The sequence below is a fragment of the Sesamum indicum genome, linkage group LG8 (assembly GCF_026168435.1).
Source record: "Sesamum indicum cultivar Baizhima isolate 11 linkage group LG8, ASM2616843v1, whole genome shotgun sequence".
In the NCBI taxonomy this organism is placed as follows: domain Eukaryota; kingdom Viridiplantae; phylum Streptophyta; class Magnoliopsida; order Lamiales; family Pedaliaceae; genus Sesamum; species Sesamum indicum.
Window position 1 is genome coordinate 28,541,777 of NC_142664.1, and position 113,795 is coordinate 28,655,571.

At 35.4% G+C, this 113,795-nt stretch overlaps 18 protein-coding genes, 1 long non-coding RNA gene and 2 other non-coding genes across 39 annotated transcripts; 10 read left to right on the plus strand and 11 right to left on the minus strand.

Annotated features, from left to right (window-relative positions):
• The first annotated feature begins 229 nt into the window (after positions 1-229).
• Positions 230-4,208, plus strand: LOC105169228 (putative protein phosphatase 2C 10). Of its 3 annotated transcripts, XM_011089585.3 has the most exons (7): positions 230-367; positions 468-573; positions 722-834; positions 1,488-1,727; positions 2,234-2,510; positions 3,478-3,632; positions 3,733-4,208. In XM_011089585.3, exons 3-7 carry the CDS (start codon positions 802-804, stop codon positions 3,865-3,867), a joined length of 840 nt encoding a protein of 279 aa, XP_011087887.1. In that variant the 5' UTR covers positions 230-367; positions 468-573; positions 722-801; the 3' UTR covers positions 3,868-4,208. The 3 variants fall into 3 exon arrangements, with proteins under 3 accessions (XP_011087887.1, XP_011087886.1, XP_020551929.1); XM_011089584.3 differs by having other exon boundaries at positions 290-573; XM_020696270.2 differs by having other exon boundaries at positions 290-573; positions 1,495-1,727.
• Positions 4,209-5,667: 1,459 nt separating this feature from the next.
• On the plus strand, positions 5,668-14,751 carry TOC64-V (translocon at the outer membrane of chloroplasts 64-V). Of its 2 annotated transcripts, none has more exons than XM_011089587.3 (13): positions 5,668-6,049; positions 6,517-6,669; positions 7,033-7,157; positions 8,465-8,590; positions 8,955-9,137; positions 9,305-9,449; positions 9,694-9,862; positions 10,749-10,883; positions 11,028-11,228; positions 12,451-12,578; positions 12,668-12,719; positions 13,426-13,495; positions 14,123-14,751. In XM_011089587.3, the coding sequence occupies exons 1-13, from the start codon at positions 5,811-5,813 to the stop codon at positions 14,203-14,205; spliced, it is 1,809 nt and encodes a 602-aa protein (XP_011087889.1). In that variant the 5' UTR covers positions 5,668-5,810; the 3' UTR covers positions 14,206-14,751. The 2 variants fall into 2 exon arrangements, with proteins under 2 accessions (XP_011087889.1, XP_088740151.1); XM_088884025.1 differs by having other exon boundaries at positions 5,907-6,049; positions 6,558-6,669.
• Positions 14,752-14,998: 247 nt separating this feature from the next.
• LOC105169230 (alpha/beta-Hydrolases superfamily protein) lies at positions 14,999-17,226 on the plus strand. Its single transcript, XM_011089588.3, has 5 exons — positions 14,999-15,432; positions 15,513-16,183; positions 16,367-16,459; positions 16,565-16,632; positions 16,815-17,226. The coding sequence occupies exons 2-5, from the start codon at positions 15,557-15,559 to the stop codon at positions 16,993-16,995; spliced, it is 969 nt and encodes a 322-aa protein (XP_011087890.1). The 5' UTR covers positions 14,999-15,432; positions 15,513-15,556; the 3' UTR covers positions 16,996-17,226.
• Positions 17,227-19,487: 2,261 nt separating this feature from the next.
• Positions 19,488-21,320, plus strand: LOC105169231 (1,8-cineole synthase). Its single transcript, XM_088883160.1, has 2 exons — positions 19,488-20,365; positions 20,668-21,320. The coding sequence occupies exons 1-2, from the start codon at positions 19,543-19,545 to the stop codon at positions 21,042-21,044; spliced, it is 1,200 nt and encodes a 399-aa protein (XP_088739286.1). The 5' UTR covers positions 19,488-19,542; the 3' UTR covers positions 21,045-21,320.
• Positions 21,321-22,684: 1,364 nt separating this feature from the next.
• On the minus strand, positions 22,685-25,864 carry LOC105169232 (metacaspase-1). Of its 3 annotated transcripts, none has more exons than XM_088883135.1 (6): positions 25,310-25,450; positions 25,015-25,155; positions 24,498-24,828; positions 24,310-24,430; positions 23,513-23,704; positions 22,685-22,872 (listed from the first exon to the last, which is right to left on the minus strand). In XM_088883135.1, exons 2-6 carry the CDS (start codon positions 25,040-25,042, stop codon positions 22,813-22,815), a joined length of 732 nt encoding a protein of 243 aa, XP_088739261.1. In that variant the 5' UTR covers positions 25,043-25,155; positions 25,310-25,450; the 3' UTR covers positions 22,685-22,812. The 3 variants fall into 3 exon arrangements, with proteins under 3 accessions (XP_088739261.1, XP_088739260.1, XP_011087892.2); XM_088883134.1 differs by having other exon boundaries at positions 25,015-25,200; positions 25,310-25,449; XM_011089590.3 differs by lacking the exon at positions 25,015-25,155 and having other exon boundaries at positions 25,310-25,864.
• Positions 25,865-27,877: 2,013 nt separating this feature from the next.
• On the minus strand, positions 27,878-31,124 carry LOC105169233 (metacaspase-1). Of its 3 annotated transcripts, none has more exons than XM_011089592.3 (6): positions 30,857-31,124; positions 30,557-30,802; positions 29,689-30,016; positions 29,482-29,605; positions 28,592-28,756; positions 27,878-28,067 (listed from the first exon to the last, which is right to left on the minus strand). In XM_011089592.3, exons 1-6 carry the CDS (start codon positions 30,999-31,001, stop codon positions 28,008-28,010), a joined length of 1,068 nt encoding a protein of 355 aa, XP_011087894.1. In that variant the 5' UTR covers positions 31,002-31,124; the 3' UTR covers positions 27,878-28,007. The 3 variants fall into 3 exon arrangements, with proteins under 3 accessions (XP_011087894.1, XP_011087895.1, XP_011087893.1); XM_011089593.3 differs by having other exon boundaries at positions 30,887-31,122; XM_011089591.3 differs by having other exon boundaries at positions 30,557-31,123.
• Positions 31,125-32,955: 1,831 nt separating this feature from the next.
• Positions 32,956-35,830, minus strand: LOC105169236 (metacaspase-1). The gene is made up of 5 exons (XM_011089595.3): positions 35,153-35,830; positions 34,529-34,853; positions 34,022-34,133; positions 33,667-33,861; positions 32,956-33,271 (listed from the first exon to the last, which is right to left on the minus strand). The coding sequence occupies exons 1-5, from the start codon at positions 35,568-35,570 to the stop codon at positions 33,215-33,217; spliced, it is 1,107 nt and encodes a 368-aa protein (XP_011087897.1). The 5' UTR covers positions 35,571-35,830; the 3' UTR covers positions 32,956-33,214.
• Positions 35,327-37,063, plus strand: LOC105169235 (uncharacterized). 2 transcript variants are annotated; one of them, XR_016066664.1, is made up of 5 exons: positions 35,327-35,581; positions 35,664-35,746; positions 35,921-36,077; positions 36,230-36,321; positions 36,614-37,063. It is a non-coding gene; the product is annotated as an uncharacterized LOC105169235 (long non-coding RNA). The 2 variants fall into 2 exon arrangements; XR_848396.3 differs by lacking the exon at positions 36,614-37,063 and having other exon boundaries at positions 35,341-35,581; positions 36,230-36,579.
• Positions 37,064-37,149: 86 nt separating this feature from the next.
• On the minus strand, positions 37,150-43,107 carry LOC105169237 (uncharacterized). Of its 2 annotated transcripts, none has more exons than XM_020695822.2 (5): positions 42,135-43,107; positions 40,032-40,164; positions 39,080-39,964; positions 38,042-38,466; positions 37,150-37,566 (listed from the first exon to the last, which is right to left on the minus strand). In XM_020695822.2, exons 1-4 carry the CDS (start codon positions 42,986-42,988, stop codon positions 38,074-38,076), a joined length of 2,265 nt encoding a protein of 754 aa, XP_020551481.1. In that variant the 5' UTR covers positions 42,989-43,107; the 3' UTR covers positions 37,150-37,566; positions 38,042-38,073. The 2 variants fall into 2 exon arrangements, with proteins under 2 accessions (XP_020551481.1, XP_011087898.1); XM_011089596.3 differs by having other exon boundaries at positions 39,008-39,964.
• Positions 43,108-43,874: 767 nt separating this feature from the next.
• TRNAY-GUA (transfer RNA tyrosine (anticodon GUA)) lies at positions 43,875-43,961 on the minus strand. Its single transcript is given in 2 exon segments — positions 43,875-43,910; positions 43,925-43,961. It is a non-coding gene; the product is annotated as a tRNA-Tyr (tRNA).
• A 995-nt stretch (positions 43,962-44,956) lies between these two features.
• On the plus strand, positions 44,957-49,100 carry HCF173 (high chlorophyll fluorescence phenotype 173). The gene is made up of 13 exons (XM_011089597.3): positions 44,957-45,726; positions 46,188-46,400; positions 46,655-46,859; positions 46,989-47,064; positions 47,144-47,279; positions 47,478-47,582; positions 47,737-47,817; positions 48,015-48,104; positions 48,185-48,250; positions 48,404-48,460; positions 48,535-48,612; positions 48,683-48,730; positions 48,835-49,100. Exons 1-13 carry the CDS (start codon positions 45,169-45,171, stop codon positions 48,904-48,906), a joined length of 1,785 nt encoding a protein of 594 aa, XP_011087899.2. The 5' UTR covers positions 44,957-45,168; the 3' UTR covers positions 48,907-49,100.
• A 363-nt stretch (positions 49,101-49,463) lies between these two features.
• Positions 49,464-49,548, minus strand: TRNAM-CAU (transfer RNA methionine (anticodon CAU)). Its single transcript is given in 2 exon segments — positions 49,464-49,499; positions 49,511-49,548. It is a non-coding gene; the product is annotated as a tRNA-Met (tRNA).
• Positions 49,549-50,088: 540 nt separating this feature from the next.
• LOC105169239 (7-deoxyloganetin glucosyltransferase) lies at positions 50,089-51,871 on the minus strand. The gene is made up of 2 exons (XM_011089599.3): positions 51,268-51,871; positions 50,089-51,179 (listed from the first exon to the last, which is right to left on the minus strand). Exons 1-2 carry the CDS (start codon positions 51,755-51,757, stop codon positions 50,248-50,250), a joined length of 1,422 nt encoding a protein of 473 aa, XP_011087901.1. The 5' UTR covers positions 51,758-51,871; the 3' UTR covers positions 50,089-50,247.
• A 6,498-nt stretch (positions 51,872-58,369) lies between these two features.
• LOC105169240 (7-deoxyloganetin glucosyltransferase) lies at positions 58,370-60,241 on the minus strand. Its single transcript, XM_011089600.3, has 2 exons — positions 59,589-60,241; positions 58,370-59,423 (listed from the first exon to the last, which is right to left on the minus strand). The coding sequence occupies exons 1-2, from the start codon at positions 60,076-60,078 to the stop codon at positions 58,495-58,497; spliced, it is 1,419 nt and encodes a 472-aa protein (XP_011087902.1). The 5' UTR covers positions 60,079-60,241; the 3' UTR covers positions 58,370-58,494.
• A 7,117-nt stretch (positions 60,242-67,358) lies between these two features.
• On the plus strand, positions 67,359-69,629 carry LOC105169241 (7-deoxyloganetin glucosyltransferase-like). The gene is made up of 2 exons (XM_011089601.3): positions 67,359-68,045; positions 68,545-69,629. Exons 1-2 carry the CDS (start codon positions 67,544-67,546, stop codon positions 69,489-69,491), a joined length of 1,449 nt encoding a protein of 482 aa, XP_011087903.2. The 5' UTR covers positions 67,359-67,543; the 3' UTR covers positions 69,492-69,629.
• A 587-nt stretch (positions 69,630-70,216) lies between these two features.
• LOC105169242 (Aldolase-type TIM barrel family protein) lies at positions 70,217-73,790 on the minus strand. Of its 2 annotated transcripts, XM_020695580.2 has the most exons (7): positions 73,217-73,355; positions 72,709-72,843; positions 72,419-72,631; positions 71,990-72,085; positions 70,964-71,109; positions 70,658-70,877; positions 70,217-70,550 (listed from the first exon to the last, which is right to left on the minus strand). In XM_020695580.2, exons 2-7 carry the CDS (start codon positions 72,805-72,807, stop codon positions 70,341-70,343), a joined length of 984 nt encoding a protein of 327 aa, XP_020551239.1. In that variant the 5' UTR covers positions 72,808-72,843; positions 73,217-73,355; the 3' UTR covers positions 70,217-70,340. The 2 variants fall into 2 exon arrangements, with proteins under 2 accessions (XP_020551239.1, XP_011087904.1); XM_011089602.3 differs by lacking the exon at positions 72,709-72,843 and having other exon boundaries at positions 73,217-73,790.
• Positions 73,791-86,639: 12,849 nt separating this feature from the next.
• Positions 86,640-87,895, plus strand: EXL2 (EXORDIUM like 2). Its single transcript, XM_011089603.3, has one exon. The coding sequence runs from the start codon at positions 86,693-86,695 to the stop codon at positions 87,605-87,607; it is 915 nt and encodes a 304-aa protein (XP_011087905.1). The 5' UTR covers positions 86,640-86,692; the 3' UTR covers positions 87,608-87,895.
• Positions 87,896-88,595: 700 nt separating this feature from the next.
• On the minus strand, positions 88,596-91,955 carry LOC105169244 (polyadenylate-binding protein 2). Of its 5 annotated transcripts, XR_848397.3 has the most exons (8): positions 91,796-91,955; positions 91,543-91,645; positions 90,256-90,326; positions 89,924-90,115; positions 89,642-89,772; positions 89,412-89,475; positions 89,041-89,092; positions 88,596-88,935 (listed from the first exon to the last, which is right to left on the minus strand). XR_848397.3 is itself a non-coding variant. In XM_020695974.2 (6 exons), the coding sequence occupies exons 1-6, from the start codon at positions 91,859-91,861 to the stop codon at positions 89,427-89,429; spliced, it is 609 nt and encodes a 202-aa protein (XP_020551633.2). In that variant the 5' UTR covers positions 91,862-91,955; the 3' UTR covers positions 89,267-89,426. The 5 variants fall into 5 exon arrangements, 4 of the variants coding, with proteins under 4 accessions (XP_020551633.2, XP_011087906.3, XP_020551634.2 ...); XM_020695974.2 differs by lacking the exons at positions 88,596-88,935; positions 89,041-89,092 and having other exon boundaries at positions 89,267-89,475; positions 90,256-90,323; XM_011089604.3 differs by lacking the exons at positions 88,596-88,935; positions 89,041-89,092 and having other exon boundaries at positions 89,267-89,475.
• Positions 91,956-92,768: 813 nt separating this feature from the next.
• Positions 92,769-95,984, minus strand: LOC105169245 (ABC transporter G family member 1-like). The gene is made up of 8 exons (XM_011089606.3): positions 95,527-95,984; positions 95,256-95,335; positions 94,484-94,948; positions 94,327-94,413; positions 94,112-94,237; positions 93,785-93,979; positions 93,605-93,691; positions 92,769-93,511 (listed from the first exon to the last, which is right to left on the minus strand). Exons 1-8 carry the CDS (start codon positions 95,831-95,833, stop codon positions 92,876-92,878), a joined length of 1,983 nt encoding a protein of 660 aa, XP_011087908.1. The 5' UTR covers positions 95,834-95,984; the 3' UTR covers positions 92,769-92,875.
• A 2,665-nt stretch (positions 95,985-98,649) lies between these two features.
• Positions 98,650-103,965, plus strand: LOC105169246 (2-carboxy-1,4-naphthoquinone phytyltransferase, chloroplastic). Of its 5 annotated transcripts, none has more exons than XM_020695653.2 (11): positions 98,650-98,994; positions 100,385-100,637; positions 101,238-101,341; positions 101,691-101,762; positions 101,909-101,990; positions 102,548-102,654; positions 102,727-102,817; positions 102,892-102,930; positions 103,018-103,128; positions 103,439-103,504; positions 103,651-103,965. In XM_020695653.2, exons 1-11 carry the CDS (start codon positions 98,906-98,908, stop codon positions 103,789-103,791), a joined length of 1,155 nt encoding a protein of 384 aa, XP_020551312.1. In that variant the 5' UTR covers positions 98,650-98,905; the 3' UTR covers positions 103,792-103,965. The 5 variants fall into 5 exon arrangements, with proteins under 5 accessions (XP_020551312.1, XP_020551311.1, XP_020551313.1 ...); XM_020695652.2 differs by having other exon boundaries at positions 98,651-98,994; positions 101,909-102,044; XM_020695654.2 differs by having other exon boundaries at positions 98,651-98,994; positions 100,417-100,637; positions 101,909-102,044.
• Positions 103,966-108,389: 4,424 nt separating this feature from the next.
• Positions 108,390-111,721, plus strand: LOC105169248 (2-carboxy-1,4-naphthoquinone phytyltransferase, chloroplastic). Its single transcript, XM_011089610.3, has 12 exons — positions 108,390-108,594; positions 108,835-109,108; positions 109,201-109,304; positions 109,434-109,505; positions 109,732-109,870; positions 110,032-110,138; positions 110,315-110,405; positions 110,524-110,562; positions 110,660-110,770; positions 111,053-111,118; positions 111,274-111,424; positions 111,506-111,721. The coding sequence occupies exons 1-12, from the start codon at positions 108,497-108,499 to the stop codon at positions 111,511-111,513; spliced, it is 1,260 nt and encodes a 419-aa protein (XP_011087912.1). The 5' UTR covers positions 108,390-108,496; the 3' UTR covers positions 111,514-111,721.
• The last annotated feature ends 2,074 nt before the right edge of the window (positions 111,722-113,795 follow it).

Sequence of the window (113,795 nt, forward strand, 5' to 3'; positions counted from 1 at the left end):
AGAAAAAGGTGGAAAGGGCTGACCCAAAAATTGTACAGAGGACCCCCACAGCAGATGACCAAATCAGAAGAAAGTAGTTTCCATTAATGCAAGAACCCTTTTTGTGTAACTTGTGGGAAAACTGATGAGAAGTTTGGAGCAAGAAAAGAAAAAAAGAAACTGAAACAGCTGTAATAATGCAATCAAACAAACAGTGCCTTGACTGGCTGGGGAACATTTTTACTTAGGACAACACACTGCAAAAAATAATAATAAATAAACAATAAAGACAACAAAGTCAATAAGGGGAGGCCAAAGCCCAGAGTCTTGGCCTTTTGGCTGCAATTCTTGCCTGCACACCACCGAATCTATGACCCTCTTCTTCTCTGTAACAAAACCATAACCCTTCTCATCATTTCTCTTTTTCTTGAAAATTTCTCTCCTTTTTTTTCTAATCTTGATATATGTTTCTTGGGGTGTATACATAGAGTGGTTTCTTTGAGGATCAAGTTAGAGCAGACGCAGAATTGATATAATTAGTCTTCTTCTACCTTTGCCCTTTTTGGTTTTCTTGATTTGGAGAGTGGTGGATCGGTAAGTTGAAAATTTTTGGGATGCCCATGTTGTGATTTTGGTTGATTTCTTGATTCTTGGTGAATAAAGCTTGAATCTTGATTGTGTTCTCTGGGTTGGATATGTGGCTGATTGTTCATGATCAAGAATTTTGTTGTTCATGTTACAGGTTGTGGGTATTTCACTTTTACTGGGATTAGAAGGTAGATGTTGATTTGCAGAGGAGGAGGTTGAGGTTTTGTGGGATAAATGGATAGTCTGTGCTGTTTCAATTACTCACAGGTGAGGTTTTTTTTATCTTGTTTAAGGTCTTTATGGTTTTTGCTTTTTGCTAGTTTTTATTTCTTGTGTTAGGTTATAGGAGGATGATGGTCTCATAAATTTTGTGTTTCTGGTGAATTTTGTAGTTGGTCATATGCAACAGCAACTTGATTTATCTTTGAAATTTCTGCTAGGGTTTTTTTGTTGGACAGTGGGGTTATGGCTGAATTATGCTTTCTGTGGCATATAGTTCGATGGAGAAAGCATCTCCGTTTGCTTTCATGTCTGACATACTTGAAAGCTTGCTGGAATGCTTTCAATTTTGAGCTTAAACATTCGTTTTTGGGTGGAAGAAGTTGTCAGTTTGATGTTTCAACTGAGGATGAAGTTCTGTCGGATGTGGTTTCAATTCTATGGCGTCTGGGGTAGCTCCGACTATGTTTGAAACTTCTTTCAGAAATCAATGTGCATCCAGATAAACTTGATTTCGGTTTCTCTTCTCACCTTAGTGCATGCTGTGTAAATTACACTGTCGTAGTTGCATCTTTTCTGCATTACGTCGGTTCTAAGAAGTCTCAGGAACTGGGTTAATGTCAAATCTGCTCGTCATCTATTACCTAAAACTCGTATTATTTCTGCTCATTTTGTAGTTAAGTTTTCTTCTTTTTCTTTAGCTTGCAGGGGGACGGTCGTCATGTGGCTCTGGCAAGGGAAGAAGCCATCAGGGGTCTGCCAAGTATGGGTACAGTTTAGTGAAAGGGAAGGCAAATCATCCAATGGAGGATTACCATGTTGCTAAATTTGTACAGGTTCACGGTCATGAGTTGGGGCTATTTGCTATATATGATGGGCATCTGGGAGATACTGTGCCGGCTTACTTACAGAAGCATTTGTTTTCTAATATCATAAAGGAGGTTAGTTGCTAAGCGACAGGATTCGTTGTGCTTTTGTCGTTTGCTATCTAGAACTTGAGAGCATGGACGTGGATATCTCATTGTTGGGAGATAACAATAGGATCAGGAGTGACGATATTGATGAATTTTGGTTTGATAAGTGCAAGAGTTAACTGAATGAAAATGGTCAAAGACGGTGCATGTTTCTTACGCGGAAAATAGTGCAAAATTGTCTTTAGCTTCATCTTGGTAAATAATAACTGCAGAAACCTCACCCTCGTTGAAGATACACTAAATGTAATGTACTATTTAGTTTGAGGACCATGTATTTATGACAATGTTATGACGTAGTCGCAGAAAGTGACTGGACTATGTATAACGTATGAATTGTCATGGATGACCTATTTAGTTGGATAGAATTTCTCTCCTTATAAATACTTAACTTCTTGTGCCCCTCACCGCAACCTGTTTTCTGCTACTCTTTTCAATTTGTTGTTGTCATAGTATGACTATGTTGAATTTTCCAGGAGGAGTTTTGGACCGACCCGGGCAGGTCTATTGCTAAAGCCTACGAGAGAACTGATCAGGCTATTCTCTCTCACAGTCCTGACCTCGGTAGAGGCGGGTCGACGGCGGTCACTGCAATTCTTATAAACAGCCGCAATCTGTGGGTGGCCAATGTTGGTGATTCACGAGGAGTGCTTTCCAGGAGGGGGCAGGCTATACAGATGACTGTTGATCATGAACCCAACACCGAGCGTGGTAGCATCGAAGACCGAGGTGGATTTGTCTCGAACATGCCTGGTAATGCTGAATAACTATTATTTATCTATGATAAGTTATTGAGACATCGTTTCAATTACGCTTATGGCTGTGTAGTAGCAAAGATGACGTAGTTAATGAAATTTTAGAATTTTTATAAAGGGAATTACAATGATTGAAATTGTCGGAGCACCACTATATGGGTCAGATTGTTGAGTAAATAAGAGTTTTACGCTTCCACATTTAAATTTCGTCCGGCAACTGTTGGGTCTGATATAGCAAGATAATCTAATTCTATATCATTCAAATTTTCTCTAAACCAAATAGTTAGAGAAGCAGGGTCTTGGCAATCAATAATTATGATTTAAGCTACTCCTACATTTGAAAATTCAAGTAGTCGTGATTTCTAAGGAGAGTACCGAGTCACTGAGTACATGTATATGATGAGATGCTGAGCTGTTAAACTGGGTGTTAATTTGAAAATCTTTAGGGAGCTAATCCGTATTCTATTGTGCGTGTGTGTGTAATTTATACGACAAACATCCATAAGAACAATATCTTGGAAAACAGTCTATCTGTACTTTTTTTCTTTCTTTGTCTAGTTCGCCAAAAGTTGACGAGCCATTTATGTTCTGAGCCATGTTCTTGAATTCTTACCTTGGGATTCATAGCAATGAAGACCTTATCTCTAGAGTACTGCTTGCTACTATGAGAACTTATCCCACTGGCCTTCTGTACCTACAATCACCCGACCACCGAAAAAGCCTAGGATATAAAATCTGCCAGAAAGAACTGGCCGATTAAGAAACTATAGGATATATTGCATGTCGATTGTTGCCAACTGATTTGGTAGATGTGTTAGAATAGCTCTTGACAATGGGAAATTTTGTATGTGTATACTTATAAGTGTAAACATACCCATTCAGTTCAGGAAAAAAGGATAAAACATGTCTATCTTCACCTAATCTGTGTTTAAATAACTTAACCTAATCTGTGCTTTCTTCACCAGGAGATGTTGCAAGGGTGAATGGCCAACTGGCCGTTTCTCGTGCTTTTGGAGACAAGAACTTGAAGACACATTTAAGGTCTGACCCGGATATCACAAATGCCAAGATTGATGCTGATACCGACCTCCTTATTCTTGCTAGCGACGGTTTATGGAAGGTCTCTTCTCTGCCCATAATTATCGTCTTTTTACCTTGTGCTTTCATTCATCATTCATAAACGCTATCTCTCTCCACTCTTCTACCCATAAAAACTCCAGGTAATGTCGAATCAAGAGGCTGTTGACATTGCAAAGAAGATCAAGGACCCCCAGAAAGCGGCCAAGCAACTGGCAACAGAAGCATTGAACAGAGAGAGCAAGGACGACATCTCATGCATCGTCGTCCGGTTCTAGCTCTTGTACATTATGCCCTCTATCTGATGCAATATGGTTCATAGAAATCCAGCTCGAGTGTCGATCTGAGAACGGCTGCTATTATCTGGCCCCGGTGTAATATTAAGTGTCAAAGCTTTTGTTATGTGGTTTACTATTGCTTGATTTCTTTTTCTTTTTCTTTTTCCTTCTTTGTTTTTTTTTTTTTGGTGGGGGGGGGGTAGATTTTCACCATTGTTTCTGTGTAATTTGCATGAAGACATCCAAGTTGGGTTGTTTTATACAGTGTTCTCTGTAATAATCCCATATAGGAAAAAGGTTCCAGTGATATATACAAGATGTAGCTATTTGCCTGTGCTTCAGTTCTACTACCCCATTTATACAATAGTATCACATCCACGCTTCTCTACGTATGCATCCCAACCTTTAAACTGCAATTTAATTCTTAATTTTGCTCCTTATCTCCTACATAATTATAAAAACTATTCGTGACAGTAGAAAAACAAAGGTAGTTTATTTAATGATGATGACTTTTTTGGGGTATATGCATAATTTTAAGGATAGTTTGTGTAATGATGATGCTGTATTTGGGGCTGTGTAATTTTTAAAAAATGTAGGTGACTTGTACGAATAATGATGTCGTTTTTTATGTGGGACAAAAGTGAAATAGAAGTTTCGTTGGTGTGGATGCCATAGAGGATATGTCGCGAAAAATTTATGGTCCACCTTCAACTTAGGGGATGATTGAATTCTCTATTTTAAATTTGTTGTGGCTTTTATTTATTTATTTTTATTGCATTTAATATATTCTTGTGTATGTTGATTGTTTTATTTGTTTCATTTAAAAAATTTATATATATGTATAGACTAAATATAATAAAATAGAAAATAGAAATTTCACTTGGAATCACAAACACGCCATAAATAGTTGAGAGCCAACAAAATCGAATAACAAAAATAAAAAGAAAGAGAATAAATTATCTTTTTCCTTTTCAACTAAGCAATGGGAATTCAGAGTTAGTTGCACTTGAACCCTACAAAAATACGAAATTATACTTCGTCCAAAACGATTTAAAAATTACATTTGTACCCTCTTTGATAATTCTCCATTTACAACTATTTATATGTCAGAAACATAATAGAGTTTCATAGGTCCCTCTGTCAGCAAATTATACACGGAAAAGCTCCCAACATGCTGTTCAATGGATTGCACATCTTGATTCGTAACACTTATTCGTATATAATGTGCCAAAGCATTTATAGCTCCAGGGCTCTTTCATGTATGATTAAACTCAAATATACGCCTCAAATATCTTACGTACCACTGAGAAGTCTCTGAAGTATTAGTAGAGCTAACAACACATCAATAGTTCGATGGACATGCACAATAACAATGTAGAGTTCCGTGTTACAATTTACAAGTATCTATTCGTGCAAATAATATGAATAATTTAATACTAATAAAATTTATAATTTTATATATTTAATATTTGCAAAAATTTAAATATAAATTATATTAATTGAAATAAATTTATTATTTTTTTAAAAAATAATTATTATTAGGTATAGTGATTAAGCAAAAATAATTTTTTTTTTCAATTAAGCTTTTCAGAAGTGTTTTTTCCTAAACGATATTAAATTTAACTTATATTTGCTTTTTACTTTTTCTTTTTATAAATACTAATCAATTTTAATTGTCCTACAACTTTTCCTAAAGAAAAAAAAAAAAAATTTGGCCGGAAGTTTCGCGCGTCACCCAACGCGCTCGGGCACGTAATCCCATATAAGAGGTGCTGGCCCGTATACAGCAAACTCAAGCCCGGTTCTCTCTCCTTAAACCCTCTCTCTCTCTAAAACCCTGTCTCTCTCCCTCTTCACAAGAATCTAAAGCCCACCCCGTAAATTCGCCGACTAATCAATTTCAACGCAATCGTCATTCAGGTTTCATCATTTCTGATCGTCAAATGTCTAGATTATCGAAGCTAAATGCGTCGAACCCGAAAGTTTGGTTGGTGATCGGTGTGGGCCTTGCCGGAGTTTTAATCCTCGCTGAGGTCCAACGCCGTCGGATCACAGCCAAGAACAACTTGAAAGAAGATTTTGGTGCTTTTATCGAACGTTTTGAACTTCTTCCATCTCCTCAGCCTCCTCCGCCCGCCGCTCGCCTGCCGCTCTCCGGCCTCAACTTTGCCGTTAATGACAAGTATGTGATCATTGTTTTCTTTTGTTATTCACTTTTGTCGCATTGTTTTTTGGTGTGGGCCGTCTATCTCAAATTTAATTGCATGGTTGACTTAGTTTTCTTGGTTCAGTGGGGTTATTTTCAACTGAAGATTTGATGGGTACTAATAATTTGCCTGGTCTCTCTTGAAAAGGCGGGTGTTGTGAAAGGACTGTCTCTTGGAAAAGTTTACCGTTGAAAGTCCCATATCGGTTCGAATGCAACTCCTGGAAGTTAATAGACGTATTACATTAGCTTTTTGGTGAAGTGATACTGTCTTTTCAAATAAAATGTTGGGCTGCATGATTAGCTGAAAATGATTACTTAAATTCTTAGACGATGGAGTAAACCAGATTGGCATAAAATGTCGTTCCAGGAAAATTGAATCTATGGTTTTGCGGCTTATATTCTTGCCTTTAAACTTATACCTATTTGTGACTATTCTGTAGCTTTGATATAAAGGGCTACATAACGGGATATGGAAGTGCAGATTGGAAGAGGACACATGTGGCAGCAGGGAAAACTGCTGTAGTGGTGACAACATTGCTAAGGAGTGGAGCTGCTTGCTTGGGCAAGACAGTCATGGATGAGCTTGGTTTTGGGTATATTCCTTTTTTCCTTGAATTTAGCTCTTCTTTTACACGGCATTTGCTGACTCAATGTTACAAAGGTACGTTGAGAATTTGAAATGTCAATGTCTGTGCAAACTTGATTCTGTAAGGATGATAAAAGTGTATCCTGCCAAGATGAGGTAGAAGTATTTTACTGTCTGGTACAAACTCACTACATATGCTTGGCCTTCGAGGTTACGTTTATGGGGGAACTTGCCATACCCTTCAATCTTTCTTTACTCTTCTTGTTTCTTTGGGGGAATGGGGGGATGGGGAGCAGAAGGTTTGTGGGTGGGTGGCCTGATGTGGAGTCTCAAGGAAGCGACTGATTATTGTTCTTGGCCTATGTTGCAGGATATTAGGTGAAAATAAAAACTATGGAACTCCAATTAATCCAGCAAAGCCATCTCATGTTCCTGGAGGCTCATCTAGTGGATCAGCAGTTGCTGTTGCTGCCCAGATTGTAGATTTTGCTCTTGGTATGGTATTTTCTTCCAGATAAATTAAATTCCAGTGTTTTTTATTGTTTTAAATGTCTGCTAATGTTATTTTTCTAATCAAGGTTTTATGCATTTTTTTATTTTTTCTTATGCGATTGGGGGGCATGAAGAGGTCCAAGTTAAAAAAGAAAAGAAAATGAAGTTGATGGAAGAAATAAATATGGAACTAACTCGATATGGTTTACAGGTCAATATAACTATTCTATCTGCAACAAATAATTCATTTCTAAAAAATGATTGAATGACAACAAATGTTAAGAATCGAAAGTTTGATAGTATCAAGATTCTCAAAGTATCAATTCATGAGTTTGTAAAAATTTTAACAGTTTCATTTCATAATGAAGCTATTATTTCGATATACAAAGAGTGCTATAGATATTTGTATACATGCATACGTATAAGAAAGGAGGGGTGGGGGCATCCAAGTTATCGAGAGATAAACTAATTCAATACTTTTGAACAAGCATGGCCTATCAGCCTAATTTTAAAGCATCAATAACCACATTTCTTAGGTTGAGTTTGAATTATTTTTTTGGGTAAGTGGCATGTCTTCTACCATGAAGGTTTTGTTTGCATTTAAATACATTTTTCAGGCGAATAGACACCTCTGGCAGGGATATATTTGAAGTCTATGAATAGTTTTAAACTATATCACCTGTACACAGATTTTAATAATCAAGCTCTTGTTTCAAACAGGGGTCCAACTTCTTTTCTTTTCTCATACTTTTTTGTAGTTCTCTTTGACATTTGTTTCGGTTCTTGCTCCAGCCTATCTAATGAGTGTAGCTTGAGGATTAATGTATTTGTAGGCTTTGTATGAAGGGTATGGATTTTTTTAGAACCATCTACAATATATTCGAAGATAGTTGTACGACAAAACTGCATTTTTCTTTTATACCTAATCTACCTTATGTTATATTCATAATTCATCTATTACTCCTTCACCCCAGTTTTCTTTTCTGGAGACTCTTCACACTCACTCATTTATACAGCTGACGCGTGAACTGAGTTCCTTACAAAACAAAAACATACAATCTTAAGTTCTTTAGAATGACCACGTTATTATTTCAGACAGTTGTTTGATGCTATTATGTTTATCTTACAATTATGGTTCCATATTGTTAGGTTTATTCTATAACCATCTGGCGTTTATCATGCTTGCTTCTTTTGCCATCTACTTGTGCAGGTTTCATTAGATATGATCTCCTCAAAGATGTCTCTTGTGTTTATGAATTGCTTTAGCTTTTCAAATTTTTGCATTCTTATAATGTAAACTGATATTGTAGGTACTGATACAATTGGTTGTATAAGAGTACCAGCATCATTTTGTGGCATCCTTGGATTCAGACCGTCTCATGGAATTGTGTCTACAGTTGGTGTGCTGCCAAACTCCCAAAGTTTGGATACTGTTGGTATGCAATCATCGTTAGACTGCAATTTTGGAAGTTTCAGATTCTCATATAGCTTGCTGCTTCTTTGAACGGCCAAAACTAGTGCATAAAAGTGAATTAAGATTGGCATAGTAGACTCAAGTTAAGTAGATATGGTTTCTGAGCTGGTTTTCAAGGGCTTAAAGAGATATAACAGTTGGAAGCTACATTTCATGGTTAAGATCGTTTTATTGTCTTGGATACTTGACAGCAACACCCGTATTTAATATGCTTGTCTTTCTAGATGCAAGTTTTTACTTAGGCAGGCCATTATTGCATGTGATGGCTGTAGAAATTTCTTTTATTTTCAGTAATTAATATGGACACTATAACAACACTGCTTTAGGATGGTTGGCTTCTGATCCATCTGTTTTGCATCGCGTCGGACATGCTATACTGAAGTTAAATCTGTTGGAACCTAAAAGGACGCGACGCATAATTATAGCTGATGATCTGTTCCAGCTTTCCAAGGTTCCCTTGCAGAAGACTGTGTATGTTGTAAGCAAAGCAACAGAGAGGCTATCTGGCTGTAAGTGGTTTTGTTGGTGTGATATGAAATACTTTTCTGCTTGTAATGATTTGATTAATAAAATTTCAAACTACTATTTACAATATTGTCCTGATTAATTCTAAAATTTGTGGCCCAAAATAACAATTGAAAATTTATGGATTTCCTTCCATTGTTTTTATTTGCAGACCAGACGCCTAAGCATATGAATTTTGGGCAGTACATTGCTTCAAATGTTCCCAGCCTAAAAAGTTTCCATGAAGAATCGGAGAAACTGCAAATTGGAACATCTACTTTGAGAGCACTATCTTCTGCGATGCTTTCTCTTCAGAGGTATCGCCCAAATAGTTGAATATTTTTGCAACATGTATCTGGTCATTCAGCATAAAAAATTATGTTATCTTATACCTTGATGCATATGTGCTTATATTTTGAGCTTTTGGAAGTAAATTTATTCCCCCCTGTTGTGGAGGGAGGAAAGGGGAAAAATTCAGTTTGTCGCACAAGTATCAAGTTTTGGCCTCCCTTTTCCAATCCAAGCATGGGTTTTCTCTGACTAGCCTATTTTGCGTTTCAGATATGAGTTCAGGACAAATAATGAGGAGTGGATTAAATCAGCCAAACCCAAATTAGGTCCTGATGTCTCCAATTGTGTGCGGGCAGCAATAAACGCCACACAAGAGGATGTCAAAAGCCTATATAAAGTTAGAATGGAAATGCGGGCTACTGTACAAAGTCTGTTGAAGGTATATTAGCTATTTCATTAGAATGGATCCTTTCTCCATGTTGCATGGTGGAGTTGTGGTTATCCTTCGAAGTTCTTAGGGATACTGAAGAATCTGCTCTTTGTTTTTCCGGAGGTATGGGTTCCGGTAAAACCATGATTTGGTTGCAACATGGATCCATGCCAAATATTTTAGCACATTCATCTTTCACCTAATCTTGGAGTGTGTGCAGCACGGTAGAACAGGTCTAATTGTCTGGAAAATCTAAGTGTAGATATGTTTCCTGTTTTGCAGTATGAACTTATAAGTATGGTGATTGTGGTCATGCTTGCCATCATAAGCTCGAATCCCACTGAAATTTTGACCACCATCAAAGTGATAGTGTAAAACTGGAATGAAGCAGGGCAGTTATGATCCTTACCTCAAGTTGATCAGTAGGACTCCTTGAAGTAATACAGAATCTTTAGTATCCAAGCACTGCTCATTTTTAATGCAAACTTTATCTGCTATAGCATTAGGTGTCTGTTGGATAATAGCTGTATTTATGACTGTTTAGGAGCTATGCGACACATTGTACTGTTTATCTACAGTATAGTGGCTAAAGTAAAAGAATCAGATCTCATGAGAAACAGCTGTATTTTTCAATTGTCCTGGTTACCATCGAGATGGATCGGTATCTAAATGATGAAATTGTGCAGAGGTCTGATTAGTGTCTGCTTAGAAGAAGGTTTTGAAGGCCTCTGTAAAGATGAGCTTGATGATTCTGAATTTTATTTTGCATTCAAGTTGATCTTACACTCTTTATTTATTGGACCTTTGCTTATGTTGAATAAACTTTTCAATCACTTTTCGCTCTTGGTTACTGTTTTCTGTCTAATTGGTTTTATTCTCTTCTTGATTTTTGAAGGATGATGGGATATTAGTTATTCCCACAGTGGCTGATCCTCCACCCAAGCGGAATTCCAAGAAAGGTCTCCCTGCTGAGTACCTCGACCGAATGAGTGCTTTGTTGAGCGTTGCAACTATGTCTGGAGGATGCCAGGTAATCTATATAGCAAGGTTTAAGTTGATTGTCAGAATTCTTGCCCCTTGTACTCAAACTTCACTAAAGAACTTTAAACATTATGATGCCTCACCCACACTCTCTCACAGTCATGGAATTGTCTTTTTCCTCCATAATGTTCAGGTTGCCATTCCATTTGGGAAACATGACGAGTCTCCAATTTCTGTCTCATTTATTGCATCACATGGGATGGATAAATTCCTACTTGATACTGTCTTGGATATGCATTCTTCTCTCCAAGAAGAAGTCAGCGTTGTTTCCAGTTTCTCTCCATTGCCATATACCAACGGTAACATGGATGCTGCTGAACTTCTTAAGGAAAAGGTCTAGTTCTCTTCTCATCAACTAAAATTTTCCTATACTTTTTACCTTTGAAACTTGTTCAGTTGTTCCTAATTATTCTTGCGATCTTATCAAAATTTGATCAAATGGTGAAGTGTCATTCTTTTGTGATGTTAAATTTTCATCATTGTATCTGCTTTCGTGAGTTATTTTTCGTCTTCTTTTCTTAAAACTGGAGTTTGCAGTTAATTGTACTTATGAGGGCTCATTGAAGACTTGGTTTCTTGTTTGGCTTGCATCGTGGATCAACTGTCGTCCCTTTCCAACAACTGTGCCCCTTTGTCTGAATAGGGTATCAACATAATGTTAACCTCTTTACTCTTTTTCCAGATAACATACTGAATCTCTGAAACTGGGGCCCATGCTAGATCCTACTCAGAAGAGGAAAAGAAGAAACAAAACAAAAGGACTGGACATAAAAAAAACTCATGACTAACAATAAATATGTATCAATTATCACACTTACTGAGATGATCAAGCTTCGAGGAGTGATAAATGGCAATGACTATACCTTAGGTTTGAGGCCCTAGCAACAAAATCCACTGCATAATTGGTGACATAGGTATTTGGAGCTAAGTTCACCAGATTGCTTTCCCGGAACCATTCTTTTCAGGTTTTAAGTAATGGAGAGTGTCTATATTGGGATTTAAATCAGATATAAAACCTTTATCCTGTAACCTCTAAGTAACACTCAATTTTTCTCCTTTGTCACACTAATATTACACATGTTGGAGGTGGGATGTATGCGTGAATGGTTTTTCTTTTGATAAAAAAATGTATTGTTCAGAAGTTCTTGTTTCATTTGTTAAAGATAAAATCTTGTGTAACATTCATGGAGTTGTTGAATTTTTGTAAGTGCTAGCTTGCTAATTTACCCACAAATAAATAAATAAAGCAAGCCAGAAATGCTTCCACTACCTGTATGTGTTTGCAGCTAGTAAGCTTGATCATCCAGGGAGTGCAGTATCTCTAGATTGGAACTGCTTTATAGTTATTTTTTCTCTGTTCCATGTGGTTCATGATTGATATCTTTTGTACATATTAGTATTTACCATATTTTGTTACACTGTTTTGTCCGTGGTGTTGTATGACTGATAATCTCTTCCATGGTTATATTTTCTGTATTAGGTGATGCATGCCTTCTGTTTATATGGTGTTTGCCTAACTCTTGTTTCTTTTTCCATTTTTTCAATTTGCAATGCAGGGCAATGCTGCATATAAGGGAAAACAGTGGAATAAGGCTGTAAGTTATTATTCAGAGGCGATAAAGTTGAATGATGCAAATGCAACTTACTATTCCAATCGGGCAGCTGCTTATTTGGAGTTGGGATGGTTGGTGACATCTTATACTTTGTACAGCAGTCTTTTCTTTGTGAAATCACTTTTGGAGACATTTTTTGCTTACGAGTAGCTTTTTGCAGCTTTCAACAAGCTGAAGAGGATTGCAGTAGGGCGATATCTCTGGATAAGAAGGTGAGAGAAGCATGCCATCCTTTTCCCCCTGTACACTAATCGTTTGTCATTGTTCCATGTCTTCTTATTTTCTCACTTCCAAAATACAAGAGTATGGTATCATTTGCCTATCTCCTCTCACGTTGCGTTTTTAGCTTTTAAGTGGATGGGGTACAAGCTCCTTCTGCCAGAATTAGGTGATTGCTAACCGCTTGTTGCATCTCTTTTGCTTATTTAATAGATGTTAACAGGCTCATTTATGGAATTATGATGAAAGTTCCATGTTTGATCACTATTATAAAATGCTCTTTGAAGTATATGTTGCATGATTCTGGCACTTAATTATTGAGTCTTTTAATTGTTTTGGATGGATGTCTGCTAGTAGCATATTGACCGAGGGACTATTTTCACCCATTTTGTGCTGTCAACCACGTAAAGGCAACCCAATCTGTCATAGTTAGCTGCATTTTTATTATCTATATGTTGCTATTTTCTTTCTGAATCACCAATAAGGAACTTATTGGTTCATCTTTTGCATGAAAGCCTGATGGGTGGTTTCATTGGCATTTAAGTGTAGCGTAGCTGACATAGTTTTGTTCTTTTGCTTTATTAGTTGTTTATATTGAGGTACAAGAGAAAGAAATTAAAGGTTTTGATTGCAAAAGCACCCTAAAGAACCCTCTGGACTGGAATGATCTAACGATCACTTTGCTTCCCCTATCTGCAGTATGTGAAGGCCTACTTAAGACGAGGTACAGCTAGAGAATCATTACTTCTCTACAGAGAGGCTCTTCAAGGTCAGCAAACACTTGCAAATCTGATTTATTATATGATAATACCATACATGCTAATGAATTCAGCTCTAACCATGTTGCTGCTATTCTTTCGGAAATCTGCCTGCCTTCTAGTGGATCTAAGTTTTGAGTATCATTGCCTTACTAAGTCTTTACTCAATAGATCTGCTCTTGTGAACATAATCTGGAACTCTGAATTATTTGTTGCCGACTGCTGAGCCTCTAGTCAAATATGAAGTGGACTAATAAGTTCTATGGATGATTTTGAAGTTGTACATTTGAAAAATTCTTGTTTTTACCAGCTTTATATTGTTACATACAAACTTGAGTTGGGAGTTAGCATAGAATTTAGTCTGCTGCACAATATCATCTGTCTGTCGTATCATTGTGAACTGCTGGAAAGCTGTTTATGCCAGAACATGTATCAGATCTGTTGGCTTGTGGTTGTTTGTCTGACTTGGTATGTTTTTAGATGAGAGGTACGCCCCGAATTTTCCAGTCGTCACTAGATACAATCACTAAATCTTATTTCACTTTTGGAGAATGACTACTTAATTTCACTCCATCTCTTGTCTGTATTTTTGTAGCATCTTCTCTTGGTTTTCTCATGCATGTATGTGCACCTTGCAGATTTCAAGCATGCACTTGTTCTTGAACCGCAGAACAAGGTTGCCAGTCTAGCTGAAAAGAGACTAAGAAAATTGATCAGTTGAGTTTTCTGCCCTTATCTGATACTTGTTGGTGAAATAGAACGGAGATGTGACATGGAATACAGAAGAGCTGTTGTCTTATACACCGATTCTTTGGGGAAACGTCTGAGAATTGGATTAAATCAATTCAGCCATTTGATTGTAAGATGTGTATATCTAACGGATTTCAAGAGAAAATAAGTTTGGAGCTCTGCTTAGTTGTGAGAGGTCAGTCCCAAGTTTTCCTTACGCTAACAGATGTACGACATCTGCAAATATTTCCTCGGGTTTTAGTCATGTAGAACACGTTCACTTTCCGGAATTCTATCAAGCATATCCTCTAGTCCTCATGTTCTTTTCTATTGACTTGGGGCTTCATGAATTCCCAGCTTGTACAGACGTTTTTAGCCGTTGCTTACACTTGCGCTGTTGCTTTATCCCTGCTGCTTCAGTGTTTGGAATAAGTGGCCGAACTTTTAAGGATTGGACTCTATTATCTGATTTTGTGTTGTAAAGATCTTATATTATATTTTTTGTCATATTGATATGCCATGTGTTATTTTTTTAGAATTAACAAATATTATTAAATTAAAACTGTAACATACAATTGCGATGCAAGCTAATTGTGTTGGTGTTTTGTGATACAAGAATTTTCAGCAATTCAAAGGGGTGTATTAAAAAATGATGATTTTGTAATTACTGATACTGCCTCCTATTGAAGAAGAAAACAAAAACTAAAAACCTTGAGAATTTGAACAAAATGACTTTATATAAGAAAATAATATTTTCAGGAACTAAAGAGTCGGGTTCTGACATGAATGAAAAAACTGTAAAAGACAAGTAATACTGAAAACTTACAAAGGCTATTTTGAACTATCTTGAGAAATAATACAGTTCCAAACTATTAAGAGCTAAGATATTATGCCTGAATCTAAGAACTTTTTATTGGTACTACTATGTCAGGGAAGAACTATATAATTTCCTGATTGATACATTCCGTGTATATGTATATAATTTCTATTTTTGGCGAACTATATATTCATTTGTATTGGTATAATAATAATATAGTATATAGAAGAGAGAATGAAAATAGATAGGCGATCTTGAACTAGAAATAGAGCGAAAGAGACGGCGACATGCACAAACATGTTCCATTCCCCCCCTCCATAAATCATGTTGGCAGCCCATCAATCCTCTTGAGCGTAAAGAAGACATCCATGCGCACGAGCATCTCCAATATTCCCCTTCGAGGTAATTCTACTTTCATTTCATACCCCCATTTTCTTGATTCAAAATGATCCCATCTCTGTTTGTCGGAATTGCAATTGCAGCGGTGCAGGGGCCTTGGGCGGTTCAATAATACACATTTCTGAAAATGGCCAAATGTCTGAGCTTCACGGGATCTGCCGACTTTCTCTACCGGAGCTTCTTCTCCTATTCCGGCCTCCGTTCCGTCAAAACTGACTTCCCTGATGGCACCACCATGCACTGTTGGGTACCCAAGTCCCAAAAACTCTCCAAACCCAACCTCCTTTTGGTTCATGGATTCGGCGCCAACGCTATGTGGCAGTACGGCGACCTGCTCCACCACCTCATGCCCCGCTTCAACATTTACGTCCCGGATCTGCTCTTCTTCGGCGACTCCAAGACGGAGCGCCCCGAGCGGACCGAGGCCTTCCAGGCGCAGTGCGTGATGCGCCTCATGGAGGCCCACGGCGTCCACAAGATGAGCTTGGTGGGAATCAGCTACGGCGGGTTCGTGGGCTACAGCATGGCGGCGCAGTTTCCGGAGGCGGTGGAGAAGGTGGTGCTCTGCTGCACTGGGGTGGTGTTGGAGGAGAAGGATTTGAGGGAAGGGTTGTTTGAGGTGGCGGACTTGGACGAGGCAGCCAGCATTCTGATGCCGCAGACGCCCGAGAAATTGAGGGAGTTGATAAGGTTCGCCTTTGCTCGGCCCCTCATTAAGGGCGTTCCTTCCTATTTCCTGTCTGATTACATTGACGTAAGTTTTCTTCCTTTCTTGTGCCAACGCATGTTTACTACATTACGACTTGAATTGAAATTTTGGAGCGCTGCATTGATGGTTAGCCTGTAAATTGCTTCTAAAAAAATGAATATTCGTTTTCAGACAACGAGGTCTACATATGTTCTTGTAATGAGTAATGATGTTTCGTTTCATTACCAGGTTTTCTGTACAGATCATGTGGAGCAAAAGAAGGAACTGATTCAAGCTCTAATCAAAGACAGACAGCTCTCCAAAGTTCCTCGGATAGAACAGGTCTCAACGTCGTACCTTCTCTAATTCTTTTGTTTACCTTTGACCTAATGTTTATTCCTTCAAACATTCATTTGACGAATGCCCATAAATTTTGTTCTCTAACAGCCCACATTGATAATATGGGGAGAGCAGGACAGAATATTTCCAAAGGAGTTGGGCCACAGGCTCGAAAAGTAAGGACAAACCTCAGTACATATTTTGAACATTTCTTGAAAAAGTAAACGAACATGTGAGAACTGACTGAATGGGTCCCTCCTTCTGAACTGTGTCTGAACCAGAATAGTCGACATGAAACCTTATTTCGCGTGAATATATATTATTTTAGTTTCTTGATTTTTGAACGTAATATCTACAGGCACATAGGAGACAATGCGAAATTGGTGATGATCAAGAATGCAGGACATGCAGTGAACATTGAGAAGCCAAAGGAGTTTGCCAAGAATTTGAAATCGTTTCTGATTGATTCGCGGTTGTCTCCACGATCCAAGAACCCGTCTCATCGGCACAGACACTTCCTCAGCTGGCCTAGCCAATGACACCTTCCTCCCCAGATTCATCCAACAAAATAAAAAATAAATTGTTTATAAACATTAATGTTGTATTTCCATTCCATTTTTCTTTCCTTATTTTCCCATTATATTTATTTTATTCGTACAAGTTTTTACTGCGTTTGATTGCTTAGGTGTAGAGGACCTTGAATTGCTGCTAGTTTCAAGTTGTATTCTTTTTTCTTTTATTCAACACTTTGTATGCAAATTTTTCTTTGTTTTTTCTTTTCCAAGTTGTTCTCATTAACGAATATTTGAGTTTACAAATAGTCAAAATTATAACGAGCTCTCTTAAGATTGACATAATTACGAATACTACATGTTTGAAAGATTATCAATACCCTCCGTGAATAGAATATCTATTTGATTTTTGTAAATATTTTAAATTTTTGTTATATTTATTTATTACATGGAAAAAAGAAAAACCACTAACTTGTCAAAATTGTAACCATTGAATATGCAGAAATACAAATTTACTGAAGAGGATGGTTATTTTTATGAACAATACAAAATATATTTGACAACATTTTACTTTACATATAATTTGTCAATTAACCTACAAAAATATTCTCCTTAATAAATAGAATAAATAAATCTTATATAATTAAGACACCTTTCTGGCAGTGGTTGTATGATTCCCTTGTCCTCATACGGACCTAAATTGCTTGCAAACGTTGTCTGAAAGGGTTGAAATTAAATTATTATTAAAAATAAAGGACCAAACATACAATTAACTTTTCTTTTTTTTAAGAAAAAATTATACAGTCCACTGAAAGAGCATTGCATTGCATGGTGACTAAACCCATAACTAGTTTTCTAAGGTACACTGAAACCATGCATGCTGCCTCTATTTTATTTAATATTTCTCATCTCCTCTAATTGTCACATCAATAATAATTTCTTCATTCTCATTAAAAATTATTTTACAAGTCAATATTGGCTGATTGATGAACGTTGTGAATTATATATATACATATATATATATATATATATATCCACCCCACAAATCCACCAAAAATATACTATTATTTCCCCCACTTTGTGCAAAAATATTATTTATATGAGTTTAATGTAATTTGTTTCTTTGTTCTTATTGATTGAATCGATGTATTATTTAGTTTATTGAAATATTAGTATAATAGTATAACTATCGCTTAAAAAAAAATAATTGCATATTCCAAAAACGATTATAAGTTAAACTTTAATTTGTCTCTTCTAACATTAATTGATTGGTTGTTTTAAATTATAAGTAGTTGTTTAATGTTGATTGCCATTAAATCTTGTAGATAAATGTTTTTGGTGTAAATTTGTACTATAATTGATTCAATAAAAAGAAATTTACAAGAAAAGTATATGTATGATTACAAGTTTCATGAAGATTAATTAATATTATAGTGCTTACACAAATCTGACTGAACCTAATCAATCACACAACAAGTGTGTGATTTGCCTCTTTTTTTTTTATGTATATATTAATTACATGACAAATATATTACACTTATTAGTTCAAATTTGATTAAATTTGATTTTGGGCCCGAATTTCCCATATTATTAAGATTGAAAGAGGTTGCCTATTGCTTAAAATCATGAAATTATGAATTTAAACCCCACCTTATAAATAAGCAAGTTTGTCGTATTTTTTATTATTATTTATTAGCTTATAATTATGAATTAAATAATTATATAGTAAGTTGCGGTACATACTATGTATGTGTATAACTTTTAAAATAAAGTATTTATCTAAATTATATTAATAAGTTTTTGGTAATTAAAGAACCTACAAATATACATAAAATAATAAAATTAACATGAATATTTGATTTATGAAAAGTAGAGAATATAGATAATAACGAACACACAAAAGGGCATTTTGTTGGGGTAACCCTGGACAACCTACGGCACAAACATAATGTTTGAATTTATTTTTTAAGTATTTTATTTTGTATTTTGAAAATAGAGACAGAAAAATAGAGATAAATAAGTGTGTGTTGAAAATAGATAATATATTTGGATTTGTATTTTGTGGTAATTTAAAATATTTTAAAATAAGAGGTGCAGGTTTGATGTTGAAATTTGGGAGACAAAAATTACTGTTTATTGTCAAATCATATGTCTTATATATATATTTTTATATATAAATATTGTATTTTTAGGTGACATAAATAACTGTTTATAGTCAAATCATATCTCTTTTATATTATATATGTATATAAATATATATATATTATATAGAAAATTGAAAATAAAAAAATATAAATAAAATATAAAAATATAAAAATAAATATTAAGTGTATTTTTATTTTGTCTCGAAAAATACAAAAACATAAATCCACCCATTGAGACCATAAATACAAAAACATTTACGACTCTTACACTTTACTACTTGTCCTTAGTTATAACCCATAAAACAAACCCACCAATTCAGACCACACGCTTTTAGAAAAATATTGAAAATGTGAGTAATAATAACAATAGTATATAAGAAGAGAGCAATAAAGACAAAGGGTGTTATTAGTCATCATATTGACATCAATAATGGAGAATTCAGCTTCCGCCGTAGCTCCTCTGCTGCTCAGAAATTTTCTTACTTCAATTTTCATCCTTGCAGACAAATCCCTCTTTTCCTTGTCCCAGAAATACAAGCTTCTCCAACTCCTACGTTCTTTTCTTGTCTCCTCTTTTCTCTTCTTTCTCAGCCTTTTGCCGGCTTTCTTCTCCTCTCTCAATCCTTCTCTGGAACCCCACCACCACTCCTTCAATTCCGCCAGAGATGATACCTATTCTGGCACCGGCGTCGGTACTGACGCCGCCGGCCGTGGCAAGGGTGGCGGGTCGGGTGTTTCCAGGGCGTTGTCCCAGCTGTTGCTCATAATGAATGATATTCCGGTCAGTTCGAGGAAATACGAAGTGGTTCGATCATTAGCGGAGAAGCTCATCGATGAGAATTTATTACAAGACAATCGAGCCTTGAGGGAGGTTAACTGCGCCGTTCTCTCCACGGCTTTTGCCACCTCTCTAAGCCAGCTCGAGGCGGAGCAGCGGCGGACGGGTGATGGCGTGGTGGTGGGTGGTGCCGAGGAGAGTGATTCGTATGTTTGTAATAGGGTGAGCCGTTTGATACTGGGGGTTAAGTATTTCGGACGGCGGGCGTGGTGCTACGCCAAGTCGAGGAGCGATCCGAGTCGGTCCGGACGCTCGGCTGAGAAGCTGGCTGCAGAATTGCTGTGGCTGGCTCAGAAAATGGCGGCGTCTGGCTGCGCTGAGGAAGCTGTTTGTAAGTGGGCTTCTGCGTCAAACTTGGCTTTGCTTGCTCTATCGGCTGAGCCGCGACTTCAGGGTTCCCTCGTCAAAGTCTCCGGTAAATATTTATTTATTTATCATTGGTTAGTACTTATGTCTTGTAATGTTCTCAGTATGCAGTCAACATTAATGGAATATACTTTTTGGCATTCAAGCACGTATTAGAATAAAAACTTTTCTTTTCCTTTTTTTTTTTTTTTTGAGAAAATTTGGACAAATGTACATGATTTTTATACATAATTCAATCAATCAGAAAAAAAATTATACTACTTACTTAATTAATATTTTTGATAATGTGAGCCAACAACATAATTGATAAGATAATCTACTTATATAAATGAATTTATGGCTTTCTTGCAGCATTCTTGATCAAGGAAGCAAAAGAAATGGGCAAAGACAATGGAAATGGTGACGAAACAGACTCACCCTTTGAGCAACAACACATCAGACATACCAAGATGAAATTGTTAATGTCGTGGCTACCATTGTTGTGTCGTGCGAATAACGGCACTGATGCACCAATCCTGAGTTTGGGGGAAAGGGCGGAGTTGGAGAGGACACTAGAAGAGATCATCGCAACTTTGGATGAAGAGGAGCAAGAATGGGTGTTGTCCCTTTGGCTCCACCACTTCACCTACTGCCCCGCCTCCGATTGGCCCAACCTCCGCTTGTGCTACACCCGATGGTACAACGCCTCCCGTGCGAGCCTTATGCAATCCATTGAAGAGACGCCATAGTTTAAATTTTCTATTTCAAATTCTTATTTCGATTTGTATTCTAAAAATTTTGATCGATTGAAATATATATCACTCAAGATCGTGGAATAGTTCATTAGAGGAAATTCATGTAAATATATGTATGTTAGCTAGGAGGAAATAAATGGTGGTAGAAATTTGGTAATGTTTGTCAATGATGAGATGGTCAATTCAATTAGCTAGTCATCATTGTTGACATGTCTTGTAATAAACTTACCGCTTGAAATACGGGTAGCAATGTATATGGTTCTAAGTCAATTCATCTTATAATGTTTAACAAATTCTTTTTTTATTGAATATATGAATACGGAAATTTATTTATTAAAATTGAACTCCTACTCAGTATTTATATTTTGGTCTCTTCAACTAGAGATAATTTTAATGTTGTGCTGAGAAGAACTCGAAGATTTTTTTATAAATATTTTTAAATGTTATATTTAAAAGACATCTCTCTCCTGGATTTTTATTGATGCTATGTTCAATAAATCAGAAGGTTTTCATCAGTGTTCTCTTCAACAAACCAAAAGCCATGCACGCGGTAGCTCCGGTTGTGGAGCCAAAAGGCCTCAACCATTTCTTTTGCTTGCTTACAACACAAAACACAAATGTGATACAATTGAATTGATCATAATACTCTCTCTATGTTCTTTTTTGGAGCATGAATGAGTGGATTACTCTGATAGTAATTCACCAAGGCGAGCAATGTATGTTCGTGGTTTGCACAAGATTTGGATCAAGATCTAATGGAGAAGAATCTTGAAGATGTTTGTGGATGATCTCGAATTAACACGAAAGATAATGTGTTCGTGATTCAATTAAGGCATGAGCTTGTAGACGAGCTAGATTCGAATACGTGGATTGGCATACTTCCGTTGTTAACATTCAATTTGATCTACAATTATGTATCTTTGTATTAATTAATTAGCATGCACATATATCATTTTATCATATGTAAAATTAATTTATGAGATAATTATATAAATTATCCATCATTATTTTCCTATAGATATCATAATAAGACACACAACTAGCTAAAAGTTCGTAAATAAAATTTGACCACAATTCAAAACTCCATCAGAGAAAAGAAATACTTTATTATATTAAATCCAATCATATTCAATCAAACTCGTTTGGAATTCAATTTAAGTTTGATTCATACTTTAAAATCCGTATTAGACTGGACCCATTATAAATCCAACTCAAACTCAATTATTCTTTCTTATAGCATTCTTGATGAAGAGATGGAGGAAGATGATGAAAATGCGGATAGAACAGAACATCAGACGGAGCAAGAAGAAATTGGTGATGTCGTGGGCTACCACTACTGTGCCATGCAAAAGACGGCATTGGTGCGTCGAACTTGAGTTTTGAGGAAATGGATGAGGTGAAGAGGACGAAATAATATCTGAGTTTGGATGACGAGTAACAAGAATGCGTGGTGTCCATTTGGTTCTACCATTTCTCCTATTGCCCCGCCTCCGACCGATCCGACCTTTACTATTGCTGCAGGTTGCTGGTACGACGCCTCCCGTGCGAGTCTCTTGCTGGATTGATTTTGCTGTGTCAATGCGAGGCTCTATAATATGAAGTCGTTTTTTTATGAACTCCGATTACATGCATGCTTTCTGATGCAGCAGTTGAATTGAATCCATTAGTGGGAGATCCGATTATTTTGAAGTACAACGTTTACATTTATTCTGAATTTAGTTTAGCACAGAAATTAGATAAGGAAAAATACAATTGAGCTCTCTCATGGAACAAAATGTTTTGAGTAAATGTCAAATGTCTCTGATGAGGACAGTTGAGGCACCTGAAAACATACCAACATATCAAATGGTCAGTTCCTTTTCAGTGGGCTGAGAAGCTGGAGTTTGGACTTTGGAATATTCACCAACTATTTACGATGATGAGGTATTTTTCTGTTGAAATATTTTTCATCCCCTAATGTAGCTATTACTGTGAATATTATGTTCGTTTGTATTAGGGTTGTTATTATTTCATCAATTTGATATTGGGACTAAACTTTTTATCTCTGTTTTCATGGTTATAGGGAAAATATGATACTTAGTTCATTCCTTCTTAAGGAGATTTGGGTGGTATACAATCGAATTCAAGTTTCCATCATATTTACCTGAAATAGGGATTTGATTTATCTCTGCAGCAGTTCCATGATTAATCAAATCCAATATATATTAGGCTAATTAAGATGAACTGATTCCAGTTAGCAATATGAGCTTGTTAGTTCCTCGTGGATTGAGCAGAATTTTGGAGGCACACAGAGGATTTACTTAAATAGGATCTTGTCCTGCGTTGAACTGTTCTTAAATAAAAATAAGTCCCAGTATTTTGCTTAACGGCTGCATTTTAATATATGAATGGAAGCTTAAGTAAAATATAAAGAGCATATAAGGTCTACAAATAAGAATCATTTGTGCAGGATCAGACGATACCTGTCGCAACTTTGGGTGCAAAACTTTCTTCAAGAGAGATGTAACTGGACCATTTAGATGTCCTGTTTTGGTGTCACGAATTGTCTGGCGCATGGCATTTAGTAAACGACCATATGTCAGTCCCGGCTCGTTCTGTGCTGCTTGAATGAAGCTGTATGTCATGGCACCTGTTGCAGCATTGCCAGAAAGGGCCTGTACAAGTATGAAGTACCAGTGGTAACAAGGATTAAGAAGAAAAGAACAACTTTCTTGATCTGTTAGTTTGAATTTCTATTTGTACCCTGCATTCTCTGGAATTGCAGTTTTTTAACGATCCTTTGTCAATACTGGTTACGCCAATAACTCACCATAACAAAGTAAGTTGCTCACTTGAATTGCATTGCCAGAATACATCTCAGTTTATTGACATTGGAGAAAAATATGGCATGCACATCTTAAGAGCACTTTGACTGCTTGATATCCGAATTTACTTGACTCACAATAGAAAAGATTTTCTTTTGCTTGTTTGGTTCCTATTTCAAATGGAAAGGTATGAGTACAAATAATCCCTTTCCATAAGCATTCTCCTCTCTTATCTGTCATGTCTTATGTTTATCACATGTGATTCCATTTTCCATTTCTCATCCAATTTTTAGGCTGTAGTTATACGAAATCTCGGTATTAAGTAAAGTGAAGTTGCATGTACTAAACAATCCATTGGAAGTCATGAATTAAAGTGGTCAGATAATATCAGGGGAATTGTCAAGGACATAATTTTCTCTTATGGCCCCTGTAGGAAAGGAGAGTTAATTTCTCACCGTAGTATCCACTGAAACTTGGTGATCATCACAGGCGCTAAGACTTACTGCCAGTCCACCACTGGTACCTTTATAAATAGCAGACTGGCAACCATGATTTTGCCACGTATAGTTTCCATCCCTGCAGGATAAAAGAACAGCGCCATAATTTTAAGTTTCAGTTGGAGTTGATTAATCATAATGCTGACCTGTCCATTCTGCAAACAAATGGTAGATCAAGGATAGTGCCACTATGGCATGCATCTACTATTGCATGGAGTCTGGCTCCTTGAGGTAGTGGTCTCACAATGGTGGAGTTGATCTCATCATCCAGTATTGTTCCCTCAGTCTGATGGTCAACAGGCCATAACATTTCATCATAGCCATCAACTTCATCCATGTTGAAGTCAAGTTGTTGTGATCCATGACCCGAGTAGTGAAATATCAATGAGTCCCCTGATTGGCAACCTTGAACCAACCACTTCAAGGCTTTTCTGATGTTATTCTTTGTTGGGATTAGGGAAGGATCCGACTCTTCTTCTGCATATTCATCAGAATCAGAGTGTTCGTTGTTGGTACACTAGCTAATGAATGTTCCCCTTCCTAAAACCATTCATAAAAAGTTGCAGTTGCCAAGTAATCTCAGAATGCTTTGGTATTTTGAATGATCGTTGAAAGGTTAGACCTAAATTGAAATAAAAAGGGAAGGGAAGCAGAATACTAAACCTGACTTTGTAAAAATAATGGCCCTCATTTACAGATTCTTCTGGAGGCTAGTGTCTACTAGAGCACCTTTTGGTCTTTTTTTAAGCTATGGCATATGATGTATACTGCAATTGCTAGCTATTTCCTTGTTGCATCTACCCCCTTAGTGAAAAAGAATTTGAGTTGGCATTGATCACCACTTATGTGCTGTTTGAAAGAAGTGACTTGACAGTAAATTTTGGTGATGTAGGTGAATATTTGTACTGTGCTTGATTTGTAAAGAGAGAATTCAGAAAGCTAGTTAATGCTATCTTACCAGTAAGAACAAGTATGCAGTCGCTTGGAAACCCAAGCTTCTGAATCAGGAAATATCTCATACACTTGACGTCATTGACAGTTCCATTTAGCCTGTACTTCTGGCCGTTGTAGCTAACACCACATAACACTGCTCTCTTACTCCCGTGTGCTGAAAATGGAACCATAGATGGTGAAGGTCTGGCTTGAGGGTAACAACCAAAACCTGATGTCCCTGATCCAGAGGAGTTATACATTGTTGCTACCATCATATTAATACTGTTGGATGCCGTATTTAGCAGATCCTTCAGCCTGCTTGCCCCATGGCGAAAGGAGCTGTGGGCTTGAACCAAAGGATCATTGGACTGAATGCGGATGACGGTTTGACATACTGCACAGTGAATAGCATGTGTGTAGGGAGGCACCATTATTTGGACTCCACAATAACTGCATCTCACTCTCTTGCTTGCCATTTCCATGTATGCATTTCCTGGGGATAGAGAGCATTAATGTTGTATATATATTTGCTTTATTCCACCACAGTAGAGAGTGTGGAATCAGATTCATTCTTTTCTCCTGGTGTGTAAAGATGCCAATACCATATTGCTTCTTATTTGGTTTGTATTTTAAACACTTCGATTCTCCACGATGTTCGATATTAATGAATGATCTGAAGTGATTTGAGTATTTTGAAACATCCATGTTGTAAGTTCATGGAATACTGGGGGGTTCAGAGAGATTTCATGTTCATTAAACAATAGGAGATTAAATCTTTCTAGAAGATGAGAATTATTTATTTGATACTGTAGATAAAAGCAGCATCTAACAGCTCAACGTGGATCAGGTTCTGACTAATATAACTAGAGTAAATTTCTATACCAGGTGGGAAGAAAAGTAAAGGTGGTCTAAATTCTCCACTTCTGAAGATGCTATTTTGGAACCCTGCAGCATATTGTGTTTGCTTGACAGTAATAATTATACCAGATCTTTAAACTAATTCAGATTGTGATTACCATACTATTATTCATTTAGGATGGTTGAATTTTATGGTGGTTTCAAACAAAGAAAAAAGTAGTATTGTAGGATCATTGACAATGATAAATTGTTCCTGTGGTGTCAACACAGAATGATGGAGGAAAATTTTCCAATTCATCAATAATAGACAATTTCTACAGTTCTGTGAGTTCTGTTCTCAACTTGTAAAGCTCCAGTGTTTAGAATATCTAAAGTAGTTGGGTTAGTTATCCCTGAAAATGGTATGGAATTAGCACCAAAATGACTGTCTTTGCTTTCAGTTGATTTTTCAACACATCTTTCTCCTAAATCAATGATATTGCCGCTATAACAATATATAATTCTGTATCTCCTTCTCTTATATAATCAAATGGGCTGAATGTTACTTTAACATTGCCGAAACGTTTAGTGTTGGACAAGCTTGTTGTGGCCATGCTTATGAATTTATTTGGTAATTCATTGCCTTCTAATATTTGCATCTTTGCATGTATACGGATTCATGTGTTCAGTGCTGGCTCTAGGCCATTAGCCATTTACCATTAACACAAAAAAGTTTTGAATCCTATGGTGATCATTAGACTTGATTTTGCTATTTCAATGCTATGTTCAAATATATCATTAGTTTTTTTACTTGAAGCAGAGTAACTTTTTGTTGCGTAGACAGAATATATCTAAAGTTAGGGGCAAGCTAGCGTTTGTTCGATTGAAACAGACTACTTTGTTGTTGGATCTGATAGGATGTATAAAGCTAGGGGCAACCGGTTATTCGATTGAAACAGAGTACTTCGTGTGTTTGGACCTGACAAGATATCCAAAGTTTCACGGAAAAGGGCATGTGTTCAAAGCTTCTGACAAGTCTGATTTATGCCATGTCAGGTGAAATTATTCTTTAGTTTGTTGCACCAGATGCATTTTTGTTTGCAATTTGATATTATTTTTCAGATTGTCGATTTTTTCATTTACTTTAAGTCTTTGTATGTTTTGCATGTACTATGCGATTAATTTGACAACTTTTACTTTGGTGTACATTCAAGGAATCTGAACATTGTTTGAACTTCTGTGGGATTAAAGGTTTAATCCTCAGAACATGACAAAAAGTTCTAAAGCTACATGAAAACAATAGGAACGCAAATGTGATTGGTTTGCAGAGCTTGAGGCTTGCCCCACCAAACCCTATAATAACAAGGTTGAAAATTAAGTTATGATATGACATACTTAGGGATGTAAATGCTATGTGTTTGGCATTGTACAACTAATGGCCTATTTCCCCACCCCTTGTACAACTAATCATATAGCCGTAATATCAAGGTATGCATTCTTTCTCCTTGCATCACCGTCAGCATAATTTGATCCTGAATACTTCTATTTCATTGACTAAAAAAGTTTGTGGTTTGGCATATGAAAATATTTGAAACGTATGAAATAGGTTCTTGACATGTTATTTTCTGCTTTCTGGTAATGTTATGTTGGCATTTATGTAATTTGTATGTGTTCATCAGCAGTTAGTTAGCACTAAAGGAAATCATGATAATGATCTGTGTGCATCATGCATATAAAGCAAACGGAGTTGCAGACATATATCACAGGCCTATGCCAAGTTAAATTATAGCATACTATCCATGAAACTTAACACACTGAAAGCAAGCAGTAAACATGCTTCTTTATTCAAAGCAGCTAACAGGCCTGGAAACGACAGCCTATACACTTTACAATGTGAAAGGCTTTGAGTGAATCTCGAACTTGTGAGAAGAGGACAGTTGAGGTTCCTGCAAACAGAAGTAAATTACCATTATTTAAGATAACACAGATTATGTTTTATATTATCTTAAAATCCGTAAAGCAACCTAGTAGTTTATCAAGTAAGAATCACATTTGTTATAATTATTTGCAATTACAAATTGGTTTTGCACGTGAATTTAAATACCTATTAAAGGAAATTCATTCTGATGTGGATATAGTTATAAAAATTGTGAACCTGTTAACTGAAAACAAAAGGCTGAATGATAGTGAAAGTTGACAAAAAAGATAATGTGTTAAGTACAAATACAATTGTTTGTTTGATTTGCTAGGGTTATTTATATCTTGATCAAGGTTCCTAAGAAATAGTTTCATCGTCACCTCAGGGAGTTGGAAAACTTTGTCTATAAAAGATACGAACTTAATTTGGTTATGAATATGTACTGTATTCATATATATATCCATTATTTTCATTATTCTCAAAACATGAGATTAAGTTGGCAGCTGGCTGCTTGGTGTAAGAATAAGAGCAAAAAATTGTATCAAAGCATACCTGTGATAAGTGGGGTGCATCTCTGCTCAAGCCTACTTGGTCTCGTGCTGCATTTATTCTATTGTGCAGGAAAATGAGTAGACGTCCGTAAGTTAATCTTGGTTCTTGTTCCAAAGTTTTGACAAAGCTGTAAGTTAGGGCACCTGTTGGAACACCTGTAAAAGCCTGAACAAACATAATGTTACTCAACCTACTTTTCATTGCTAATGCTTATTCTGTGCTGCCTGGTTATTTTTACTTTAAAGCCTACTAACTTGTTGCATGTGGTCGATTCTATATGTTGCTAGATCTGATGCAGAAAATTTCTAGCCCATTGACACTTAGCATAGAGAATACCAAATAACCTTTTTTGATGCCTGATTGTAATTGATACAAAGTTTATGAGATGACATGACTTATCAAATCAACATGGTACATCAGGGTTAATACTAATGCTGGAGTTCCACTGAAAAAGATACTCAACAAATGTAGAAAGATGGTCATATTTCTATAAAGATTAGTATGCCAATTGTGTCTTCTCGGGTTGCCACTATGATATATATTTAAGGATCTTGTGAATAAGATTATTCTCATCATTTATTCACACAATAAGTATCAAATTGAGGTGCCTGTAGGCAAACATATCTATATTGAATGGCAAAAAGACATGGCAGCATTTGTACTTTTATAAATTTGGAACCTGTTTAGCAATGGCACTTTTGGTCGAATTCTCCAGCAAATGTCAATGAGGAGGTACATATTAAGTATAAGGGGCACAAGGTTGAGTGCTTGGTGTTTTTTAGTACTATGGCAGAAACTAATGAACTCCCTAGTTTTAATTTAGAGCAGCTTGGTTTAAATGAGAATAAAATAAACTAATAAAGGAAGAAATAAAGAATCTGACTACCTACCGTGGTATCTCCAGAGTTTTGATGATCATCGCAGGCGCTAATACCGATTGCAATTCCCCCACTGGTACCTTTGTATGCAGCAGCATGTGGAACACGGTGATCCTCCCATTTGTAATATCCTTCCCTGATTATAGGATGAGCCACGTTACTTGATTGATGATTGAGGTGATTCCTGCAGTTACTAAATTTATTTACAGAAATTCTGACCTGTTCATTCTGCAAACATTTGGAAGGTCTAGAAAGGTTCCACTGAAGCAAGTGTCAATAACAGAATGAAGTGTTGCTCCGGTCGGTAGGGGCCTAACAATGGTGGCGTTAAGTTCATCATCCAGTATCCTTCCCTCAGTTTCATAGTCAACAGGTAATAAGCACTCATCATATCCATCAAGCTCGTCCCCATCACGGTCTACCACTTGTGATCCATGACCAGAGTAGTGAAACACCAAGGAATCCCCAGCCTGGCAACCTCGGACGAGCCATTGCAGGGCAGCTCGGATGTTCTTCTTTGTTGGAATACGGGAGAAGTCCTCTTCTTCTGCAATGCGTTTTGAAAGTGAAGAATGAGATACCAGGCACTAGTTATGCTTTAAATTTTTTGCTCTATACAAGATAGAGTGGGGATCCAATTGCCTTTTAGTTATCTATGTAATCAGTAGTTACAAGAATTATATCGGAGGCAAGAGTTGTGGAGCTCTATATGGTATTTACATCATGTACCTGATGCGCGATACTTCAATGGATTTGGCGTAGTATAATACTGACATACTAACATTCCATATTTTAAAGTTTCATACCTCTAGCTGGTGCTTATCAAATAGAGCTGATTAAAACTCTTTGGTTGATTGCTTTTTAAATGTTCCTTTTCCAATTATGTGCTGCCTGAGTTGTTCCATAAATACATTTATTTGATATGAACATTAGAGTTGCCACTTCTAGGTAAAAGCCAATATGGATTCCACGTACACATTGCTTTTACAAGTTCTTTTCAGAAATAAGTTAGCTCTTTTGATATTTGAACTTTTGCACATACTCACAAATAATTATGTATGCATTTCCTGAGTGATGCAGGCACTACCTGTTAGCACAAGGATGGAGGAGTTTGGAAACCCAAACCTCTCAACCAGAAGTTTTTTCATGAATAACACATCATTGATGCTGCCATCAAGACTCTGTTTGTGTCCCTTGTAGGTAATGCCACATAGAACAGCTCGTTTACGTCCGTGTGCAGGAGGAACACGTAATTGTGTAGGAGGAGCACGTACTTGTAGTTGTCCTGGATAAACTCTGCCCACGTTCACTGGTTGTTGAGGTCTAACATAAACTGCATAACTAGGGTTAGTCACATGCTGGTTGTTAGATATGAAATTGATATTACCATTTGCTCCAGGTGGCCTGTAGCCGTTACCGTTGCTCTGGAATTTTGTGACACGATTACAGGCCGGACAACGTAGAGTTTGTGCCTCAAGTTGCACCAGAGATGGCATCCCACACCACCTACAGTTGATTCTCCTGGTTGCCATCTCTCTGGTTTCTTGTAACTCTTTGGAGTGAGAGGCAACAGTAAAATTTATATTGGATGATCTGAGTTTCTGCTAGACAATATCTTCTTTAGTACAATTATGCATTTTATACATGTCACTCAATGCCAGGGTAGTGTTAGAGAATTAGATTCGAGCCTTATTTCTTTTCATGTGACGCATTTAAATAATCATCAGGTAGATGGGAGAATAATACCTCAAGGATTGGTTTTAATTGATGCAAAGCAAATCCTAAAATTTGCTCCTAATAAAGGAAGACTTTTCTCTACTTTGGAGGAAAGAGGTTAATAATGCAACGGCATCAAACTCTTGACCATAATAATTCTGGTCTGTTGATATGATTCATATTCATTTGCCATATGAATTCAGAGGAACCCAATGATTTGCAGCCAAATGATTCAGATTGTTGGATTAGAATGTGCACAGTATATAACGTATTATAAGTATTTTGTACGGTATATGATGTTGTTCCAAAGTCCTTAAATAGTATTGTCTATTATTGCTAGGATTTCCAGGACTAAAAGCATATCAAAGACTCAACCTTCAGCAATTTGAAAGATCCAGTGCAAGGTAGGTCTTCAAGGATATGAACTGTTTGTGTTTTCAGATGACAAATGGTAGAATTCGAAGATTCTGATCGAGATTTAGTCCATCGTGGTGGTGATGGTGACTTACTGTGGATAGATGCCTATTTGATCAGGTGTGGCTAGAGGCATATATACCCACGTCCTGGCGTGAAAAATCAGCAATTGTTTTTGGACATACATGATGCGGTAGTTATCAGGGTAGCACCTTTCTAGGAAAAGAATCAGACAGCTTCTATCCACTTAGTAACAAAACCTAACTGGAGTTGTGGACATCTATATTACACATGTGGTTAACTATTTTGCTTTATGAGATAATACACAAATCTAAATGGCTAAAAAAACCCTTGTTACTTGTGCATGAAATTCGCCAAAAGATACACGAATCATTTCTATCTCATGTCCAATTCTCCAGTGCTAAGGAACTTTTGTTGCATGATTGGTCATAATTCATTCCTAGTCTGCAGTATTGGCTAGCTTTTTACACTGATATTTTAGTTTGAAATAAAGATGTTATCTATGTATTACCGCAGGGTTATGTGTCGTATCATGAGAAAAGACCTGTTTATTGCTTTCTTGAAAAATTTAATCACATTTCGAGAGGAGAAAAGAATTCCTATGTGAATTTTTGCAATTCTTTGTAGGAAATAATAAGTCTGGTATCTTTTTAGGCTGTACTTTTGCCATATGCACTTCATACACAGTTGGTAAAGTGTAGCCCAATTACTATCTGTGGAGTTCGCCCGCTTCACAAGTATATGATGAATATGATTTCATTAATTATTTAGACTGTTGGCTCATGTTGGATTTCTGATAGGCCGTACTTGTCGGCTTAAAATAACTTGCTCTGGATGTCCTTTGTACTATGCCTTCTCATTTGGGAATTAATGAAACAGGTTTCTTATGTATGTCATATCTCTAACCTATTCCAAGAGCCATCATATTAGAGGCATGAAACATATATATTATTTTGACTGCATGACTAAAAATCTTGATACAACTTTGAATAATCAGAGCAGGAAGATCTATTGCGGCCCGAGACAAAATGAAGCGAGTCTGCGGACCCGAAAATCCTCTGTTACTCGCCAAGTGAGTTGAACATCTTTGCTGGCTGGTGTTATGTTAAGTTGGAAGTGCACAATTCTATTAGCTGGTATTTTATGTTCAGTTGGAACTATTAGGGTGGTACAGATCTCTCTTCTGTAATTTGAATGTTGATTTAGTTTCATCAGATTGAATAAAATGAATGAAGTTTCTTGGAAAAATGCAACATTTCTCTGTTCAATACAACCCAGAAAATGTTTGTGGCAGGAGAGATAGAAATAGTTGTTAATTTTCAAAATCTCAGTATATGATATGACAAAACCTCAACGTAAAATTAGAATTATTTAAGAAATGAAAAGTGTATACCATCGGGCATGGTTATTACAAGAGGACATCATGTGGAAATTAACAAACAGTTTGAAGACCATGAAAGGAAGCGCTGGACATATGGGAGTCAGCAGTCACTGAAAACAAGTTTCTTGAGGGGATGAAACCTGCCAAAAAGAAGTTGTGTAAAATTTTAATTCCCTTTTTCTGTTCTTTTATTGTATTTTTCAACTCTGCATGCTACAGCTTGAACTCTGTGCTGGTGCTGAACTCTTCAGTAGATGATAACAGTGGGTCCTGAACAATTTATAAAAAAATAAGGATTGTAAAATATGTTCCATGAAATGTTGTACATAGTTATATAGATTCTTGAACCTAGGTTACATTATGAGGAAAATGCATGAAATGTTTTAAAATTTCGGGAATTAGTACTACTGCCTATTCTCGTTTCCATTAAATTGAAAGTGAAACCTTTTCCATAGTCTTACATGAAAATCTTGTGGTACAGAAATCTCCTGCGGCATATGTTCCATAAGTGAAAGCACAGTTTCTGTCAATATCTTGGGAAAGTTTCGGACATACTGAAATACCAACGTGTATGTATGTCTTACGGCATCAAAATAGTTATTTTTACTTATTGATTGGCTAAGCTAACATTCTCTGAAGGTAGCATAAATTCCTTCATAAACTACCTGTAAGATCTTGCGGTGGAAAAGCCTGCGTATTCCAGCACGAAATCCTGATTTATGGGCTTGCTTGAGAGTCTCGTGCATTGAATCCAGTATGCCCTGGTAAGTTATTTGTTTGTTGCTGGCAACTGCCTCTTCGATTGCTCTTATAAAAGTGTGTGTCATGGCACCAGTCATTTCTCTTTCTGTTGAGAAAGCCTGCAAAAGAAGCAAGATCAAACAGGTGATGCTTGACCTTTTCCTTCTGCTTCACTATTTATTGTGACTGAATGGATGCAGGTAATCACATGAGACATCAAAGCAAAGTGGGAGAAAGAATAGTAGGGGGGTAAAACAAAAAGAAAGAAAAACCACTAACTGTTGTATCTGCAGCCTGCTGATAATCTTCACATGCACTGAAGCAGATTGCCCTCCCACCACTTGTACCCTTATAAGTGCCGGAAGGAGGACGGTTGTCATCCCATTTTCTCCTGATAAATATTCACATTGAACAACCACGGAAACAATCAATCAGTGCTGTAAGTTTTTCACATCTCTGAGAGTGTCAGGAAGGTTTTTAATGACTGAATGAAATATTTATTTATCTGTTGTTTCTAGCTCTGCACTCCAACACTGTCTCGACCATTCATGCAGCTTGGAAAGATGAGGTATTTTCTATCAAATTTCTCCTACAGGAAGCATAACTAATTTCTTGATGTAAGAATCGAGGAGCTCTAAGCTAGTGAATTTCCATTTAAATTGAAAAGTGCAACTCTGTTTGCCCTACACTGCCTGGGTGAAAATAATGGAAACATAAACTTCAATCATATGCAATGGATTAAAATGCTAAACTAAGAACTGAGTTCGGTATTGACAGTACACATACGTGTTTATGTTATACACATGTGGTAAGTCAAGCATAGTTCCACTGTGACAGCAATCAACGATAGCATGAAGTGTGACACCTGGAATCAGCGGTCTGACAATGGCTTTGTTGATGTAATTATCCAAGATATTTCCATTACTTTGAAAATCAACGGGGCAGATGGTTTCATCAAACCCATCAATTTCATCACCTTGGAAATCACGTTGTCGCAAGCCATGGCCTGAAAAGTAGAATACCAAGGAGTCCCCAGACTGAATGCCCCTCATCAGCCACTGAAAGGCATCTTCAATATTCTTCCTTGTTGGAGGCCTATACGCCTCGTCTTCTGCAAATAAATTCCATTCTTGTGTAAATTTGAAGGGTGTATATATAATGAATGGAGAAGAAATGATGAAAATTTTTTTGCAACAATTTATGCCTTAGTTGTCTGCTGTAATTGGTGAAAACCTCAATGATCCGAGATTACTACTAAGCAATCTTTCAGACTTCCTTCACTCTTACCTACTACATGTAATGTGAATTAGATAACTAGTATATCTTTAGAATCCTCAAACTAGAAACTTACTATTTAAGCTTGGTTATCTATTGGTTTACACCATAACCTGTCAAAGAAATCAGCCATACCTGCGAGTATGAGGATTGATTCTTCCAGGAATCCGAATCGCTTAACTAGTAGATCTCTCATGTTCTTCACATCCTGTGCTGTTCCCCTGAGCTCATACTTCTGTTTCTTGTAGGTGACTCCACAAAGGAGTGCACGCTTCCCTTTTGCCGGTGGATCTTGGGTAATAACAGAAGGAGGTTGATTGCTGATTTGCCCATGTTGACTATTACTGCCTAAAAACTTCTTCCTAACTCTAAGGCAGCGCTCCTTTTCTTCAGTCATCTTCTTTCTTGTCTCTAGGCTCAAGCCTTTGGGAAGCACTTCATCTTCGGTACTGCCTACTGATAAAGCTCTTTGGCATCCATGGCAACGGATGTACTGTGTGCTTGGTGTCACAGACGATCTTTCTCGGCAGTACTTGCATATGAGACTGTCCATTCAGCTTATTGGTAAGTACATTTCTATTCTGAGAAGGCTATATATAGTAAAAACATTTGAGGGGGAGAATTTATGCTGATCACAAGTTTGCAGGTATCTGTATTTGATTTAATGTTGCTGCTGATGCCAAATGAGTTGTGAAGTCAAACAGGAGCTGAGCTTTCAAATAGTAGCAGGTACATCGCCTTTAGCCCCACTATACAATCTGATTCTAACCGTTAGTTATTTCTGAAGTATTGTTAAGGTTTTCTGTGATCAAGCACCAGTTTCCCTTCGTAAACTATAAAATTCTTTTTATTTTTTATACATAAACAGTCAGTCACTCATAACTGCACTGTCGGTCATGGCAGAAAAAATTAAACGTACACCGAAGAAAAATACAGCCTTCTCTTTCAAGACAATTAAGTTTGCGGATTCCCTTTTCTGATTCCGTTATACCATTCCGGGGAAACTTTACATGCATTTTCCATGCAGCTGTGGAGGATAAGTCGTGATCCTCCCAACGAGGTACGTTTGAATTGCTATCGATCTTGTAGCCCGTTTGAAGAATGCGATGCTTTTCTTTTTTCATTCTTTTGCAGTAAACGGTACAGATTTTTCTTGGAATTACTTTGCGGCAGATATAATGTATATTAATAATAAGTGGGCATCCTTTTCAGATTCTTTCCACATTTTGATGCTCCTCTAATTTTAGCTGATGGAAAAGTACGCGGTAGAATTTCGAATAAGATTGAGGGTGAAATGGAAACAGGTGAAAATTCAATTCCACGGTTTATTACTTTGGAAAACAGAATGTTATCATCATCTGTTTTACGATTGGTGGATATTTTTGTCTCTTTTTTGGTATGTGATTCTCAACAATCAAATTGCAAATTGATTAATATTTAGTATCTTGAGTTGTCAGCATTTTTTCATTGTTATCATAGGATAAGACTATTATGGGCATTTGTTCAGGGTGGAATCCTTTTCCCTCTCCAATCAATGTTTATCAAGTTAACATAGACAATAATCCAACTAAAATATTGATTTTATTTAAATTTCAGCTCTTCCTATCCTTGGATATCATATATCTCTCTCAGGCACGGAGTTTGGCAGCAAGATGGTTGATTATTCTTTGCAACTCTTCTTCTTTTTGGATGATTGATCATTTGTTGTAATTAATCTTGTACCACAAAGAACTAATGGTGCTAGTAATATGGGCATCGCGATTCTCTCAAGATCATGCTAGGTGAGAATAACACAATTGGAAATGTGATACATTGAATTTGCATTGAACTGCAAATCTAGTGCTTCACACTCGACAATATCCAAGTTAATATATGTTCTCAAAGCAAAGAACAAAACCTGCTGTGTCTCGATTTATCTAATTAAATCATAAAACTGAACCTGTGTTTCACTGGAACGCACAGAGTGCACGAACCAGAATGTTACAGCAATAACTCATGATATAATGTAGCTCACTGGACCAAATACTTCTGTCTGTTATGGAAAATGTCAACGGGTACAAGAGAGAAAGAGAGAGGGGGAGAGAGAGGTATACCCACATACATGCACACACACACACACGTGCGCACACATGTACAGTGGAAAAAAGCATACAAACTGCAACTCTGGATATATACATTACAGGAACTCAAAGGTATTAACTTCAGTCTAGACCCAAAGAAAACAACACAAATACACATACATATATACACACAAAAATACACAAGGTAAAGATGGTTCCTACTTCAAGTCTAGGCAAGGCAAGGGCCAAATGAACGACACTTCATCTTCAGGTCATAGGCGAGGGGACTATTACAAGACGTACATATATACTAATTAGCAGCGTGTATCTAGAGTAGCTCGGTCCTAGTTTAAGAAAAATCAACAGAAACCATCTGCCGGATGATCTCACTCTCAGGGACACCATATATAAAGAGACGGTCAGGTCTTGGACAGGATATACCGCATCTCTGCCCATGCATATGGAATTTGTGTTTGAAAAGAATCAGACCTGGAAAGCCACAAAAGAGAAGGCAATCAACTGCAAGTTATCATTACCATTTAAAGATTGCAACCTAGTGCAAGAACAGAAGATCCTACACATATCAGCGACATTAACCAAGAAAACACATGCAAATACATATTAAAAAAGAAGTGGTATATGACTACAGCTGAAAACTAGTCATCATATACATAAATCCTCGTCAAGATGACTTTTTTGCAACAAAGGCTCCAGAATAAACGTATTTTGTCATCACAAGTAACACAAGAAACAAACAACCTGTGACAGAAGCATCTCATTACCTTCAGGATTTATATAGGACTGTGTTTGACTTCAGGAACAAGACCGGCCACTTCACTTAAACCGACCTAAAGATCTCTCTAACTTAATGTCTAAGAATATTGGAATTGCAGGCAGCATCATGAAAGTGGAAAACATCGCAACAGTCTCAATTTCAATTGTAAATGTATGGGAAAAAAGTTACCCATGAGAGCAGCATGTGACAATGTACAACAATCAGAAATCATGAGGATCCATCGACAGACCACCACTGAAGTGCCCGGATATTTTGGCCTTGCACGTTGGACACATGTAGCCTATAGAGTCTGATGGAGTTTCTGATTCAATGCCCTCGAGTTTGAACTCTGATCTGCACCACACACACACAGTTAGCTGATTTGTCTCCAACGTATTCAGCATAACTTCCTCCGAACTGTATCTAACTGAAGAATTAAATCCATCAGCTATCCCATTGTCACTTCCCAAATTCATGGAGCCCCCTGGCAAAGAGGGCAACTCTTGTCCATTCACAAAACCATACTTGAAGGGCTCTATATCATCAAACCTCAGTTCTTCAAACCCTGTAACATTCTCAAGCTTCTGATCAACCACGGAAAATTCATGTTGTCCCTGCAAATAAGCATAGTAGAAAAATAAAAATCAGCTCTTTTAAATTTATAAGAAACCAGTATGTCTACCTGTCTATAATGAGGTTGAAGTGAGAAACTTATCTAGTTGTGTATTGAATAAATAAATATGCAGAGATCATGGTACTTAAACTGCTGAAAACTTAACTTCATTCCCATAATGAAGAGGCTTATTGTCACAAGCTGTAATCTTGGTTGACTTAATAAAAGCTTGGTGAACATGTCCTGATTTGTGGGACCAAATGGATAAGTGATGTCCTCCAACTCAATTTTTTTAAACAATGTAACGGAATACTTCTATCAACACAACTACGCTTGCATAGAACACCAGATTATCAAGCCATGGCACGCACAGCTCAACCAGAATAAATATGTATCCTACTTGACCAACAATTCAAACATTTAATAAGGCCTTGAAGCCAGTCTATGCACAGGTACTCATTATAGTCGGTATTGTGTTCCTAAAACAAGACACAGTACATAGAACATCAACATTCACAGATATGCCATTATCAATATGTTACCTTGTTAGACACAGAATCAAAGGGAGGGAAGAACTGAAATGACTGAGTCAAGGGCACTGATGAACCTCCAACCTGGAAAACAATCTCTCCAACAGTTAACCCAGGTGTATCTTCTAGATGACCAGCACTTGGCTTCAAACATCTGCTTCCATAGTCCATATCCAAACTACTGTTTCCATGCTTCTCAGTTTCAATTGACCGAGCAGGCTCTGAGTCATTTATGCAATTGGCGTCCATCTTAACACTCACATCCCATGAGCAATCGTTCCTGACCATGTCATTATTCTCAGTCATGACCTGGCCATCATGATTCAAGTCTTCAGCTGTCTCAGCATTGGAATCTTCTGCTTTAATTTTAACAGGATTAGAATTCAAATTTGCTACATGATCACTGGAGACTGCCTTAGCAGAGTGATCAGTTATTTCCTGTTCACCAGTTCCAATAGTTGAAGTTTCAAAAATAGAATTTTGAGCAATTTCAATTAAAGCATCCATTTTCGATGACCTTGGGGGCACTGCCTCCTGAAACGGAGATTCAGCATTTTTCAAGACATTGACCGCAGTAGATAGTTCATTCGAACTTTTACCAGAGTTCCTCACATGGATTCCTACATGACCATTATAACTGCGCCTTTCCTGAAAAACCTTGTGACAAAACTGGCATTCGTATTTCCCATCTTTGATTATGACACCCTCTCCAACAGGCACCCCAAATCTGTACCTTTTAGTAGTCTTCTGGTGGAATGAGAAGAGATGCTGCAAATACAAATTCTTCTCTTCAAATGTCAGGTTGCATTTGAAACACTCAAAGATGTCTTGAACTTGAACTTCAGGGAGGTTTTCTATGCCCATCAAGCAATCATCATTCTCATGTACATTGGATGAACTTCTTCCCAAAGCCGAATCGGCTACTACATCATGCGCCACATCATCCGTCTTGTCAACAGGAATCGCATTCTGTTGCAGCTCAGTTGATATAATTTCACATAGATTTGCTGAAAATCATAGATATTGATATGCTTACCTTCTCAAACGACAAGACAGAAGTTTGCTGAATGCTACAAGTCTTTTGATCCTTTTGCTGATCTACACCCCCAAAATAGGATTTCAAAAATGACGCGGCCTCTTTGCATGAAATAAATTGTTGTCCAGTAGGACTGGAAAGAGAGAAAAACAAACCAAATTAGATAATACAATAACTTAAAAAACCTACACCAAAGAAGAAGCAGCAACTGGAAAACATGAATACACTGAATAAATAAATTGAAGTGCAGAACCTCGAAAAATATTAAACTATTTTTCCAGTCACATACTCCTCAATACATACAGCATATATCTCTCACCAGTAAGACGCCATAAGTATCTGTCACTAATTCATATGGACCCTTGGATTCTAATAATCAGGTGTAAACAAAACTAGTTTCCCAAGATTCCAAAAGTTCAGTAAGTCCACAGGCGTATTAATAGCAAAATAACAGCAAAACTATCCTTAACAAGGCAGAAACAGTGGCCAAAATATGAAGGTAGAATCATTAGAAGGAATAAAGCCGAAGAAAAGCCAGAATAAATATGTATAGCATACACACACATACAAAGACCAAAAAAAAAAAAAGAGGAAAAAACAGCGTTTCCTAGCCAGTTTATAACCAAACATCAGAGTGAATGACCACCAAAGTTTTCTTAGTAGTTTCTTAGCAACTACTAAGAAAAGATGCAATAACCCTTACGTGGCTCGGTCATATATCACCTTTCTTTAGTTACTTTAGAAGATTCTTTGCCGAAGAATTATGACAAAGGAGGTAGATCCATCTTGATGAATGAAACTCAGTACTGCGCTGTGGGAATTTGGAAGCAGAATTTCTGCTTTCCATAAATTTGAGAACTTTTTGTTAAGAATTACCTTTCCAACTAATAGATATCCTTTCCCCTGATTCACTCTTTATGACAAAGAAACATTAATATCAACTCTCTATATGGTTATAGTATATAATAAGCAAGGAACAAGGTCAAGAAATTCATGATTACTGAAAAGAAAAAGTCTCATATCGAAATGATATGAAAATATCTACCCACATATCCCCATCAGGGAGTGTCACCTATCAGCACCGCACCAGCCATCTACAGGGAGACCAACCATGTTTATGTCAGTGTAAAAATGTTCGTCCCAGCACATGCTCTGAGCACCAGACAGTAGGTTTAGCCCCAGAGATGGCAGTGTCTGTGACTTGAACTCCAAAATATGTAGGTAGACTCCAGAAACAGTGTCCTAATATATCATAGAAAGAGGCTATCCACAGGTCGAGTTGATGAAACATATCCGATGCCATCTCTTAGGAAAGTCGAGTAGATCATCACACATGTGAGCATTGCAAATGTTAAAGATATATAAACTTATGGTTCACCATGTGATGAAGTAGGAATATCACTCAGGTGTATTACACGCTGAGAGATTAATAAATAGAAAGATAGCATGAAAAGAAAATTCACTTTCATAGTCACATGCAAGGTCCAGATCACAGAATATTTCCCACACCAAAACTTCTAAAATCATGTTCTTACAATAAAACTCAATAGCACGTAAGAGGAAATGTGGTGATGGCCTTCCTAGGGACACGAAATTATCAACAGAAGTTCAAATTAGTAATGGCAAAAGTTATTATATAATTTGTGAAAGTTGTCTCAAGACCACCATGTTCCAAAAATTGATGAACTCAATCTATATAAGGGGACAGATTTTGAGCAATCCAACAAGAGTAAGGCTACTGACTACAAGGAATACAAACTTCCATAGACAGTTTAAAATGATAGTGAAGGTCACATGCTATTGCATGGGAATGTATAATCCACGGAAAATGTACACAACTTGATCATATGTTAGAGGCTTGATCAAATTCTGCAAAAGAGGCATCTTAAATTGTAGTGAAATATTTCTAACTGATGAAATCCCTGATTACACTGACTGGACTGAGCATAAAACTCCTCTTTCCCTCGACTATTTCTGGTTCTTTTTGTACACTTGTAATCTAGTATATTAGGACATTTATGCATATATATGTCAATAGTATTATTCTGCAATGATGCATGCACCATTGAAACATTTAACGAAGGTTATTTTGAATGCCACCACCTTACGTATCTGCGGCAATAAACAGAGACACGGTAGTCACGTCTCCTGAGACCAAGCAAGAGTTTCCAGCCGATAGGTAGTGCATCTCCAAACACACCAGCATCCACATACTTCCTCTTCTTCCTCCTGCTACACCACTGTCCCTCCAAACCCCACAAAAACCCCAAAACACCCTCTTCGGTCTCCAAGCCAACGGTCCTCCTCTTCAAGTCTTCGCTGTACAACTCATCCCCATTCCTCTCTAATTCCACAAAATCCACCATCTCACCTTTTCCATTCACCTGCTGTAGCTCCATCCCAACTCCATTCTCCAAAAGCGTCTTTTTATTCAAGTTCTTGTTTTTCCTCGCCCTTTTGCGCTTAATTTTCAATTTCTCCTGTAACCCTGGAAACCCTAAGTCCATAGCAGGCGGCGCCACAGATTTCGTCGCTTCCTCCAGCGATACCGGCGGCAGCGGAGGAGGAGGAGGAGGATTGTGGTTGCCGTTGAGATAGTGTTTGAGGAAGTGAACAATAGAATGGCTTACTGGATCGGAGGAAGAGTGGGGATGACGGTGGGGTTTAAGGGAGGGGTGAAGACCAGGGAAGCGGGAGTGTGAACGGTGGTGGAGGCGTGAGTAGGTCTGGCGGCGGCTGGCGGCGGACTCGTTGAAGAGTGATCGATCGAGGTGTGGGGACACAACATCGTCCGTACAGCTAACGTGGAAGGCCGAGTCCGAGCACAAAGAAAGGGCTTGCAATTCCGACTGGGAGAGCTGGCTGATATCTATTTGTTTCCAATCTTCCACCCTAATTCCATGGCTGCCAGGCAGCGGTGGAGGAGCAGAAGGAGTGGCGGCGGCGGCGGTTGCCATTCTCGGGGGGAGGCGTTACATCCGAAGTGTGTGAGAAAGGAAGAGGGGAGAGGAGGATGATGAGTGTGACTTGGGTCACAGGGGTGTGTCCGTAAGGAGTGAGAACTGTCAGATATGAATGCTTTCCTAGTACTATTTATATGAGCACTCACGCAATCCCCAAAGGAGGCATGGTTAGGGATCGTGCTTGGCAGGGGTACTTTGGACATTTACAAGCTTTGCTTCTCTCCAATGCAATGACCATATTTGTCTTTGTAAATATATTTTTTGTGGCATATGGAAAAATAATTAGGACACTCAAACACTTATAACTATTTAGAGAATGAATTATTAATATTGTAATCTTTAAAACTCTTGTACCTCATTTTCTCCATGTTAGTATTCATATTTAATACAATAATTTAATTAGATAATTATAAATTATTTTATTTTAAAAAAAATAGAAAATATAATCATTATTGATACCGTAATATCAAATGTAATATAATTTTAATTTATTTTCTTGATTTGTCATCATATTTATTTGTATGTTATTATAACTCGAGAGTACTTCTTTTAGTGTTTAAATTTTTTTTGATATTTTTAATTTATTTCAATTTTTTTTTTCTTTTTCTCAACCTCCAACACTCTCTATCCCAACTTTTATATTTTTTTTCTTTCCCCACTTTCCTTACAAGAACCTCTATAATTTTAATATTTATTTAAGCAAACTGTATATTTTAAAAAAACAATAATTATATTATTTATATTTTAAATTAATTACACAGATTTAGATGTGCCACAAATACTAATTTGAATAATATAAAATTTGGGGGAGTGGGAATTTGTTGGGAAGCAACCAAAGAATGAACATTACCCGAGATAACGGAAAAGGCAAAAGAAAGATTCCGACCTGCCGGATTCGAACCAGCGACCTAAGGATTGCTATGTAACCCACTACAGTCCTCCGCTCTACCAACTGAGCTAAGGTCGGTTTGTGAAAGTCTGGTCTATGAATTAAGAATTGTTTTGTTTGATCTCTGAAAAAAAGCACTTGAATATAATAATAATCCCGATCCGTGGAATTGAAATTTAACAAATTACATGGAATAAGATGGTATATTATCAAATTTAATATTTTTTTATTTCAGAAAAGAAAAAAAAAAGGGACTCAATTTAATGACACTTGTACATTATAGACATAGCATGTAATCAATGGGGAGCGTGCTTATGTTCCTTAATATAACAAAAACATAAAAATCAAAAATCACTTCAATGGCTTAAATAACTTTGTAACTATATATTTCACGTTCAAATGGAGTTATGTAGTCATTTAATTAAAGTTGGTTCAATGTTCATGTACAATCCAACAAAATTTATAAATATATACCTAAACGTTAAGTAGGGTTTTTATTCAAAATCTACCTCATTCTAACTAATTTTATTTAGGCACGAGAGTGTTAATCAAAGTCATTTTGTGAATATTACCACCATTACAGGTTTGCATACGCTCGACACAAGACATTACTCAAGATGACCTCCTTATGCAGCACCAGCTCAAAACCTCTAGGAGTTATCCTTTTGGATAATAGCAAAGGAAATATTCTCTAGACGAACTCCACACATATCAAATACATTGGAATAAAACAATCAATCATTCACAACAACAGAGTCTTATGAGCTAATAAAATTGAAATTATTATAAACATGAAATGGAAGCATAAAGATCCCCATAACTTAATCGAAATTTCGATTATAGATAATTGAATATATATATATATATATAAAAGATATGACGTAACATATAATTCGATTTTGTAAATAAAGGTTTAAATAAAAAAATGAATAATAAGAGAAAGGGAATTTGATAGTGTGTAAAAGGAAAAAAAGAAAATAATGAAAGGAAATGAACATCGCTACGTGTCCCCCTTAGGATTGGAGTGCTGATTTGCGCTACATACCCAAAAACCAAATCCTTGTTTTCGACTACTCCGTCTTCTGTGGTCTGAAATTCTGCTTTGTCCCTTTCATATCCGAGTTGGCAAAACCAGTTGCTGCAACTTCAACTCTCGCTCCCATGTCCATTTCTCCCCCCTTTCTTGACACTTGACAGAACCACAACCAGAGATTTCAATTCAACTCAGCTCGTCCATTCCATTGGAAAACCAAAGAATTTGCTTCTGAAGAGAAGAAAAAGAGTGATGAGTACTGCTACTGCTGCTCTCACATCCACCATTTTTGGCAACCAGAATCCATGCAACCGGAGATGGATCAAAATTTCCCACCCGCAGGTGGCGAAAGGCGGGAGACGGTCGTTCGTGACGATAGCCGCCGCCTCGTCAACCGGCAAGGACAAGAAGAATCAGCAGAAGAAGAAGAACAAGCGGAAGGAGGTCCAGGAAGAGGAGAAAGTGCCGCCGGAAAATGGAGAGACGGGGGAAGTTTCTACTGCTACTACCACTACTACTTCTGTTACGGCGATCAAGAGCAGGCTTGACGAGGTGAATCCGGTGGGGCTGGGGCGGAAGTCGAGGCAAATTTTCGATGAAGTGTGGCGGAAGTTCTCAGGACTAGGGCAGATTTCGCGGACGACGCGGACCGACGACGATGAAGCGGCGCTACTGATAAGGGAAGGTGGGCCAATGTGCGAATTCGCCATTCCCGGCGCGCAGAACACCACCGTGCTTGTGGTCGGCGCCACCAGCCGCGTCGGCCGCATTGTCGTTCGCAAGCTTATGCTCCGAGGTTACACTGTTAAGGTATTTTTGCCTATGATTGTTTGTTTGATGAGTATGTCTTTCGTGGATATATTGACTGATGCATGATGTTTTTCTCTCTCAATTTACAGAGTTTCATTAGATTAAACTATTACTGTTTTCTGAACTATTCAGCAGCATTTGAGTTTGTTTTCGTTTTACTATCAATGTGCAAAATGTCACTAACAGAGGATTTCAGTATAATAAAATCATGAATGTTCTGTAATAAAATATTACTTATAGGAGATGTGTGCATAATTATTCAGACAATTGAATGTTTCTTATAGTTTGACTATAGTTAAGGTTGCTTAGATGTAAAAATTGATGTTTTAAAATACTAATATCAACCCTTTCTCGGCATCTTTAGACTGTGGTCTATCTTAGTTTGTATTTGAATTATACATCTTCAAGAACTTCTGTTATATTTGTTAAAATGTTTGGGATCTGATCACTTTTATGAGCAGGCTTTAGTGAGGAAAGCTGAGAAAGAAGTGGTGGACATGCTTCCAACGTCAGTCGAGATTGTGACCGGAGATGTTGGTGAGCCGTCCACGCTCAAAGCTGCTGTGGAAGGCTGCAACAAGATTATATATTGTGCGACGGCTCGCTCCTCGATCACTGGGGATCTTAACAGAGTTGATCATCTCGGTGTTTATAATCTCACCAAAGCATTTCAGGTTTGAGAATGTTCATGTTCCCAACATTTATAACAAAGATCCGTCCTTATTTACTTGCCGCAACCCATTCTCTGTATCATTTCACCTTTAACTCGGTGTTCATTAGCCCATTGTGACTAACTCGCATCAGAAACATCATAGCAACTTGTATTTATTGACTTAGTAACTGAACTGTTTTCAGATTAGTACACTTTTGTTTATTGTCTCCCAAAATTAGTGAATTTGAGTTTGTTATGTTTCCATAAAACTCTTAGGACTACAACAATAAGCTTGCGCAACTACGGTCTGGGAAAAGCAGCAAAAGCAAGCTTTTGATCTCAAAGTTCAAGTCCGAAGATACATTGAATGGGTGGGAAGTCCGTCAAGGAACTTATTTTCAGGACGTTGTTGCCACTAAGTACGATGGAGGAATGGATGCTAAGTTTGAGTTCACTGAGGAAGGTGATGCGGTTTTCTCAGGTATAATTGGAGTCAGACCAGATGGATAAATTAACATACTAAATCTGTTGAACTAAAGAGTGCCTCTAGTAATTCATTTGTTTTGTGCTTTACGTGTTTCTTTGTAATGATTTTTTCTTAAACAAATAGGATATGTTTTCACACGAGGAGGATTTGTAGAACTGTCGAAGAAACTATCACTTCCTCTGGGATGCACCCTTGACAGGTATAAAATACATGATTTGATACTCAAACAACATTCCCAAGATCGTCGAATCCTTACATGTTCACAATATCATGTTTAGGTATGAGGGTCTTGTTTTCTCTGTTGGTGGGAATGGGAGATCATATGTAATAATTCTTGAAGCTGGTCCTTTGGCAGACACATCGCAGAGTAAAATGTACTTTGCCAGGATTAGCACAAAAGCTGGATTTTGCAGGGTGAGTTAAAAAGCGAATGTTGAAAGAACATTAAGGTTTATCTTTGCCACAATGAACCTAAATATTCACCCTTTCGTATTATATTGTTTTTAGTTTATTTTTTAATAATATATCGTACATTTTTCTGTTTCCTGGTCATTTGTGTATAAAATAGTGGTTATTCCACTTTTTTGCTTATATGTTCTGAACTCTGGTCAGGTTAGGGTGCCATTTTCATCTTTTAGACCAGTGAAGCCAGAAGATCCACCACTTGATCCATTCCTTGTACACACCTTGACTATCCGCTTTGAGCCAAGACGGCAGGTCTGCCTCAAAGCATCCCATTACCATTGATACTCTCCAATTTATGGAGATTATAATTATTAGTTTAAACAAGTAACATGCATAAATTTGGCATCTCTGATCATAATGCCACTTTGAATTTGATTTGGCTCAGCATCACTTTCACTGACTGCAGAGACCGGTCGAAGGACCTGTTGCTGTAAAACAAGACCTGAGAAGCTTCCAGTTGATTCTGGAGTACATCAAAGCTTTGCCTGTAAGCTCAATTCTAAGATCACTAAATATCAACTGATATAAGATTGTTGCTGATTGCGTTCACATGCTTGTCTTTGAGTTGTTTGCGGATATCTACTTGAAATAGAACATCATTACACTCTCAGTTCATTTTCAGTAAACGTCGTTATCAAGATTTCAGCTTGTTCGTTTAATTTGAGTGGATTCTGATCGTTGCAGACTGGGCAAGAAACGGATTTTATCCTAGTTTCATGCACAGGATCAGGAATAGAGTCTACCCGAAGGGAACAGGTGTTGAAGGCCAAAAAGGTTCTCTTCCTTCACATCTCTCCCTTGACACTGAATTCTCTAACTATGATACTCAAGTTCATTGCACGCAAATTCTGTAGGCCGGCGAAGATTCACTGAGACGATCAGGCCTTGGATACACAATTATTCGCCCCGGTCCCCTCATGGTAAATTTATCATCACATGAAACAGTTCTTGAATTTGTTCATCTGTCAACCTTAATTTAAACTTAATTTTCCTTCCTATGCTCCCTTTCGATGAAAAATCTCATTTATCACACCAATTTAAGCATACATGCATAAAAACGGACGGATTTGCAGGAAGAACCTGGCGGCCAACGAGCTCTCATTTTCGACCAAGGAAACCGGATATCTCAGGTTAGTATCAAGCTATTTTATCATGGAAATTATCGCATTCATGACTTTGCCTTAAAAAAAGCGGATATCTGTAGGGAATAAGCTGCGCAGATGTTGCTGATATATGTGTAAAAGCATTGCACGACTCAACAGCAAGAAACAAGAGCTTTGATGTGAGTAATAATTGAACTTTCGCTAAATAAGTCGGAAAAATTGAGCTAATTTCTGCTTCTGACTTACCAGGTGTGTTACGAGTATGTAGCCGAACCTGGGAAGGAGCTCTACGAGCTGGTAAGAACTGAGTTTTTATATATATTTCCAATTTATATCATGTCGTTATCGGTTAATTTTTATTTGAATTTGTCAGTATGATGATATAATCTTCTAATTCATAGGTTGCTCATTTACCTGACAAAGCAAATAACTATCTAACGCCGGCCCTCTCGGTTCTTGAGAAGAACACCTAATTAACGTTACCTGCTGTTGCTGTTGATATATAGATGGCAGCTTGATTTTTGTTCTCTTTTTCTTCTATTATCCAAAGGTATATGCTGTGAAATAGGTGTGAAATATATCAAGGATTCGACGTTTCATGCAACCTGTAAGAACTGAGTTTATGTTATATATATATGTATATATACACGAATGTTATGCCGTTTTACTGTCTGTATATTTGAGATGAAGAGGTAAGAGGGGCTGCTGGCTGTCTGAAATTAGTTTAATTTCAATGTGAAAAACAGTCGAATGAGAGCGAGGAAGATGGATGTCGCCTAGGTGCTTTATGTTCAAATGACAAACGAGTTGTTGTAATAAAATTCTTTTTGTATGCGCTGAAAATAAAATATTTAAGTAATAAAAATTAAATCACGTCTACAGTAAGATTTATATTATAAAGATAATATAGTTCATATGTAATTTGACGTTTTCATAATCGGTAGATATAAGAAAATTCCTTATAATGCTGGTTTGAACTCTTGAAGGATGTTGATATTAGGGTAGGTGGAGTTAAAAGGAAAAGAATTGTTGGGGTGAGAGAGGCTCGAACTCTCGACCTCAGGATAACTCAGAAGCTATGAGACCTACGCGCTAGCCAACTGCGCCACCACCCCGGTTGTTGTAGAATTGATATGATGATATTGTCAAGTGTGAAAACCCAAAGAAAAAAAGAAATTAAATAATGTGTGTGTATATATATATATATTTGTTTCCAGGTTGGAGGTTTAGTTGGAAGAGTACAAAGTGTGAATGGACAAAAATGCAGTAGAACAACAACAATTGGAGATCATGCAATGCGAGTTCCAGTTTACAGCCATGTGGCCTCTGTGCTGTAATGCCAGTAACAAAGTCCAATTCATGTGTGGCTGCCTGTGTCTGTTTCTGTGTGTGGTGTGTACAGACACACTTGTGTTTGTGGCTACGTACCACTAACATTCATTACACCTTCACTTTCGCTGCCGGAGTTTCGTCTCCAAATACCCAAAATTAACTGCACAATAATCCTACCCTTAATTTGGAATAGCCAACCCTACAAAATGACAAATACCTACAATTGGATGAGAATTTTTTTTCAAAAAAATAAAAACTAAAAAGAAATCTATAATTTAAAAATAGAGTCACATACCATATTGACTTGAATGTGCACAACAAAATATGACAATCAAATGCTTCACTTTAATAATAAGACCGTCGAATTCCAAGATTATACACAATATCCATTTTATTCTGAACTGAACTCCATCAACAAAAAAAGTACAATAATAATAATAATATTTTTTTGAAAAAAATAATAAAATAAAATAAAAAAGGGACTAGTTGTTGTTGAGGAGAGTGGCATTGATCAACGTCTCCAAGTTGGTGAAGGAAGAGCCGCCAGGCTTAGCTGCGACGCGAGCCTTGTCCTTCCACTCCAACGCCTTCTTCCTCATCTCCTTCCCCTTCTCCCCTTCCATCATAACTCTCACCATTTTCTCCACTTTCCCTCTCGTAACATCCCCTTCTATCTCCACCCCAACCCCCCACTTCGCGCAAGCGTATCGGCAATTCGTCTGCTGCTCAGCGAAAAACGGCCAGCAAACCATTGGAACTCCCGAAGATATCGTCTCAATCGTCGAGTTCCACCCGCAGTGCGTCAAGAATCCGCCTACCGCCCGGTGGCCCAAAACCTGCTCCTGGGGGCACCACCCCACCATCAGCCCTCTCCCTTTAGTCTCCTCCAAGAACCCTTCAGGCAGAACTGACCCTTTTCCGTTAATCAAATCAGGCCTGATTATCCACAAGAAATTCTGATTGCTGCTGGAAAGCCCCCACGCGAACTCCACCATCTGATCGGGGGTTAGAGGGGTGATGCTGCCGAAGTTGATGTACAGAACTGAGGCGTCTTCCCTCTGCTCTAGCCAGTCCAAGCACTCCACGTCCTCTTTCCACAGATTTGAGCCGATTGAGGTGAGTTTTCGCTCGTATATCTCGTTTTCGAGGAGTTGGAGGGGACCGATTGTGTAAACTTTGTCGAATTTTGCTCGAATGGCCTCCAGAACTTCATCTTCTAGATCGTCGTATGTGTTGAAAATGATGGCTCTGGCCCTTGAGGCATTTTCGTGCTGCACAATGTTGTAGTTGAGCATTATGTCTTCTGGATCTGTCGTTCTGATGAATGTGGGAATGTCCCTTAGACGGATTCCTTTCATCCCTGGAATCCAATCGATTTCAGTGTCCAGATATCCATTGGTGAAGCAACTTTCATCTGCAATTAGAACAAATCCAAGCTGAAAAAACTAAACAGAAAGAACAAAAACTCAATCAAGAACCTGGCAAAATTGTTGAAATTATACCTTTAAAAGGGACATATCCTCTGGTAACAAGTTCACCGTAGTGAAGATAGCCCATGAATCCACAAGCACTGGTAGTGAAAAAGACCACCTCAGGTATATTTACCTTGTCAGCAGCATCAAGAGTGAAACTCATGACCCCATCAGAGACTATGCAACTAACATTGGGGCAATCCGGTGAATCATTGAGACTGTTAATGAGGTCCAAGAAGGGGGCCAAGCAGTTCTTGGACATGGACTGGGAGAGCAGGGGGATGTCCTGCGTTGCATCGGATTCTGACGGCGGCAGCCCATCTGGGATGGTTTTGAACTGGAAGTCATCGAGGCCCTTGACGGCTTCGGGGCCGCGGGCCCGAACTAGACGGTTGTGGTTGAACTCTGTGTTGACGAAGGTGATGAAGAAGCCTCTGTAGTGGAGGAGTTTAGCAAGCCTGAGGACGGGGGCGATGTGGCCTTGTGCTGGGTATGGGATTACTACTGCGTGAGGCTTCATTTGCGGCTTTCTTGCTCACCTACCTACCTCTTGCACAATGGTGATAAGTAGAGACATGGAGTTGTACATTTATATGTGGGAAAGGGAAGAATTCTTTCCAGCTTGGGGGTGGGGGTGGGGGGTAGGTGGGGGGGTGTTGATTTCATGCAGTTTGAGACCTTTTCTTTGGGTTTCCTTTTGAAAAGAATGAGTTTTTGGAAAGTATTATTGCAAAGTAGTTTAATTATAGCTTCTGAAGTCACAAAAATGAAGTAATGGGAAACTCGGACCTAAGATGGCAGAAATCTTACATTCAGTTTCGCTTTGGTAATTTGGAATGTCCTAAATGAGGAAATGGCGCTGCAGAGGTATACACCAATTCAGGCAATAGATTCATGGGTAACTTTAAGGTTTGATCAATTCTGAAACAATAACATATAAATCAATCAATTTCAAGACTTTTTTCTTGAGCCAAACAGTATAAAAAAGTTTTATTAAGGTTTCATACAAGAAACGTGGAGGCTTCAAGCCTTCCTTGCACTTCAAAGGTCCATGCTCGATGTCACGTGACTTTTACCTTCAATTAGAGGCGGTCGAGATTCTATTTTTCTTGATGGCGGTTCTTATGCCAATGAAAGAGTCTACAATATTTTTTGGCATCCGAGCCCGAAAGTAGGCTGGTCTTCACTGCTTTGGGCTCTTTCAAGATCCCTCGAAATATTTTTATACTATAGTTAGCATTGCATAAGAGGCTCTCCATCATGGATCGGTCGTGGTTTCAGCATCTCCATGGTGAGTGTGTATTATGTTCCAGTGGCACCATTGAGACTCACCAACACTTGTTCTTTGTTGCTCTTATGCTAGATAGTGTTTTCAATTGTTGCGACGTGAGGTCTGCTTCTCTTGGACCACTATAGGATGGACTATTGATGTATTGATTGGTGCATGAAGATGGAGGGAGGGAACATGTTATCAATGTTGTCTATCGTAATCTTTTGGCATCCCTTGTGTATCACATTTGGCAAGAACGGAATCAACCAAGGTATCACAGCTGGTTCGCGATGCAGTGTTCCTTGCTTGGATTATTCTTGATGAGCTTAGACTCCGTATACTTAATGTTGAACTACCTCATAACATTAGTATTATCGCCTTGTATAGAGTATGGCGATTACCATGACATACTTAAATTGCCATTTGATTTGTACACTCTGTACTTTTTCTTTATTTAATGAAATTTACCATTATCGGAAAAAAAAAAAAAAAGTGTCCTTCACTTTTATCCATTTTGACCTTACAAATTAATATATTTTCTAGAAAAACCCCATTGCAAATATTAATGCCATCCGATACGATATGCCTTGATCTCAAAATTTTAAAAAAAAAAAAAAGAAAAAAGAATTCCACTAAATAATCATGTTTTTGGTCCAATCAAGTAAACTTAATACATAAGATTATTATTATCATTATCTATCCAAAATCTAATCATGCATTAATCTCTCTAATGTTGGTCTAGACCTCATCACAGTACCTAAATACACCAAAAAGCCTTCCAAACTACGTTTCTTGTAGTTGAAATTTTGGGCGTGTAATTATGAGTTCAAATACACATAATGAAATATTAATGCCATTGTATTTGTTACTTGAATTTCCACGGAATTCATCACCAAATAACTCTATAAACATGTCCCAAAAAGTGTATACATACAGACAGCTATGAGGCCCACATCCTATTATCATCCGTCCTGTCGACGCTGCATCCAATTTGTTAATTGTACATTAATAATTCGCGTACATCCCAAAGTAATAAAAATGAGATTATCAGTTTTTAATTAACATACATACATTTACATGTTCGTTATAAGATATTACTCAACTTAATCACTGTAACCTCAAACAACGTATTAGTAAATCAATCTCAATTCTCACCAAATGAAATATTATGGACTGACCATCCCATTATACAATGCACTCATATAAAGTGACGAGCTCAACGTGCATAGTAAAAATTCAAACACATGATAATTAAGTGAATCATAGAATTTTTGCTGAGCAGATCAACGTGTTGGTGGTATGGACATAGGCGGTAATAGAGTGCAGCATCACACCCTTAATTACATCAATTAATTACGGTAGTTAAGATAAAGGGTAGTTGGAGTTGTGTGGTAGAGTGGAGCACGTGCATTTGATTTGGTGTCCGTCGACAAACCGAAGAAAAGACCAACGTCGTTCGTTAGAGGATCAAGTCCCTGCAGGTACTGGTAGATTCATGAAACATGTTACACGTGGATATATATATATATATATATTTATTGGACGATGTATATTCATTCCCAATGATTCATGAATCCCGAGTAAGCGTATCATATACAAGAGGTTCGAAAATATTATATGAATGAATAATTTTTCATGTGGATTCTATAATAAAATTTTATTTGAATCCAGTCTATTTAAATAAATTTGTTGATTATATAGTAAGTGTATTATATTTGTATAATTTTTTGATATTTTATTTTTTTTAATGTTGCACATGTCTTGAGGTCAAAATGGTGATGAACAATCATTGAGCCGATCACTTGAGTCTCGTGCTATTGGTGTGTAATTTGAAATAAATGACCATTTGTATGATGATACTTACAATGTGATTGATTCAGTATAATCCTAATCTGATTTAGATAGAAATTTTATTGAATTTTATATGATGCGAGTAAAAATCGTTGTTAGAGAAGTCCTTGGGACTTGAAGCTTTTGGATCAAATTCCTTGCAAGCCTGAAAAAGGGACTTGAAAAAAAAAGAAAAGCGTTAGCACTATAATGTTCAAATCAGTAAATAGTTATAGAAAGATAAAATTAAGAGAAAATAGGTAACATGAGGGCTTATGAGATGAGAAAATAATATTGCGGCTAAAGTGCTCAGCCAGTGTGCTTGGATGTGTGTTCATGCAAAAAAGGCGTTACCTTTAGAAGGACTTGTTTTTATAGCCAGAGTCCTTTAGCATATGAGAAGTATGAGCCCTAGGGACTTGGGTTGGTGGTTGCTATGGATAAGGCCCCTCAAAATTTGGGAGCGATTGACAAGAATCTCCAAAAAATCCTACTTATCTGGGAATTAGGAATGGATAAGCCTTTTGCTAGGTAATTTTCGGATTCCTAGAGAGTGGTTAGGGTGTGTGAGATACTTGTCTATCTTCTAACTTAGTCGTGATCCATGTGATTGTCTGCCGCCTTTCTGGTCGTATGGTTTTCTACCACCTAGAGGGATAGTTAGCTTGACTGCCAAGGCGACATCGATTTTGACTTCAGAAGCAATAAGGCGGCATCGATTTTGACTTCAGAAGCAATCAATAACATCAATAAGAGATATATCGTGTTCAAAACATTTATGTATATATTGATAGTTCAACACATAAGATTAAGCTGGTTTCCATTTATATCGGGTTAAAATTGCCCATCCATAGACTTCATCACCCTTAATCGATACAGAGTTTGTCCTAATTTTATATTTAAATTCAATCACGCGTTGATCCAATCACGGGGATGAGAATTTGGAGTATAAAGTGGCTGATGAAAATTGACACATATGGAAAATGCTATCATGCTACTCGAACCGAATTCAGAGGAGGATCAGAATTCAGATAACTCAGAAGAGGATCAGAATTCAGAAAAAAGAGAGATTATGGACAGCAATGCCAGGCCTTTGAAGATTCGTGACCCGATCTGCTTGACCAATCGCAACCCAATTGATACAGAATCCGCGGGGCAGCTGTTACAGGAACTAGCCACTCCGACCAGACTGGCCAAAAATCAATTCCGTATGAACGAGCAACCGGATTACCTGTTCAAGAATTCGGAGGAGAAAAACCGAGTGATAAAACAAATGAGCAACTCTTGTGGTCCAATAATTCGGACAAGGCGAATCAAAAGAAGATGGCAGCAGAAGCACAAAACATAATGTCGCTGGAAGAAATTGTTATAATGTAAAAGAGTAGTACTCCTCCGTTTATGATTTTGTTGCAGTAATGATATAGCGATGACTGTTAGTTAAATTTCAATGAATAATGGATGAGGATCCCGAAAAGCTTCCCCCACCTTTGGGTGTTAAAAAAAAAAAAAAACTTTTGTTAAAGATAAAATTATAAATTTATGATGCTTTAGAGACACCTTAGTATAAATAGTTGATAAATGATCTTTTATTGTAATTCAGTAAAATTATATTAATTATAAAAATCCATCTTGAACAAGAGAAAAATATTTCAAATCACGTAAATTTTATATTTCATAATTATTTTTATTTCATACTTTTTTCAGACAGTGCAGAAACATGACCTATGTATTGCATATGACCTATGCATGGCTCAAAAAACGCTCTTCAATACATCAATTTATCAAATAGTACAATTTACAGTACTAGAACTTAACATAAAGCCCGCTATTGGTTAGACATGAAAAGGACCGACCTAACTTTTTTTCTTTTTTCAATTTTTATTTAATTCTCATTCATGATCGTCTCTATGAACTTAAATTTGTATTTTTAATTTAATTTAAAATTTTCAACAGAACAGATCAAGATTACAAAAAATAATAATAAAAGAAACACTTATGCATTACTTGAACAAATAAAGACAAAAGTAATACTCTCATATTCTAGTGAGCCTCGCTAGAAAAATATGACTTTTTAATATGATTAATTATAATGATTAGAAAAATAAATCATATCAAATATTAATTTACTGTGATTATATAAATATAACGAATGTTAATTAATCATCGTCAAAATTTAAGTTTTCATATTAATTTTATTTAATCATGATTAATAGTATTAATTTGCTACAATTTTTAAATCATAAAGAGTTATAGTATATAAAATAATTAAGCTTTCAGTAGTGATGGTGGCCATTAATATATAACACGAATATCTTGGTAAGATAGTTGAGATTTGGAGTGTCCATTTATTACATATGGAGTGACATGTTTGACTAGTGGATGGTTGGAAGAGTAGTTGATGAGGTTGTCTAAGTTCATGTCCACCTACCTCCCCCCAAGACGAAGGGGTTCATATAATGCGTGTTAGCTACTTCCTTCACTATTCGCCACCGATTGCCCTTTCCGTCTCATTCTCCCTCCCCTTGTGGTTATTGTTTGGCGACGGATTCTTATAGCATTTATGATGTCGATCCCATCGTCATTAATCGCAATGCAAGTGTGCAAGTGTGTGAATCATTCATTCACTAAATGTCACCAATTTCAAATATAGTACGATGTAGATTATTTTTATTTATAAAATTTGTGGGCGGATTGTGTGCGACTTAGGGTTCATTCATTTTTCTGACATTGAATTAGGAGTGTGCTCCTCATTTAGATCGATCTGTCCTAAATTTTAAAATTTGATCATATTTGAATTTAATATGATAGGTTCAAATAAAACATCAATATAAATAGTTTAATATTTAAAAGCCAAGCATGTTTTTATAATCCAGAGTTTTTTATTTTTTAATTTTGCTTAATTGAAATTCACCCAACAACTCTTGACTGTGATTTTCGAGTGAAAATTAGTTTAGTCTTTGATCGTAGGACCGATTTAACAACTATATATATTTTTAGAGATTGATCCCTTTATCACATGATGGATAGATGCCACGGCCAAAATTGACCCCTTTTCATATATTATGTACATAGAGAAAAATAAAATAAAATTTATATAAATAAAATACATAAACATGTCTAATCAGGCAAGATGTCAATAATCATTTTATGACAATTTCCCATGTAAGATGTATGGAACTGAGGAAGTGGAAGACAGGCAGCTTACCATCACAACATCCGTCTCTGACTTTGCATCATTTTCCTGTAATAATCCTCTAAAAATTGTCGTAATTTCTTTCACTAGTGCAACTCATCATTCCCTACATTCAATCCAAAAAAATCCCATTTATTTATTATTTATGTTCGTTTGAAATGAAGGGTAGCCGCATTTGCCCTTTATTTCCGTCAATTCTTATTAGCAACTTCACCACCTACATTCTTCCACTAAAACACGTCTTTCAAAGATTGGCTCTGGATATGTCATTTAATTAAACACGACTGCTCATCTTGATCTTGTTTTCTATTGGTGGAATTTGACTTTTCTCCCATTACTATTAATTAAGGTTTAATTACTTACGCATGACATCTCTTAGTGAACTTATCATAATTAAAGGATAAGAAGAAAAAGAAATTAGTAGTTGTCTAGGGTCATTTTTGGTAAATCCTAACTATTTCGAAAAATCGTATCCCTTTATTAAATGTAACTCAATTGTATATCAAACGGTATGTGTTATATTGAGATTGTGGGGGATTTATTCAAACGAGTGGCTATTTTTTTTTTATTTGACTTATATTTATTTATATATATATTAAGTCTATTACGATATCTGGTAAGAAAATGATAGTGGGAATGTAAAGAGCATTATTGTTTTGTGAATGCGAAAGAGAAAAAGGGTTGGATTGTGTTGCCACAGTTTGATCTCTTACAATTCTTTTTCTTTGCTTTATGTTGTCAGTCAACATTAGCGAAATCTCCAAATTCTAATTATAACCACAATAAGTTCAATAAATTTTCTTGAAATTACACAAAAATAAAGTTCCAATGAAAATAAATTGTTATTTCCAATCAACTGTTTATTTATTTGAAATTAATATGTCTGAAAAATAAAGAAACAAACATAGAGTAATTGATTTCAATGCAATACATGTGTTTTTCTGGTGGGGGGATGTGCATTTTCCTAGTTCTTGAGGAGTATCTCATTGACCAAAAACTCCAAGTTGTGGTAAGAAGAGCCACCAGGCTTAGCAGCTGCTTGAGCCTTGTCTTTCCACTCTAGTGCCTTCTTCCTCATCTCCTTCCCCTTCTCCCCCTCCATCAAAACTTTCACCAACTCCCCCACCTTCTCCCTCTCCACCTCCCCCTCGATTTCCAACCCCATTGCCCAATCCCTGCACACGTATCGACAGTTTGTTTGCTGCTCAGCGAAAAACGGCCAACATATCATCGGCACGCCCTCCGATATACCCTCTATCGTCGAGTTCCATCCGGAGTGCGTCAAGAATCCACCGACCGACGGGTGGGCCAGCACTTGCTCTTGGGAGCACCACCCCACCATCAAGGCTCGCCCCTCGACCTCCTTCAAGTACTCTTCCGGCAAAATTGCGGACTCCCCACTCACCAAATCAGGCCTAATGATCCAGAGGAAGTACTGGTTGCTGTTAGCCAGCCCCCAAGCAAACTCGACCAGCTGCTTGGAAGACAAAACAGTGATGCTACCAAAATTCACATACAACACGGAATTTGGCGCCCTCTCATTGAGCCATGCAATGCATGCGTCGTCTTCTCTCCACAAGCTCGAGCCGATGGCCTTTACATCTTGATTTTCAACCTCGTGCTCGAGCAATTGGAGTGGGCCTATGGTCAAAACATGTTCGAATTTTTGCCTGAGGGCATCCAAGACTTCCTTCTCCAATTCATCGAACGTGTTGATTATCACGCCCTTGGCCCTAGGCGCGTTTGCTGTCTGCAAAATATTGTAGTGGACCATAATAGTATCAGGATCCGTTGATCGGATGAAACTTGGAAAGTCTCTTAGCCTAATGTTTTTCATCCCTGGTACGAAATCTAGCTCGGTTTCCAGATATCCATTACTTATTTGACTTTCATCTGCATTCATCACCAAGATAAGAAAAAACAATAGAACATCAAACATCTACATCAATCACAACCATTAAATTCATTACAACATTGAACACGAGATGTAATACGAAATTGCAACATAAGATCTGAACCGTGAACAAGAGAGAGACGACTTTTTTAGCATGTATTTACCTTTAAGTGGAAATAGCCCTCGGGTGACAAGTTCGCCGTAGTAACGGTAAGCCTGGAAGCCACAAGCACTGGTAGTGAAGAAGACCACCTCTGGAATATTCAGCTTTTCAGCAGCATCAAGAGTGAAGCTCATCACCCCATCCGACACTATGCAACTAACATTTGGGGAATCAGGTGACTCATTGAGACTCTTAACGAGGTCCAAGAATGGCGGCAGGCCATTCTTCCTAAGCGAATCGGAAAGTTGAGGTATATCCTGGGTAGCATCCTTGTCGGAGACCGGCAGCCCGTCAGGGATTGTCCTGAACTGGAAATCCTTCAGGCCCTGCACAGATTCAGGCCCTCGGGCCCGTACGAGACGGTTGTGATTGAATTCGGTGTTGACGAACGTGATATAGAACCCTCGCGAGTGCAGCAACTTGGCTAGTTTAAGGATAGGGGCTATATGGCCTTGTGCGGGATATGGGATCAATACAGCGTGCGGCTTCATGATGTTCTTTGGCCTGATTCGGGCCTGGTGAACTGCAAGAAATGATGGAATTTGTACTTATATATATATAGGGATAGGATGGTGGTATTATAATCAGCAACTTGGAACCTCCAAAAAAAAAAAAACAGAAATCAGCAAGTTGGGTAGAGAAACATCGTGATTGTTATGTGATTGAATTCCTACAGCATTTCAGGAGCTCACGTTCATACAACTTTAAAAACTGGGCTTTGGTTGTTATCTATTTGTCTGTTTCCTTACATTTTATAGTATTAATAATTGCCATTAGGAAAAAAATGGTTATCGGCTACATTTTAGCTATGGACTAAAAATCTTCGTAGTAAATATTTTCATTAACTACAGTTAAATAAAATCAATACAAAATATAAATTTTTCACAAAAAAAAAGTTATTTATCATGACTAAGAGCTATGATAAAATATTTGTCATAGTACATGTTTTAGTCATCCTCGTAAATACCATGCATAATCATGAATAATGACTATTTATTACGATTATTTTATTCTTAACTATGATAATTAGCATAGTCAAACATTACATTTTTTATAATGTATGTACTTCAGGTCACATCTCGGGGAGGCTACAATATTCTTTTTCTTTTTGGCAATTCTTCTTTTAGAACATCATTGATCCAAGTACAATTATGAAACGTGATCATTGATGTTGCTTCGTTAGAAAGACAGTCTGATTTTTGTTTATGTGTAACAGTATTTGATTGTTATACTTTTGCTTGTTTTCTTATATTTTGGTGGAATTACTAGACTTAGTGATTTGATAAATTATCTTGAAATTTGTGTATGTCTAACAAATAGATTCATTTATTATAAACAAAATGTGAATGAAAATTCATATTTATCATAATCGACTTATTTATTTAACTTAAAATAAACATGAAAATTCATTAAAATTATTTATGATATCAACAAAATATTGCGTGAATTTTGAAACTAATTATTAAATAAAAACAAGCATTCAAGATAATATATATTAGATGTACAGTAAAACCTCTATAAATTAATACTCTATAAATTAATAAACTCTCTAAAATAATAAAATCCTCCGGTCCCGACTTGGGCTTTTGTAAAAAATCATCAAATTCGATAAGATAATAAAATAATAATTTTTCGGAAAATTCCTTTATAAATATTAGGTCCCATTAAAACTCTAAATTAATAATTCATAAATATTATAATTATAAATATTATGATAATTTACTAAAATATGAAATCTATAATGCTTTACGCATTTGATCATTCATGGATGATTTTGCGATGCCTTTTAGATGAGAAGACATGGTTGGGTGTTATGAATTATTTTATTATCATATTGAGATTTATGTAGTATATGTTTCATTCATCATGCATGAATATATTTAATTGGTTATAATAGTTATTTAAGTGCAACGAATTAATGTAAACATGTATATTTAAGTCATTCCAATGAATTGATACATGTGTCTATGAATATAATAGTTAATTGTCGCATGAATATAATCAATGAAACATATATGAATTCATTTATTTTCAATACATATGTACTAAATTTGCTGAATTTAAAAAGTCTCTCTTTTAATTAATAAAATATTAATTTATCGATAAATTAATATCTCTCTAAATTAATAAAATTTTATGGTCCCAAGGTTATTAATTTATAGAGGTTTTACTGTAATTTTTTAAATTAAAGAATAATATATATATAATTATATTAAATCTAATAAAATGTCAGCGAAGTTACCCCTCTGATTTATGAGTTGTGATATTTCCGATGATTACATAAATTGATGCCAATTAAAGTTTGAGATGCAGAGAGAGAGAGAAAGGGTTGATGGCTGATCCGGTCTGAACAATGAATAGGTCAGTAGAAGCAGCTGTCGGAACCAAATCAAAATATACATTGCTGCCAGATTTGAAGAAGACTAAAAAACAATTATTTCTATCCAGAGATTAGAGTATCTAATTTGGTACTTAAATTAAAAGTGGAAAATTAAATAATAATAAAGAAATATGCGGTTGTAATTAAGACTCCTCAAACCCTCCCCAATTTCTTGTTTATTATTAGTTGTTCCCTTCATCATGTCCTCAACCAATTGCCTTTTTTTGACGTTGACAAATTCAAATATAAAATAGCACAATATTTTAATTGTAAGTCACTTTCCAGGAAACCTAACCCTTTATTCCTTGATGTTTAAATTATTAGCCCTTACCTACCTTTTTTTTCTCCAGAGAAATAATGATTATATAATTACTTTAATATTAACAAATTGAGAAATATAATTATTTTAATTAATAAATTGATATTAAGTGAGATAAATATTAAAAAATATTTGACTTGAGATTCAAATACATAACTTCGCATTTATTGTGCTATCTCGTCCCACATTAATTTAGAACTGATAAGATAAACAACATATAAGCATTAATAAAAAAACTCAAGTATGTCAATTGGGTATCTCTTTCCGTTGGTTTAGATGCAATTCTCGTGTCCATCGGGCTTGCGGGCCCGGGGTGACAAAATGGGGCTATCGCATTAAATTTTTTTAATATGGCGCAATTATTTTTTTAAAAAAAAAAATTTCCTTCAATTTCAAATTCCATCTTGATCTAAGTATATGATCTACTTCTGAATAAATTGCAATGACGAAGAAAAAAAATGTATGTGTATATATATATATATATATACATATAAGCAAATATTTTGAAAGAAATCACGGAAGATTTGATATTTAGAATTTGATGTAGAATTTGGAAGAGTATTTTTGTTTTTTCATATATTGTTGAGGTGGTGAGATGAGTTTTCTTGTACTAAAAACATATCAGTATGTTTGATTTTGATTTTGGTCCATCTTTGAGATGGGCCAAAATATAGTGTATGTTTGACTTATTTGGATTTGTAAATTTTGAATATATTTTTTATTATTTTAAAACAGTTTTAATTACTTTTTGACCAAAAAATATAATTAATTAAAAAATAATATTTATTTTAATCACTCACAACTAAATAAATTATATATATTTTTACACATACATATATATAAATATATATAAAAAAGACATGATTTGACAATGAACAATATTTTTTTTCTCCCCACTACCCAACATCAATCATATCATACTTATTTTATATTATCTCCAAAAATAAATCCAAACATACATACTATCTCTAACTTATTTGTATTTATCTTTGTTTTTCTCTCTCTATTTTCACAAAACATCCCAAAACAAATTAAAAACAAAACCAAACATTATGTATATTTCTTCGGGGATTCAGAGGGTCCCTTCACTTAAAATTTTCAAAAATCAAATAAATCAATTTACAACTGCACTGAATATACGTAAGACCCCTACAACGTTATACTTAATTATCATACACTTTTCTTATTATAACCTTTTTTATAAAATATTTTCAGTTATCAATATAATATATAAACGTCTCATGAGATAATAGGCATATTCAAAACATAATATTTACTCTCCCCAAACATCCTCGTTTACAAAATTTTAAAGAAAATTAACACAACAATCAGTTGTAGAAGATTTTAAATACAAATCGGGTCAGAGACTAACATATTTAATATTCTCATAACAAAAGTCTTGACTTCAGATGTCACGGTTGACCCACCTATTTACAATAACGGCACTACTCAAACTCCAATGACTAGTCAGTTATCTACCTCCTGAAAAGTATGTGGTAGGGCGTGAGCTGTCTACTCAATAAGTATAGCCGAGCAATCTATATATGTTGCAAGTAAAACATAATACAATCATATCGACCAACTAATATTCGTCAAATAATACCAGTCGATATAAGAAATAAAAAATGCTCATAATCACATATCAGTTTCCGACATAATAGTGATAGTTTAATTTATTTTTTAGGGCTCTGCTTAGCCAAACTGGAGTGCGTACTTAATGGCTTTACAAGCTATCGTCCTCATCTCAATCTCAATATTTTTTTTTACTTGGTATCACACAACACACAACTCGTATGATACCCCATCAACACTAATACCACACAGCACATAGTTCATATGACATCCCCATCACCAATTATATCACACAGCATACATCTCTTGTGATTCACATCATCTCCACTGCTCAATTCACAACAATAGTATGATTGACTTCATCTTTCAATTCTATTTAATAATTATATTCTCATCAACAATCCATTCGACTTCATTCACCAATCAATATTACAACTACACAATCATTTATCTCACGTTCGTACAATACAACCACATATAACATGTAATAACAATTTTATCGATATCAAGATAATTCAACAAATAGTCCACGATCAAATAAATAAACTAATATACTATATCCACATATATAGATATAAATCCAAGTTTATTGTCAAATATTTAAGCAACCAATATATATAATACTACATATAAATTTATACATATATAAATCAATTAGCTATACTTACTTCAAATCTATAGATGCTTCAATTAACATAAGGAACTGCTCAACTCTCTATTTTGTCATCATGTCCTATAATAAACTACTATACTTATAATCAATATATTAAGAATATCATAAATTCTGAATAAAACATTATATGATATTCATACGTTTTCTACCAATCTTTTAATATTTTATTTATATTGAAGTTTGAATCTCTGTTCCATTTTCTTTTAAATAACTACACTTTTTAAACTTTTTAAGTATATATTTAATTTATCAACTGACTCATAATTAGAATTCATTTGATCAAACCCCTTATATATTTATAATTATCGTTCTTAATAATATTTTCAAATTAAATTATCACCAAAATCTCGTTTTTTTGTAACAATCATAATGTTTCTCGAATATAATTTCCAAAAATCTCTTTCGCATTCAATCAAAAATAAGAAAAGTAGGTAATTCTTGATTTACGTTTGGCAAACCTCATTCATAGCTTTGCCTAATAATCAGTTCCAAGTCATAATCTGCATCACTATTTGAGATTTGACTCATCTTACATCTTTCTAAGTTGTTTTTTAAGTTGTATATAATCAGCTGTATATTTCACCTATCAATTTAATTGTTTCTTTGTGGATATGCATAATTTATAAAATAGTTTAAGAATTCCCCAAAGAATTCAATAATGTGTAATGTTAGGAATATATGTTATTTTTCTTATCTCTTATTTTACTAAATTTTGAGGTCCAAACACAACCTTACAAGATAAGGCTTTGTCTTCGCCATGCAAATGGATTCTGCAAAACAAAACATAGAGAATGATGTTTCAAACTCCTTACCCTAAGATTGAGGCAAAATTAACAAAGGATGTTGTATTTTTTGTAATCATGGGCTTACTATATTTGGTTTCATAAAACAAAAATATTATAATTTTTTTGTCTCGTAAAATAAAAATCGTGGCACATTTAGTTTCATAAGATAAAATATTACAGCATCTTTTGTCCTAAATGTTATAATTTTTTAACCTATGAGACCAAACACTCTAAGTCGTAAGTTATAGAACCAAAACTGCAACATCCTATGGTGTGCGACCAAAATTACAAATTTTCCCGTAAGATTGAAGTCTCATAATTTTATGAACACGCGATCTGATTTTATTAATTATGTGAATATTTGTTTACTTGTATATGGATCTGTTTTTCGTTATATGTACTTTTTAGTAAGGTTCAGTATTATCCATCTCTTATTTTGATTAAATAGAAAGGAAGAGTAGATTTTATTAGATGGACAAACAATTATGAATAAGTAAGGAATCGTAAAAGATTATGTAAGAAAATATCAAACTGCATGAATATGTGGTTTGACTGAAAAGATGATTCAGTTACAAAGGGTGGTCCTATTCCTATAGAAATACGTAAGCAGAAAATGATAAAGTTTAAATTTAACGTTTTTCAATATCTTTTTGAGCAATTTTTGATATGTGGATTAATATTATTTACGTAATTGTAGAAAAAGAACTGGGTAGAGAAGTAACTGATTTGATAAAAACAAGTTATGCTGATAAGCTTGGTATTTCTTCCCGAATTTATATTTATGTATATAAATGTAAAAATTAATATTTTTTTAATAATTAACGGAAACCAAGCACTGCAACACCAAATTTTAGAATATTAGTTAATCTTTTTAAATATTTGTTTGTTTTTTATTATTTTTTAATCATTAATATACTATTACATTTATTTTTATTTTTAATTATATTAATCACATATTAATATTTATTTTTAAAATTTATATCATATTTATCTGATTTACGTACAATTATTTGGCTGACGCGTTAACTAAGATAGGATTGTGTATGTTGTCATTGTAACGGTGGAGGTGCTTGCCGCCGCCCCTCAGTGCCAATCAAAATTGTCAATTTAAAGTGACGTTTTTGTCAGTATGCTTCGGCCAAACGGAGAAAATTTATCATAATATTTGAATTTGTTTTTTGAGTGTTTGTGGAAATAAAAAAAAAAATATAAAGATAAATAAGTGTGTGTTAGAGATAGTGATTTATTTTTATAGATAATTTAAAATAAGTATAGTATGCTTAATGATAAGTTTCGAGAGATAAAAATTACTATTAATTATCAAATTATATTTTTTTATATATATTTATATATATATATGTGTGTATATATATGTATTATGCTAAAATAATTTAAAATACTTAAATAAAATATTTTTAAATAATAATAAATATTGAGTATATTTTGACTTATCTCAAAAATAAAACAAACGTACCGTGTAGAAAAACTTTATCTGGGTGAAAGGGAACGATTGCTATCGCCTCCTTTTGTGGATCATTATGACGGAGAGTATTAAGACTTTCCCGACTGAAATTTATGATTAAATAATATGACTTTGTAATATATACAATAAACTATTTTCAAAACAAAATAATTGTATTTTATATATATTTTATTAGATAAATGATATTAACCGGCATCTGTTAAAATTAGATTAAAATGCATAAATATCTTAGTCTTTTTTTAAAAATATCGCTACGTTCCATAGAGGGTGTTACTGTAATATATATTTTAATTTAATTTCAAGAAAAGTCGGTATACAATTTAGAAATTTATGGGACGAAACCAATAATGTTTTGGGGCTGGCCTTAGTGGAGATGTCTAGCCAATTTTGGCAACTTGCATGGTAATCTTATCTGACGGTGGATTTATTGAATTTTTTATTCTATTTCATTTGTTTTATACTTTCATTATTTTTGTCTAAATATATTAAATAAAATTATTTCATACTCATAATTAATGTATATATATATATAAACACTAAATTTAAAGTAAGAAATTCAATCGTCAATTATTTTGGCTTGTAACGACATAATGAAGGGAATACAGTTTTTGTTTTTATACTCAGCCATACACTCGTAAGTTTGAACATACGAAAATCTTGTGGCGTATTGAGCGGACGAAGAAAGTGAACAGAGTTGGGTGCAAAGTGCAAAACAGCATCAGTTCCCCTCTCCGACCATTAATCATGGAGTACTCTACCCACAAACCTCACGCAGTGTGCATCCCTCTTCCAGCCCAAGGCCACATCAACCCCATGCTCAGCCTCGCCAAGCTCCTCCACTCTAGAGGCTTTTACATCACATTCGTCCACACAGAATTCAACTACCATAAACTACACGACTCAGCTTCTTTGGAGAGTACTAGTGTTGAGGATTTCCAGTTCGAGACGGTCTCTGATGGGCTGCCTCCCGACAACCTCAGAGGCATTCTTGACCTTCCTGCCTTAGCCTGCTCCGTGCCCGTACACACCCTGGAATCCTTCCGACAACTCATTAAGAAGCTCAACTCTTCACCTCTTCTGCCACCTGTTTCTTGCATAGTGTCTGATGGTGTGATGGGTTTCACGTTGAAGGTTGCCCGAGAGTTTGGGATTCCGGAGATTTTGTTTTTTACTTCGAGTGCTTGTGGGGTGTTGGGTTATCTTCAGTTTGAGAAGCTGATTGAGAAGGGCTATTTCCCATTAAAGGGTATGCTAGCTTGTCTATCTCTTGATTATCATCAATTATAGAGTTGGTAATGTTTCCAAATCCTTGGTTCGACACTTTTTAAGGAACAGACTGTTTTTGGGACTAGGGATGTGTCAATTTCTGACGATGATTTTGTCTGTCTTCCCTTTCTGATGTAGTGAAATACTGCCCTTTCTTCCGTATCAAAAGAAAAAGAACAAAGAAATAGTGCACTTTTGAGATGATAGATCCAAGATTTTGTTCATAACAAGTAGATTTGTTTTTTTTTTACATCTCCATGGAATTATGGTAGAAGGTTCGCTGTTTGAACAGTAATTATAGTTTGAATCCAAATATTTGTAGTCAGTAAGGTTGTCAAACAATGACGGTCTATTATGATTCTATATGTTCTTAATTTCGTGCTTGAATTTTGACATCAGTGATTTCCGGACCACATTCTTTGTGTTTCTTGTTTTATATTTGTGCTCAAATTTATGAGTGGTAAACTAACATTTGCTAGATGAGAGCTACTTGTGCAATGGATATCTTGATGCTACTACAGTGGAATGGACGACACCGATGGGCAGCATTCGATTGAGGGATCTTCCGACCTTCCTCCGCACGACAAATGCAGACGACATATTGTTCAACTACAACATGGAGGCGGTAAACAATGCCGTCAAAACAGGAAGCATAATTCTCAACACATTTGATGAGTTGGAGCAAGAAGTCTTGGATGTCTTGAAAACCAAGTTTCCCAATCTGTACACAGTGGGGCCATTACCGTTACTCTGTCAGCAAATCTGCGACCAGAAACTAGAGTCCATTAAGTCAAGCTTGTGGAGAGAAGATGAGAAATGCTTGGAATGGTTGGAAGGGAAAGAGGCAAGATCAGTTGTTTATGTGAACTATGGGAGCCTAGTGATAATGACTCCCAAACAGTTGCATGAGTTTGCATGGGGATTGGCTAATAGCAAGTACCCATTCTTGTGGGTGATTAGGCCTAATCTTGTGAATGGTGGGACTGAAGTCATATCGCAAGATTTCTTGGATGAGATCAAGGGGAGAGCGCTGATACTGGATTGGTGCCCACAAGAAAAAGTGCTTAGCCATCCTTCGGTTGGGGCATTTCTAACGCATTGTGGGTGGAATTCGACGTTAGAAAGCATTTGTCAGGGCATACCGATAGTCTGTTGGCCATTTTTCGCTGAGCAGCAGATGAATTGTCTGTATGCGTGCACACAATGGGGGATTGGAGTGGAGATTGATGCTGATGTTGAGAGGGGGGAGGTTGAGGGGCTCTTGAGGGAGTTGATGGAAGGGAGAAAGGGAGTGGAGTTGAGGGAGAAGGTTTTGGAGTGGAAGAAGAGAGGTGAGAGGGCTTCAAGACCTGGTGGCTCTTCTTACGTTAATTTTGATTTGTTAGTGGAAAATCTCAAAGGGGGGATGCATATTTGTCAGCCCTAGATTGCTATATTCTTGAAATCTGTGTGAAATTATATTGTTCTATATTCAACTACACTGCAAACAATAGAATTTGTAATATATATTACGATTGATTCAGATTTGATTTGAAAATGAGAATTCAGACAGGAGTTTCAAATTTGTAGAAGCCAAGCCAAGTCGGTTTTTTGGTGATATTGCTGATAAACCTAATGGTGCTTACAACAGTGGGCAGAAACTGCAACATGAACTCGAGAAACTCCTGAAACTTGAAGGAAATGACTGCTGTACAAAATTATTCAATCAGGAAAACCAAATGGAGGAAGAAGCATTGCCAGAAAAAGAAGAACAGCCATTAGAAATTACCCTTATGTTTGGATTTGTATTTTGAGTGTTTTTTATTTTGAATTTTGGAGATAAAAAAAGAAAAATAGAAATTAGTAAGTGTCTGTTGAAAATAGATGGTATGTTTGAATTTGTGATTTGAAGTAATGTAAAATATTCTAAAATAAGTAGTAAAGGTTTGATGTTGGGATTTGAGACAAAAATCACTGTTCATTGTCAAAACATATCTTTTTTATATATATTTTTATTTATAAATATGTATATATATAAATATTGTATGTTTAATATTGTATTTTTTTGAAACAAAAATCACTATTTATTATCAAATAATATCTCTTTTATATTATTAAATATATATATTTATTATATAGAAATTTGAAAAACAAAAAAATACACAAATAAGGTATAAAAATAAAAAAATAAACATTGAATGTTTTTTATCTTGTTTCGAAAAATGTGAAAACATTAATCCAAACATTGCTACATTTTCTCAGCATTAATGGATGTAAGTTGAACTTGACTTTGTGCCTAAATCTGCTCTTCAGAGGTTTTCTCAGAAGAAAACTCTTCTTGGATCAAATCTTGAGCCCCTTTAACCAGTCTTTTTATAACTGCACTTGCCGGTAAAATTTCCCTGATGAGGCCGACACCTTGTCCCGCATACATAACCATACTTTCAATATCACCTGTTGTTGTTGCATTCGGAACAGTGCCAGCAAAACGACGAATCTCTTTTTCCTGTGAGCAATAAACAAAGTCATCGTCGATGTTTTATGTTATTCAAGGTCAAATTAAGGGGGTACTGATTAACAAAATTGTCAGGATTAAGTCTGTGTTGTATTCACCACTCCATGTATGAGTGAACGGCCAATGATGGGCTGATTGGTCTCATTCTCATGACTCGGAAGGTTTCTCCAGTCCATGAAAAATGGAGTTTTTAGGACACGATGAGGTGCGCCGGGCCACCTTGCCCGGCCAAAAACATCTGTGTACTCAGTTTTATGTAGTTCAACCAACTTCCTCTTGTAGAGAGGGTGAGCATAGCTCTCCGCTGTTGCAAGGAATCTGTAACATGTTTGCTGCCAAGTTAAATAAAATAAAAACAAAGAAGCAGTTTGCTTAAGATAGTTTAAATGAATTGCAGCACAAACCTGGTGCCTAGTGCAACACCCTGTGCTCCAAGGGCCAGAGCAGCTACGTAACCGCGCTCATCGACTATCCCGCCAGCAGCAATTACAGGAATTTTATGACCACGGACGAGATCAACTACTCTTGGCAACAAAGTGATTAAGCCATCCTGATTTTGCAACATAAATAGGTAACCATGAGAATTATATCCTAGAATAAAACAAATCCCGGGAAAAGGAAACTCTTCAGGTCTACATTTGAAAGCTATTGGATTATGCCACTAAACTTTCTGAGCAGAATGTAAACAGAGGATCCTCAGCCGCTAACAAAGACAGTAATAAATAAGCATACTTAAAGTAAGCATTGATCATCTTTCTTCTGGCATAAAGGTTTTCAAGCATGATAAAGTGTTGTAGCCACAACTGTTAATATCTTAATGCATGCTCATCCTGACATAAGAGAGAGAAATTTAATCAAAGGAGCCCAGGCTGGCCACAAGGATAGAGAGTCAAGCAAACATACATAGAGATTTCAACTAGTCTTTAAGAAAAGGTTAAAACCATGAAATGAAACATACAAAATTAGGAAGGGGTCTCAAGTTTACGTCCAACTATATATGCTAGATTCTTCCCACTCATATACTTCAAGCAAAGAAAAAAGGACACTTGACTCTTGAGCCAATACACAGTAATCAAGAATCACATCAAAGTTTTAGAAAAATGCTTCTAATCTGAACAATTTGATTCCAGATAGTAAAGACTAAAACATGTGATGTATTAGTTACCTACCCTCAGAACATACCTGGTAACAACATTAAAAAATAGCAATAACTATGATAATGACACTTGTAGTACCAAACATGAGTATTAAAATTCAATCATCATTAATGTTGTGCACCAAAATACACCCCTAAGGTCCACAAGGAGTTATTTTTGGCGAGAGAACCACTATTTCTAACCACAGGGTCTGAAAACAGATATGATTACTCTACCACTAAGATAATATCATGGACCAGAAGCAAAATTTGGAGAAACAGAAAAGCATTTTACCTGACCAATGACATGCCCTCCCGCTTCCAGTCCTTGAACAATTATTGCATCTACACCCACACGAACAGCTTTCTTTGCCTCTTCAAAGCTCCCAACCTAAAATAACACGGTATGGCTAAATTTCAGTAAGAAGACTTCTAATGGTATACAAGAGGTTCAGGCATCAGCCCGTCATTTCTCAGATGGTCCAAATACAAAATTCACAAATTAGAGGGGGGGAAGAAGAAAGCTTCAGAAAAATGAAAACAAAATTCTCAATCTTTTACAATTACATGAAACTGAAATAACTACAAAACAATTCTCAACTGAGATCAAGACACCTTTTTATGCATGTACAATCCTAGAAGGTACGATGGTGCTAAAAAATAGGAAGTCCCGTATGAAGAATGATAATTGTTAGACAGGGAACATGAGCCCACAAAAACTTACTTGAGGTACAATCTTGACCCCAGCTTGATGAGCCTGAAGTACAAGATCTTGTGAACATTCACCCCAGTAAACCTGCAAAACTGCAACCTTCTCTTCCAGTATGGCCCTTATGTTCTCCTCATGAGGAAACGCAAGAACAACAGCCACCCCGAATGGTTTATCAGTCAAAGCTCTGGTCTTCCTTATAAGTTGTTTCAGATAATCTGGTGCCTCCTGTTATCCAAAATGGTTCAACTTATACATGCAACCTATAAGACCAACAGAAGACCACCTAACAACGTTGTACATACATGGAAAACACTGCTTATTAGGTATAAGAATTTGCAACAACTGGGAGGGAAGTTGCTTCTTCGTTCAATCCAAAAGACAATTGATCTATAGTAGAACATTCACAACTTGAGGGTCAAAGTACTCTAGAAAAAACCCTGAAAAAAGGAGTAAGAAGAAATGAACATAAGTTGTTTGCTTCAATGACCAATGGAACGTGCTTCAACATTCTTTAATATCCTTATCAAAGAAAGCAAAATAGTCGATCATCTTCAAAACGCCCTAGACTTCACCACAATCCGAAGCGGTGATTGACATCAAGAAATGATCGAAGCGATAAAAATTTAAGCAAAACTTTCTCGAACAGCAAATCAACCTAGGGTTTTTCTTCTCATGATCAAGAAACAATCAACCGACTAATACTGCACTCAATCACATGCATCAAATAAAAAGCACCAGCAAGAATTGAAACAGAAAAAAGAACTGAAAAAGGAAACAAACCAAAATCAACAAACAAGTAGAAAACCTAACCCAATCAGGGGCTCTAAGAAGACCAAGCCCACCAGCGTTGGCAACAGCAGCAACCAGCTCCGGGCCCGAAATATCAGGACCCAACGGCGCCTGAACTATCCCATACTCAAATCCCAGTATTCCTCTCCAACCCATATCGATATCGCTCTCTTCCAATCTTGCAATATCGAATTCCACTATTCAACACACCGGAAAAATGAGTATTTAATGCGAGCTCTGCTGGCGCGGCAGAAAGAGAAAATTGTATTCAAACTCTTATTCTTCTTCTTCTTTGATTCCCACAACCGTCAGCAGTAAATGTTTCTCTTTCTGTGTTGCAAATAATCTAAACTCCCCCATGACGTAAGCCAGTACGCATATAGGAGATTGGCTTTTTGCTACCCGCCGCCGCGTCCCCGATGATTTCTATAGAGAGCAGCAACCATGGCTATTCAGTCGGGCCCGGAATGATTGAAGTTATGCACCTAAAAGGGAAATGATTGAGTTGGGTTGGCCAAGAAATTGAAATCAGAACAACTGCTTTCGGCATAATACACGATTTTCAATTCAGTAAACAATAAATTTCTGCATTGTTCACTTGCTGCTCTCCATCTCGTAGGGTCACTCCATCATTGATGTGATGATATATTTTTTTTTAATAAATAATTACACAGTTTTTTTTAATAAAATTTGATATAATTGCACTTAAATTAGCTGTGTGAAATATATATTTAATACTCTTAATATTTGCTACTGCCTAACAAATAAATTCCTTCATTAATTAAAATTTAATAAATTTACTGATGTTAATAAAATTTATGATGAAAATCATATTTACCACTGATTTATTTATTATAAGTAAAATAAATCTATTTGTTAGACGAAAATAAATAATAAGAATATGATATATATTTTTTAAAATATAAAAAATTTACGTGTAATTATATCTAATTTTAGGAAAAAAATAATATAATTATTCCTATTTTTTTTAATACGAGTAAATTAATCATGTTGGTGTGTATTAAAGAAACCTTTTTTGGATAAGGGTATTGCAAACTATGATTATCTTTGAGGAACATTTTTTGTTTTTGAAGATGTGTTGAGTTATAATTCGATTGATGAATTTAAATATAATAAAAGAATTATATAAAATACTTATAGACACCCCATGTTAGAAATATTTGAAATCCATTAATATTCAAATAAATATATATCAAATTTAGAATTAAGAGATTTAAAATTATTCAAACAAATTCAAATAATATACTATTAATCAATCCAAATATAACTTTATATGACTATAGTAAGTAGTGTCACATACCAAAAAATCAAATATGTAAGTGTGTGTGGGCGTTTGTGAATTTATAAAATTGTCTGCATAATGTCACTTCTACCCAACAGTTGTAGTGTTTAATAAGAAATGTAGGTGTTGGGTGCAAGGGCAAAATTGGTAGAAATTAATGCATAATGCTTATATATATGCACTAATTATAAGCAAAATAAACGTAGTAATATAATCACATATACAAACAAAAAGAAAAAGGGATAATTACTCTATCCTCTCCCCAGATTTGGCATAATTACACATAAATTCTTTGTAGTTTAAGAAATTACATCTAGCACCTCTAAAGTTTGTTTTCATCTAATAAATAACTCCCTCATTATTTAAAATTCACCGAATTTATTGATATTAACAAAAATATTGAATGAAAATTGATATTTATCCTTAATTGATCAATCCGTTAGTCAAAATTCACTAAATTTGTTGATATTAACAAAAATTATTGAATGACTTTTCCAAACCATATGGGATTTATGTATAAATAAACCAAACCTTAGAGGTGATGAGTATATCCCATTAAAAAATGAGTCCTCAACATAGTAGAGTCTTCACCCGCATAATAAAATAATATATTTAGAAATAAAAATTAAAAGCGATCAATGGATGGGTTGTAAAGAAGATAGATAGGCTCAGCCCAACATTTGAATATCAACTACCGAGCCGTAACTTCTGAATTAGTTACACTGGACACCAATGGCCCGTTAAGAAATGAGTTCAATATTTAAGGACCAATTGCAATTTCTAGTTTATTTCTGGTCTTAATGGGCCTATCTAGTCTTTTTGTTACCACATTTGTTTCATTATTCATTATTGAACTTGTCCGCAAAATTCTCACATTATTCATCCCTCAAGAAAAGAAAATAAAGATAATTATGTCGTCCTCTTTTGTTGTTTGGTGTAATTATACGTATAATTTCTATAGTTTGAAAAATTATAATTACATGCTAATGCATGTGAGGAAGTCCACTTTCACCCTTATAAGAGTAGTTTGAATTTTACTAATAGATGGATCCATTTATTGGACAAAAGCAAACATAAAAAATATTAGATGTAACTTTCTAAATAAAAAAAAAGTTACTTGTAATTACTAAATCTCATGGAAGGATGGGGTAATTGTCCCAAAAAAATAGCACCTCAACCCTTAAACTTTTAAATTGTAATCTTGCGATTCTCCGTGTCCAGAAGTCATGTTGCCATTTTTTAACAGTTCAAAATTCAGATGATCGCATTGCTTGTTACTTTTTGTTAGGTTCAAGGGATCGTATTTTTTGTTTTTTCAATTAGCCTTTTCCATATAATTGTTTTTAGAGAGGGTTCTATTGCATTTAATCCATCTAAGAATTATTAAGTTGCAATAAACTTGAAATGTTTTAGCATTATTTATTTTGAGCTATTTTATTTTAATTATTATGATAAATCTCAACTACATTTAACATCAAAGTAACTTCAAATTCTTGACTTTATTTTTTCTTCAATTTAGATATGTACCAATGGTTTCATCCAAACACAAACTTACAGAACATATATGCTGTGAGAATGGGTTGGGATGATTGCAATTTGCAAGAGAGGTCAATTTGCAGCTACTTGGAAACTACAAACAATACATCATCATCATCATCATCATCATTTCTAACTTTGACTTTGCTTTGTATTTCCCATCCCCCAACAATCCTAAACTATATATGATGCCATTAATTATACTTGCAACTTGCTTACTTCATTATTATTTATTTCCTTACACATATTATTGGGGTATAAACGAGTCGAGCTCCAACCTAGTTCAATCATTTTCGTGCACTCGAGCTTGACTGAGAAAGCTTGAAACTCATTTCCACGGCACACCTTACAACTACTACCACTAATAATAATAATAATAATAAGTTTTTTTTAATGAATTTCATAATTTTGAATTGAGTTCCTAACTATATATGAATAGTGGTATGTGAGTCTTGAATAAATGAACATAAACATAATAATGGATGAGGAGTTGTTGAATTGTGAGTGTTCATCCTTAATAAATCATTGTACAGCCTGGATTTGGATTGCTGCTGCTCAACCTCCTCGTTTAGTTTGGGATTCACGCCCTCCATAATACCTTCATATTTCAATAAATTACTACTTGCCTCTTCAATTATTATATGTTTTATTGAAAAAGCTCATAATAAAAGAATTTAAATTTTATTTATTAATAATTTACAAGCATGTCAAATTATTATTTATTTTATTTTGGCCTTTGGTATCCAAAGAGATAGAGATCAAAGACGTCCAACTAGATTGATGCTTTGGTAAAAGCCTTCCTCGTGCCCTGTTGCAATCATTTTTATTATTATTATTATAAGTTCTTAAGTCATATATATATATATATATGGATAAATCCAAATTACCCCTCTTAAATACTAGAAAAGGGCAAAAAACCACCTTAAAAAAAAGGGTAAAGAGCCTCCTCAACCTTTTAATAAAGTAGCATATTACCTCTGTTCGCTGGCTAGTATAATTAACTCGTCAATTTGCGACTGAGCTTAGCTATTTTGATTTGTAACTGATCACTTTTACCCCTAATTACTAACAAACTACACATGTTTCCTTAGAAACTACATAGAACTCGTGGAAGAAAACCTCCAAAAGAAAAGAGAAGCGTGATGCAACATAAAGATAGAGAATATGGTAATATTATTTAATTTTTATATATTTAGTAATTAGGGGTAAAAATGGGCCTTTATAAATCAAAATAGTTTAAATCAGTCAAAAAATGGACGAGTGAACTATACTGCCCAGTATAGGAAGGTAATATGCTTCTTTATCAAAAATTGGTGTGACTTTTTGCCTTTTTGTTTCAAGGTTTTTTTTTGTTGTCATTTTACAATATTTTAGATAGTAATTTGAATTTAATCCTATATATATATGTGTGTGTACGACAGCTCAATCATTTCAAACCAAATTGGTGCATGACCGTGACCTAATCCTAACTAAGTGCGAAAGTAGTACCCAACATTAAATGCTAGACTACGAATGCTAAATTATTTCATCTTCATGATTCCTTTTCCACCCTTGTTCACTTGTCCCGACGCACGTGCCACAAATTTATACACACATTTTGTATTTTTCAATTTAATGAAATAAACATAATATTATAATGAATTTTTTAATTCATGTGTATATCTTGTAGGTATAGAAATTCCACTTAAATCCTCTATTTTTTTTTTTTTATTTCAAAAAGTCATTTTTGATTTGACAACTTTTAAGCTGGAATTTAATATTTTAATCCCTTTCGATGTTGACTCGAGTCTTGAATTTGACAAGAACGATTATGATTGTTGTGGTTAACCCATCCAAATCGAAACACAATTATTCTAATCGATTAATAATCTATGGGTATATTTTGCAATCAATTGAGCTAGGGCACAATAAAGTAGGGTAGCCGGAAACATGTATTTTTGGTTTCACACTGGCGTATCTCTTTCAAATATCAAACACAAATTAATTATGGAAATAGTGTTGGATGGGGATTGTGGTGAATTATCGTTCGATGTTAACCAATCACACTTCAACTCTATAGATAACCCTATTAAATGCTTATAGTTACGTTGTCGTGTAATTTGTCATTAACGATGTCTTAGCTTAATTGTTAAGGTTTAAAATTCAAAAAATAAAATTCGAGGTTATGATGAATTCGATTCTCACCAAATAGACATATGAGTATTTAGTTCATTTAATATGAGTTTCTTCGTCAAATTAATGTTTTTCTCAGATTATTGATTTTAATATAACTATGTAACTACCGTTTTTTTTAAAGAAAAAATACTGCGATTAAATATTTGAAATTTTTCAGATTTTTATTGTGCACTCATCTATGCTTGAATTAAACTTAAAATTTTCAAGAATATAATTTTGTACACAAGAATATTTTGAGTAAAACTGGGTATCGTGATACTTAATTATGAGAAATTTACGTTACAAAAAAGAACTAATAATTGCTTCCCGTGTACTGAGGTTTAAAAATCATGATGAATCCATATTATCAATCATGATCAAATAAAAATAATACGAAAAAATTTAAGTCTTTTTATTATAATTAATTAATATTTGTCACAACTTTAACTATGACCAATAACAGTTTAATATTTATCATAATTTATTATTTTTAACAATAATAATTAGTCATAGTAGAAAGTCAAACGTGTTTGAGTAAATATTATAGGTGTGGATTATATCGGGACAATATATAGTAAATGTAGAGATCATGTAAATATCATCTCACATCTTCACGTGCCCTAGTTCCGAATTGGGTTTAGCTTTTATTTAAATCTTTACTTAACGGGATTTCATTTATTTATAATAATAAACATAGCTTTTAATCCTATTTTGTTATTTTTTTCTTTTGAAAAACTTTATCATTACAAAATGACTAGAGATAACTATATTTACACTTTCGATCTATGATTTATTTACAAAATTACTTTTGTCTTTCATAAAAATTAGGGGAAATAATATTTTTAGTTCCATCAGTTAGGCTTATGACACTTTTGGTAATCATTCATTATGTGATTAGCACTTTTGATTCTCATGCACTTTTCCATATGTAATTTAACGATGTAGGTCATGTGTCTAATATGTTGCCGTTAAGAATTTTTTGTTCGAGGAAAAGTTGATGCTTTTTTCAATAGTATAATATGAGTGCTTCATTGGTCTACTTGATTCTCTTGTAGAAGACATGATTTTTTGTGTTGCTTCCACTTAGATTCAACTTATAGAAATATGAGAATGATAGAATTTAATTTATGTGAGAAAAGAGAGAATTAACTATATTTTTTGTCCTAAGTTCTTTCAAGATTTATTTTCTTTCTCAAATTTAATTATATTTTCTTTTTTCAAAAATGGTCCCAAGCTTAACCTTGATTTTTTTTTTTTTTATAATTTGATCTGGAGCTTGAAGATATAGCTACTTTAAATAATATTATTAAACAACCTTATTTAAGAGATTAGTAAAATAACTTCAAATATGTGATTAAGAACATCTATTATTTACTAATGCGTATAAAAAATTTGGCCACAGCATAATAGTTGAAAAATATTCAAGAAAATTCTAAAATTATCGTAAGGACTGACCCTGCAAAACAGAGGTTAGTATTTTGATATTTAAGTTAGTAGCGGATTAAAGAAGAATAAATGGAAAACTTGAAATAAAAGTTAGAATAATGGTGAAATATGATTAAGGATGATGAATATTCGTGCAGAGTGCATATTATAAACTTGATATAGCTCAAAATTCGAGAGAGAGTAATGCAAGAAAGTTAGAGTTTGAGAATGGAGAATGATATAGAATCGTGTTTCCAAAACCTGCACAAAAACTCTATTTATAGGCTTGTACAGAGTTGAAAATGGGGTCATGAGTTTTATACACCATTAGAAAGCTATTTGAGTTGGATGTTGTACGCAACAAACCGTTAGTAATTTGGATAAGTACTGGATGAGATCCATGAGCTAGACAAAACTCTGCTAAATCTGCCTATAACTCTGAGAGTTAGTTATTCATTGACTTTCCAGCTCGTTTATGCCCGATTGGAACCACCTGGAGATATTTTATGATGATGTGTATCAATGTGTTGGCTAACTATATGACGTTTTCTCCCGGCTGTATGATGACATGTCCAGTCGAAATGCGCTTGTTTATTGGCCTGCTAGATAAGTAAAGTATCTAGTAAGCATGTGGACTTTTCTTTCCTACTGATAGCTTTATCCGTCCTTCAAATGAGCTAACTGGACTCTTAGTCGATTGGGCGAGTATGCCTAACTTGTGAGTTTGGACCAATAATTTTAGACAGCATCAATTACAAATATCTAAAAATGTAATAAAATAGGCAAAGTGAAAAGAGACTAAAATTATTTTAGTAAAACGTAAGTGATTATCAGCCTTTTATTTAAAGTAAAATAAAAAAAATTATTTTTTTTAAATTTTAAATTTATACTTGTAAACTAAAATTATAAATTTATCTCCACCAATCTTTACAATTTAGTGATAAAATTATAGATATTAAAAAAAATTTCCCTTAATACTCCAAATTCAATTTTTTTTCTATATTTCACTTTTATTTCCACATACTTATTTTTTTTATTATAATTAAAATTATAATATTTTTTCTGTAATTTATTTCGTCGTGTACGCATAGAAAAAGTGTTATGGGTTTATCAATTATTAGGCCGACATGTCAATGTCACACGTGCTGCTCATTTACATTACTATGCCCGACATTAATACAAGTTAGGAGGGACTTTCATTAATGGGGTATGGGAGTTTATAATTAAAGTAGCAACATTTTCATAATCCAAACCCTTCATCATCATTATCTGTATTTAATTACATTTATTACTCTTCTTAATTTAATTTATTCCTTATGCTAATTAATAAACTCATAATTTAATTATGGTAAATAATGATAATCGCTAGACTTAAATCAAATCGACAGAAGTAAAGAAATTTTATCATCCATCTCCCTTAATTAATTTACCTCAAGAAGAAAAATAGTATTAAATATGAAATAATGATATTTAAAATTTTATTATAGATAATAGTAACCGAAAAAAGCTTAATTAAGAATATGTGGCGATGATTATATCTAGAGAATGAAAATGCGACCGATTGACAAGGATTATGATCAGCATTGAATTTAAACACGAACAGATTGGGACATCAGTAATCCTTCTCATTCAGATGTATCCGGACAGTTAAACCATTTAGGTCATGATCTCTATAGTCCCAAATTGCATTTAATTAAACGTGACACAAATATGCCTATTCCATCATTACAGAATTGCACTAACTTTTTTATTGCAATTTTTCTTGTGTTTCCATATTGTATTTAATAAATGCATACCTCCTATTTTACTGTATTTAATAATTGCACGCCACATATATAAAAATTACATCATGTATTTATATAAAATTTTTATACATGTATGTATAATATATTAAATGGAATGTAAAATATGATACGAAATTACAACAAAAAATCTAGTTCGACAAAGAACGGTGATCCGATGACTTCCCAAAGCGAGCACGTGGTATCAATAAAGTCTTAGTTTTGTTGTTAAAATTGAGGCTTTGTAAATAATTACAAGGTTATGTGTTTGAATTTCATGTGTGTGAGTATATATCTCATTTTATATAAATTTAACGTAAAGTATTGTTTCATTAAGTTTTTGTAGTTTGGTTGTTTTTTACAATTATATTTATAGAACAAATTACAGGACCTTCGGTATAATTATAAATTTTTTCTTATTGTTTGAAAAATTATAAATACCCCCATGATTTTAACGGATTAGCCCAATCCGTTAGATTTCTATTTATTTTTTATGATAAAATGACCAAAATGTCCTTGTGGATTAAAAATTATAATTTTATTTATTTTTTAAATTTTTTAATATTTTTATGGACTAAGTAGATATTTTTTTATAATTTTTAAAACTTTTCCATCCATCCCGTTTGATTTTTAAATAAGTTTTTATTTTTATTTTTAAAATAAAAAAATACTGTAAGGACAAAGTTGATAATTTTATACATCCATTCAAGAATTATATAATTATATCAAACATCAGAGGGTATTTGTATTTTTCAAACAAAGAAAGGGTATTCGTAATTATGTCAAACCTCATGAGAGGTCTTTGTAATTTACCCTATATTTATATAAGGGATTATTGATTGAAGAATATCGAGATATATGACGTAGTGATAGGATTAAAATAAATAGGTTATCTAAGAGGCAAAACTACCTCCTTTAAGATTTCACAATTCCCAAACAAGACCCAAGATTCCGCTACTTTCCACAAGGCATGATCGAATCCAACATGGTGCCTCTGCTCCACCATCGTCGATTCCTTAACACTTGGAATATGAAGATTCTGATACATAGATCTGTATAAGTACGAGCATCGATCTAACTTCTATAAATACTTCAAATCCCATAGAACGCAGATACACTATCTTTTTGAAAGAATATATTTGTGTCCACTTTAAATTGATCTTGCTCTCAAACTAACATAAACGTCCAAAAATTTAGAAGAGTACCCTTCAAAAGGCCCAACATTTGCTCATTTTCTCACATTCCAACATTAGTTCGGAACTTAAGTACCCTCAAAAGTCGGCACAACTCTGATTCGAGCTAATGCAATGAGTAATTATGATTCATAAAAGAAAAACAAAAATTCAAATATGGGGGGTCCTAGAGGTCTCCATCATATAGCAACCCATGTCCTTAATATTGAAAATGTCAACATAAAATTCACATAATTTTGTTAGGTGTGAGTAAACAAGTATATATATGGACAAACCCCACAAATGATTGGTGAAGGGGATAATGTGATCCATGCATGCACCTCTCCCTATTTCAGATTTTGTTGTTTGATTTCCATCTTCATTAACTTTTTGGCTTGGGAATCACACTTTTCTCCATCCCTTTTACTTAATTTTGTAGTTGACTAATTATTAACAGATTGATTGGAAGTCATTTTATATTCTCACCTCATTTTAGCATAATTTAAATACAACTTGTATTTTCAAATACCTCCATTTAATTTAATTTAAAAAGCACTTAACTTAAACTTTTATAAATATTTTTCGTTATTTATAATTGTGATAAAATTTGAAAATAATAGTCATAAATCGTGCAAAGTACAAAAAAAGGAAAGGAAGAAAGAAAAAAGAGGAGTAAATGAGAATGAATTATTAGGTTGTGGATAAGGATGGGATGGGATGTGATGTGTTGGTGGGATTTGTGAAATGGGTATTAGTAGAGTCGTAGTAGTAGTACGGAGAATGCTATTTAAAGGGTCAGTCTGCAGCCCTATCCTTTTGCATAATAGCCTCTGCTCTCTTCTACAGTACGCACGCCTACAGTGCTTACCAACTACACTTACACCCTTTTCTGCCCAATACCCACTCACCTTCTCTCACACACCACACTTGCCACTTTCTTTTTTTAATTTTTCCTCTTAAAAACGTACTTTACTCCAACTTTGTGCTTGGAAATTCAATTTAAAATTAATAATAAATTTATTTAAAATAAGATAAATTACAACCACCGATTGTGAGATGTTGCAGCCATCAGTCGTTTGTCCAAATTCGTGCTGTTATGAATCTACAATTATATGAATTGTGAATCATTAAATCACATATAATAACGTCAGCATGTGTGACACAACAATTCAAACCCCATATGGATATAAATACTGGTCCTTAGTTTCTCTTTCCGAAAAAAAAAAGGGAAATATTTGAGTGAAACAAAAAATTTTGGGATGAAACACTAATTACATAATAATTATATTATACTTATTATATAATTGAATCAAATATAATAAAATTTAATCTAAATTAAAATTTTGGAGTTGTAGGGATGGAGAAGGGTACAGACACAATTGTGCATTGAATTGATTGGATAAAGTGGAGGAGGTAAAAATCTATTCAACCAAATATTGTTGCACATGCAAAACATGGGGACGGACAGCCATAAAACATGCGGCAATAGTTCCTATGTAACATTATGTTCCGCCTTACATCTCAAAATAAGAGTAGAGGAGTAATGGTGCACATGTAAAACCAAATATTTACTGTTCTTCCTCTTAAAATAATAATACCATATCACCAAAATTTTTATCATATTATATATATATATATAAGTTTTTTTGTAATATGCTATTTATTATATTATTCGATATTTTCAAATTCAAAAATTTGAATTAATACATCAATAATTTAAATTAATAAATACATTCAAACATTATAAAAAAATAACAAACTAGTAGATAAATAGATATACCTCCGTATTAATTGGAACTCGAATTCACAAATTTCTGTCTTACAACTATTGAAATAGAGAATTTTAACTCAAGCTGAATTTGATCGTATTTGAATTAATCCTAATTCTCGTGACAATTAAAAAAAATTGACCAATTACGTATATTGATTTAGTAAAATCTTATTCCAATAATTCTTTTTTTCCTATCCATACATATTTTCTCACTCTTTCGAACCACAATATTATAAAACCAACTCCACACTAAGATTCTTGATTCTTTTATTGGATAGAGTCAAATAATGACATCATTAATTACATCAAAAAATTCGTCAATTGCATCCAAAGTGGATAACAAAGCATCAAACACAGTAATTATAAAACCTATGTTGGTTAAATTTTAGGATCGCATTGGAACGCAAGCAAACAGGAGATTATCTTAAATACCAACTCCAACAAAATGGTGTTAAGCATTTGAAAGAATCGAAATTGAAACTCCCTGGCAGTCCCTTAAACGAGGTTGTCCACTAGTTAAAAAGGTAGCTCATCCTCATCCCATGTCTTTTCTTCATCGGCAGCTGAATAGTTCGTCGGCAGTCGGCACCGGCCCACTTTCGACTGGCGTGCTTCAAATGTTCCCCCTACTTTTGCAGACCACTTTTTGTTGTTTTGGTATTCACCAAAGCCACCAACTTGGACTCCCAGCCACAATGTTTAATAATGTCTTTTATTAGGGGTAAGGTCTCCTTAAATTGGTAAGGACGTAACATAGATGTCCTATAATAAAACAAATTATTCATGTGTTCACCCAATTCTTCTTGAACATAAGTACGTTATAAGAATTATAATAATTTAATTACAGCTATTTGTTATGTTAATAGTAAATAATCGTAGCAATTAATTATTGACCGCGATCACTTAACGATTGTTTGACAGAAATATTTCATCCCAATTGATTTAGCACAAAAAAGAAAATGAACTTCAGAATTTATACGAATTACTCTTATTTTACAAAAATATACAAATATATATTTAAAAACATTAATATTATTATTTAAATTTACTAGTATTTTTATATAATTATAAAAATAGATGAAAATGATTTATGTACACATACAAAAAAAAAAATGGGGGTGTAAATATAATTAATTATGGGTAAATTGAAATGAGATAGGGTTAGGTTAAAGCAATATATAGATAGATAGTAGAAGCAGCATTGGAGTATGGAAGAAGCAAATGAACCTCAAAAACTACAAAAAAGAAAGAGAAAAGGGATGAATGGTGATGGTGATGTCATCATTGGGAGAGTCCAGGTGTGGGCCCCCACACCCCTCGAATTATGCAACCACCCTCTAATAAACTATCCCTCTGCTTCTAGGCCTATGGGCCTCTCTACCTACTCAAAACCCCTCTATACCTTGTTTGGTGGTCCCAAAATATAAAAACTTTTTTCTTTCTAATTTTAAATTCTAGAGATAAACATCCTGGTGCACTGCACACTATTTATTTGAATTGATGAGATGAGAGTAAAATAATGTGATGTCAGGGAAAAAAGAAAAGGTATGATATGATACGATGATGGAGGTGGTGTAAGTGCACCAATACTCACCAGATGGCAATTCGGGCAGGTGGGGGGCTGCCTGCCCGCTCCAATACCCTATGACGCGTACCCATACTCTCTACGAAACACCATTCAATTCATACAACTTAAATACTTTGAACAACAAAATTATTGTGCATCCATATTCCCTAATCATATCATATCTTAGAATTTTTAATTTCATTATTCCAAACAAAATTATAATTCAAATAAAAATTTCATAACTTGATTACTAAAAATACTAAGCGTTTATTTTAATTTAATAGGATGGTAATGAGAATTCATTCTTACAGGTTTTAAATACCGACATTTTTTACTATGGTCTTGAAATTTTTGTGTTTTGTTTGTTGGGTTTCATAATTAAAATATTTATAGAAATGAATATTTAGTTTTGAAATGATTTATTATTCTTTTATTTTATTTAAAGGTATTGAATTATGGAAATGGATTGTTTTGGTGAAACAACAGGAAATGAATCTAAATTAAGAGAAATATGATCATCCTACATGGCTTTCTTGCATTGCATGGTAATAATATCCCACGTCGGCATCAAATTGCGTTCCCATTATCCCACGTCACCATCCCCCTCACACGCCCTCCCCCCAGAAGTTCCAGCCTGGCAACACCTCCTCCCCCGCCAATCCCATCTCTCCACGTGTGGGCCTTGATGTTGACATCCCCCTTCCCACAGCTGTCCCCGCCATATAAATACCACCACGCTCTCCTTCGCAATTCCAACCTCTCACTCTGTATCTTCATCCAATTGAGCAATGGCCTTAACTTGCCTTTTTGCCACTCGCAATTCCATGTTTTTACCACTCTTCTTCTTGCTCCTCTGCACCTCTTCTTCCATGGCTGCTCTGGTGCAGGAACAGCCGCTCGTTTTGAAGTACCACAATGGCGCCCTCCTCAAAGGCACTATCACTGTTAATCTCATCTGGTACGGCAAGTTCACCCCCATCCAACGCTCCATTATCGTCGATTTTCTTCAGTCCCTCAACTCCCCCCTACCCCACCAGCCCTCCGTCTCTTCCTGGTGGAAGACTACGGAGAAGTACAAGGGCGGTGCTCGCTCATCCACGCTCGTCGTCGGGAAACAATTCCTCGACGAAAACTATTCCCTCGGGAAGTCCCTCAAGAATTCCCATATTGTCTACTTGGCCGCCAAGGGCGGGCACTCCAGCGGAGCGGTTAACGTCGTATTGACGGCCAAGGATGTCGCCGTCGATGGGTTCTGCATGAACAGGTGCGGCAGCCACGGGTCTACTCGGGGGGTGAACCGATTCGCCTACGCTTGGGTTGGAAACTCGGAGACCGAGTGCCCGGGCTACTGCGCGTGGCCGTTCCACCAGCCGCTTTACGGCCCGCAGACTCCGCCGCTTGTGGCGCCGAACGGCGACGTCGGGGTGGACGGGATGGTGATCAATATAGCCGCGGTTCTGGCGGGAACAGTGACCAACCCGTTCAACAACGGTTACTTCCAGGGGCCGGCGACGGCGCCGTTGGAGGCTGTGACGGCGTGTACGGGGGTGTTCGGGTCGGGAGCATACCCGGGGTACGCAGGGAGTGTGTTGACGGACAAGACCACCGGTGCTAGCTACAATGCGCACGGAGTGAACGGTCGGAAATACTTGCTGCCGGCGATGTGGGATCCACAGACGTCAAAGTGCTCTACCCTCGTTTGATTTCCGTACGACTCGGGGAAGGAAAATAGGCCAAAAGAGAAAAAAGGGGAAGGGGCACTGGTTCACTGCGGGCGGATGTACTCAAGTAAATATACGGGAAGCCGTTAAGGGTTTGTAGGGTTGAAGGGGGATTTGTCGTTTTGTATGATGTGTATATTTTTCTTTATCTTATGAGGGGAAAAAGAAAAAAAAAGATGGAATGGAATAGGATAGAAAATAAATAAATAAAATAATGGAATGAATTTTGTAAAGGTAAAATGTTGAATGAGTGATTTGATTTTGATTGGATGGTTGGGACGGTTCTGCTTTTTGTGTGCAATGCATGAATGAACATGGGATGGGAGAAGCATAAAAAAGGGGGAATTTGGCAGGCTTTATTCAGATTCTTCCTTATCGCATAAATTCACCACTATTTAGGCCCATCGAAGTGGGTCTACGTTTAGATTTTTGTATGGTCTTTGGATTTTCATCAACTTTGATTTTGGCCGTTGATTCTCTATTAATAATACTAAGTAAAAACTTTGTAATAAGGATATATTTGTCGCGATTAGAATAAGTAAGTTGTTATCAACCAATTATAATCAACATGTAAATAAATAAATGAATCTCTTCTTGCTAACATTTCGTGTTTTCATCCACTTTTTTCCCGCAAAAATTTACTAATGGAATATTTTATTACAAAGCAATGTTGTATTTAATACTGCAATTAATATATAAGCGTCTGTGCAAATATTTTTTTTGGAAAAAAAAATAAAAAATGATGAAATAAGGCATCCTTTGCTGGCTGAAATGAATAATAAGCCATAGAAAAGAATAATTGGTATATAGTGTGACAATTTACAGAGAAAACAAAAAAGTAGAAGTAGAAATGGGTGGTTGTGATGCATTTGCATTGGCATGGGCATGGTGGATGGTGGTGGGATGTTGATTGGTGATTAAATGGAAAGGGCCGCGAAGTTATGCATGCTTAGTGCGTGTTAGCATTGAATAACTGAAAAAGACAATCTTTGATAATAGAGTATGATGGGGGTGGCAACTCTTTCAAGTTACTTGGAGACCTCTTTTTCGTGCTGGCCTGCATTTATTGGCCTTGTACATAACTCCAAGCTAATATGTAGTTATGAGCCTAAATATCGATATTTTGACCACCATTTGAGTTGTACTTTGTAGTGGTCTGTACAGAATAAGTACGTTATCAATTATAATTAATGATATCAAAGTGAAAAAATGGGTATCTCAAGATGCTAGTGTATGTGTAGTGTTTTGTTCGGACATTCTACTTTGTAAATTATGGATACTGGTAATCAGTATGTTGATTCCTTCACGATCTATCAATAAGACATAAAACCAAGTTACAGTTTAGAAATTAAAAAAAAAAAATAATGATGATGATAATAATAGTTGGAGATTCCCCATGATAATAGTGATGTTACCTTGAGTTGTGTTGGCAGGCTGAGGTGAGAGCACTCTTTCATGTACATGATTCTATTCATCAAACATTCAAAACATACCAAAATCAAGATTAGAGTTGGATTTCCAGTGACATATCCAAGTCAAATTACTGGATTCAGAGACGGACAAGATCGCAAAGTAAATTTAGAGACCACAAGGATTGGATTTGACTTAGTGTTTTCAAAGACAAACTAAAAGGAACAGATATAATAACAATAAAAATAAATAAATCAACATTACTACAAATATTAAGCAATTTGTGTTCCATAAAAGCTTCATTCCATTACATATCATTGCAAATTAGAACATACAGAAAGTGAGAGGAAAACCATTGAAAGCGTTGACAACATACTCCTAAAATTGAGGCTCAGAAGTATGGGCTGTATCGCATTGATGCCCTGAACCTGGGGACTTTCCTGCAATGGACACAAAAGCACCTCATCATGCACGACCCAGAAATTAATATGCCATAATGATTAAGACAGATTCTTCAAAAAAAAAGTTGTTTAAGCGGATTGGTTTTTGCAATTGCACACAGATGATTCTGTGAACAGTACAAAGATGCAGAAGAGTGATCTGTACCCATATCCATAAGGGGGATATAAGTAAGGAGTAGGCATGTATGGAGCCCTGGGCCGGTAACCCATGAAGGGAGTAGAACGTCGAGGGCGGAATTGCTTCATCCCGGGGATGTTGGTCCTCTTGGCTGATACCTGGAAAATTTTCAGCAGAACACTTCAAGAGAACAGATAATACATAGACCATGACAATACAAGAGTATTATAAGGTTTAGTAATTGAAGAGGCTGTTCTACAACTCAATCTAACAGGAAAGCATAACAGATATGACCGGGACGCAGACAACCTTCAGTTGCCGACCATGAAGTTCGGATTCATTCAAAAGAAGAGCCTGCTCAACTGCTTCTGTTTCAAGAAACTCGACATATGCATATCCTTTTGGTTGTCCATACTTGTTGGTCCGGATAGTTACTCTGTTCACGGTTCCACATGACTGGAAATGCTGCTGCACTTCTTCTGGTGTACATGCATAATCCACCTAGTCCACCAGAAACATCATAAAGCACCTCATGCAGGCATAGCAGCAAACTTCATAAACACAACATAATTGTCCCAGCTACAAGTTATTAATACGGCAAAGTTCTACAACTCAAGTCACTGACAAAGAAGAAACCTCACATTGCCAACAAAGACCGATCTAGCATCCACTTCTTCTCTATTTGCCCGATTAGCTGCAGCAGCAGGATCTGCTGCATTACAAATATGCATATGGGCATAATTAAGACAGTCTCATGCACTATGAGAAAAGAATAATGATTATTTCACCAATGATGTTATACAGATGTGTTACTTTGGCAACATGTAAGTGACCACCACTTTCATCCATCATGAAATCAGAATGAAAGACGCAACCTGCATTCTCAGTTCTCAGGTATGGGCTGCTCAATAAAGGAAAATCAGTAGTCTAAACATTTTAGGGATAAAGTTCCGAAGAGACCTGGCCACATTAGATGAAGCCCACAGTTTTATGATATCACAGAAAGGAAAAAGTCAACCTGTTGAGTTACGGAAAGTTCACTTTCAAAAAATTTATTCCCCAAATGACGAGTACTTCATCTTTCATTGACTGCTAATATGCTAAATGCAAAACAAGTCTTTTAGTCCAAACACTCCAAATTTTAGAACACTATTTGGTCCAACAAACACCTATCTCCAGATAAAATTGTACCAGAAGGTAATATAACAGAGAGCTAATGACAAGAACCAACTGCATACTTCTTGAATAGAGAATCCTCTATGTTAAGGTTAAGCTCTGCTGACATGAGGTTTTGCTTAAAGGATGACTAACTACACCAGGATCAGAAAAACAAGTACATACAGCTCAACAGCACATTTGTGTGCTTCTTCTATCATCAACAGAAAAGTAGATTATGGTTTATGTCACAAACGAGAAACTGCTGTCCGAATGTGTTTCGCGCTGCAGAAAATCTAAACTATTTTCTTTCCAAAGGCATGAGCACTTAAGAAGCTGGAACCACTGTTTAAAATACTTTCAGTAGCAAAAATTGCATCAATCTTTGGGCACCTAATAGCTGAAAATAGTGATGTGGCATAATCCACCATAAATTCTTAAGTGGGATTCAAACTCAACCAATAATAGCAGAACCAATCCTCCTATAACCAACTTCCAAGAAATGAATTCTCCTATAATCAGGCTCCCAAAAGCTTTACCAAATACAAATAACGCTAAGAACCTACAGATTCACACGCGAAAAATGAGGTCACGTACCCTAAACATAAATCATTATACCATTACCACGTCGTAGGCAGTGCACACCCTCCCTTGTCACATTAATATAATTCTACTAGTTAAGAACGAAAACATAATCCAATATCCTGATATGAATGCGACAGAACCAAGAAATCTGAGTGCAAAATCTGCTGTATTGGGGGTAAAGAGGTAACCTTGAACGGCGCCCATCTCCTGTTCCACTTTCGCCTGCATTTCACGGAGAGCGGCAGCTTCGTCCTCCATCTCCTTCAGCCTCTTCTTCATATCATCCAGTTCCTATACATTCATGCATATAAGTATTCGGTACGGACGAAAAGTTAGGGTTTTGATGAAGGGGAACAACAAAACACAATTAAAATTAAATCACAATAATGGAAACGCAGAGAGAGGGAGAGGGAGAGAGAGAGCGATGAAAAGATATATCACAACGGCAGCTCCGCCCTCAGCTGCCGCCTCCGCCCCCGCCGCCGCCATCTCGACGTCGCCCTCCATCAATGTCTCTGTCACAGACAGTCTTTTTCTCAAGGAAATAATAATTTATGCAAGGAAAATAGTAATTATACAAAGAATGACACTTTTACCCCTAGTAATATTGGTGCCTAACTTGTTTTTGCCCCTCTCCATTTAGGCTAAAATTTGACACCAAAAAGTTGAAAATACTTCAAATATTCCCCAATTTTTTTATAATTCAATTTAACGAAAGACAATATCCTTATATCTTAATATATTTATTTAACATTTAAAACACACACACACACACACATATCTCATTTTGTCTCCTTTAAGGTAATATATTCAAATAGATTTTTAAATAATATAAACCTCTTTACAAAATAATAATAATAATAATAATAATTTGGTCCTTTGTAAATATATGGTTGTAGGACTTTTTTTTTTATTGGATTTCATTGTTAAATCTATTAGTATGATATCATACTAATATTCAATAACATATTATTTTATATTTTGAAAAATAATTTAAAACCAAATTTGTTGATGTTTGAATTTTAGAGGGGGGCAATGCGTTATAGATTATAACAAGGGGTAAAATGTATTTAATCTTTTACTAAGGTATAAGGATATTTTGGTCCAATTCGCAAAAATTTCCAAATTAAAGGGACGTTTTAAGGTTTTAATATTTAGAGGTTATTCTTGATACCATATGGTAAAGTGAATTGAATCGATTTTGTTTTTCTAAACAATGATATATTTACATTAAAAAAGTAGCTAGTAATTAATTTAGTATAATTAAAAATAATTGTAATGAAAAGACATAAAAACTCACTCATTTAATGAAATTCGAATCAGAAGTATTTTGTATGATTACATGACAAGAGTCAGAATATGATTATTCTAGCGTGATCATATATTAAAATTAGCAATTAAAGCACAATCGATGAATACGCAACATTTAAATTTTTATAATATTGATTTAATCAAATGAAAAAAAAAGAAAAAATAAGATGAATAATCAATCCAATATCATGTACATCTCATTTCTTCGCCTTAGTGAAAGGCTGATATGTTCTTAACAATCTTAGCAAGTACACTGTTCATCTTTTCATCAATCTTCACTGTAACAAAGAAAAGAACTCTATAAACAACCACCATCCCAAACAAAACAGCAAGATCAGTCCACTTGGAATACCCCATCTCCACCTGCCATATATCCCTCAAGATGGTCTCACCCTCAATTGTCGATGGCCCTCCTAGTTGATCGTTACGAAAACGTCGGCCTTCAAATTCGTTCTTGTACAATCCCTGGTAGGCATACTTGTGGAAGGCGACGTAGTACATTGGGTACTTCCAGAAAAGCGTGGGTAGGTCCTTTGGCAACTGGAAGAATCCTCCGCTTAGCATCATTAGACCTTGAATGCCGGCTCCAACTATTAGCCCCAGAAGGAAATTTGGCATGATTGTTGCAACGATCATCATTAGGCTCTCGACCAGCATCATGCATGCAAGGAGCACTAAAGTGAAGTACATAAATTCTATGTTTCCTGGATGAAGGCCGGAGAGGAAGTAAGTGATTGCACCGGGGATCGCTGAGATGAGTAGCAGAAATGGTGTCGAGGAGACTGTGTGGGCGACAACGAATGCTGCAGCCCCATAGTGACCGTTGAGTCTTTCACGTCGAAAAACCTGCATTTGACAAGAGTAACAGGCTAATTTTCTCTAATGTTCACGCTCCGTCTATGAATAGTCTGCATGTGTAAGGTGGATTGAAGGTCTCACCTTCAAGTCCTCTACAAATGAAGGGAAGCCGCCAATTGCCATTATAGTCAACAGTGAAGCTATAAACATGAGCAATGAACCTCTTTCCTGCAACAACAGAAACACAGTAAAAGACTTTAATATGATCGCAATTTGCTTGGCTAATAAGCTGATTGAGTAGTTTCATGAACTTTTACTTACATGAATGGAGTTATAGCTACTACCTACATTATAAAAAACACTTCCTAGGCCAAAACCCAAGGCGACATAAATGGCTAGCCGTAACCAATAGTAGCCCAGATCACGATACATGTTAACAAACGACCGCTTTGTGAGAATGAGGCATTGTGTCAACAAGTTAGCTTGACTAGCCTTCTTCTCAGTTGGGCCTCCTTCCTACAAGACATAAAAACCATAGGGAAGATAACATGTGAAAATCTGCAATTGCATCATCACAGATTCAGGATATCTACGAGATATTGGTTTGGCCGAGTCGATGTGATTATGTGAATAGCTTCAGCTGCTTACACGTTTATGTATTTCAGCCACTAATGTCTTCATCTTCTTACAAGTATCGGACGAATTATAAGATGCTATGAGCAGATCAATTACTTCCTCTACAGTGAATTTGCTTCCAGTGCCCTGCTCAATGTCCTAACACCATAAAAGACACAAATCAGAAGTTCGCAACAGTAAAATGAGGCGATCAGCTCCTTAAATGCTGCAAAATATGATACGCCCACCTCATCGAAATCAGTATTTATCATTTTAAGACAGTGATCAGCTGGATTTTGTAGAGGTGGACACGCATAGCCATTCACTGCAAAGAACTACTCAGATCATTAACAATCTCATGTTAATATGCTCTTTGACCTTGCAATATAAGCATTATACACTCACCTGATTGGCTAACCATGAGGGACCAAAATATATCATTCTTCCTGATGAGAGGAGGCAAAGATTGTGAAGGAGCTGGAAAACTTCACTAGTCGGCTGATGAATGGACAATATAACCGTCATTCCATATTCGCGGGCTAGTTTCACTATTCTGTTCATGACAAAGTATGAAGCTGCACTGTCAAGCCCACTTGTCGGTTCGTCAAGAAAAAGAAGCTTCGGGCGCTTTAGAAGCTCTGTGCAAATGCTCACTCTTCTCTTCTGCCCACCACTAAGACCCTTTCTTCCCCATTCTCCGATTCTAGTATCCATCGAATCCTGCAGTCCCATCTCCCTTATGGTCCTTTCCGCAATTTCCCTTTTCTCGAATTTCGACATTGTTATGGGTAATTGTAGCTGAGCTGAGTAGTAAACGGCTTCTCTAACCGTTAATGTCCATGTTAGGGTGTCCTCTTGCGTCACATAGGCCTAAGTTATAATGAAAAGAATAACATGAGTCTGTGTTTGCCAGCAAAATCAATTGATCAGCTCATAGTACAAAATGCGATACTAAGTTGTTTGCTTTTTGATTTCGTGTGCAGACTCAACATTGTTAACGCATGACTGGGTTAAGATATGTTGGATTGATTTACAATGAGCCTTATTTACATGTTTTCAGCCTTATCTTGCCGGCAATTACCTTCTTTTCATATTTTCCTACACATATTCACAATCTGACTAAAATCAACTCATAACTCCAATATATTAAGAAGAGGAGATATAAAATAGCTGATACCGAAGTTCCATAGGCGAGCTTTTGTTTCTGACCATTTATCAGGATTTCCCCTTTCTGCCTTGTTCTTGAACTCAGCCTTCCTGAAATTGGTTTGAACATCACAATTTTTCCTCATTCCCTGTAATGGGAAAAACTAATAGCAGGGAGAAATGCACTTAATCGCAGGATTTTCACAAGAATGGAGATTTGCACCAAAAAACTGAGAACGAGCAAATTTTTGATGGACTGTCAAAGTAATAATACAGGAAATAAAAATAGAACAGTAAGTGACCTGCCAATGCGTCGAGAAGAGTGGATTTGCCGCAACCAGAAGGACCCATAATCGCTAGGACCTCACCAGGACAGGCGTAGCCAGTAAGTCCCCGAAGAATTGATTTCGCCCCGTCTCTTTTTCCTGTTGAAACAGTCACCCAAAGCTCCTCCCACGTCAAGTAAACCCCACTTCGCTGTAAAACATCCTGGGAAAGATTCACATCAACTGGAGCTAACCCAGCTCTTACTGGATCAAGAACTGACCCACAACTTTCGAACTTCTCTTTGCTTATTATCTCTTGAGAATGTGAATGAGATGAATCCATGCATGACAAAAAAAGGGCGAAAAATGGAAGGTTTGGTGGGTGTACACAGTTACGAGGGTTAAATATGCTACATTCTTGTTGTACAGAACCCGTGGATAGAAAAAGGACAAAGAAAGATTCAATGGGAGTGTCTCGTTTCTCCAGTTAGTCTCGTGACTGTAGAGAGCAATATATGTACTCCTTAAAAGGGAGCTGATGACGACGATTGTGGTCTTGTTTTCTGTTGTTTTCCTTTTGTGAAAACCGATGTTTGATGAAAATTTGAGGTTGTCACGGGTGCAAACTCCAAAGCAAGGAATTATCGGCGTCAAGATTGTGTGCGCTTTCATTTCATTGTTCGCGAAATGTTTTGTTGTTGTTGTTGTTGTTCGGCCTCGGATTGTTCATCCGTAGAATTTGGTCACTGGCGCAAATGAAATGTGCCCGTTGCCGTTGTTTCATTAAGGTTTGGCTGTCAACTTAGACTTGATGGCTGTCTGTGTGGATCTTTTTATCACATATTGGTTATTGTTAGCAACTATTAGTATCATATATTAATACGTGAGTGACATATAATTTTTTTTAAAAAATTAAGAATATAATTAAATTAAATTTATGAATAATACAAGAGTGAGTGTTGGTTTTAAACGTTTAAAAGAAAGTACAAATGCGGACTTTGACAAATATAAATGTTGCTTGCCAAATATATATGAAATCAACGTCTTTTTATTTAAATTTGATTGTTTTTTCAATATTAACACAATAATAACTATAGTGTATTTGGAAATGCATCCCTTGCGCTTTGCTCTAGCTGCTCAAAATTTGACCACAAATCCCAAAATTCGCCACGTGGCCACATTTGATCCCGTGCAAAAATATAGCATCAAAAGTTACACTAAACTTAAGATCATTTAGAGGAAATCCCTTTTTCTTTTAATACATTTGAGGCATTTTTATACACATAATATAAATATTTAAAATTAAAAAGTCTAAGACTTAAGAGGGATATAAAAAGATGAGTCTTTTTTTTTAAGTCGAATTATTTTTCAGTTATGTTGATTGAATTACAGTAATCAAATTAGACATCTTGAGGATGACTTAGGCAAAAGAAATATTTTGCATTAATTAGATTCTCTTAGTTTGAATAATTCGATTTGATCTCATTAACTATTAAAAAGAAAAAAGAAAAATAAAATCAGAGCTTGATTAGAAATCAAGCCCATGTGATCGCAGCAGAGGGAAACCCTTATTCAAAACTACACCGTCGGATCGGAAAGAAGGCAAGGAATAGAACCGTCCGATTAGATGTCATCCAAAGAATCTGATAGGAGGCGCGACAACTGTTCCATTATGATGTATCTTGCAAAAGATGGAGGCACATCCTACGAAAACGACGGCGTTCCCAGTTTCTTGAAAGAATCAACGTCAACACAACGCGCCCACAACTGCCGTTATATGCAAAGCCAATTCGAATTAGCCACCTGGTCTATGAAAACCCCGCCCCTATCAGTGACAGAGTTGTAGGAACTAGTAAGTCGCACCAGATTTAATCCTATTTTCTGCTAATTAATTATTTGCTTTACTCCAAATATAAATAAATAAAATTAATAACAAAAGAGTGAAAAAGAAAATTATTATATCACTAATGTTAATGGTCCACCAAAATCAATAAATAGTACATTCATAAATATAATTTTTTTTATATTAATATATTTAAATTGTACAAATCTTATCCAATATTACAATTAGACCAAAAATTCAACATTTTTGCATAGATAATTTTTTTTTTCTTCCATAAGTAATTTCATCATTTTGCACTACATTACATTAAAAAATTTTAAAACGCTTTTATAAATAGAACACATTAGTTTAATTCAAAATAAAAATTTAATACATAATCTTTTTACAATAAAAAAATAACGAATTATTACCTAAAAACTTTTGAATAAAAATAATATATATGTATATTCATGCCAGTCGAATATTAATACAAATATATAATTTATATTGTCTTGAATTTATATTTTTCAGTAAATATAATATCAATATCAATCTTTTTTTATTTAATTATAATAATTTATTATTAAATAATTGAATATTTTCTCTTTTCTAAATATTAGAAAAAATGGATAGTAAAAAAGAATTTTAAATTACAGAGAGAAAATGTGTGTGTGTGTGTGTGTGTGAGAGAGAGAGAGAGAGAGAGGGGAGTGTGTGAGTGTATGAACATAAATATTTTTGTCTTATGACATTAATTTTTTATATAGCTTATAAGATCTTATTAAAAAAGTTAATTTTTTCTAAAGAACTTATAAGATCCAAAATATTTTATTTTGAGACCTTATAAGCTCTTTTATAGAAAATTAGACGGACACTTTGAAGTTTATAAACTCTTTAACATCTTATAAGATGTTTTTAAGAATTTATAAATTTAGCCAAACACCCACTAAATTAGGCATATGAGCACCCGAAAAAGGTTGGAGTCCTCTCTAATTAAGTCACATGAATTTTTTTTCAAAGGGTTGAATAATAATTTCATCAGTCAACGCATTTGTATGAATCAAAGTAAACACACCTATCTTTTTATGCTGATGCAATAATACATGTAGGCAAATAGTTTACAATTAATTTAGGGTGTTTTTATCATTTATTCTATCACTCATTTAGTAAACGGGATCTCAATGGATTATTCATTTTATATGTTCTAAGATTTTCTTTTTATATTTTCAAATAATTTCTTTTTCTTTAAAAGGAATTAATAAGGATAAAATAGTAATTTTTATTATACTATTTATTGAAATGCGATAGGTATTAATCTCGTGGGATTAACTGTAACAACGACTTCCATACCAGTGGGGTGGATTTATTTTATCTCTTCACTTCTCTTCTCCGTCCAATCCATCCGCTTCACATTTTCCTCCTCCTGCTCTCTCTCTCTCTCTCTCTCTCTCTCCAACTAATCACTCACTGGTTCACAGCAGACTGGGGTTTCATCATTGTTGATTCTCAAACCGATTACTTCTTCGTGTGTATATATAGCGTCCACGCATCTTGTTCTCAGGGCAACAAAAAAATTGCTTGGCGCCTTCGGCTATGGCAGCAGCCACGTTCTGCTCCATAAGCCATGGCTATGGCGTCAACAAGGTCAACTATTACCTTTCCAACAGGCGCAATATCAACAGGCAAGTCTCGATTTTTCTTCATCTTCTTCTGGAGTTTGACTTTACTTTTTGGACACTGTTCATTGCAATTGCTCTCATCATACTTGGATTTTCTAATTTTGATTTTTGACTACATTCTGAGATTTGGGTTTCAACTTTCAAGAGATCTAAGAGGCAGTGCCGCCTCTGCTCTTCTTCCCTACCTGTATCTGTTTCCTCAAGGTGTGTTTGCGTTCACCACTATTATATTGTGTGGTAGGAGTGGTATGCTCATTCTATGGCAGATCCGGTGTGTGGTTGCCAGTTGGCAGTGGCGCCAATTCCTCAGTATACCATACCATTACCAATCATTAACACCATCACTATTTTTTAATTCAATTATTTAACAGTTTAGGTCCTTTAGGATCCTGGTGAAATCTTTAAACAACTACTCACATTGACTAATTATTTTTGACTTGTTCTATCTCGCTTTCATTCATTTACTTTTACATATTAAGACCGACTAAATGATTTATACATTATATACCATTTATTTAAAATGCTATATATATATATCAATTATATAACTATTAATATCGAGTGTAGTATTGATAAGACTTATTAACACCATTTTTTATAAGAAAGAACCAAGTGGTTAAAGTTGTGTGGATTTCTTTTTTATGGTAGTGAGGCATGAACCGGGACCCGTGCAACGTACTTTGAAATTGACGTGTTAAATAGTCCGACTTTTTGTTTTAAATTGATATCTTATGCTATATTTTTGGAGATACTTCATATAGAAGTTCATACCATTAAAGATTGGAGATACTTAATAATTAACTAGCTGAATGTGGCATGCGATGTATGTGCCAAAAAAATTTATAGATATAATTTAATAAAAATGTTATTGCAGGAAAAATGATTATGACAAAAAATAAATAATTTTGCAAGTGACTATTTAGGGTAGGAGAAATATAAAGAAAATATTAATTAAAACTAAATAATTATTTTAAAAAATAAAATTTACCACTCGTAGATAGTTGGGGAAATGTGGATGTTAGTGAATGGAAAAAAAAAAAAAAAGCAGATCGAAAATATGGGAGATATGAAAGAGGTGCTCTCTCTTAATATAGAGTATAGATTAATATGATAGTTTTGAATAAAAAATTACAATTTATAGTTTATATTTCAAATTATTCCGACATGTGAGTGATAAATTTGGGACAAATGAAGTATTTGCTATAGGAAATATTTATTATTTATGATCTAATTCTTAATAATTTCAGTTATAACTTAGTTATGATATCACAAATTAGCGTGAGGGGTTCCTGTCTTGAGTGGTGAAAGAAAATTGTTTTTATTTTCAAGCTACTATTTTGCAGATCATTAGGACACTGATTACATGAATTGACTCCTGCTGACACACTCTTAGTATCAGGATTTATCAAGTATTATCTCTTCCAGATGCGGGTCAACGGGCATTATGCACAAGAACATGTTTCAACGAGACAGCCATAAGGCAATTACATTCTGAAGGAGTGCATCATGGAACCCTGTTGAAGTGTAGAGCAGAGCATACTGAGAGTAGTATTGAAGAAGAAAAGGAAGAAAGAATCTCTACAGCAACTTTGATATGGAGAGCCATCAAACTACCAATGTACACTGTTGCTTTGGTTCCTATAACGGTAAGTGTAATATCGTACTTTACATGCACGTGTTAACTTACCAAGTTCTTATGTTTTCCAAGAATCACTTGTTGATAACGATGAGTGGGATTGTAAATTTTGTCTTAACACATAGCTCAAAATTAATGCTGTCGTGATAGCATGAAGCACTTGTCCTTGAACCAATTTATATCTGTGCGATACAATTCATCAAATACCTCTGTAAGTTGAGAATATTTCTTTGGCACTTTGAAGCGTAAACAAGAAGAAGGTGATTGCACAAAGCTCTGAAAGTTTGGTGAGCTAAGAGGAAATAATGAAGCCAACCAAGAATGTTATGGAAGTAAAAAGTTCTCTTCAGATTGTTAAAATTTACTTAAAACAATCTTGTTTGCGTATAGGAATTGAGTATTAGATACGAAAAATAAGCTTGAGTATGAAGTTGATAGTATTTATTTGCATACATCGGACTTACCGAGTTTGTAGTCTAACTTCAAGGTTAAAAACAGTCAAAATGTTTATATTTCATTGTGTTTATTACTGTTGGCATCTAATACAACATCGATTGTTTATGAATTTTGTTTATAACTTTGCATTACGAATTATTGATTCAACAAACAGGTAGGAAGTGCAGCAGCTTATATGCAAACAGGTCAGTATTTTGGAGAGCGTTATCTTAAGCTAGTGGTTTCTTCGGTTTTCATCATAGCATGGCTCAACTTAAGGTCAGAACTTTACCTTTTCAGAATACTAGTTTTCTTCAGAAATGAATACTTCCTAGCATTCTGTTCACCTACCTTCGAAACAAGAGTTTGAGCAGGAGGTTAGGATTTCTTAGGGACAGAGTGACCTTTTCTAATGCACCTATTTTTCGATTCTCTGGCAGACTTCATATGGCTCATTGACTCTTCAGTATTTATCCTTCTATATGTTGCATTCCTATTTTTGGCTGAACTTCTTGTTTCTCTCGGGATTTCATCTTGAAGACCATTCTGCATCCATTAGATCACAGAACATTTGAACGTCCATCTACTGACTTCGTTTCTTGTTGGTTTTTACATGTACTCTGGCCAGCAATGACGTTTATGATTTTGACACTGGAGCAGATAAAAATAAGAAAGAATCAGTTGTTAATCTAGTTGGCAGGTGAGACATCATCTCTTTACCAAAGAACCTATCCCCTCTCCCTTCCAGACCCTTCACATAAGAATAATTCTCCATATTATTCTGTTTCTATTCTAGAATAAACAAATAACGATTGCAGATGGTGTATTGTGCTGCTCTTTAAGCAGGACAGGAACTCATATTTTAGCTTGGTTACTACTTGCACTTGGTCTAGCGGGCCTCACTCGGGTGTCCTTAGAAGCTGGAAGTGTACGCTCCATATCTCTGCTTGCTTACGCCATAATTTGTGGTTACATTTACCAGGTAGAAAAAATCTATCTTCTTGCTTGGAAAATTTCTTTATGTTTTGCAGCAAATATCATTTGCTGTCTGGTGATTTACCTCTCAAGTTCTTGTTGGACTTGAAAGAGGAAAAATGCCTTCGAGAATGTGATTTGTGAGGCTTGCTTATGTTTGAGTTTTATGTGCTTGTTTGTGTTCATACATAGAACTCCTTTCCCTACTAAGACGACTGTATCATGCCCAAGGTGATTCAGTTTCCATCTTATCAAATTTAAATTAAAGGAGGTAATATGCTACTTGAACAAAATGCATTTTAAAGCATACGATGAACATTTTGGGACAAATAACAATATAGTGCTAGGTACCCTTTTAAGAACAAAAGGGGAAACATTTGCATAACTTTATTGCTTGTCTAGGATATTCTGGTTGATAGTTGATGCAATTCTGTGGAGTTTTAACAACCACGAAGCAGGAGACAAACAAACTTGATTTTTCACGTATTTTAATGAATGATGGTGCTGCAGTGTCCTCCATTTCGCTTGAGTTATCTGGGACTTGGAGAGCCTTTATGCTTCGCAGCATTTGGTCCATTTGCGACCACAGCATTTTACTGGCTTCAGGGGGGGCCGAGGTTGTCTATTTTTCTGCTTACCTGATTGTATCAAAGAACTTCACCGGTTACTGACTTCTGCTACGATGGCAGGGAGATGTCACTTTCCAGCACTATTCTTTCTTCATCGATTCTTGTTGGTTTAACAACATCATTGATCCTCTTCTGCAGTCATTTTCATCAGGTGCTAGCTCTCTTCTCTCTTGTCCTCTCTCTCCCAAGTGTCTTTTTAACTAATCTGGATGATAAATACTTCAGATAGACGACGATAAAGCTGTTGGAAAACGTTCCCCTTTGGTGAGTGCAACTATGTTAAACCTTAGAAGATCGAAATATTAGTTGAAAAGACATCAAATTGCCATATTCTTTTGCATTCAAATCCAGGTCAGACTTGGAACTGAAGGAGGTGCGAAAGCAGTGAAAGTGGCTGTGGGGTTGCTCTATTCGCTTCTATTTATTCTGGGACTTGGGCAAACTCTTCCTTTCTCAGCAGTTGTAAGCCATCCTCTCTCCAGATACTTTCCATTTTGTCCTTGGCAGGATCATCTATCAAATTTTGATCGTGTGGTGACATTTTTTATTTTTTAGAAGTAAAAAAAAAAATAAACTAAACTATTCATTTAAAGTGGGGCAACATACCATATACGTATAGGTGCAAGATCACCGTATGACGACAAAACATGATAGAAGTTGTTCATTTATTTTCTGTTGGTTTCATGTTTCCAAGTGCAGAATATATATATATATGAAGTGGTATAAGGTTGTTACGTAGCAACTAAAAATAATAGTTGTTCTTCTTGTACAGGTTCTCGGTGCTTTAACATTACCAATGGGGAAATTAGTAGTCAGGTTTGTGGAGGAGAACCACCGGGTGAGTACATTATACTTGCTTTTATTTTTATTTTTTTCTTGAAAAAACTTTCTGGGAATTTGATTACTACAGTTCACAACTTATGGCAGAAGGAGTGAGAAATGACGGAAAATAATATTGTGTGTGTGTGTTGGATGGATTGATAGGAGAAGAGGAAGATATTCATGGCGAAATATTACTGCGTGAGATTGCACACACTGTTTGGAGGTGCATTGGCTGCTGGACTGTTTGCTGCTAGATTCTTTGCAAGAAAGCAACTTCCTCATGCCATCATTCTTTCACCCTGAATTACCCTAACCCCACTCCCACTACCATTCTCCTTGTTTAATTTACATACATATATATCTTTTATTCAAGAATTTACTTCTATAGGAATATTTGAAGATTGACTCAGGGTAAAAAGAAAAGTTTTTACTCAAATTTAATTTGGTCGAATCAACACATTTAGAAAGCAGTTTTAATACATTTATCATGTGATTGACCGCTTTTACTGAATTATACAACAAGTGTATCATAGTTGTCATATAATTAATTCAAACCCGACTAAATCTGATTAGGACTAGAATTTTTCATTAATCTTGATGCTTAAAATATTACCAACACACACACACATATATATATATATATGGTATAAAAGTAATTTTATCCAAGAAAAAAATTGTTTGAAAATAAGAGTGTTTGTAATTGAATAAGCTGATAGAACTTTACTTAAATTTTGGTACGTAACAAAATCAAATAAAAAAGTTCAATTTCATTTTTATGAAAATTCTATATTCAAGTAGGTTTCAATTTTGTGATTTGCGTTATCGAATTGTATCTAAATATCTAGTTACTAGTTTTATGTATTTTTATATACATAATTGATATCTTATTTTTTTTAATTATCTTACTTCTCAAAAAAAAAAGAAAGTAAATTTATAATTTTTAGAATTTAATTCTTGATTATTTTCTCTTTCTAATAAAATCCGATAACTATCAAAATTCAATTGATTAATTCAATTAAACATTGGATAAATAATTTAGCATATTAAAATTTTATAAAATCTGAATTCATTCGATTCAATTTGACCGGAATGAATGTTCGTGGATAATTTATATCCCTTATTTTCTTTTTTAATCATCAATAATTAATATACATATAAAAACTTTTGCTAAATATATATCATTAATTAATAGTTACTACAATAATAAACTAGTAATTATTAAAATAAATGAACTTAAACAATTAGACATCATTAGCTCCCACGTTCCTACCCTCAAATAGTCGCCATTTACAGATATATATTCGAGAATTGTAGCGACGGCCACAACTTTTCAACTGATATTTATTGAGGTTAAATATATAAACACAAAATATTAATATTCGGGTTAAATATACTTTTCACTTTTAAATTATATATATATATATATATATATATATTTACAGTCCCATATATTCACTCCTTAAAGAATCCCTCTCATTTGTCGTCTCTTTTTCTCAATCATTTTACTTTTGAATTATTTATTAAATACTAATTTTATTTTAAAATCTAAATTATCTATAAAATTTATTTATTTATTCTTAAAACACATATGTTTGCTTTATAAAGTTTTATTTGAATCTTATTTTGTCACTTAATGAAATGAAAATGTTTTTTTTTAATTTTTATTAGTAATTATTTATTTTTATTTTGAAGCACATGTTCATTATTTATTTTAAAGTATGTATTTCTCTATCCGAAACAGTACTTATTACTTAGTAAAAAAGTTTAAATTTTAATTTTATATTCAACAAAAATTTCTATTTTTATACTTATTAATTACTTTTAACTTTTTAGATTATTTATTGTCAATTTATTTTTATATTTCAAAATTTTATAAGATTCATAAATATATTTTGTTATTTTATTACAAATTCATATCTTCTGTGACTTAGACATATTAAGCCGTTCATGACTTCTCAATCATTATAATTTTTTATTAATTAATTAATAAAAATATATATCTTTTGTAATTTGATGTAAAGAAAATAATAAATATTTAATATGAAACAAATAGGGAAAAATCCTAATATATAAGAGTGCAGAAACAATGTGTTTGTACAATAATTGTTCCAGAATTATAATGCTTTTGGAGAGTATATTATTTATCTATTTTATATTTTAAATATAAGCTGACAATCGAGGTTAAGGATGAATTAGCTTTAATTTTGGTTCCAATAACACATACTCTTAATAATGTTATATGCTATGTTGGACATATTGAAGATAAATCGTATAATATTAAGGTAAATTATATTCAACCTTATAAGTATGCATGCATTTTATATATTTATTATTAAATCACAATTAAAATTAAAAATATTCTCCGTGTCTCGGCGCATATGCTTTGTTTGTTTGATGATTGGTGAATAGAGCTAAGGTTGATCCATATTCAGCAGGCCTGCTGCCTTATTCTTGTCTGAATTTTTATTTTTAATCTACTAACTAACGACCACTTATTTGATTTAGATTTCATCTAAAAGTATTATAAATTGTAGTATTCAGACACAAGCTTTCTAGTCTTAGAACACACACTACATTCCTACCCTCAATACTTTGGCGGCCGCGCCGTATATTAAAAGAGGGCACATTTTTAATTTTCTTATTTTTGGTCTTTTTTTTTTTTTTTTTTGTCACTTACTAACTTTCACATTTCTCCCACTATATACAAGTGATAAAAACTATTTTTTAAAATAGTTTTTTATTTTTAGTTAATATTATTTTATCTTTTAAAATATTTTTTTCTCATAATAATTTCATATTTATCTTTTTTCCTACAACAAAAAAAGTTTAGGAAATAATTTATAATCATTTATATTTTTAATTTTTTTTGTACACATGTATTAAATGTTCCACGTACAATTAGTACATATATAGATTGCCGAACACCCTTGCCACTATAATTGAGTTTGAAAAGTGATTTGGAAAGCGATAACGCTACCAAACTCATCCGTGGAAAATTTTTATCTATATTTGATTTGGTTGAACCAAATTACCAATGTCACGGGCTGCCCATTCACTAGGCCCCGTGACGCGCACTTCGGCCACTCAACCGTTCTACATGGCCGACCACTTAGCCTTCATCGACAGACGCTGGACAACCAACTAGTCTTAGAGTCCTAGGTGTAGGCCTTTTATTACTTTGTTACTGCTTTGTTATTTGCTTTCTGTTGTTTAGATTCCTCAAGGGGACGTTATACCTCTTGAGTTGCAAATTTCAGCTTTTCTAGTGTCTAGTGTAGACAATAGGATTTATTTTTTTAAGCCTATTATAGGGGGGAATGAGTTCAAGAAGCTTGGTTTAGTGACGTGTTGGAGTCCCCCTCAAGGCGAACCCCTTGCTCTAGCATCGTTGATCATTGTATACGCATTTTCAGTTCAATGCAATTTGGTTTTCTGATTCCGCGTGCGCAATTTACGGTTTTGTGATTTGTTCCTCCCGACTCTGATATATTCGGCGCGCTGCATTTGTGCCGAGCGGAGGTATTGGCGGACGTAGTCAGCGGACTACTAGCCACACGACGCGCTGTGTGATAGGCGCTGTGATATATATGTTATGTGATTAATCACTTTTTTTTTTTTAATAATACACAAATCAATCGATAATTATAATATACAATATAGAATTAAATATATTTTTGAATTCATGATTTAAGTGATATTTTTGTTTTTTAATTTTATAGAGTAATATTTTGGTCATCTATTTTTATAATCTTTGCGATTCCAGTCCTTTTTTACATTGAATTTACAGTCAGCATCTTACGTGGTTGCTAACGTGACGAAAAATTGTTAATCACTACCCACCACCACCACATAGCCGGTCACCGGAATTTTTTCGGTGGCTCTCTAGCTACGCGCACCACCACTGAACTCACCGTCCGATGTTGATTCCAACCTACAACATGTGTTTCAATCGGAGTTCAGACGCGCCCCCAATTGCTGGTTATAGTCTTGCCCTAAAACTTAAATTTATTTTCTCTCTCTTCTTGATTCACCGCCGTCCGACCTATCCACTGTTCGAGACCACCACCAATCAACTCCCCATCCTTCGATGAGTTGATTGCGCTCAGGCCCATCCATTTTCATCCACTATCCGGCCGGTTCTCTTAGTTTTCATCCATGGTGCACACATCCCTCCTATTAGTTTTCGTCAACGGCACTATCCACATCATGGGCTTATTGGTTGACTTGTCCTGTATGTTTTAATTTATTGACAATTTTGATCCTTCCGGCCAAAATTACTAGCCCCTTGCCACATTAGCAACCACACAAGATGCTGCGTGTTTAAGTTGAGACCAATTGACAGTCGAAACCTAAGCCCCAATTTGTCGAACTAATTTTTGGGTAATTTTGGTTAGAAGGATCGAAAGTGTCACTAAATTAAAATATATAGGATAAAATCACCAGTCCAGTAATTTTTTTTTCCATCCTACCCTATGCTAAGAGGACTAATTTTACAATTTTACCTAACTTAAATTATGTGATAAAAATGCATTTAATCCAATAGGAAGTTGTCCCATTCAGTTCAACTTAGATATACTACTGGGCGTGGATTCCAAGTGCAGTTTGCTGAAATCTTGACACATGCACCCTCCATCTCTCCATTTTTTATCCCATTTTAAATCATAACGCCAGAAAATAAAACTTCATATCTATCTGTATATCCATATATATTATATAGAGCAGAACAATTCCGTTTGCATCTTAAACACCGATTGATGAATTGATAAACAACCAATCGTGATTTGGTCAATACCTAATCTTTACATAGCGTTACTGTCCCGTAATAGTCGCCAAAAATAGAATAAAATAATATGTTCCAAACAGACCGGCACATACATAAATCATATAATAATAATTAATCCATATACATATACATTACTCTTGCGTTCAGGCACAAACATCTCATGCATTTGTCTTAGAAAGTCGAAGCCATAATAAGCTTCTTCTCCAACTTCATCCGGCCTGAGCAATGGCAGCCGCCGCCGCATTCTGCAACGTAAACAACGCCTATGGGATCAAGAAACTCAGCCAAGACAGTAACCTTGTCAAGAACCACCATCTTCAGAGGTAACTCCACTTTCCCATCTCACATGATCTTTTGTCCAATTCATATTTAGATCTCCGTTTTCAGATACGAAAACGCTAAGGATAAAATGATTTCCGGGCTATTGTAGATTCAAGATTATTCGTTGTATGTTATTAGAGTCGAGTTGTAGTTCAAGTCGAGCTTATGAAAATTTCAAAAGTTCCAGCCCAATCTTGAAATTTGAGATGAATACTTGACTATGCTAACCCCTGAATTTTCAGGAATTACTCAGTATTATCCACTCCATGTCCCGTGCAAGGGCCGCTCCTTCGTAGCTACAACACGACACAGACACGTTACGATCAAGCATTCACAAGTATGTTGAGAGCTAAGCAAGAACATGCGCGGAATAGAAGTTTACTTGAGTGCAGAGCAGAGCGTGGTAGCGTTCTCACTGAGAAGGAATTGGAGAAGGACGAAGACGTGTCACGAGCGATGTTGATATGGAGAGCCATCAAATTACCAATGTACACCGTTGGCTTGGTTCCTGCTTCTGTAAGTCAGTCCGTGTAGTTTTACTGTTTTATACTCTGCTGTTTTATGCTGTAAATGCAATCAACTTCAAATTTGTTGTATTTCAAGAACAGGTAGGAGCTGCAGCTGCTTATTTGGAAACAGGGCTTTTTTCTCCCGAACGTTATTTCGGGAGCTTAGCAGCTTTTGTACTTATAATCGCTTGGCTCAACTTAAGGTAAGAAGTCTAATTTTCATTTCTTGGGATACTTATTTGTTTATGATCTCTATCTGCTGAATTTCTTTGTGAAGTTTCCGTTTTGAGCATCTGCTAATTGTCGCGTTCCCTGTTTGTTAACATGGGCAGCAACGATGTGTATGATTATGATACAGGCGCTGATAAAAACAAAAAGGAGTCTGTTGTGAATCTGGTCGGCAGGTGATCGTTGTTTTCTTCCATTAATTTGAATTATAGATTAAGTCTGTACTGTCAGTACAGTGTAGGTCTCACGCCTGATGTGATCTTTTCACGTCTGGTTCATATGGAAACCAAAAAAAAAGAAAGAAATTTGATTTCCCCTGCCCCTGTTCTGTTTATCTGCCAATCATCTTACGTAGATGGATGCTTGTTAGGCTGATATATAGCATGTTTAATTTTTCTGAAGCCGCACGGCCATCAATATTCTCGCGTGGTTACTGCTTGTACTTGGTTTCGGGGGCCTTAGCTGGGTAGCAGACGAGGCTGGGAGCGGGCGATCTCTGCTACTGTTAGCTTGTACAGTGTTTTGCTGCTTCATTTACCAGGTAAGAACAATGTTTTCCGTCTGCTTGATAGCTCTTAGCACTTGCAAGGACTCAAATATTAGTCGATTTTGGTACTAAAATGCGCAACGTGCCAATGGGTGAGGCCAAAATTGATTATATATGTCGAGTCAACGGATTATGAACGAGTTCCTGTGATGCAGTGCCCACCGTTTCGTTTGAGCTACCTCGGACTTGGAGAACCCTTATGCTTTGCAGCATTCGGCCCGTTCGCCACAATTGGTTTTTATTTGCTCCAGAGCGGCACAAGGTTGTATGCAATTGTTCGTTTCATGCAAAACAGAAATAATTACATACATTCACTCTCGACTCCCAACTTTGTGGAAACTACATGATGTTCAGTATAATGAAAACATGACCAACAGTGTAATTATGTACCCCTGTAAAATTTATGAGATACTTAACAAGTTTATGGTACAATGACAGTGAGCTGCCAATATCCAGCACCGTCATCTCAGCATCAACTCTTGTTGGCTTTACGTCGTCCTTGATCCTCTTATGCAGTCATTTCCACCAGGTGATAGTTCCCTCACTGTTTGTGTGTCTTTATGCGTGCGCGCTCTTTTCCCCCTCTTTTTAGTTGTTTCTAGTCCTTATTTACTTTTTTGTGCACATATGTGCCTTTTTCGATTCAGATAAAGGACGATGAAGCTGTAGGAAAAATTTCTCCTTTGGTGAGTGTTATCTAAGTACCTATGTTTAACCAAGACTGCAGATGAACGGATAGTCGAGAAATTGACTCAAGTGTTTAATTTCTCTGCAATATTGAAGGTGAGGCTTGGGACTGAAGCGGGTGCAAATGTAGTAAAAATGGCTGTTCTAGGGCTCTACTGGCTTGTATTTGCTTTCGGACTAGCCGACACTCTTCCTTATGCTTCGCTCGTAAGCCTTTCCATCTCTAATTAATTAATAGCAATATATTTTTACTAGTAAATTATCATCAAAATCAAGTTTGATAGGACCGAACTAGTCCCATAGCAAATGCAATGGTACTTGCCATGTGGACTGGACCGTCTCTGAACATGCACCAATCACATGACAAATATAATTGTTACATAGTTCTGGATCTTGTACCGTGTTGCAGCCTGTTTTTGCTGTCACCATGTTCTCTGTCTAGATTCTTTCATCAACGTACTTCATTAATGATGTGACTTTGTGTTGCAGATTTTCTGCACTGCGACTCTTCCCATGGGGAATTTAGTAGTTAGCTTCGTCCAAGAGAACCACAAGGTGAGCTTAAACAATCTAAATCTTATGCCGTAAATTAGTATTACATCTCATATTACACTTTACATGTACATGACCGATAACATCGTCAGTTATACAAATAAAAACACAGCGGTGTTTTTTAGTCGTTGTTTTTGATGACGGGTTTAAATTTAAAGGACAAATCAAAAATATTCATGGCTAAGTATTTCTGTGTGAGACTCCACACTATACTTGGAGCAGCTTTGACTGCTGGGCTGGTGGCATCCAGACTGCTTCCAGGAGAGCAACTTCCAGAGTTGATTGACAACCTCAAACTTCACTTATTAGGTAAAACCATCTTGTCTTAAGTACTTACATTTTTACAGCAGCAGTAATGTTCTAATACCACAGAAATTTGTACTGTTCCAGGAGCGTAAAGATGTGGTCAACACTCTCTCAGCAATTAGTAACTAGTGTGGGCATATATACATAATAAAGGAGGAATTATTGAAAGCTGCAGATCCCTATGAGGATTGGAAGATTATTATTAAAATATATGTTTGGTTTTGACATTTTCAAAGCAACCATTTTTTGTTTAATAATGATGTAAGAGGGATAGCTTCAATCTACCAACTTCTCTCTTTCCTTTTTTTTTGCGACATTGGCCAGACAAGTTGCAGTGAGAAATTAATATTTAATTAATTCAGATCAAGATGCCTGAGACAGAAATTATAATTTAATTTGTTCATAGATCTCAATAATTCATGAAACTTCATAACAAATTAATGCCAACTCTTAAAATTGTCAACTGATAGAGCCACATCCAACACATAATTGTTATTCAATCTTATTTATACTAATTATCCGGCTTGAAAATTTTTATTAATTTGAGTTTAGTTTGGTTATCGATTGAATCGAATTGGAGCAGCTATTAATTAATTAAATTAAATATGGGTCGAGCACGAAAAATTTCATACTTTCAAAGGTATATTGTTATTTTTTTTAAAAAGTTTGTTTAACCTTAGGATATTAAATTTATTTAAACAAGCTTAAATAATTTTTCACGGGTTAAATGCAATTTAGACCTTGTGTTAATAAAAAAGAAAATAAAAAAAAAAACCCATCTATGAAAAAAAAAAATAACAGCAATTTATTTCCTTGTGTATTTACCGAAATGTAGCAAAAAGACTCCTCACACGATTATGTGGAACACACGCATTGTTTCTTTATCTTTTAATTGTAAAATTATATTTTTATCCTATTTAAAATCGTTGAATTTGATTTGAATCTATATCTTAAATTTATCTAACCAAACAATGATTTAAATTTTACTTAATTCAAATGAATAGAATAGATTTAAAATTATATATTTATGTAAATATATATATATATATAATATGATAAAAAAATTAATTTGACCAAATATTAAAATAAATGTTCTCATTGGAGTGAGGAAATAAGTTTTAATTTTGAATTAGTTGAAACTACGTTTTTCCTAAAAAAAAAAACGTTTTATTAATCATAACTCCAAGTAGTTGTTAATTTGTTAGATGCAAAATTACATCATTTTATTAATTACTGTGTATTTATTGCATTTATAGAAATATTAATTTATATAATATTTATCATTTCCATCATTTTCTTTCCGGAAATTTTGGGTTTTGGGCGTACAACGTAGAAAATTATGTGTTGGCTTTGTTTATTAGTACGAGTCAATGGTCACAACTATTGACCCATGCAGTAATTTTGGACCAAGCACTTGCCTGCGCCGGTCAATAATCCTATCATCCACTTCATTCCCCTTGTATTGTTAGTCTTTATGACTTTCATTAATTACTACAAACATTTCTTCACTCTCATTCAAACAACTGATTTTTTGCAACTTTCCCAAAATTTTAGCTCCAGTCCGATTCCATTAAATTTGAACAAATTATATGATAAATGTAATATATTTGTTGTATAATTGATGTACAATTAAAAAAAAGGATTAATTACAAAAAAAATGTATCACAATTATTTTGTGATTAATTTGATTCGATCAAATCTGATCTGAACAAAAAAAATTTCTCTTCTTGCACAAATACAAGTAACTCTGATGTGAGGCGGCTACGACGGCAGTTTTTATTTGACTAATCGTGCTATAAAATCTATGACTTTTCAAAAAAACTGAAAAAAAAAAAAACAAACTCGTATGACATGTGCAAGTGTCAAATTCAACTAAGTGAACTAAAAAATCTTGGTCGTACCAATGAAAGAGGGTGTTGAATTCGCAATTGGTCCACATGTCGCCCTCTCTTCCACGGAGGACAGCCTCACAGCCACCTGTGTCGGATAATGAGGGACGTCTTCTTGGGCCGCGGCTTGCTGCCTTTCTTTAGGGCCGGGCTCTCCATGATCTTGGGCCTTTTCGTTGTGGAGTGGGTATGGATTCTTCAAACATGTTTATTACTGTGTTGATTATGAAGCAATCTTGATCCACTGCCCTCATCAAAATTAACGATTCTGATCCAAAAATGACAGTGCAAATGTCTGGCTGTGGAAGCCCCCCTTCATCGTCTACTACTACTTGAGGTGGAAGAGTTGTTCAGGCCCTAAACGCCGGGGAAGTTCCCAGTTTCACCGGTGTTTCGCCTCCACGAGCACGATGTTCTTGTTGGCCCTGCCTGTTCATGCCCATGTTTGTGGATTCCGGCAGCCGGTACGTAGTTCTCCTACACCG

Bases quoted from the DNA above. Each gene is read 5' to 3' on its own strand.
- TOC64-V (XM_011089587.3), top strand. From the start codon at position 5,811: ATGTCTAGATTATCGAAGCTAAATGCGTCGAACCCGAAAGTTTGGTTG. The intron at 9,138-9,304 runs GTAAGTGGTTTT...TTTTATTTGCAG, and splicing joins AACAGAGAGGCTATCTGGCT to ACCAGACGCCTAAGCATATG. The intron at 11,229-12,450 runs GTCTAGTTCTCT...TTTGCAATGCAG, and splicing joins CTGAACTTCTTAAGGAAAAG to GGCAATGCTGCATATAAGGG.
- LOC105169232 (XM_011089590.3), bottom strand. From the start codon at position 25,766: ATGGAAATGGCAAGCAAGAGAGTGAGATGCAGTTATTGTGGAGTCCAA. The intron at 24,829-25,309 runs GTAAGATAGCAT...ATGAATATGCAG, and splicing joins CTGCATACTTGTTCTTACTG to AAGAAGAGTCGGATCCTTCC. The intron at 22,873-23,512 runs GTATCGTCTGAT...GTATGTTTTCAG, and splicing joins TGCACCCAAAGTTGCGACAG to GTGCCTCAACTGTCCTCATC.
- LOC105169244 (XM_011089604.3), bottom strand. From the start codon at position 91,861: ATGGAGGGCGACGTCGAGATGGCGGCGGCGGGGGCGGAGGCGGCAGCT. The intron at 90,327-91,542 runs GTTACCTCTTTA...TTTGTAATGCAG, and splicing joins GGAGATGGGCGCCGTTCAAG to CAGATCCTGCTGCTGCAGCT. The intron at 90,116-90,255 runs GTGAGGTTTCTT...CTGGTGGACTAG, and splicing joins GATCGGTCTTTGTTGGCAAT to GTGGATTATGCATGTACACC.
- LOC105169240 (XM_011089600.3), bottom strand. From the start codon at position 60,078: ATGAAGCCGCACGCTGTATTGATCCCATATCCCGCACAAGGCCATATA. The intron at 59,424-59,588 runs GTAAATACATGC...TGATGAATGCAG, and splicing joins AGGGCTATTTCCACTTAAAG to ATGAAAGTCAAATAAGTAAT.
- LOC105169230 (XM_011089588.3), top strand. From the start codon at position 15,557: ATGGCCAAATGTCTGAGCTTCACGGGATCTGCCGACTTTCTCTACCGG. The intron at 16,184-16,366 runs GTAAGTTTTCTT...TTTCATTACCAG, and splicing joins TCCTGTCTGATTACATTGAC to GTTTTCTGTACAGATCATGT. The intron at 16,460-16,564 runs GTCTCAACGTCG...GTTCTCTAACAG, and splicing joins AAGTTCCTCGGATAGAACAG to CCCACATTGATAATATGGGG.
- LOC105169231 (XM_088883160.1), top strand. From the start codon at position 19,543: ATGGAGAATTCAGCTTCCGCCGTAGCTCCTCTGCTGCTCAGAAATTTT. The intron at 20,366-20,667 runs GTAAATATTTAT...GCTTTCTTGCAG, and splicing joins TTCCCTCGTCAAAGTCTCCG to CATTCTTGATCAAGGAAGCA.
- LOC105169236 (XM_011089595.3), bottom strand. From the start codon at position 35,570: ATGGACAGTCTCATATGCAAGTACTGCCGAGAAAGATCGTCTGTGACA. The intron at 34,854-35,152 runs GTATGGCTGATT...ATTTATTTGCAG, and splicing joins ATCAATCCTCATACTCGCAG to AAGACGAGGCGTATAGGCCT. The intron at 34,134-34,528 runs GTATGTGTACTG...AATATTTATCAG, and splicing joins CATGTGTATAACATAAACAC to GAGAAAATGGGATGACAACC.
- HCF173 (XM_011089597.3), top strand. From the start codon at position 45,169: ATGAGTACTGCTACTGCTGCTCTCACATCCACCATTTTTGGCAACCAG. The intron at 45,727-46,187 runs GTATTTTTGCCT...TTTTATGAGCAG, and splicing joins TCCGAGGTTACACTGTTAAG to GCTTTAGTGAGGAAAGCTGA. The intron at 46,860-46,988 runs GTATAATTGGAG...TTAAACAAATAG, and splicing joins AGGTGATGCGGTTTTCTCAG to GATATGTTTTCACACGAGGA.
- LOC105169246 (XM_020695652.2), top strand. From the start codon at position 98,906: ATGGCAGCAGCCACGTTCTGCTCCATAAGCCATGGCTATGGCGTCAAC. The intron at 98,995-100,384 runs GCAAGTCTCGAT...ACACACTCTTAG, and splicing joins AACAGGCGCAATATCAACAG to TATCAGGATTTATCAAGTAT. The intron at 102,045-102,547 runs GTAGAAAAAATC...ATGGTGCTGCAG, and splicing joins TTTGTGGTTACATTTACCAG to TGTCCTCCATTTCGCTTGAG.
- LOC105169228 (XM_011089585.3), top strand. From the start codon at position 802: ATGGATAGTCTGTGCTGTTTCAATTACTCACAG. The intron at 1,728-2,233 runs GTTAGTTGCTAA...TGAATTTTCCAG, and splicing joins TTTCTAATATCATAAAGGAG to GAGGAGTTTTGGACCGACCC. The intron at 3,633-3,732 runs GTCTCTTCTCTG...TAAAAACTCCAG, and splicing joins CTAGCGACGGTTTATGGAAG to GTAATGTCGAATCAAGAGGC.
- LOC105169248 (XM_011089610.3), top strand. From the start codon at position 108,497: ATGGCAGCCGCCGCCGCATTCTGCAACGTAAACAACGCCTATGGGATC. The intron at 108,595-108,834 runs GTAACTCCACTT...CTGAATTTTCAG, and splicing joins AAGAACCACCATCTTCAGAG to GAATTACTCAGTATTATCCA. The intron at 109,109-109,200 runs GTAAGTCAGTCC...TTTCAAGAACAG, and splicing joins TTGGCTTGGTTCCTGCTTCT to GTAGGAGCTGCAGCTGCTTA.
- LOC105169233 (XM_011089591.3), bottom strand. From the start codon at position 31,001: ATGGCAACCAGGAGAATCAACTGTAGGTGGTGTGGGATGCCATCTCTG. The intron at 29,606-29,688 runs GTCAGAATTTCT...TCCTATAATCAG, and splicing joins AATGTTTGCAGAATGAACAG to GGAAGGATATTACAAATGGG. The intron at 28,757-29,481 runs GTAGGTAGTCAG...ATGTTTGTTCAG, and splicing joins AAAACTCTGGAGATACCACG to GCTTTTACAGGTGTTCCAAC.
- LOC105169241 (XM_011089601.3), top strand. From the start codon at position 67,544: ATGGAGTACTCTACCCACAAACCTCACGCAGTGTGCATCCCTCTTCCA. The intron at 68,046-68,544 runs GTATGCTAGCTT...AACATTTGCTAG, and splicing joins GGGCTATTTCCCATTAAAGG to ATGAGAGCTACTTGTGCAAT.
- LOC105169239 (XM_011089599.3), bottom strand. From the start codon at position 51,757: ATGAAGCCTCACGCAGTAGTAATCCCATACCCAGCACAAGGCCACATC. The intron at 51,180-51,267 runs GTATAATTTCAA...TTCTAATTGCAG, and splicing joins AGGATATGTCCCTTTTAAAG to ATGAAAGTTGCTTCACCAAT.
- LOC105169245 (XM_011089606.3), bottom strand. From the start codon at position 95,833: ATGGATTCATCTCATTCACATTCTCAAGAGATAATAAGCAAAGAGAAG. The intron at 94,238-94,326 runs GTGGGCGTATCA...TTATGGTGTTAG, and splicing joins TAAATACTGATTTCGATGAG to GACATTGAGCAGGGCACTGG. The intron at 93,692-93,784 runs GTAAGTAAAAGT...CTGTTGTTGCAG, and splicing joins GTAGCTATAACTCCATTCAT to GAAAGAGGTTCATTGCTCAT.
- LOC105169237 (XM_011089596.3), bottom strand. From the start codon at position 42,988: ATGGCAACCGCCGCCGCCGCCACTCCTTCTGCTCCTCCACCGCTGCCT. The intron at 40,165-42,134 runs GTGGTGGCATTC...CTCTCTTTCCAG, and splicing joins TATTGCCGCAGATACGTAAG to TCCTACTGGACAACAATTTA. The intron at 39,965-40,031 runs GTAAGCATATCA...GAGCTGCAACAG, and splicing joins CTGTCTTGTCGTTTGAGAAG to AATGCGATTCCTGTTGACAA.
- LOC105169242 (XM_011089602.3), bottom strand. From the start codon at position 73,351: ATGGGTTGGAGAGGAATACTGGGATTTGAGTATGGGATAGTTCAGGCG. The intron at 71,110-71,989 runs GTAAAATGCTTT...TTGCAAAATCAG, and splicing joins GAGGGCATGTCATTGGTCAG to GATGGCTTAATCACTTTGTT. The intron at 70,551-70,657 runs GTGAATACAACA...TATTGCTCACAG, and splicing joins GTTCACTCATACATGGAGTG to GAAAAAGAGATTCGTCGTTT.
- EXL2 (XM_011089603.3), top strand. From the start codon at position 86,693: ATGGCCTTAACTTGCCTTTTTGCCACTCGCAATTCCATGTTTTTACCA.